Source organism: Triticum aestivum, chromosome 3B, assembly GCF_018294505.1.
Source record: "Triticum aestivum cultivar Chinese Spring chromosome 3B, IWGSC CS RefSeq v2.1, whole genome shotgun sequence".
NCBI classification, from domain to species: Eukaryota; Viridiplantae; Streptophyta; class Magnoliopsida; order Poales; family Poaceae; genus Triticum; species Triticum aestivum.
This window is the reverse complement of record NC_057801.1, coordinates 512266043-512394205: the sequence shown is the minus strand read 5'-3', so window position 1 is coordinate 512394205 and position 128163 is coordinate 512266043. Positions and strand designations below refer to the sequence as shown.

The following is a 128163-nucleotide window of genomic DNA, read 5'->3' as shown; positions in this document are numbered from 1 at the left end:
CCTCGCCGCCGGCCTCCCCGCTCGCCGGAGCCCCGGCATCGGCCGCCGCCTCGCCGGATCCGGGCGGGTGGATGAGATCCACCCGTCCCGCGATCCAAACGCGCCCCGAGCCGCATGGATCTCGTCCGTCCCTGGATCTCTCCGTCCCAATCCCGCAAGGTGATTTTCTGCTAAGTCCCAGATTTCTGTCATTTTCATGCCATGTTCATGCCATCGTATCTCTGCATCCGTAGCTCCATTTCGTGCGTGTAATATGTCAAATTGTTCGTATCAACGAGTACATCATTTCATTCCATTGCATCATATTCATTTGAGGTCATCTAGATGCCTGAATCATCATTGTAAGAGTGCTTCATGATGTTTTCTGCTGTTTGTTAACAGAACGAGCTCTTTTGTCATTTTTGCCATGATTGATGTGTGCATCCTTTGAGGTTGATGTCTTCATGTGTTTTGATCTATGCTATGTCTTCTTTACAGAGGTGCTTACCATGTATTTTTGTGATCAATATGGTGACTAGCACAAGTATGTAAACTAGGTATCGTGATGTTGCTGATTTTATCCCTGTTCTGCTGTAATTTTGATGCCATGTAAACTTGGTGCTACAGAGAGATCCATGCATATTTTAAGATGCTTCAGTAAGGGTGTTTTGAACATATGGTTATTTTCTATCCATTCATGCCCTTGGTTGCAATTATGGAGTAGTCTAGCATGTCATTTTCGTGCTCTACTTTTGCTTCAAAATGTTTCTTGGCAGATTGTTTACATGTTATTCAATTTAGCCAAGGTTGTTATAGTTGATCCGTGCATGCTCTGGACTTGTTCTTGCCTTGGTTGGTTACATAAACATGTCTTATTGATGAGCTATGCTTATCTTGTCATGCAATGACTTGTGGTGAGTGAATCGAGCTTGTTAAATAGGATACATGATGTTGCTGTTTTGCTAGGCTGAATCTGTTATTTCGTGATGCTATATAAACATGTTGCTACTAAACATTCTATGCATAATCTGGAGATGTTCTATAAACATATTTTGTTCTACCCGTCATCCTCTAACCATACATGCCCCTGGTTGCAATTATAGCTTGTTGTAGTTTGTTCATATCTTGCTCCAAAGTTGCTTGATAATGTTGTTGTCAGCCTGTTAACATTAAGTTCAGTTGTTTCCATGTGTTTTGCTAGTGATCCATGCACCCTATGACCTTGATATTGCCATGCTTAGCTTCACAAACATGTCTTCTTACTGTTGGGTGCCTTGCCATGCCATGTATTGCTCTGTAGTGAGTTGCACAAGCTTATTAACATGCCTTCATAATTCTGTTTCTGCCATGTTTGAATCTGTAATATAACTTGCTATGTTTATATGGGTGCCATCATATTTTCTGATCCTTTTTGGCTTATGGTCGGTAAAGGACTTTTGATCTATGCTTTTAGTAGATTCATGCCATGCCTTTGTTTGCCATGATAAGTTCCTGTAACATGTTGTTTGATAGCTCTGAACATTGCATCATGATATTATTTTCTGCAAAGTCTGAATTGTTATAACTTGCAATCTTACCATGTGTGTTTGAGCATGTTCTAGTGATTTCTGGAGTTAGCTCAGTGTTCATGTTTTGTAATGCTTTACCTGTACATCATGCCCATGTCTTTTGTTTTCATATTATGGTGCTGTAGCATGTTGTTTTGATGCTTGCAATATGCCTAGTTGCTGTTTTGGACAGATTGTCGCTATAACTTGTTTCATGTGTGTGTGTTGAACCGTTGCTCCGTTTTGAGTGTGCTCTATATGAATCTTGCTTAGAATTGCATGTAGCTTCATATAATCATGTTGCATCCTTGTTTTGAGGTGTTTGCTTGATGTTTGAGTGCATTTTGCATCAATGCCATGTTTGACTTGTGTTGCTCATATCTTCTAGACCGTAGCTCCGAATTAAATGAACTTTATATGTAACTTGACTAGAATCGCGTGTAGATTATATTGGTGCATCTTAACTTGCTGTTTAACAACTTGAACATAAGGTTTATTTAGATCTGGACCAATTTCGAAATTTGCATATGAGGACTTACCGGAATTGTTATATGTTGTTCCCGGCCTCATTTAAACTTGCCTTGATGTGTTGCTCTTGTTTGCATCATCTCTTGTTATGAGTAGCTTCATGTAGTTTTGTCATGCATCATGCTTGTCGTGCATCATGCCTTGTTCATGTGTGGTGTGTTTGCCATGTTGTGTGCTTCTTCTCCATAGTTCCCGTTTCGTTGTGTTTGTGAGGATTCGTTCGTCTACGCTTGGTTAGGCTTCATCCGTTCGTCTTCTTCATGGACTCGTTCTTCTTCCTTGCGGGATTTCAGGCAAGATGACCGCTACCCTGGATCTCACTACTATCATTGTTATGCTAGTTGTTTCGTTCTATCGCTATGCTGCGCTACCTATCACCTGTTTATCAAGCCATCCCAGATTGCCATGAACCTCTAACCTTTGACACCTTTCCTATGCAAACCGTTGTTTGGCTATGTTACCGCTTTTGCTCAGCCCTCTTATAGCGTTGCTAGTTGCAGGTGAAGTTGAAGATTGCTCTATGGTGGACAGGAATTTGGTTGGGATATCACAATATCTCTTATATTATTAATGCATCTATATACTTGGTAAAGGGTGGAAGACTCGGCCTTTTGCCTAGTGTTTTGTTCCACTCTTGCCGCCCTAGTTTCCGTCATACCGGTGTTATGTTCCCGGATTTTGCGTTCCTTACGCGGTCGGGTGATTTATGGGACCCCCTTGACAGTTCGCTTTGAATAAAACTCCTCCAGCAAGGCCCAACCTTGGTTTTACCATTTGCCTCACCATCACCTATCCCTTTCCCTTGGGTCGGCCAACCCAAGGGTCATCTTTATTTTAGCCCCCCCGGGCCAGTGCTTGTCTAAGTGTTGGTCCGAACCGGGCAGACTGCGGGGCCACCTCGGGGCAACTCGAGGGTTGGTTTTACTCGTAGGCTGACCTATCCGGTGTTGCCCTGAGAACAAGATATGTGCAGCTCCTATCGGGATTGTCGGCGCATCGGGCGGCTTTGCTGGTCTTGTTTTACCATTGTCGAAATGTCTTGTAAACCGGGATTCCGAGTCTGATCGGGTCTTCCTGGGAGAAGGTCTATTCCTTCGTTGATCACGAGAGGATATCATGGGCTAAGTTGGGACACCCCTGCAGGGTATAATCTTTCGAAAGCCGTGCTTGCGGTTATAGGCAGATGGGAATTTGTTAATGTCCGGTTGTAGATAACTTGACACCAGATCCGAACTAAAACGCATCAACCGCGTATGTAGCCGTGATGGTCTCTTCTCGGTGGAGTCCAGGAAGTGAACACGGTTTCTGGGTTATGTTTGACGTAAGTAGGAGTTCAGGATCACTTCTTGATCATTGCTAGCTTCACGTCCGTTCCTTTTGCTCTCTTCTCGCTCTTATTTGCGTATGTTAGCCACCATATATGCTTAGTCGCTGCTGCAGCCTCACCACTTTACCCCTTCCTTTCCCTTTAAGCTTTGTTAGTCTTGATACCCATGGTAATGGGATTGCCGAGTCCTCGTGGCTCACAGATTACTACCACAACAGTTGCAGGTACAGGTTATGCGATGATCATAACGCGAGAGCGATGTTTGCTTGTATTGGAGTTCTTCTTCTGCTTCTTCGATCAGGGGATAGGTTTCAGGTCGGCAGCCTGGGCTAGCAGGGTGGATGTCGTTTGAGTTTCTGTTTGTGTTTCATCCGTAGTCAGATGATGCTCTGATGTATTGTGATGTTGTATTCGTGTGGCATTGTATGCCTTATGTATGTATCCCCATCTATTATCTAATGTTGATGTAATGATATCCACCTTGCAAAAGCGTTTCAATATGCGGGTCTATCCTTGGTGGGACCTTCGAATTCCTTTTAGATAGGGTCGCATATTGGGCGTGACACATGTACCTGGAGTTGATAATGGTTTATAACAGCGATAACCATTTTAAGTTTTTCGCTCCTATGACAACGAGTCAAGTGTTGATGCCAAACACACTGACACAGAGTTATGCGTTGTAAAGGAGAAAGTCTGAAATTATGTAGAAATGCTTGAAGCATAAAAGCAATAGACGAGTGTTTGCAGATCTGCTTATTAAAGGCTTACCGCCCAGCGTGGTCGGCGAACACACAGTCGACATGGGTTTTATGGTATAGTCTAAGATTTCCGGACAATAAAAGGGCCAAAGGTTAAAGAATTTGTTTCAAAACAGAAAGGTACGTTGTGGCTGTCTGATTCTGTCGGCAATTCAGCCGTGACGATGAAACATGTTCTATGCATTGATCTATTATGAAACGAGTAAAGTAAACGTATAAGGTCAAAAGTAAAAGTTGAGATCAAGGGGGAGAATGTTAGGATGATCTCCATCGTGTGGGCCCAACGGCCCATCGGGCCCTTAGATCCGCGCCCTGATTGGGGGCGCTCAACCCACTATGGTTGATGGCCCCTTGTCACCTGCACTATATAAAGAGGTGGGGGCGCGACTCACAATACGAGGTTCGTCGCGATGCCATACACCCCACCTACATCCCCTACCGATCTAGGGTTAGTGCAGTGCTGACGGGAAGCACCGCCACCACTACTCTCTGCCATCAGCAGCACCATGGCCGGCACAGGGACCTCCTCGAGCCACAAGAAGGTAGGTTTACCGGAATAACTAGCCCAGTCCGGTCCAGAGGATCCAACAGTGTTGTGAAGGCGACGACGAGGATTGTGGCACAACAGTCGGCATGGTGGAGAGTGGCGACCAACAGGTCGAGGAGGAGCTACAATGGAGGCCGTGACGAGCTGGTTTGAGGGCCGATGCGGGTGCTGCACTGCGAGGCCACCACCGTGTTGGTCAGGGTACTGCAGCCGCGGCGGTGCGGCGCGGCGCCATGAGTCGCCGGACGCGTGTGGACTGCGGCGAGGCACCAACAGTACAGATGAACGTGGAAGCAGTCGGCGGCTCGAAGTCAATGTGCGCCCCGTCGTATGTTTTGGATGAATCGGTGAGGAAATGGATAGAGATCAGACGGCTACAGTGGAGCGCATCTGACGGCTCAGAGCTGACCGGCCGAAACTAGCACCGGCGCACCGACGCCTATCGGTCCCCATGTATGAATTGTTTGGTTCGAGGCTCTGACTTCCGGTTTCCTAATCAGCTTGGGTTGGGCGTTTTCGATTTTGGGAACTCACGTAATCAGAAGACGCGGCTACGGAATACGTGGTGGGCGTACCAAACGACGGATGCCGTTTCGGAAGGCAATGTAATCGGAAGTTGCGGTGATCCCTCCGAACCAAATGCGTCGTATATCTCTGCCTATGTAGCTTTGCTTATCATGAACTTATCTCAAGCCTTTCTTTTGGCATATGAAACTACCTTAAATGTAATATATAACGCTATGTATGAACATAATTTCTAAATATCTATTTTCTTATGCTTTAAAAATTATTTAATGATCTGTCTCTGAATATTCTAAGTTGAATGGTTTGAAAACTCGGTTCACTCTCGCCCTTTGCGCCATCGGCGCAACGGGACATCTAGTGTTTCCGAAGCTTGCAATTTGCCCAGGCTTGGAGCATCTCAGATTATCTCAGAAGTTCATGTTGAGACAGACTATCCGTGCGGACGACCAAGCTTTGGCTATAAATGGGATCCTAGAAGGAGATTAAATATTTTGCTTGTTTAAACTTTAATGTCTTTCCCATTTCATATTGCCTGAGGGTATGTAATAAAGTTGCAGACGCTCTTACGATGTATTCCCTCCGTTCCTAAATATAAGTCTTTGTAGAGATTTCACTATGAACCACGTACAGATGTATATAGATGCATTTTAAGTGTAGATTTATTCATTTTACTCCGTATGTAGTCCACCTAGTGAAATCCCTACAAAGACTTATATTTAGGAACGGAGGGAGTATATGGTGCATGATCAGGTCTCTCATCCCCAGCCGTATGGCCGGACGGTGCCCCTGAATTCGTGCATGAATTGGTAGCCAGTGATGTTGCTGAGCTTTTTGGTTAATGTAATAAATATGGTTCCATCTCAAACAGAAAAAGAAAAAACAACCTCACATTAACCAAACCAACTGCAGGAAAATTGGTCCATGGTTAACATTGCAATCATTTTCATTGGAAAATATTCTCTGAGCAAACACATGAAACAGCAGCTATAATCCTGACCAAAAAAATGTAGCACAAGAAATTAATAATATGTTGAATCTAAAGGGAAAAAATAAAACATCTGCCACAGATAGTCTGAAAGGAGTGGTAAACAAGAAAATATTCTCTCGCAGCAAGCGTAGCATATATACAATAAACATATATTTGCAATTGGAAGTACATGATCAGCAACTCAAGATGCTTCTGAATTTCAGCTTCATTGTAAGTGAGCTGCGCTGCATTGTTAGCTTCACCAAGTAGCATATCAACAATATTCCCAGTATCTTGGTCTCGTGATCTGCTGATAATGTCCTTTGGATCCAAGATAACACGATCGGTCTATCTCCAGTCCTTGGATGCCCGTGCTTGGTGCTGATATCTAAACCCAAAGGCATTCATCTCAGTCACAAGGACCTCAATGGCCTGCACAGTTTCTTCCCCATCTTGTCGCGGAAAACAAAAAGGTTGTGGGTTGGAAAGAGTTTCACTGCATCGAAGCCGAGCTTGCTGTTGTGCCCAATCTTCTTAGCCTTGCGGTTGTGAGCAGGAGCGCCGTCTGCCTCAGAGGTCACCCTCTTGACCTCCTCCAGCCAGGCCATGGCCCCATCTCTGTGGGACCCAGCCTGCTTGGCATCAGCGATGATGTCCAGGAAGGCGCACAGCTTGCGCTTGAGCACCTTGTGCTGCTCGCTCCTCCATGCCCTCCATCACCTTGTACTTCTCCAGCAGGTAGCAGCTGGATGCCTTCTGCTTCATAAGTCAATTGGTGTGAGCAGAAAATAGTGGTGTCACCTTGTACTCCATTTGTTTCTATAAAAAAATGCAATGTGTTCAGAACTTGTGTAACAATAGCATTGCTTTGTTTTACTTGTCCTCTACGTTTTTGCATTAGTTATTTACTGTAAGTAGTTAAAAGATAAAAAGCTAGACCCAAATAATGATGTGATCCTTGGTAGTTGGATGAGAAGTATGCTTACAACAATTTTGTCAGTTTAATTAAAAGGAAGCACACACACACATATACAGACACAAAATCAGCAAATGTGCTATATGAACACCAGCAAATAAGTGATAATAATACTCAGTCCAGCAAAGCCATATCTTGCAGAAATTAGGTGTGACATTCCGTAAAATAACATGTTCACAAAGTCAGCCGAATCTATTGGTTTGCTGTCAGTCACCTTAACAGCACATTTCTTTATTGGTCTACTCTTCTCCTGATGCAGTATAGTAACCAGAGTTTGTGTGTCACAATCTGAATCACCCAACACTGCCAAAAAGAAATCACCTAATTGCTTCAAGTTACTAACACAAGTGATGCCCGACATACTATTGAGTTGCTTAAAAATCCAAGGCATTGGAGTTATGCAACTTAATTTCCTGAAATAGAAATTTTAGGCAACTTAAAATTGGTCGATGGACAGCTTAATTTGCAGGTTGCAGTAAAAACCAACTAAGCTGGTTTGGAGCTCAACTTTATGAAACTTAATTGGAATCAGGAGGCACCATACGCATTAGAGTTACGCATAAAAAAAACTATTGTTATGTTCCAGAGCACCTCTTTGACAGAAACAAATCTGTGTGACATAGGAGGGCAGGTGCCGAGTGGCCAATGGCAAGCAGCTTGAAGAGGGCGCTAGTCAAGGTCACTTGTACACAGGAGTTGGCTGCTGGCAGATATAAGTGCCCAAGAATGGTTAGAAACATAGAATGGAATGTTAAGCAACATTAATAATCTTCAGCAACTATCACAACACAAGTAGCATTAATAAGCCTCAAGCAACGACCACAAGTTATGACAATTATTTGAGGTTGCAAGCTAACTACCAAGAGCAGAAATTCATACAAGCGATATATATAGTGCCAGCTTACCTTAGGGAGTAGAGGCTAGCAACTGGGAGGTCATGTAGGTTGCCTAGAGCTCTTGGTCCAGCATTTTCTCACCCTCCCGCACCCATCTCGCCGTCAGAATCTGCGGCACACCTCCACCACGACTACACTGCTATAGCTGAAGAGGGGGTGAGCTGACGGCGATCGTCCCTGGCAGGGAGCTACGACTGACTCAACTTGGGCCTGGGAAGATAGCCTCGCACAATCGACACTAGTAGAAACCTTAGATCAAATCTCATATTCGCCTGCTGCTGCTGTTGGTTGGTAACTTCAAACGTTTCCCATTTCTCCAAGAACCATTTATGAGCTAGCTAATTTCCCTTAACATATGCACACTTGATTGCACGTACATGTGTCAATATTACATTTTGGTACATGCATGTGAGACAATATTTTCCAAGTGATTCTCAGAAGGGACTGCCAATACATTGTCCTAGTACACGACAAGAACTAATAACTAGACCCTTATCCTTGGCCCATCTCTGCTACTTTGACCAGCATTCGACTAATGCGGTGTTGATGAGCAATCACGCTTAAGTATGATCGTTTCTGACTACCACATATAGCGTCTAGCTCTAGCAATTCAATTTTGGTATTCAAATAAATAAAAAGATCACCTTCTCCTTTTTTTCATATTTGAGACTAGTAGTAGTAAACTAACAGCAGGAACAGGACAAGCACGATCAATCAATTCTTTAAAGTCAGACAAGCTTCCAGTTTCCACTACGGTCACGATCAATCAATTCTTTAAAGGGCTCAAGAAGGAAATGAAATGAAGAGCATACCATGCTTGGCCCAGCCTCCAGAAAGCATTCAGCTTCTAGGCCAGCTTCATGGAACCCATCCTGGGAAAAAAAAGGGAAGGAACTTCCTAACTCCAAATTCAGGGCGCCAAACTATCTGCAATATCTTGTTTTAAATAGATTTAGTGTGGCAAAATTATCGCTCGTCTTACCTGTACTTGCAAATCAAAAGTGCAGTGGCAGAACTGCAACGCGGGTCAAAATACCTGATCCAAAGTGTAATTTACCGAAAGGAATATGACTGATAGTACAACACAATCCTCGAAAATAGAAAAAACCAAGATGACAATAATGAGGCACACACAACATTTCTACCTAAGACCCAGAGAAAAACATATTCATGCTACTGTAGGAAAATAAGTGATAAACACATGCAGCAGCACTCCACACAACTATAGTAATAATAAAGCTAGGAAAAAAACACCTCAGGAGTTAAGCATGGTTCTGACTTCTGACATAGATCTAACAAACTTTTCTCATGCCAGTACTGCACTTCACCACATGTTTTGTGAATGGAGATCTGAGGTCTGGCTGGGTCAACTACAAGTAAAAAGGACTTAGTACGCATCAGGCTAACACATTTGAACACCGTAGCCATAATGGGTATAACATAGAGCAAACAGAAAACACAAGTGCATCAGTTGGTTTACAACTTGTAAGATAAATTTCTCTAAAAACCTATCAAACTTGTAAGAGATGCCACAGATAAATATCATGATATTCAAAACATTTATTAACAATTATTTTCGCCCTAAGGCATCAGTACAGGCTACAGTTGAGGGATAAATAAATAAGAATACAAATGCAGTGACTACTGAATTATGGAGGGACCACAGGAACTCCTTGCAGCTACATAGATGATAAATTAGAGTATATATGCCATTAATGATTTACATGGACTCTAGATTTTAGTGATGACGCCATGCATCTTATTCTTCAATTATTAATTAGGACCTGAAGTGAATCATGGCAGGCGAAGCCATCGGCAACTCCTTAGTGATCTCCTCCCTCAACATATCCTTCTCCTCACTGGTCCGTGGATACTGAGAAGGACAGGCCTTGATACTGGGATCCAAGTCCCTGCAGCGCTTACACACCTTCCAATCGTACAGAGATATCTCCTTCATGTTCACTGCAATTTCCATCATGCGCCTAACGTATCGCACAAAGTTGTCCTCAGGTTGGAAGCCGTAGACGGTGAGCTTAACCAGATTCTTGTGCTTAAAATGAACTGTGGATGGTTGCCAGTTTGCCACTCCACATTTGCTTTCTCACAGTAACCAAGTTCCTTACGGACATCCTTGTCTGTCTCCATTTTGCACCAATGATCCCACACCGTGATGCATAGCTCCTTTAGGGAGCTTGCAGCTTCAAGAATGAACATGGTCCAAGCAATATCGCATCCTTGAGGAAGATTACCCAGATTCACAATCTGTAGCTTGCCAAGCACAGGCGCAAGCAGTTTGGGGTGTTCAGGTAGAACCCAAATCTAGCATGGCACACAAGAAGCAAATTAATAACAATTGTGCAAATAAATTACATTACAGCCTCAAGAGCTAGAAAAAGAGTCACTTAAGTTAGTACTCCCTCCATCCGGAAATACTTGTCCGAGAAATGGACAAGTATTTCCTGACGGAGGGAGTATTTACTATTATAAGCAATTAAAAGAAATGAAACATATATAGATGGCGGTTAGTGAGTACCTTTTCACTTTTAAAATCAAGACGGAGGTCGCTTATCCAGGGTACATTAGCAAGGAGCTGACTTAACTGGATATGACTAGTCGAGTTAACACCAACTTGTTCGAGGGTTAGCTTTGAAAGCTGCGGGACAGAACCAAAAATCAGGGGATCTTCTTGGTAAGACCAACCAACATATTTGACACGTTGGAGTTTCGGTAGGCAGTTGAGATGGACTGCTTCAAATTCCCCATAGTCGATGTGGAGTTCAACAAGTTGAGCATGTTCTACTTGAAGCACGGAACAGACCCCTGCGTCACAATAGGTGAGACGCAGAGATTCCAACCGCTTGCAGGTGGTGAGGATATTGGGGATGTCCAGTTCACCAAACCTCAAATTGCGCAGCCACAGATGTGTGAGACCAGCAAACACAACTGGACAATCACCAATCCAAGTATTGAAGCGCTTGGCATAGCAGAGTAGATGGTCTTCAGTGCATTTCATACAAATCTTCTCCGTGAGGACCACAAACTCAGCAACGTCGAGCTTCTTGTGGGTTGCCATGGCGCGGGCGACGGCTTGACTGATGGAGAGACATTCATCAGGCCTCAAACAGAACCTGACCCTCAGCTTGCGGATGGGGATCTCGGGATTCCTCGCACTCAGGACCTTGTCTGTGAGCAGCCACGGCAATGTTGTACTGAAAAATACGATCAATGGTGTCGACATTGGGCTTGATGTAACGCGCAAGGGAACCAATGTCTATGTTAAGCAGCGAGAGCATGAGGGGAAGCTTGAGCATTCTCTTGGAGAGGATGCAGGTTCTCAAGGCATCTAGCGTGCCAACCCTCTCCAGGATGTTGAGTAGAATGTGATCGGGCAGCTTGCTAAGCCTATCAACTTCGGCTTCGGCAGAAGCTGCTTCACGGCGGCGAGCTGTGGCTTTCTGCATCACATTAATCAAGGAAAGAAAATGAGCCTCGTGGACATGAACAAAGGAGGAGAAAGCATATATATATAGAGGAAAAAACTTACATTATTGTTTTCCATCTCCGCAAATTCTCCCATTGGCCAGGGATAGCCTTATTAGATGGATTAAAGAAGTCGAAATCTCCTGCGGCTAGTCCGCTAACAACGGTGGCACAACAATTGGACGACTCGATCACATCCTGATTAATAACTACATCTCGGGACATAAACAAACTTTGCTAGCTCATTTTCTCCTCTCTATTACACAAAGGAAGGCCTGCCTTTTTATCTATGGATTTATGGCAGGAATTCCAGTTCCGATCCTGATTAGAGCATCTCCCTCAGGATGAGGATTGAATAGAAAGGGCTCCTTTTGGAGTCCGCTTGGGATCTGAATACAGACCGAAATCGACCCCCTTCCTTTCTAGCAAGATCACGCAAGGAATCCCGTGAGCCCAACAAAAGGACATACCCCTGGACGGAGGAGACAAGGGCGCGGCGGCGAGTGGTTGTCGCCGGCGCCGCGGTCGAGGAGACCTGAGCTGGCGGCGGCCTGCCAAAAGGTGATCGGGTCAGTTAGGGTTTCTCTTCTAATGAGGCTATTTATATACTCCCTTTATTTCCTTTATATAAGGTGTATTTGTTTTTTCGAACGTACGAGTGCATATTTGACCGAATTTTTAGAAAAATATATGAATATTCATAATACAAAATTTATATCATTTGATTCATTATGAGAAGTAGTTTCATATTTTATCGATTAGGTATTGCAGATGTTGTTATTTTATTCTATAATCTTGGTTAAACATTCAAGTGGTTGACTTGCACGAAAATCAATACACCTTATATTCTAGAACGGCGGGAGTACTACCGTATTAAAGAAAAGGGGCCGTGCCTTTTTTTTCTTCATAAAACATGGCCTCTACTAGTGCCATGACTTCTTTTTTGAGAAAAACTAGTACCACGACTAAACCTAGGAATAGATTCCCGTTGGGCTGGCATTGGATTAGATGAAACGGGCTTTACCTTTTTGGGGGGGCTGGTTTCGACCCATGCATAACTGGTAGGCCGAAAGGTTACTCAAACAGGAAAAAAAACTGATAGGTCGAAAGATTACTAAAAAGAACTGGTAGGCCGAAAATAAAAACAAAAAAACCCAAATTAGGGCAAACTTAAAACAACTTCCATTTCTTAACTTTTGGAGAACATCCGTTAATAACCGTTTGCTTGTCTTTGACAGTTTGCGAAGCAAAGATTGCATTAATCTTCATTGCTTTTAATAACCGTGTTAGTTTAATTTTTTCTCTTCGCGGACGATCGTGGACATGGGGACGCCGTCCGCTTACAATCCCTATTGGCAAGGAGATGACGCAACAAGAGTAGAAAAGGATGAAATCTGCCTTAAAGAAATGAACATCTACTATTCATTATGAGAACCTAATTTGCATACCATTCAAGATATTTGAGATGCATCAAACTCACCATGCATTAGCTTAAGAGATTTTACTCATCCTACATATTCCTAGTCCTAGTCCCAATAAAAGTAAATGTTGAAACTGACGAAAACTATGACTCACCTATTATGCATAGCTCTCCTACTAGGGTTGAACTGCCTAAGATACATGATTGTTATGTTATGGATAGGGAGATAGCTACAGAGTTTCTTGCTTGTAATGATAGAGATGATATTAAGAAACTACCAAGTAAGCTGAAAGAAAAATCTATGATGGAGAGAAGGAAACATGATTCTAAGTTTGCTACTTCTCCTACCTTTGTTACTGGTAAGTTTTTTTACTATAAAGTATAAACAACAACAATTTTTATTAAATCAAAAAGAGTCTTACAAGGCTTGAGCTAAGCCAGAAAGGAAGCCTACCCTAACCTAAAAAGAAAAGGCTGAAAAGAGAAGAGAAAAAAGCTACAACAAGTTGTCTAGCCAGGTATTATACATCTCAGCATATTTACATTTGATCCTAAACTTTAACCATTCCAACTCAGCAAAGTATGTGGCCTTCCATCTTTGGAAAGTGGGAGGGATGTTCTGAAAGATGAAGTTATTACTGGTGATCCAAATACCCCAGGAAGCTAAGATAATCATTTCCATTGAAAAAGGCACATTTATGTGAGGATGGACCTCCACCAAAAGGATCCTTCTATTGAATTGCCAGGTAGAGAGCCATTGCCATAGTAAGATTCCCATATAAAATTGACCCAAGGGATGTTCATTATGTTAAATTTATGGAGATTCTTCATCGACAGAGCTTTGTTTTGTACATAAATGTCCTTAACTCCCAGTCCACCTTGATTTTTTGGTCTGCAAACAGTTGTCCATTTTACTAGAGCGGGTCTATGATCTTCCAAGTCTAGTCCTCTCCAAAGGCAGTGCCTAAGGTATTTAATTATATGTTTCTTGATGGTGATAGGTGTTGGGGAACGCAGTAATTTCAAAAAATTTCCTAGGTGTACACGCAAGATCATGGTGATGGCATAGCAACGAGAGGGGAGAGTGTTGTCCACGTACCCTCGTAGACCGTAAGCGGAAGCGTTAGCACAACGCGGTTGATGTAGTCGTACGTCTTCACGATCCGACCGATCCAAGCACCGAATGTACGACACCTCCGAGTTCAGCACACGTTCAGCTCGATGACGATCCCCGGGCTCCGATCCAGCAAAGCTTCGGGGATGAGTTCCGTCAGCACGACGGCGTGGTGACGATGATGATGCTCTACCGGCGCAGGGCTTTGCCTAAACTCCGCGATGATATGATCGAGGTGGAATATGGTGGAGGGGGGCACCGCACACGGCTAAGGAACGATCCGTAGATCAACTTGTGTGTCTATGGGGTGCCCCCCGCCCCCGTATATAAAGGAGCCAGGGGGGAGGAGGCGGCCGGCCAAGGAGGGCGCGCCAAGGGGGGAGTCCTACTCCCACCGGGAGTAGGACTCCCTTCTTTCCTAGTTGGAATAGGAGAAGGGGGGAAAGAGGAGGAAGAGGGGAAGGAAAGGGGGGGGCGCCGCCCCCCTTCCCTTGTCCTATTCGGACTAGGAAGGGGAGGGGCGTGCGGCCCCCTCCTGCCTCCTTCCCTCTTCTCCCTCGAGGCCCATGTAGGCCCAATAACCCCCCGGGGGGGGTCCGGTAACCTCCCGGTACTCCGGTAAAATGCCGATTTCACCCGGAACGATTCCGATGTCCAAATATAGGCTTCCAATATATCGATCTTTATATCTCGACCATTTCGAGACTCCTCGTTACGTCCGTGATCACATCTGGGACTCCGAACAAACTTCGGTACATCAAAACTTATAAACTCGTAATAAAACTGTCGTCGTAACGTTAAGCGTGCGGACCCTACGGGTTCGAGAACTATGTAGACATGACCTAGAACTATTCTCGGTCAATAACCAATAGCGGAACCTGGATGCCCATATTGGTTCCTACATATTCTACGAAGATCTTTATCGGTCAAACCGCATAACAACATACGTTGTTCCCTTTGTCATCGGTATGTTACTTGCCCGAGATTTGATCGTCGGTATCCAATACCTAGTTCAATCTCATTACCGGCAAGTCTCTTTACTCGTTACGTAATGCATCATCCCGTAACCAACTCATTGGTCACATTGCTTGCAAGGCTTATAGTGATGTGCATTACCGAGAGGGCCCAGAGATACCTCTCCGACAATCGGAGTGACAAAACCTAATCTCGAAATACGCCAACTCAACATGTACCTTCGGAGACACCTGTAGTACTCCTTTATAATCACCCAGTTAGGTTGTGACGTTTGGTAGTACCCAAAGTGTTCCTCCGGTAAATGGGAGTTGCATAATCTCATAGTTACAGGAACATGTATAAGTCATGAAGAAAGCAATAGCAATATACTAAACGATCAAGTGTTAGGCTAACAGAATGGGTCATGTCAATCACATCATTCTCCTAATGATGTGATCCCATTAATCAAATGACAACACATGTCTATAGTTAGGAAACATAACTATCTTTGATTAATGAGCTAGTCAAGTAGAGGCATACTAGTGACTATATGTTTGTCTATGTATTCACACATGTATCATGTTTCCGGTTAATATAATTCTAGCATGAATAATAAACATTTATCATGAAATAAGGAAATAAATAATAACTTTATTATTGCCTCTAGGGCATATTTCCTTCAGTCTCCCACTTGCACTAGAGTCAATAATCTAGTTCACATTGCCATGTGATTTAACACCAATATTCATATCTATATATGATTAACACCCATAGTTCACATCGTCATGTGACCAACACCCAAAGGGTTTACTAGAGTCAATAATCTAGTTCACATAGCTATGTGATTAACACCCAAAAGAGTACTAAGGTATGATCATGTTTTGCTCGTGAGAGAAGCTTAGTCAACGGGTCTGTCATATTCAGAGCCGTATGTATTTCGCAAATATTCTATGCCCACAATGCTCTGCATGGAGCTACTCTAGCTAATTGCTCCCACTTTCAATATGTATCCAGATTGAGACTTAGAGTCATCTGGATTGGTGTAAAAGCTTGCATCATTGTAACTTTTATGACGGGCTCTTTTATCACCTCCATAATCGAGAAACATCTCCTTAGTCCTCACTAAGGATATTCTTGACCCATGTCCAGTGATCTACTTATTAGATCAAAATTGTATTCCTTTGCCAAACACATAGCAAGGTATACAATAGGTCTGGTTCACAGCATAGCATACTTTATAGAACCTATGACTGAGGCATAGAGAATGACTTTTCATTCTCTTCCTATTTTCTGCAATGGTCGGGTCTTGAGTCTTAATCAACTTCACACCTTGTAACACAGGCAAGAACTCCTTCTTTGACTGTTTCCATTTTGAACTATTTCAAAAATTTATCAAGGTATGTACTCATTGAAAAACTTATCAAGCGTCTTGATCTATCTCAATAGATCTTGATGCTCAATATGTAAGCAGCTTCACCGAGGTCTTTCATTGAAAAACTCTTATTCAAGTATCCTTTCATGCTATCCAAAATTTACATATCATTTCCAATTAATAATATGTCATCCACATATAATATTAGAAATGCTACAGAGCTCCCACTCACTTTCTTGTAAATACAGGCTTCTTCAAAAGTCTGTATAAAACCATATGCTTTGATCAACTCATCAAAGCATATATTCCAGCTCCGAGATGCTTGCACCAGTCCATAGATGGATCACTGGAGCTTGAACAATTTGTTAGCACCTTTAGGATTGACAAAACCTTCTGGTTGCATCATATACAACTCTTCTTTAAGAAAACCATTAAGGAATGCAGTTTTGTTTATCCATTTGCCAGATTTCATAAATGCTGCAATTGCTAACATGATTCAGACAGACTTAAGCATGGATACGAGTGAAAAACTCTCATCATAGTCAACACCTTGAACTTGTCGAAAACCTTTTGCGACAATTCTAGCTTTGTAGATAGTAACACTATCAGCGTCCGTCTTCCTCTTGAAGATCCATTTAATCTCAATGTCTCGCCGATCATTGGGCAAGTCAATCAAAGTCCATACTTTGTTTTCATACATGGATCTTATCTCAGATCTCATGGCCTCAAGCCATTTTGCGGAATCTGGGCTCACCATCGCTTCTTCATAGTTCGTAGGTTCGTCATGGTCTAGTAACATAACTTCCAGAACAGGATTACCGTACCACTCTGGTGCGGATCTTACTCTGTAAGACCTACGAGGTTCTGTAGTAACTTAATTTGAAGTTTCATGATCATCATCATTAACTTCCTCACTAATTGGTGTAGTAGTCACAGGAACAGATTTCTGTGATGAACTACTTTCAAATGAGGGAGCAGGTACAATTACCTCATCAAGTTCTACTTTCCCCCCACTCACTTCTTTCGAGAGAAACTTCTTCTCTAAAAAGGATCCATCTTTAGCAACGAATAACTTGCCTTCGGATCTGTGATAGAAGGTGTACCCAATAGTTACCTTTGGGTATTCTATGAAGACGCACTTCTCCGATTTGGGTTTGAGCTTATCAGGTTGAAAACCTTTTTCATATAAGCATCGCAACTCCAAGCTTTAAGAAACGACAGCTTAGGTTTACTGCTAAACCATAGTTCATATGGTGTTGTCTCAATGGATTTATATGGTGCCCTATTAAACGTGAATGCATCTGTCTCTAATGCATAAACCCAAAACGATAGTGGTAAACCGATAAGAGACATCATAGATCGCACCATATCTAGTAAAGTACGATTACGACGTTCGGACACACCATTACATTGTGGTGTTCCAGATGGCGTGAGCTGTGAAACTATTCCACATTGTTTTAATTGAAGACCAAACTCGTAACTCAAATATTCGTCTCCGCGATCAGATTGTAGAAATTTTATTTTCTTGTTACGATGATTTTTCCACTTCACTCTAAAATTCTTTGAACCTTTCAATTATTTCAGACTTATGTTTCATCAAGTAGATATACCCATATCTGCTCAAATCATCTTGTGAAGGTCAGAAAATAACGATACTTGCCACGAGCGTCAACACTCATTGGATCGCATACATCGGTATGTATTATTTCCAATAAGTCAGTAGCTTGTTCCATTGTTCCGGAGAACAGAGTTTTAGTCATCTTTCCCAAAAGGTACGGTTCGCAAGCATCAAATGATTCATAACCAAGTGATTCCGAAAATCCATCTTTATGGAGTTTCTTCATGCGCTTTACACCGATATGACCCAAACGGCAGTGCCACAAATAATTTGCACTATCATTATTAACTTTGCATCTTTTGGCATCAATATTATGAATATGTGTATCACTACGATCGAGATCCAACAAACTATTTTCATTGGGTGTATAACCATCGAAGGTCTTATTCATGTAAACAGAATAACAATTATTCTTTAACTTCAAATGAATAATTGTATCGCAATAAACATGATCAAATCATATTCATGCTCAACGCAAACACTAAATAGCATTTATTTAGGTTTAACACTAATCTCGAAAATATAGGGAGTGTGTGATGATGATCATATCAATATTGGAACTATTTCCAACACTCATCGTCACTTCCCCTCAACTAGTCTCTGTTTATTATGTAACTCCTGTTTCGAGTTACTAATCTTAGCAACCGAACAAGTATCAAATACTCAGGGGTTACTATAAACACTAGTAAGGCACACATCAATAACCTGTATATCAAATATACCCTTGTTCACTTTGGCATCCTTCTTATCCACCAAATATTTAGGGCATTTCCGCTTCCAGTGACTATTTCCTTTGCAGTGTAAGCACTCAGTTTCAGGCAATGGTCCAGCTTTGGGCTTCTTCGCAGGAGTGACAACTTGCTTGTCTTTCCACTTGAAGTTCCCTTTCTTTCCCTTTGCCCTTCTCTTGAAACTAGCGGTCTTATCAATCATCAACACTTGATGCTCTCTCTTGATTTCTACCTTCGTCAATTTCAACATCACGAAGAGCTCGGGAATCGTTTTTGTCATCCCTTGCATACTATAGTTCATCACGAAGTTCTAGTAACTTAGTGATGGTGACTAGAGAATTCTGTCAATCCCTATCTTATCTGGAAGATTAACTCCCACTTGATTCAAGCGATTGAAGTACCCAGACAATCTGAGCACATGCTCACTAGTTGAGCGATTCTCCTCCATCTTTTAGCTATAGAACTTGTTGGAGACTTCATATCTCTCAACTCAGGTATTTGCTTGAAATATTAACTTCAACTCGTGGAACATCTCATATGGCCCATGACGTTCAAAACGTCTTTTGAAGTCCCAATTCTAAGCTGTTAAGCATGGTGCACTAAACTATTAAGTAGTCATCATATTGAGCTAGTCAAACATTCATAATGTCTGCATCTGCTCCTGCAATAGGTTTGTCACCTAGCGGTGCATCAAGGACATAATTCTTCTGTGCAGCAATGAGGATAAATCTCAGATCACGGATCCAATCCGCATCATTGCTACTAACATCTTTCAACACAATTTTCTCTAGGAACATATCAAAATAAACATATGAAAGCAACAATGCAAGCTATTGATCTACAACATAATTTGCAAAATACTACCAGGACTAAGTTCATGATAAATTAAAGTTCAATTAATCATATTACTTAAGAACTCCCACTTAGACAGACATCTCTCTAGTCATCTAAGTGATCACGTGATCCAAATCAACTAAACCATGTCCGATCATCACGTGAGATGGAGTAGTTTCAATGGTGAACATCATTATGTTGATCATATCTACTATATGATTCACGCTCGACCTTTCGGTCTCCGTGTTCCGAGGCCATATCTGTATATGCTAGGCTCGTCAAGTTTAACCCGAGTATTCCGCGTGTGCAACTGTTTTGCACCCGTTATATTTGAACGTAGAGCCTATCACACCCGATCATCACGTGGTGTCTCAGCACGAAGAACTTTTGCAACGGTGCATACTCTGGGAGAACACTTCTTGATAATTAGTGAGAGATCATCTTAAAATGCTACCGTCAATCAAAGCAAGATAAGATGCATAAAGGATAAACATCACATGCAATCAATATAAGTGATATGATATGGCCATCATCATCTTGTGCTTGTGATCTCCATCTTCGAAGCACCGTTGTGATCACCATCGTCACCGGCGCGACACCTTGATCTCCATCGTAGCATCATTGTCGTTACGCCATCTATTGCTTCTACGACTATCGCTACCGCTTAGTGATAAAGTAAAGCAATTACAGGGCGTTTGCATTTCATACAATAAAGCGACAACCATATGGCTCCTGCCAGTTGCCGATAACTTCGGTTACAAAACATGATCATCTCATACAATAAAATATAGCATCATGTCTTGACCATATCACATCACAACATGCCCTGCAAAAACAAGTTAGACGTCCTCTACTTTGTTGTTGCAAATTTTACGTGGCTGCTACAGGCTTAGCAAGAACCGTTCTTACCTACGCATCAAAACCACAACGATAGTTCGTCAAGTTAGTGCTGTTTTAACCTTTGCAAGGACCGGGCGTAGCCACACTCGGTTCAACTAAAGTGAGAGAAACAGACACCCGGCGGTTACCTTTAAGCAATGAGTGCTCGTAGCGGTGAAACCAGTCTCGCGTAAGCGTACGCGTAATGTCGGTCCGGGCCGCTTCATCTCACAATGCCGCTGAACCAAAGTATGACATGCTAGTAAGCAGTATGACTTATATCGCCCACAACTCACTTGTGTTCTACTCATGTATATGACATCTACGCATAAAACCTAGGCTCGGATGCCACTGTTGGCGAATGTAGTAATTTCAAAAAATTTCCTACGTACACGCAAGATCATGGTGATGGCATAGCAACGAGAGGGGAGAGTGTTGTCCACGTACCCTCGTAGACCGTAAGCGGAAGCGTTAGCACAACACGGTTGATGTAGTCATACGTCTTCATGATCCGACCGATCCAAGCACCGAACGTACGGCACCTCCGAGTTCAGCACATGTTCAACTCGATGACGATCCCCGGGCTCCGATCCAGCAAAGCTTCGGGGATGAGTTCCGTTAGCACGACGGCGTGGTGACGATGATGATGCTCTACCGGCGCAGGGCTTCGCCTAAACTCCGCGACGATATGATCGAGGTGGAATATGGTGGAGGGGGGCACCGCACACGGCTAAGGAACGATCCGTAGATCAACTTGTGTGTCTATGGGGTGCCCCCCGCCCCCGTATATAAAGGAGCCAGGGGGAGGAGGCGGCCGGCCAAGGAGGGCGCGCCAAGGGGGGAGTCCTACTCCCACCGGGAGTAGGACTCCCTTCTTTCCTAGTTGGAATAGGAGAAGGGGCAAAGAGGAGGAAGAGGGGAAGGAAAGGGGGGGGGGCGCCGCCCCCCTTCCCTTGTCCTATTCGGACTAGGAAGGGGAGGGGCGCGCGGCCCCCTCCTGCCTCCTTCCCTCTTCTCCCTCGAGGCCCATGTAGGCCCAATAACCCCCCGGGGGGGGGTCCGGTAACCTCCCGGTACTCCGGTAAAATGTCGATTTCACCCGGAACGATTCCGATGTCCAAATATAGGCTTCCAATATATCGATCTTTATGTCTCGACCATTTCGAGACTCCTCGTTACGTCCGTGATCACATCTGGGACTCCGAACAAACTTCGGTACATCAAAACTTATAAACTCATAATAAAACTGTCATCGTAACGTTAAGTGTGCGGACCCTACGGGTTCGAGAACTATGTAGACATGACCTAGAACTATTCTCGGTCAATAACCAATAGCAGAACCTGGATGCCTATATTGGTTCCTACATATTCTACGAAGATCTTTATCGGTCAAACCGCATAACAACATACGTTGTTCCCTTTGTCATCGGTATGTTACTTGCCCGAGATTTGATCGTCGGTATCCAATACCTAGTTCAATCTCGTTACCGGCAAGTCTCTTTACTCATTACGTAATGCATCATCCCGTAACCAACTCATTGGTCACATTGCTTGCAAGGCTTATAGTGATGTGCATTACCGAGAGGGCCCAGAGATACCTCTCCGACAATCGGAGTGACAAAACCTAATCTCGAAATACGCCAACTCAACATGTACCTTCGGAGACACCTGTAGTACTCCTTTATAATCACCCAGTTAGGTTGTGACGTTTGGTAGTACCCAAAGTGTTCCTCCGGTAAACGGGAGTTGCATAATCTCATAGTTACAGGAACATGTATAAGTCATGAAGAAAGCAATAGCAATATACTAAACGATCAAGTGCTAGGCTAACAGAATGGATCATGTCAATCACATCATTCTCCTAATGATGTGATCCCATTAATCAAATGACAACACATGTCTATAGTTAGGAAACATAACTATCTTTGATTAATGAGCTAGTCAAGTAGAGGCATACTAGTGACTATATGTTTGTCTATGTATTCACACATGTATCATGTTTCCGGTTAATATAATTCTAGCATGAATAATAAACATTTATCATGAAATAAGGAAATAAATAATAACTTTATTATTGCCTCTAGGGCATATTTCCTTCAATAGGAATGTCCAGGCAAGTCATGAAGAAGATAGTCAGAGAGGCCAACACAGATTTCACCAATAAAAGTCTACCAACCATAGTCATGAATGAGGCTAAACCAGTGAGTTTAGAAGCAACTCTATTAACCAATGGCAGACACCGCTCCACATTAGGTTTTACAAGGCCAAGTGGTAATCCAAGGTAATTTAGTGGAAATGATCCTGTAGCACAATTGAGTAGGCCAGTAAACAGATGTATCCTTTGATACGGGTTGAGGTTGATCTTTCACGATTGGAGCGGATCCTACGAAGAACGTGAAGAACACGAGAGGGAAAATAAGAGGAAACACTCGAATTGACTTGATCCAATCACACATGTGCTAGATCCAAACACAGAAAGAGATCACAAAGGTCCAAATCCAAAAAAGGGGATACAAAAGGGGTAATTAGTTCATCTCAATCCTAGAAGGAAGGAGGTCTTGAATCCATGAAGGATGTTCCCACAAGGGGGTCTTGAATCCACTTTGGGGATCTTCTCCTAGGAGGCCTTGGTCTCTAATGGAGTAGGGGTACAAGTGGATGAGCAAAGCTCTATCTCCTAAATGAGCTATCACAATGCTAACCCTAATTCGTCCAGGTGAAGGGGTATATATAGTCTAGGGAGAGAGAGAGGGGGTTACGTGGGATGAGGCCCGAGAGGCTGTGCACAGGCAGTGCCGAACGTTCGATGGTTGTCGATCGTCCGGAGGAGGCCGGACTTTTGGCGATTCTTCTCTATACATGAGGCTTCGGATTTCCGGACGGTGTCGGTCGTCCGGTGGCTGATGGTTGTCGGACGTCCGATGTCTTGTTGGTCATCCATCCGATGTAGAATCCCTTGATTGTAGTTGTTTTGGCTGGCGGGTTTGCATTGTGTCGAACGTCTGGTGATGGGTCGGTCGTCCGGTGCCCCTCGTGTTCCGTCTTCTCGTCCAGTGCTCCTAGTTGTTCCATGGTCTTCCTCTTGGTTCATGGTCATGCATAGCATATACATTTGAGGTAGTAGCCATGTCTCATATGTGGAATGTGACGGTTCGGAGAGGAGAGAGTTAACCTTGTGTCCAATGGCGTATGCTCGAGGTCTCATCGTATATCCTCTTGGGGCTTGGGAAGTAGTCGTAGTGTACATGGGGATGATCGTAGGATGCCCCACATCATATCCCCCCCCTTTGGGAAAGATCCGACCTTGGACCGTGAACCTCATCACCATGGAAACGGTAGTCATGGACGAATATGTATGCCATGGCGCAATCAAAGCACTTCAAGATGTCATCGGGATGGTATACATGCAAAACGAGCAAACACAAGGGACACTTGGAAATACAATGGTTAGCACACATAAGGTGTACATCAAGGAAGTATGAGTCTGTGAGACAAGATTGTTCGTGACAAGGCACATGACGCTTATCCAAATGATAAAAAATGATATGTAAAGCATTCATGGGAGCAAAATCATTAGTTGTGCACACAAAGGTGTTTGTGAATGTGATCGATGCAACCATTGTGCAAAATGATGTCATAATGAGATAGTGTATCAAAAGCATGAACATGGTAATTGGTGCTCAATGTGACTATGTGATCATGCAATTGATGATGGGTAATGTGATCAAAATGTATGAAGAGGCCATCAAGAAAGATCACAACAAATTTGCTAAGAAAGTGCACAAGCTCATATATCATGGATGACATGGGAATACAAGATGCAACAAGGCAATCATAATGTAAGTCAATCCATGCATAAGGTGCAAATTTGTTATGGAAGGAATGTTTCCATCTAGCATGCTCATCAACAAAAATGGAGGTGTTGGGGCAATATGGCAAAAGTTTCATGGAATACCATTGCTCGATGTCATGGCAAGAGTGGTGGTTCGGTTGTGCATCCACTAATTTTGTGCGCTCCTCAACATGAAGGTCTATAGGGCCAATCTCCAATGTCGCGTCTCCATCCAATAGATTTATCATGTAGATAAGAAGGAGCAAACAACAATGGAAGAATGACCCATCCAATATGTGTATCTGAGGATGACTCAAAGGTAAGGAGTTCACCTTATGAATGTTCCCGAAGATGGTGGTGTCGCACATCGTGTACGCCTTCACATGACCAAGTTGTCACATGATGGTACCGCCCTATGAATCCTCCAAAACAAAAGAACATGACAAACGCTCAGAAAAACAAATGAGCTAGCGGAAATGCAAAACCTATCATTCAAGTGGTGAGATACCCAACAAGTGTTTTCATAATTCTTATCATAAGAAAGGACAAGGGTGTAGGGCATGGTATGTGGGCATAAGATGCGAGAACAACCAAATGCATTAAGCACAATCAAACAAGCATGCTTCACAAGTAAGATGTCCAAGTCTCCAAGATCAACAAACATAGCATGGTTGCACTCACTACAAGTGAAATGTGAGATATGCAACTATTGGAGACAAGTGACAATGATCAAGGTAAATCATGTGATAGGCATGAACATATATGTCATCAACCCAATGAAAGATTAAAGATGGATCATGGGTGATGCAACAAAGCAAGTAATCATAGTGATCAAGTCAAGCAATCTAGTAGTGCAAAGATGCAATGTACTAGAGGTGATGATGGTGTGTGCAAATAGTGAGCATACATAATGCACATGACACATCACAAAAATGAAAACAGGATATGAGCAATGTATCGTCATTGTATTGGCAAGAAGTCCTATGTAAATAGCAATGGGGCATCATGGCTCTGCCAACACAAGAATCAACAATAGCATGAGGCATGTATAGAACATGGCAATAGCAACTAGTATATGTTGGCGAACGTTGCATGGGAAACAAAAAATTTCCACGCACACGCAAGATCTATCGATGGAGATGCATAGCTACGAGAAGGGGAGAGCATCTTCATACCCTTGAAGATCACTAAGCGGAAGCGTTTATCAACGCGATTGATGTAGTCGTACACCTTTACGATCCATCCCAATCAAGTACCGAACGTACGCACCTCTGCGTTCAGCACATGTTCATCTCGATGACGTCCTCACCTTCTTGATCCAGCAAGAGGGGCGAAGTAGTAGATGAGTTTCGGCAGCACGATGGCGTGGTGACGGTGGTGGTGAAGGACAATGTCCGCAGGGCTTCGCCAAGCACAATGGAAACTATGACAGAGGATAAACTAGAGGGGACGGGGTTGTCGGCACACGGCTTGGTGAATCTTGATGTGTTCCGGGTGCTAGTCCTGCCCCTCTATTTATATGTTGAGTCCTGGGGTCATTTCTTGGAGAAAGAGCCTCCTCAAAGTTGGTTTAGCCCGCAAGGCAAGAGTCTTTCTCGGACTCCAGGACCAAACGCCAGGGTCCCTAGCGTCTGGCCCCTAGCCTCCGCAAAACTCCTTTTGCACCTGCCTTAAAGCCTCGTGGGCTTTACCCCTTGGCCCAAATAAAGTGTTCTCGTACCCAAACATTTAGGGAAACATTTGAAACCCCTTCCAGTGAATTCTGAAACCGTTCCGGAGACCAAACACTATTATCCTACATATCAATCTTTACCTCCGGACTATTCTGGAGCTCCTCGTCATGTCCGTGATCTCATCCGGGACTCTGAACATCATCCGGTCACCAACATACATAACTCATATAATACTATATCGTGTACGAATGTTAATCGTGCGGACCCTACGGGTTTGAGAATGATGTAGACATGACCGAGATGTTTCTCCAGTCAATAGCCAATAGCGGGACTTGGATGCCCATATTGGTTCCTACATATTCTACGAAGATCTTTATCGGTCGAACCTTTATGACACCATATGTAGTTCCTTTTGTCCGTCGGTATGTTACTTGCCCGAGATTCAATCGTCGATATCTCCATACCTAGTTCAATCTCGTTACTAGCAAGTCTCTTTACTCCTTCTGTAATACATCATCCTGTAACTAAATCCTTAGTCACTTTGCTTGCAAGCTTCTTGTGATGCTGTATTACCGAGAGGGCCCAGAGATACCTCTCCGTCACACGGAGTGACAAATCCTAGTCTCGATCCATGCCAACCCAACAAATACCTTCGGAGATACCTGTAGAGCACCTTTATGATGACCCATTTATGTTGTGACATTTGATGTCACACAAAGCATTCCTCTGGAGTATGGGAGTTGCATGATCTCATGGTCGAAGAAACATGTATTTGACATTAAGAAAGTAGTAGCGATAAACTGAACGAGCATATGCTATGCTAATAGTTGGGTCTTGTCCATCACATCATTCTCCTGATGATGTGACCCCATTATCAAATGACAACTCATGTATATGGTTAGGAAACCTTAACCATCTTTGATCAACGAGCTAGTCTAGTAGAGGCTCACTAGGGACACGGTATTTGTTTATGTATCCACGCATGTATTTAAGTTTCTAGTCAATACAATTCTAGCATGAATAATAAACCTTTATCATGACTAAGGAAATATAATAATAACCACTTTATTATTGCGTCTAGGGCATATTTCCAACAGTATCTCCACCAAGCATGCAAATACACATAGTAGTAGAAGTAGAATGGTGAATCATTTGTAAGTGCAAGAAAGGGTCACAATTGTATGGCAAAGGCATAGAAAGAGGTATAACATTCGAAGTGAACATGGTAAAATGGGCATAAAGTAACAAATGGTATATAACCCATAGCCATGTGAGAGTCAAGTAAAAGAGATGCATGTAGTCCTTGCGTGAAGGGAATGATGGCAAGGACAATCCACGATATACCAAATCGTCGTTGCTCTCAAGAGCTTGTTTCGTCAACTCATGGGATTGAGAAGTTGACAAGTATGGATAAGTACCTACACGAAACAAAGGCAAAGGGGAAATTGTGTGTGCGTGGTATATGTACACATCATCCATTATGATGCACACGTGCATGTGTTGGTTAGCACAAAATATCCAATGCTCAAATAAATGAGATGTATGATATAGAAACATGTCATCCATCATGAGAGGTTTGTTGTTATGTATAGCATAATGGGGACTCAAATTGTGCAACACATCACTAGTAATATCTAGACCATTGTCATTAATGGTATGCATATGGTGCACACAATGGATGCATTCATGCAATCTATAACTAATCTCATGGCATGGAGTTTTGAATGCATCACCCATATTCATGTGTAGCAATTTTATTGATGGGATGATGCACACAATGTATGGAATCATGTGATGTATAATCATTTTCATGGCATGGCATATGGGATGAAATGCACAAAGTTTGCAAAGGTAGCATAGCAATATCATCATAAGAGAAGCAAATACCAATAATCATGACCATGACATCTATGCCATAAGTGCAAATGGGATTTATTTTAATGGGGCATGCATAGTTACTATGATGAGATTGTAATGATGCAATATGGGAGATATCACTCATAGCATATGACAAGTTTAATGGATAGTCAAACATGACGTGACCAAAAGAATTTTCACATGATATCCTATGGAGCATCGAATCACAGCTAGGCAATTTGACATGCTCATCATCATATTCATCATAAATGGGTGGCATATTGAAACAAGACATAGTGTGTGATGAATCCATAAGCTGATCAACATCCTTGGAGCAATCGATGTCAAGATAGTCCACTAGTGGGACAAGTGAAGCACCATCACCTATGTTACCTTTGGAGTTCCACTCATGTGGTGTAGGTGAGGTTGCAAAAATGGACACTTGGTCAATAGCTTCATCGACTTGATGGTACCATGTGGGATGCATCATTGTCCACTATGGCCATCAGTTTGCCCATTGGAGGTATGGACTCGTCGAGGATTGACGCATCGTCATATGGTTGGTGGAATCACTCAAATGGCTCTCAACCTCACATAGCACTAGTGTAGAAAAGCCTAGCTATGGCTTGCCAAAAAGTGCCTTGCTGGCGTAGGAGCCCGACGCCACCAATATGGTGCTAGTGTTAAAATATAGCAGTGGCGTTGGTGCCTACGCCAACAGTGTTTCTGGTATCTATGGCATTGGTTAAAGTGGCATGACGGTAATATCATATATACCTACGGTGTTGGTACATCTCCACACGACATAAATATGGAGAAACCTTAGAGGTGTTTGATACGTCTCCAACGTATCTATAATTTTTGATTGTTCCATGCTATTATATTACTTGTTTTGGATGTTTATGGGCTTTACTTTACACTTTTATATCATTTTTGGGACTAACCTACTAACCGGAGGCCCAGCCCGAATTGCTGTTTTTTGCCTACTTCAGTGTTTCGAAGAAAAGGAATATCAAACAGAGTCCAAACGGAATGAAACCTTCGGGAGCGATCTTTTTGGAACAAACGTGATCCAGAGGACTTGGAGTGGAAGTCAAGAAACAAACGAGGCGGCCAGGAGGGTGCCCAGCGTGCCCCCTAGGGCTGGGCGCGCCCCACACCCTCGTGGGCCCCTCGAGCGTCCACCAACCTACTTCTTCCTCCTATATATACCCATGTACCCTGAAAACATCAGAAGCGACCACGAAAAACTATTTCCATCGCCGTAACCTTCTGTATCCGCGAGATCCCATCTTGGAGCCTTCGGCGGCGCTCCGCCGGAGGGGGAATCAATCACGGAGGGCCTCTACATCATCTCTAAGGCCCTTCCGATGAGTTGTGAGTACTTTACCACAAACCTTCGGGTCCATAGTTATTAGCTAGATGGCTTCTTCTCTCTCTTTGAATCTCAATACAAAGTTCTCCTCGATCTTCTTGGAGATCTATTCGATGTAACTCTTTTTGCGGTGTGTTTGTCGAGATCCGATGAATTGTGGGTTTATGATCAAGTTTATCTATGAGAAATATTTGAATCTCCTCTGAATTCTTTTATGTGTGATTAAGTTATCTTTGCAAGTCTCTTCGAATTATCAGTTTGGTCTGGCCTACTAGATTGATCTTTCTTGCAATGGGAGAAGTGCTTAGCTTTGGGTTCAATCTTGCGGTGTCCTTTCCCAGTGACAGCAGGGGCAGCCACTACAAAAAAAAGAAACATCCGTGACATTTTGGGCCAAACGAATTTTTTTCCTGTCATACATATGACACTTCTATGACGATAATTGTGACAAAACCCGGTATCATCATAGATGTGGTGGGCTCCTACTTCTATGACAAAAAATCATGACAGAAAATGGGCTTTTCGTCCTGGGCGGACCGGAGTCGCCGATGCATGACATTCTTTGGGCCGTCCATGACGAAAAAAACCGTGGTAGAAGCGAGGGCGAGGAAAAATTTGGGGAGTTCCCGGTTACGGTGGGCGGTCGGGGGCCGAGTGATGCACGTTTCTCTCGTACACGTACGCGCGTGTGTGCGAGGCGTTGGCTCTAACTGAACCCGAGTGAGGCGTTGGGATCTAACTGAACTCGAGCGATTGCACTGCAGGCTATGCGTTACTGACCCCGAGCGATCGATTGATGTCTGTTAAGTGAACCCGATCGAGCGATTCCTTCGCTACTGCTGCTAACTGAAGCCGATCGATTGGATGAACAGTGAGTGTTGCGGGGGGGGGGGGGGTGGATGAACAGTGAGCGGTGGGGGTGGATGCAGGACCCCATGGTGTTGCCTCTGGATGAACAAGATGACCCCATGGAGGGCTGGATGAACAATAGACGGTGAAGGGGTGCCCGTGGAGGGGTGGTTGAACAGTAGTCGGTGGAGTAGCGCGTGGTGGACGCTGGATGAACAGGAGCCCGTGGAGGCTGGGGAGGTCCACGGTAGCCCATGGAGGCTGGAGGAGGTCGATGGTGGAGATGAACAGTATCCCGTGGAGTCCCGTTTTATGGTACGCCACACCCCTCCCGATGAACAGGACCCCCGTTTCGACCGTATCGCTCCAACGCAAGTCCGTTTCGTCCGTTTTGCGGTACGCCACACCCCTCCCGATGAACAGGACCCCCGTTTCGACCGTAGCGCTCCAACACAAGTCCGTTTTGTCCGTTTTGCGGTACGCCACACCCCTCCCGATTAACAGGACCCCCGTTTCGACCGTAGGAGGTCCGTTTCCTCCGTTTTGCGGTACGCCAGACCCCTCCCGATGAATAGGATCCCGTTTCGAACGTGGCCGGTTGAACACAAGGCCGTTTCTTCCGTTCTACGGTATGCTAGGCCTCGTTTCCATCGCCTGTTCCGTCCAAGCCCTCCCGATGAACACGACGACGCATTTCGTTCCGACCCAGCCGGTTGGCTCCCCATGAACGCTGTTTCTCCGTTCTGACCCAGCCATGTACATGAGCCCTGGCCGTACGTATGCGCGAGTAGGCGTTCGAGACCCCACCCGTATGTACGTACGTGGCCGTATTTTCTTTCTTACACCCTGGCCGTTGTACGTATGTGTACATGCTACGTGTGCGCCTCTACTACGACACGTGCGCGCCTCTACATTGACCAGTATGTACGTACACGTTCACGACCAGAATGACAACGCTACGTACGCTTCGACCAGGTGGGTCCCGACTGTCAGGCACTTACTTGCGTGCGAAGATGTAGCTGGTGGATCCCAGCAGTCAGGGGGCGAATCGTTTTTTTTTGCCCGGACGCACTTCCTTGCGTGCGAAGGTGTAGCTGGTGGGTCCCAGTAGTCAGGGGGCGAATCGTTTTTTTTCCGGACGCACTTCCTTGCATGCGAAGATGTAGCTGGTGGGTCCCAGCAGTCAGGGGGGTGAATCGTTTTTTTGGACGCACTTCCTTGTGTGCGAAGATGTAGCTGGTGGGTCCCAGCAGTCAGGGGGCGAATCATTTTTTCGCAAAATACGGTGGCCCGTCCGGTGGGTCCCCACTATCAGGTGGAGGAATAATTATTTTGCGCGTAATAAGGAGGCACTTCCTTGCGGCTGCCATGGACCCAGCTGTCAGCCTCTCCACGTACAGTCCATGTCTGATGGAAGTCGTTTCTTGACCACATTGACCACGCCGCGCCGAGAGAACCATGGTAGTGGACGACGGCGAGGCCTAGGAAGGGGACGACGCGGAGCCGGGGAAGATGCGACAGTAGATGCACACGCGGAGAGGAGTACAAGGGTTCACTGGTTCGGCTGCGCTACCGTCGCCACAGAATAACAAGGGGTGTGGGTGAGTGGAGGGATGGCCTGGCCAGCGGTGGGAGTAGTAGGTGGTGGTGAGGCCTCCGCGGCAGCACAGCCGGCCACGGGAGGCAGGAGCAGGTGGCACGACCGGCGCTGCTTTGGGCGGCTGGAGCAAGAAGACCAGAGGTTGAAGAAGCATGATGGCCGTTGGATGGACATCATACGGTCACTGCAGCTAGAATCGTTTATATTGACTAAGTTGACAAAGCCCTTGGTACGTCAACTTAGTAGGCCCACAGGTCAGCTTCCGAAATGGTGCGCCCCAGATGTCAGGGGGAGGAATCATTTTTTTGGGCGGGTGAAGCTAGAATATCCGAGATTGAAGAAGAAGCACGACATCCGTTGAATGGACATCTAACGGGCACTGCTGCTAGAATCGTGTGTTGACTATAAGTTGACAAAGCCTTGCATATGCGTCAACTCTCTTTTTTAGGGGACGCGTCAACTTAGTAAGGCCAGAAGTGTGTGGCACAGAACTTATAGCCCATTTGAAATTTGTAAGAATGTGCAACCCATTTTTGAATTCTAATGGAATTTACTACAGGCCATTTACAGTTTGTTAAAAGTACAGCCCATTTCAACCAACCGTTCAAAACAGAATTCAATAAAATTTCCCACATTTTGATGGGATCCGAAATATTTTTATCCCGAAATTTCTAGTCAGATTAAATACAATTTAAATATAAATTTATATTACGTAAAAATCCAACGAAACATTGTGCTCGCAACAATTAATGAAATTAAAATTTTCAATATCCAAAAATAATATTTTATAAAGTAATTACGTGTTTGGTGCATTTTTTTATAGTTACTGCCCAGTTTTTATAATTACATCCCATTTATTATTTCTTAAAGCCCATTTTCTTGTTAAGCCTAATGCATCCCTCCTAGGAAACATTTGCAGCCCAGTGGGGCGGAGAATAACAACTTGACCTTGCCTGGGTATTCCTAAAAAAAGTATAGCCGGGCTAGCCATTTTCAGCTTGAAAAAAAATTAATATCTGGGCTGGATATCTGGCCTGGGCTAGAAGGGCCACAACCCGCCCAGTTAATACCTGCAGCGATGTTTTCGTTGTTGTTCAGAGGAGAAAAATTAATATCTGGGCTAAACATCGAAAAACTCTGTAGTGCTCACACCTCAAAAACACAAATACTGCTCGAGCTGCTTGGTCCCAGCTGTCGGCCGCTTCTTGTGCAATTCTCTCGTTTATTGACTACTCCATCCTTTCCGGTTTATAGTGCTCAATTCAAAAATCTCACCAATCAAGGTAAATGGCGAGTGGTGGAATACTTTTTGTAGTTTTGCAAAAGCACCTAATTAATGCTCTTGTTATCCTCAAAAAATTATGTTTATCAATGCATTAATTGCAATGCATGCATGCATAAAGTACATGCATTGGTCAATTTTCTCTTAATACTTGCATGCAATGATTTAATGCATCTTGGAATCTAAACATGTGATGGAAAACAACCAAATTGAGCCTTATAAAATGGAAAAACTAAAATTTTGAGATAAGCCCTATAAACCGGAAAGGAGGGAGTACATAGGTTGACAATGGTGTGGGACCGTGATGTCAGGAAACCAGGAGGAAGCAAAATAAATTATAGTTATATATATATATATATATATAATAAGGAGGCACTTGGGTACGTGAGGCTATGGCCCTGGTGGGTCCCCATTGTCATCCTCTTCAAGTAAAGTCATCTCCTCGCCCGCGCGCGCTTTCCTCCCAAAACAGTCAGCGCCGCCCGCCCCGCTTCCCGGTGCAGGCGATTGCTCCGCCTTAAAACAACACAAGTGTCGTCCGTCCATCCATCTGCCACCCACATTAATGATACGCGGTTGCCGAGGCGGCTACTCCGGCGCCACACGTCCGTCCCTCCGCTGCCCACCATTGCTATATAAACTGCTGCGCCGACCATAGCCGCAGTCATCCGCATCTGTTCCCTTTCTCCTGTCCACACCACTACTGCCCACCATGGCTTCCTCATGCTCCAGCGCTCTTCAGGATGGGCGAACGACGTACCACAAGGAGATGGCAGCCATTGCTGCCGACCGGCTGGCTGGCAGGCAACCGGAGGACGACGACGTCCCAATGGAGAACATGGTAGTCGACGATCCGGCGCCACCCCCTCCTCCGTGCCATCCTCGCCGGTGCATTGCACCATGACCATTGGCGAGGCCCATGCCCAATATATGGACACGGTAAGGCAGATGCGTGAGGAGCAGTTCCGGGAGGCGCAGGCCGACGCCGCCTACAACCACCATCTCCTCCAGGAGCACCTACAGACGGAGGAGCAGATCGCCGCGGAGCGGGCGGAGCAGGAGGCGCTGCTCGACTTGTACCACTCCACCCGCGAGGGCCGCCTCGAGCACTGGCGGTACCGCATGCGGGTGGCAGAGGCTACGGCCGCCTACAAAGAGGGCAATGAAGCGGGCGAGGCGCTGTTTGGTGAGACCGAGGACGAGGCAGAGGACAATGCCTGCTCCGACGAGTGCCCGCTCCGCTGGCGTCGACGAGGCCCTGCTCCGCCGAGGCCCGTGGCGCCAACAACAAGGCAGAGGACACCGCCGGCTCCGCCGAGGCCCCCCGTCAACAACGAGGCAGAGGACATCGCCAGCTCAGCCGAGGCCCCACCCTGCCGGCAACGAGGGGCAGGATTTCCACCGCTCCGCCGAGGCGCCGCCCACGGCAACGAGACAGAGGACATCGCCGGCTCCGCCGAGGCCCCACCCCGTTGCCAACGAGGCCGCGCCACACAGAAAACAAGGAAGAGTAGAACACGGTAGGCCGCCGCCGCTCGGGTCCAAGTAAGGCCACCACTGCTACCCTCCAGTTGAAGCCAAGCTAGGCGGGTTGACCATTGACGGCCGATTAGCTTCTTGGCGGCGACGTGGAGTCAGAGAGCTGTGCTGGAGAAGAATGCTGCTTCTACTTAACTGCTAGTGTAGTTGCCTGACTGACACGTGGGCCCAACAGGCCACATGTCAGTTATGCAACTGCACCTGCAGTTAAGTCACTGAAGCTTCTGTTCGGCTCAGCGGGACACAGGTGGGTAGCTTCAGTTAATTAATTATACCTCTAGTGCACCCCTTTTTAGTTGAAGAATGTATGAAATGTAATGAAATTCGGCATGTTTATATGAAATCCGACCGTGTATGAATGGATTTATTTCGATTAGTTCGAATTCCTGTATCACTGGCATTGGATGAACATGCAAAACAATACGTACTAGCATTATTCCCAGGGTGATCACCTCATTTGGAGCAGTTTCACATGTACTCCCTCCGGTCCTTTCTAGTCTGCATACAAGTTTTGTCTGCAGTCAAAGTATCTCTACTTTGACCAATCTTATACAAAAAAGTATGCACTTTCGCAATGCACGAAGTAAAAAGGAACAAAAGGAGTACAAAGAGTTTGAGCAGCTTTTCAGTGTTTCTATACATTGCAATCAAACACACAGGGCTGGCAATTCATAGAGAACATTCAAAACAATCGATGATTATGCATCTCAGCGACTCACATGTCAGAGGCAATATTTACTTCACAACTAAAGAATAAAGAAAAAATTGATCGACACTGCTGACAACAAAGGGCGTCCCATTCAAAAATATCAAACGCATGTCTTGCTAAAATCAATGAGCAAAATTTGACAAGGTTGTCCCATTCCAAAATATCAAATGCCTACGATTGTGGAATGGGGCAGGGTTTGCCATCAGTTCGGACATTGACATGGCACCTCGTGCTAAATAAACCAGGTATTCTTTTTGTGCAGTTCCACCAAAATCAACCAAATTCGCGCGTAGCTTGTATGATTTCGCCCTTATATATTGCAACGCCTTAAACTTATCGGCACCTCCTTTCTTGTGGTGGAAATGAATGATTCGATGTATTCATGAACATTTTGTGCAGTTCCCATTGAAATCAAGTTGAGCACCCCTATTTGCACAAATACAAAAAAGTGATTAGCATAAAGCAAACTATACTATGAATTGATAGTTTAAACAGGCACCTACATGGTCCATGTAGAGCACACTTTTAGAAAAATGGAACTCACCAGAAAGAATCCTAGAACAACATTTTACTCGCGCATCACAACAAAAAAATAGAGATTTGTCAGTCCTTCTGAGCTGAAGTTAGTTTGATCTTGTGGGGAGTAATGTAACCATCCTTCAACTGCTCCTTCTGATGAGACGATAGACATGGCTTCTTCATCCTGGCATAATCGGAACTAGTCACTTCACGTACTCCATATTCTTCTTCAGAGGAAGATGATCCTGTTGTGCAAAGACAAGATGACTACTAAATGCTAGCATCCCTGTTTGCTAAAAAAAAGGAAACGAAATATTTAAAACAACACAGATGAAGCACTTCTCAAGGACAATACCACTTTTTCATGACAGTATCTAAACAGTAGCACAACACCAATAGAGATGACAAAGCTCAATCATATGGATGAAATCAGTGGGCGAGTACCAACCTTTGTCAGGAGGCTTATTGTGTAGAGCATACAGATGAAGCACTTCTCCGGAACCATATGTTGCTATCTACGGTGGTGGCCATGCTTACTATATACTCCTCGTTTAGTTTAATGTTTCCAACATCTTCTTGTGCAGTTCCACTAAAATATATGGTATCTTCAAAGAAGATCCCTGTTTGCACAAGTAGAGATAATTACGTATTACATTAAGAGTGGCATCAAATCAGTGGCAAAACAATTGCTCGTTCCAGCCATAGCAATAAATTAAGATGCAAAACCATATCATTACTTGTGTCATCACAGTTCCAGTGCTTCATTACAGCACTGTGAGTTGATTTTTGTTTCTCTTCCGCTTGTTCTTCCCCTTCATCACTTGGTTCAATAACAGACAAGCTTCGCCTTCAATGTAAGATTTGGCATGTCAATTAGGGAGCACAAGTATAGTACTAAACTTAATTTTCCGATGAAAGTGGCAAAATACAGGCCAACAGTTGTGAAATATCCTTATCTTACCTCAATGGGATATTACGGTGCACATACAGATTGGAAGTCTTGTCTCCATTTGTGCAGTTCACTAAAATCAAGCAACATTATCGTACAAGTAGCACAACATATGAAAGCACACTGCAGAATCATGTGAAAGAAGGCTAGTACTGACCTCTCATGATGCAGAATTCAAACAACTCATAAGAAGAAGATCTGAACCAAATTTGTCAACACGGATAGGAAGTAAGATCTCCTCTTGTGTAGTTCCACTAAGATCAAGCAATCACGCAACGTTGTCGGTGTGACATTTTGGTTGAACTACACAAAACACTCTTAAAACAAAAGTGTTTTGTGTAGTGCAACAAAAGGTCACAATGGCAACAAGGTGAAGTAGATAACCCTGTTTACACAGAGGTGCAAAGGAAACAATTAGTGGTCAATAACGGTGGATGACATAGAAGCCAACAAAAAGAAGCATCTACCTTATCTAAATGGGAAAGAAAGCAAGACAGTAGCATTTCTCAAACGGTGGCATTGATTAATATTAACATAGAGATTATATTAACAATAAAATTCGTTAAACATGTAATTTGCTTTTAACCGTGGCATTGCATCAATTTTCCAGCGGTATTATTAGAGGGTGTTTGTTTACAGGGACATTTTGGTGTAGGGACTAAAAAAACTCCGTGTCGGTCCCATCTAAACCAAACAGGAGGGACTTTTAGGGACTAAAAGTGGGCATTTGGGACTAAAGAAAGAAGACCCCGAGGAAGTCTTTTTGGTACTTTTTCCAATAGTTGCCCGTGCCACGCATCGCACCTTGTCTCTATTAGTTCATTACTAGGGGTAACATGGTCTTTTAGCATGTCATTTAATAACCTCTAGTCCATGTTTAGTCCCTAGAACCAAGCGGGTAGGGACTAGGGAGTTTTTAACCAAACATGGCCTTAGATTAACAACAGCTAATGAGTGGAACGGGACAGTGGACACACCAGTACCATGTGCATCTACCGATGTACTATGGTCATGCATAGTCTGTTGCAACAAAGAACAAACAACCAAGGAGCATATTTGTGTTGGTCCCAGTTTTGTTATCTTTGGACACCTTTCCCTATGTGAGCGCAACAAATCTAGTCCTGCTGAAACTCTACAGCCTTGTCCCCCAAAACAAAAGATCAGTTCGTTACAGATGTGCGTACTGCGTTTGTCATTATTTTCTCTTTTTGACCAACGTAGGTGCTGGATAGCCAGTCTGTACTAGTACTTTCGCCCCTTCCTTTCCTCTTTGAACCACGTCCTAGATTTATGCGATACAACTTTCCCCACTACTTTCCCCCATTCCTTTCCTCTTTGAATCACGTCCTAGATTCATGCTATACAACTTTGCCCCTTCATTTCCTCTTTGAACCACGTCCTAGATTCATGCTATATACAACTTTTCCCACTACTTTCCCCCACTCCTTTCCTCTTTGAACCACGTCCTAGATTCATGGTATACATGCAGCTAGAGCAATGCATGTGGAGTAAGAAAATTATACCTTAAGGTTCTTGGAGCGTGGTTCGGTGGGCGACGGGACGACGGTGAAGAAGAAGGGGTCAGAGGCCCTCCCCCGCCGCCGCTGGGTGAAAGTGAACAGCTGCGCTGGTAGTGGATTCCCTCCCTTGCCGACGGCGACAGTGTTAAGCCTCCTTCCCTTCCCGGCGGACGGATCCTACCGACTCTTTGAGCAGCAGTGAGGGGAGAGAGAGGCCAACGATGTCTTGTTTAGATCTGGAGAGGGAGAGAGAGTGTGAAGAGAGCAACTACAAGCGCTGATGCTCCAGCGTGTATATATATACTAGAGAGAGAGAGTGTGAAGCGTGCAAACCCTAGAAAACAAGTGCCAAGGCTATAGCTTATACGTGATGAGGTGATTATACGGTCACTACGAGATCGTATAGCTCCGTATCCATCCATTTTGACCAGTCAAAGAATCCTCCTGGCACAAATTATGCTCAAGTGTAGTTATCGAACCCGAGACCTCAAGTTTGATGAGCGAACAGGCTAACCAGCTACACGACCCTCCTGTTATGTTTAACGAGAGGAAAATAACCTTTTGTACATTCCTGCATTCGTGTGACAAGCATGCCGTGTTTTTTTGTGTGTGTGGGAGTCATTGGGATCATAATCATGTCATGTGGCTTTGGTGGTAAGACTATCCACAGTGGTGCAGAAATAATGCAGCCTTAGTCACCTTACCTATCTCCATGTAGTACGTTGGGTCCCACTAGTCAGAGGGTGAAACAAACAAATTATAAGAAAAATTAAAAGCGCCAGTGGTGTATCTTACCTCACACATCTCGCTACTGCTCGGGAACACTGTCCAATTGATCCCTCTGTTCGCTCACGTACCGTTTTAAGTGAATTCTTATTATAACATGCACACAATTTTGGGCACTTGTATTCGACTTAAGTAAGTGTGCCACCATATCTCGTATACTTACTACTCCCTCCGTCTAGGTGTAATAAGTCACATTAGAAGGTGCAACAGGACCAAGGAGCGTGCGTGTGCACGCGCGCGCGCGCGTGTGTGTGTTTAACAACATGTGTGTGTTAGAGAGAGCGACAGATCGACCTACTTCTATAGAGAGATGGTGTGTAGTGTACGATTTTAGCCGCAAGAGTCGGTGCATCCTCTCGTTTCCGGGCGTGTCTGGTAGGGACATGCGGACAGCTGCCACGCCCGCTCCTGACCAGCATGTGTTGGAAATATGCCCTAGAGGCAATAATAAATTAGTTATTATTATATTTCCTTGTTCATGATAATCGTTTATTATCCATGCTATAATTGTATTGATAGGAAACTCAGATACATGTGTGGGTACATAGACAACACCATGTCCCTAGTAAGCCTCTAGTTGACTAGCTCGTTGATCAATAGATGGTTACGATTTCCTGACCATGGACATTGGATGTCGTTGATAACGGGATCACATCATTAGGAGAATGATGTGATGGACAAGACCCAATCCTAAGCCTAGCACAAAGATCGTGTAGTTCGTATGCTAAAGCTTTTCTAATGTCAAGTATCATTTCCTTAGACCATGAGATTGTGCAACTCCCGGATATCGTAGGAATGCTTTGGGTGTACCAAACGTCACAACATAACTGGATGGCTATAAAGGTGCACTACGGGTATCTCTGAAAGTGTCTGTTGGGTTGGCACGAATCGAGACTGGGATTTGTCACTCCGTGTAACGGAGAGGTATCTCTGGGCCCACTCGGTAGGACATCATCAAAATGTGCACAATGTGACCAAGGGGTTGATCACGGGATGATGTGTTATGGAACGAGTAAAGAGACTTGCCGGTAACGAGATTGAAGAAGGTATCGGGATACCGACGATCGAATCTTAGGCAAGTACAATATCGCTAGGCAAAGGGAATTGAATACGGGATTGATTGAATCCTCAACATCGTGGTTCATCCAATGAGATCATCGTGGAACATGTGGGAGCCAACATGGGGTACCAGATCCTGCTGTTGGTTATTGGCCGGAGAGTTGTCTCGGTCATGTCTATGTGACTCCCGAACCCATAGGGTCTACACACTTAAGGTTCGATGACACTAGGGTTATAGGGAATAGATATACGTGGTTACCAAATGTTGTTCGGAGTCTCGGATGAGATCCCGGATGTCACAGGAGTTCCAGAATGGTCCGGAGGTAAAGATTATATGGAAAGTTGTTGTTCGGGTTCCGGGAAAAGTTCGGGTTTTTCCGGTATTGTACCGGGAATCTTCCAGAAGGTTCCGGAGGATTCCGGAGGGGTCCGGAGGTCCGGAAAATGTTCCAACACGTCCAATACAGCAGCATGGGCTGTAGGGGGGGAACCCTAGCCTTAATGGGCCAGGGGCACCATCCCCCCAAGGCCCATGCGCATGGGAGAGGGGAAACCCTAAAGGGGAGGGCCTCCACTTGACTTGGGAGGCACTCCTCCCCCCTTGGCCGCCGCCCCAACCCTAGATGGGATCTAGGCCCCCCTCTCTCCCCACCTATAAATAGTGGAGGGGTGGGAGGGCAGCCGCACCCAAAGTTCTGGCGCAGCCCTTCCCCTCTCCCAAGTCCTCCTCCTCTCCCGCGGTGCTTGGCGAAGCCCTGCAGGATTGCCATGCTCCTCCACCACCACCATGCCGTCGTGCTGCTGCTGGACGGAGTCTTCCCTAACCTTTCCCTCTCACCTTTCTGGATCAAGGCATGAGAGACGTCACCGGGCTGCACGTGTGTTGAACGCGGAGGTGCCGTCCGTTTGGCACTAGGATCTCCGGTGATTTGGATCACGACGAGTATGACTCCTTCAACCCCGTTCTCTTGAACGCTTCCGCTTAGCAATCTACAAGGGTATGTAGATGCACTCTCCTTCCCCTCGTTGCTAGATTACTCCATAAATTGATCTTGGTGATGCGTAGAAATTTTTTGATTTCTGCTACGTTCCCCAACAGTGGCATCATGAGGTAGGTCTATGCGTAGTTTCTATGGACGAGTAGAACACAAACTTGTTGTGGGCGTAGATGTTGTCAATTTTCTTGCCACTACTATCTTATCTTGCTTCGGCGGCATCGTGGGATGAAGCGGCCTGGACCGACCTTACACGTACGCTTACGTGAGACAGGTTCCACCGACTGACATGCACTAGTTGCATAAGGTGGCTAGCGGGTATCTGTCTCTCCCACTTTAGTTGAAGCGGATTCGATGAAAAGGGTCCTTATGAAGGGTAAATAGAAATTGGCATATCACGTTGTGGTTTTGCTTAGGTAAGAAACGTTCTTGCTAGAAACCCATAGCAGCCACGTAAAACATGCAAACAACAATTAGAGGACGTCTAACTTGTTTTTGCAGGGTATGCTATGTGATGTGATACGGCCAAAAAGAATGTGATGAATGATATGTGATGAATGATATGTGATGTATGAGATTGATCATGTTCTTGTAATAGGAATCACAACTTGCATGTCGATGAGTATGACAACCGACAGGAGCCATAGGAGTTGTCTTAATTTATTGTATGACCTGCGTGTCATTGAACAACGCCATGTAATTACTTTACTTTATTGCTAAACCGTTAGCCATAGTACTAGAAGTAATAGTTGGTGAGACAACTTCACGAAGACACGATGATGGAGATCATGATGATGGAGATCATGGTGTCATGCCGGTGACAATGATGATCATGGAGCCCCGAAGATGGAGATCAAAAGGAGCAAAATGATATTGGCCATATCATGTCACTTTTTGATTGTATGTGATGTTTATCATGTTTATGCATCTTATTTGCTTAGAACGACGGTAGCATAAATAAGATGATCCCTCATTAAAATTTCAAGAAAGTGTTCCCCCTAACTATGCACCGTTGCGAAAGTTCATTGTTTCGAAGCACCACATGATGATCGGGTGTGATAGATTCTAACGTTCACATACAACGGGTGTAAGCCAGATTTACACACGCGAAACACTTAGGTTGACTTGACAAGCCTAGCATGTACAGACATAGCCTCGGAACACAAGAGACTGAAAGGTCGAGCATGAGTCGTATGGTTGATACGATCAACATGAAGATGTTCACCGATGATGACTAGTCCGTCTCACATGATGATCGGACACGGCCTAGTTGACTCGGATCATGTAATCACTTAGATGACTAGAGGGATGTATATCTGAGTGGGAGTTCATTAGACGAACTTAATTATCCTAAACATAGTCAAAAGGTTTTTGCAAATTATGTCGTAGCTCGCGCTTTAGTTCTACTGTTTAGATATGTTCCTAGAGAAAATATAGTTGAAAGTTGATAGTAGCAATTATGCGGACTGGGTCCGTAAACTGAGGATTGTCCTCATTGCTGGGCAGAAGGCTTATGTCCTTAATGCACCGCTCGGTGTGCTAAACCTCGAATGTCGTTTGTGGATGTTGCGAACATTTGACATACACGTTTTGATAACTACGTGATAGTTCAGTAATGTTAAACGGTATAAAATTGAGGCACCGAAGACGATTTTGAAATGTCGCGGAACATATGAGATGTTTCGAGGGCTGAAATTGGGATTTCAGGCTCGTGCCCACGTCAAGAGGTATGAGACCTCCGACGAGTTTCTTAGCCTACAAACTAAGGGAGAAAAGCTCAATCGTTGAGCTTGTACTCAGATTGTCTGGGTACAACAATCACTTGAATCGAGTGGGAGTTAATCTTCCAGATAAGATAGTGATGTTTCTCCAAAGTCATTGCACCAAGCTACTAGAGCTTCATGATGAACTATGACATATCAGGGATATATATGATGATCCTTGAAATATTCGCGATATGTGACACCGCAAAAGTAGAAATCAAGAAGGAGCATCAATTGTTGATGGTTAGTGAAACCACTAGTTTCAAGAAGGGCAAGGGCAAGAAGGGATACTTCATGAAACAGCAAAACAGTTGCTGCTCTAGTAAAGAAACCCAAGGTTGAACCCAAACCCGAGACTAAGTGCTTCTGTAAAGAGAGGAATGGACACTAAAGCAGAACCACCCTAGATACTTAGTAGATAAGAAGGCAGGCAAGGTCGATGGAAGTATATTGGATATACATTATGTTAATGTGTACTTTACTAGTACTCCTAGTAGCACCAGGGTATTAGATACCGGTTCGGTTGCTAAGTGTTAGTAACTCGAAATAAAAGCTATGGAATAAACGGAGACTAGCTAAAGGTGAGCTGACGATATGTGTTGGAAGTGTTTCCAAGGTTGATGTGATCAAGCATCACACACTCCCTCTACCATCGAGATTTGGTGTTTGTGTTGAGCATAGACATGATTGGATTATGTCTATCGCAATACGGTTATTCATTTAAGGAGAATAATGGTTACTCTATTTATGTGAATAATACCTTCAATGGTCTTGCACCTAAAAGAATGGTTCATTGAATCTCGATCGTAGTGGTACACATTTTCATGCCAAAAGATATAAGATAGTAATGATAGTACCACTTACTTGTGGCACCGCCATGTAAGTCATATTGGTATAAAATGCATGAATAAGCTCCATGTTGATGGATCTTTGGACTCACTCGTTTTTGAAAAGTTTGAGACTTGCGAGCCATGTCTATTGGTGTATACGCATGAAGAAACTCCATGCAGATGGATCGTTTGGACTCACTTGATTTTGAATCGCTTGAGAAATGCAAATCATACTACATGGGCAAGATGACTGAAAAGCCTCGTTTTCAGTAAGATGGAACAAGATAGCAACTTGTTGGAAGTAACACATTTTGATGTGTGCAGTCCAATGAGTACCGAGGCATGCAGTGTATATCGTTATGTACTTACTTCACAGATGATTTGAGTAGATGTTGAGTATATTTACTTGATGAAACACAAGTCTGAATTATTGAATGGTTCAAGTAATTTCAGAGTGAAGTTGAAGATCATTATGACAAGAGGATAAAATGTCTATGATATGATCATAGAGATAAGTATCTGAGTTACGAGCTTTGGCACGTAATTAAGACATTGTGGAAATTGTTTCACAATTAATACCGCCTTGAACACCATAGTGTGATGGTGTGTTCGAACATCATAGTTGCACCCTATTGGATATATATGGTGCGTGCCATGATGTCTCTTATCAAATTACCACTATCGTTCATGGGTTAGGCATTAGAGACAACCGCACTCACTTAAATAGGGCACCACGTAATTCCGTTGAGACGACACTGTTTGAACTATGGTTTGGAGAAACCTAAGTTGTCGTTTCTTAAAAGTTTGGGGCTGCGACGCTTATGTGAAAAAGTTTCAGGTTGATAAGCTCGAACCCAAAGCGGATAAAATGCATCTTCATAGGACACCCAAAACAGTTGGGTATTCCTCATAATTCAGATCCGAAAGTAATAGGGATTGTTTCTTGAATCGGGTCCTTTCTCGAGGAAAAGTTTCTCTCGAAAGAATTGAGTGGGAGGATGGTGGAGACTTGATGAGGTTGTTGAACCATCACTTCAACTAGTGTGTAGCAGGGCACATGAAGTTGTTCCCGTGGCACCTACACCAATTGAAGTAGAAGCTTACGATAGTGATCATGAAACTTCGGATCAAGTCACTACCAAACCTCGTAGGTCGACGAGGATGCGTACTACTTCAGAGTAGTACGTGATCCTGTCTTGGAGGTCATGTTGCTAGAAAAAAATGAACCTACAAACTATGGAAAAGCGATGGTGGGCCTGGATTCCAACGAATGGCTTGAGGCCATAAAATCTAAGAGAGGATCCATGACTTTGGAAGAAATACTTGATGGTCGTAAGGCCGTTGGGTAAAGATGGATTTTAAAAGGAAGACAGACAATGATGGTAAGTATCACCATTAAGAAAGCTCGACTTGTCGTTGAAGATGTTTTCCGACGAGTTCAAGGAGTTGACTACGGTGAGGCTTTCTCACTCGTAGTGATGCTAAGAGTCTGTTGGAATTGGATTAGCAGTTACTGCATTATTTATGAAATCTTGCATATAGGATGTCAAAAAACATTGTTTCCTTGACAGTTTTCTTGAGGAAAGGTTGTATGTGATAAAACTAGAAAGTTTTGACAATCCCGAAAGACGCTAACAAGTACGCAAAGCTCCAGCAGTCCTTCTAAGGACTGGAGTAAGCATCTCGGAGTTGGAATGTACGCTTTGATGAGATGATCAAAGATTTTGGGTTTTTACAAAGTTTATGAGAAACTTGTATTTCCAAAGAAGTGAGTGGGAGCGCTATAGAATTTCTGATAAGTATATGTTGTTGACATATTGTTGATCAGAAATGATGTAGAATTTCTGGAAAGCATATAGGGTTATTTGAAAAGTGTTTTTCAATGGAAAACCTGGATTAAGCTACTTGAACATTGAGCATCAAGATCTATGAGGATAGATAAAAAAAGCTAAATGGTACTTTCAAATGAGCACATACCTTGACATGATCTTGAAGGTGTTCAAGATGGATCAGTCAAAGAAGGAGTTCTTGCCTGAGTTGTAAGGTATGAAGTTAAGAGTTAAAGCTCGACCACGGTAGAAGAGAGAGAAAGGACGAAGGTCATCCCCTATGCTTCAGACGTAGGCTCTATAGTATGCTATGCTGTGTACCACACCGAAAGTGTGCCTTGCAATGAGTCAGTCAAGGGGTACAAGAATGATCTAGGAATGGATCATTGGACAGCGGTCAAAATTGTCCTTGGAGTAAATAAGGACATGTTTCTCGATTATGGAGGTGATAAAGAGTTCGGCGTAAAGGCTTACGTCGATGCAAGCTTTAACACCTATCTGAGTGACTCTGAGTAGCAAACCGGATACGTATAGTGGAGCAACCATTTGGAATAACTCCAAGTGGAGCGTGGAAGCAACATTTACAATATGACCTAGAGATTTGCGAAGTACATACGGATCTGAATGTTGCAGACCCGTTGACTAAAACCTCTCTCACAAGCAAAACATGATCAAACCCCAGAACTCATTGAGTCTTAATCACATGATGATGTGAACTAGTTTAGTGACACTAGGAAACTCTTTGGATGTTGGTCACATGGCGATGTGACGTGTCAATGTTAATCACATGGCGATGTGAACTAGATTATTGACTCTAGTGCAAGTGGGAGACTGTTGGAAATATGCCCTAGAGGCAATAATAAATTAGTTATTATTATATTTCCTTGTTCATGATAATCATTTATTATCCATGCTATAATTGTATTGATAGGAAACTCAGATACATGTGTGGGTACACAGACAACACCATGTCCCTAGTAAGCCTCTAGTTGACTAGCTCGTTGATCAATAGATGGTTACGGTTTCCTGACCATGGACATTGGATGTCGTTGATAACGGGATCACATCATTAGGAGAATGATGTGATGGACAAGACCCAATCGTAAGCCTAGCACAAAGATAGTGTAGTTCGTATGCTAAAGCTTTTCTAATGTCAAGTATCATTTCCTTAGACCATGAGATTGTCCAACTCCCGGATATCGTAGGAATGCTTTGGGTGTACCAAACGTCACAACGTAACTGGGTGGCTATAAAGGTGCACTACGGGTATCTCCGAAAGTGTCTGTTGGGTTGGCACGAATCGAAACTGGGATTTGTCACTCCGTGTAACGGAGAGGTATCTCTGGGCTAACTCGGTAGGACATCATCAAAATGTGCACAATGTGACCAAGGGGTTGATCACGGGATGATGTGTTATGGAACGAGTAAAGAGACTTGCCGGTAACGAGATTGAATAAGGTATCGGGATACTGACGATCAAATCTCGGGCAAGTACAATACCGCTAGGCAAAGGGAATTGAATACGGGATTGATTAAATCCTCGACATCGTGGTTCATCCGATGAGATCATCATGAAACATGTGGGAGCCAACATGGGTATCCAGATCCCGCTGTTGGTTATTGGCCGGAGAGTTGTCTCGGTCATGTCTATGTGACTCCCGAACCCGTAGGGTCTACACACTTAAGGTTCGATGACGCTAGGGTTATAGGGAATAGATATACGTGGTTACTGAATGTTGTTCGGAGTCTCGGATGAGATCCCGGATGTCACGAGGAGTTCCGGAATGGTCCGGAGGTAAAGAGTTATATATGGAAAGTTGTTGTTCGGGTTCCGGGAAAAGTTCGGGTTTTTCCGGTATTGTACCGGGAAGCTTCCAGAAGGTTCCGGAAGATTCCGGAGGGGTCCGGAGGTCCGGAAAATGTTCCACCACGTACAATACAGCAGCATGGGCTGTAGGGGGGCACCCTAGCCTTAATGGGCCAGGGGCACCAGCCCCCCCAAGGCCCATGCGCATGGGAGAGGGGAAACCCTAAAGGGGAGGGCCTCCACTTGACTTGGGAGGCACTCCTCCCCCCTTGGCCGCCGCCCCAACCCTAGATGGGATCTAGGGGGGCCGGCCCCCCATCTATCCCCACCTATAAATAGTGGAGGGGTGGGAGGGCAGCCGCACCCAAAGTTCTGACGCAACCCTTCCCCTCTTCCAAGTCCTCCTCCTCTCCCGCGGTGCTTGGCGAAGCCTTGCAGGATTGCCACGCTCCTCCACCACCACCATGCCGCCGTGCTGCTGCTGGACGGAGTCTTCCCTAACCTCTCCCTCTCACCTTGCTGGATCAAGGCATGGGAGACGTCACCGGGCTGCACATGTGTTGAACGCGGAGGTGCCGTCCGTTCGGCACTAGGATCTCCGGTGATTTGGATCACGACGAGTACGACTCCTTCAACTCCGTTCTCTTGAACGCTTCCGCTTAGCGATCTACAAGGGTATGTAGATGCACTCTCCTTCCCCTCGTTGCTAGATTACTCCATAGATTGATCTTGGTGATGCGTAGAATTTTTTTGATTTCTGCTACGTTCCCCAACAGCCTGGCCCACCCAAAGCCCCTCCATCGCCCGCGCGCGCTTCCCGCCTGAAACGGTCAGCGCCGCTCCAAAGAATCAGTGCCGCATTCATGCCCGGGCAAAGCGGACGCGACCTCTCACTGGCGCAAGAGTGATGGTTGCTTCGTCCGTCCAACTTCCTACTGGGTCTATGTGATTTGACGGCTCATTGGTCTTTATTACTGAGGTGGTAGGATTGCTGGATGTTCCACGCTTTCGGTGAAAGGAGGTACTACTAGATTACAATTTTCTCCATTCTTACATCGGAGGAGTGCAAGAGCAGTGAAAACACACAGGCTCAGTGATTACATGGCCCACCTCACACTATCACCGTGCGACACCTAACTCTTTACATAGTACTCCCTCCGTTCATAAATATTACTAGATGAGTCCCCGCGCGTTGCCGCGGAGCAGCCGTATATCTCTCTGCGCAAAATTATCAATTTCATAGAACTAAAAAAACTCTATAACCGCATGACAAATGTGGTAGCCAAACTAAATAAACTCCCATCATCATTTAGATCATCCCACGTAAGGAAAAAAGATCAGCCAACTCCTACTGCACAATGGGATTATATTTTTCTTTTTGACATGTTAATGGGACTTAAAAGCTCACTTACATGCATGCTACCGGTGCATGCTTGCATGCAGACATGTTGATGTGATTTAAAACCCACTCACATGCATGCCACGGTATTTCTGCATGCTTGCATGTGGCTTAGTGCGGAGCCTCTCAACGTCTAGATCAGACGGCTATTATGGACTGATTTAGTTCATCTAACGGCTACATTAATTTTGATGATGTGGCTCAAGGAGAGGATAGAGAATTCCTAGTAGTGGGGGCTAGCTATTACTAGTAGATAAGTCTTTGTAGAGATTCCACTAGGTGAACTACATACAGAACAAAATGAATGAATCTACACTTAAAATGCATCTATATACATCCGCATGTGGTTCATGGTGAAATCTCTACAAAGACTTATATTTAGGAATGGAGGAAGTACTAGTATAGTACGTACTGTAATTTATCAGCGAGATAAATTTGTACAATGCTATGAAGCTTCCAGCTTCTGTTACATGTATCTTGCGTCCAAGGTTGCCCGTTGCAACATTTCATCAAATACAAAGGAGACTAACATGCATGCTATTGCATCTCAATGATTGACAGATAATAGCAAATATGTACTCCCTCCGTTCCAAAATAAGTGTCTCAACTTTGTGCAAACTTTAGTACAAAGTTGTACTACTACTAAAGTTGACACTTATTTTGGAACAAAGGCAACTAAATAAAAAAACGATCCATGCAGTCCCTAGCCCTTGAACCGTGAACCCTAACCAGGCTTCAATTTGCTGGCAACGTTCGAGCTTCCTAATAAATGAAGTTTGCAACCTTTTGACCATCGGATCATTTTGTGCAGTTTCACCAAAATCGAGATGAGCATCCCTGTGGTAAAGAAATTGAAGAAGCGTGACTAGAATAAGATTACTGGGACTAGTTGATGAGTCATAAACTCATCACAAATACAGTACGTAGAAGCCAGTAGAGGTATGTGCGGGGCAAAGAAGTAGAGAAATATCCACAGGGAGTGATGTGGGCAGCTGGAGCAGTGGTGCAAGCCGGCTGTAAAGGGAGTTGTACCTGAGGGACGTAGCTCAACCTTGAGGAGGGCCGCGGGAGGCGACAACTGCCCACGTCGCGACAGTGAGCAAGGGATAAAGGCAACCTCACCGGCTTTGTGAGAGAGAACAGCGGGGACCCCTGATCAGGACATGCCGATAGTGGGTTTTCGCCGTCGGCGACGGCGACCGCATCTACACTAAGCATCCACCCTTCCCCTGGCGGACGTGATCTGCTGGGATGTTAGAGATGTGGCCACAGTCGTTTTGTGCGAGAGAGTGTGAAGAGAGCAACCCCAGCAAGCAACCGTGTAGGCTGGCCCATCCTGACTATGTATATAGTGGAGCGGTTTCCTTTTCTCTCCATATGAACCTATCATATTGCGTACGTGCCACTGAAGAAAAAAAACTTTATTTATAAATGACGCGGCACCTACCACTCGTTCTCCTATAACCTTGCGCTTGGCATCTCCAAAATATTAACCTTGTGATTGGCTCTTCGCCTCTTCGGGAAGTCGAGCAATAATGGTAGTGCAGTATATATTGTTCTGGCTATATGAGACCGAATGAATTGCTGCACGTCCACCACGTGGGCGAGGGTCGAGGGGCGAGAGAGAATGCTACATACGGAGCAAAATGAGTGAATCTACACTCTAAAATACGTCTATATACATCAGAGTTTGGAGTATGTACTAGTAGTTCATATTGAAATCTACTAAAGGACATATATATTCCAAACAATATGATATAATCTCTATAACCAAGGTAGTAGGGACAAGGAGTAAACGGAGGGAGTAGTAAATTTTTCTCCTTGTCCTGCGAGCCACCGCGCGCATGGGCGAGGGAGCGGGCGTAAGGCGGAGCAAGCTTCACCTCATCCTGCGAGCCACCGCGCCCATGGGCGGGGGAGACGACGTACTAAGCAAGGTTCTCCTCGTTCTGTGAGTTGACGGGACACATCAAAAGTACTCCAGTGTATAGAGCCTTGCCTCTAAGGTAGGTCCCACATGGTTTGCCTCTTTTTTTAATTTAACATAACATGTCAAGTCGCAATTTGTTTGTTCACCCGTGGTAGACGATCCTCCCTCCACCAAGTGGACAACTAGTACACGTGCCAAATTACCACGTGGGCTGCCTTTTTCATACAGAAATGAGCTCCACCGTGTACCCGTGCGGGTGTGGTTGGGAAAGAGACGGGAGTACGTGCACCGTGCATGCACCACTTCTCTTCATGCACGTCCCCCACCTACGTGGGTGTGTGTGAGAGATACAAACCGTCTTCATGAGTGTTTTTTGTTTTGGGGTGGGGGTGGGGGTGGGGTGGGGGGTTGATTTCGTGAATTATTTGTGGGAATATGTGTCGATGACATCTCAAACAAATTTTTGCATGCAATGTGTGTGAAATGGAGGCCTATCCATATCATATATAGAGGGTCGGGAAATCCACGAGAAGAGAGGGAGGGGTCATAGCTATCGATAGAGTCGAAGAGAGGATCAAGTGGGTGGGTGCGAGATCGATGAAGAGAGCCATCGAAATTGTGTGTGTGCAAGTCAAAGATATAGGGCGACTGGCCTACCGGAATGTTAGAGGGCACATGTCAAGTTTGTGTGTGGCAGGGAGACATGACTAGAGCACTCGATGTATCAGTGTGTGTGTGGGGGGTGGGGGGAGGGGTAGGCAGAGGCCTAACTATAGAGGTAGAACGACTCGTATAGGTGTTGAGAAGGAGAGACCCAGCTATGTCTTGAGGAAGATCGGTCGACATCCATACATAACTGAAGGACGGGAAATATGATGGGACACAGAGAGAGAGATAAGAGAGAGAGGGAGGGAGAGGGGTAGAGTGCTGGATGGGTGATGGAGTTGCTTCTCGAAGATGGTGGGAGAGGCCTACTAGACAAACTGAGGGTGGAACTGCAATGTTATCAATAAGAGTGGGGATGCGTTTCTGTGTGTGCCTGTGCGTGATAGATCTATCGGGACACATCCATGGATGATGAAGGGGAACCATGTGTTTGGTAAGCAAACCTAACTAGATCGGTAGATCAATTATTGTTTGTCGGAGGAAGGGAGAGACATAACTAATGAGGTAGATCGATCGACGTGTGGGTAAAAACGAGTTATAAGGACCTAGCTAGCTATATGTATAGCGAGAGATTGGTTGGTGTATGTCCATTTGTTAGAGGCAAATAAGGCCCAGCGAGACGGATAGACAGAGAGAATGGAGCTAGGAGGTGGTGCGAGAGGCCCAGCTACTAGCTAGATAGGGGGAGGAGTTTGCAGTTGTGAGATCGATGAAAAGAGGGGCGAGAGTTTACATGTGTGTGTGACCGTATGAGAGACATGAGGCAAGGACACATAAAGGAGGAGATTGAAGGTGTGTGTGTATGTTGTAGGCAGGCATCGCTGGAGAGGGTTATCGATCGGTGTGTGTCGGAAAGGAGTTGTGGAGACTCTGGGAGAATGACCTAAAGAAAAAAAAATGAACGTGCCCGGTGGATAGAATGCCGAGGGAGGGGGAGGGCGAGGAGGGCGTGTGCATGCACGAGAGAAAGTTAGTGGTAGCTACAAAGGTTAGAGGATTGTGTGGGTGTAAGAGACTAACAAAGATCATAATTTGATATGAAAGCGGATTCATATATTTGAATAGGAGATCATAGTGTTTTAAACATATGCATGCATGAATATAGCAGTGATGCACGTGCTGTGCACATGTTATACCATAATGTGATAATGCATGGCGTTTGCAACTCACAGCTAAATGCCGAACAATCTAAACCATACTATACATCAAACAATCTCACATTTTATTTGAATTTGTGATAACGTGTGGCGTTTGCAGCTTACAACTTAATATCAAACAATCTAAACAATACTATACATTGAACATTCTCACATTTTATTTGAATTTTTGGTAATGTGTGGTGTTTGCAACTCATATCTAAATACTTGTAGGCGTAGGGGGCGGGGCACCATACATAATATGATAAACACATTATACATATGAGACATGGTTTAGATTATGAAGATCTAGCTAGAGCTAGAAATGTAATGTGATTTGAAATCAACATAAAGTGGATTCAAAAAATCGAGTTCGAGTTCATATACTACACATAGTTCATATGTAACTCGAGACTAATCATGTGGTGTGCTGTGAAGATAATACACAAATGATGGTTTAACTTGACAATAATGATGATTGTAGATCTTATTAAAATAGAGAAACAAATTCAAATGCTTTGACTTCACAACAATCATTACTGTAGATCTTATTCAAATAGAGAAACGAATTCAAATTTAGTTCATATTGAAGCGGTAGTATATACGTTTGGAATGCACTAAAATGTTCATTTGAGTAGTAAGTTGCATGCATTATACATGTAGCAAAATATTTTAATTGAACATAACATGAATTCAACATTTTGAATGACATTTGTAGTGCACATTGATTTGGTACAGTACACGTTAGGCTTGTCCGGAAATTTCAACCCGCGTCTTGTTAGCCCAAAATATTTAAGATATATCTTTGTCTCGTCGTGCTCCGACAACTCCCTCCATATCAACCCACACCTTGCTATTCCGAAATTAGAATGCACGCGAAAACTCCCACCTCCTGTGAAATCCCGACACGTGAAATGCCCGTGGTACCCCTGAACCGAAAGAATCGCCTCAAATCAGTGGGGGTACTTTCGTAACTTACCCCACATTTCGGACAAGCGCATCCCTAAGCCATGGTTCCCCACTGCCATCCCATCCGCCCACCCATTCGTACACCGAGGCCACGAAAACCCGCGACGAAACCCCACACCCTGCTCCGTCCGCCACCCAGCCGGAGCCTCTTTCCCGAAGACGTCGTCCACATCAACACCTCGACGTCCCTCATCCATCGTACTGCATGAGGATCCGTCGTCAATCTCGTTGTCCCACCAGTTTAGCCACCCCGTCCTCCACCTCCAAGGAGCTTCCCCGATGTTCCCCTCGTCTTTCGCGCCACCTCCATTCCCACACCGCCGTCTTCACCTGCACCACCGGAAGAGCATCATCATCACCATTTCCTCGGATGAAGTTACGGCCTAATCGGTGCCACCAAAGAGGTTGTACACTAATCGCCACATTTTCTTCTTGATTCGATCTCACGGTGCTGCCGGTGCTTGGTCCCGAGCGACACGGCGCGGCTCCATCCACGGCATCGCCGACCACTTCCTCCACGACGTCGCTCCCTCGGCGGCGACGTCCAGATCAGTAGGAGCTGTTGCTGCTTTAGCTCTCGCTTGCGCTGCTGCTCTGCTCTTGCTCTCGGTCCCCTGCCTGGTCTGCTCTTGCTATTGCTCTTGCTCGCGCTGCTGCTCTCGCTCTTGCTCTTGCTTGCGATGCTGCTCTGATTTAGCTACACTTCAGTCGACTGAATCGACTTTTGGGTCAGTCGATTTTCAGGGGGTGGGGGTGGGGGGGGGGGGCTCGCCGGGGTGAAGGAAGAACCAACCGCAGCGGGGAGAGGGGCTCGCCGGAGAGGTACCCCACTATGTATCTTAGGGTTCAGGGTGGGGGCGGTGGTCGCCGGCGGTGGCGGGGCGGTGGCGTGGGGATCGCCGGAGAAAAAGCTCGGCACGAGGGGGGGGGGGAGGGCTAGAGGGATGGTCGGGGCGGCGGCGGACCGGTGGTGGGGAGTGTTTTTGGGGCAGGCAGGGCAGTGCACCGCGGGCCGCGGGCGGCTGGGGGCTGCTGAGTGGCCGGTGGTGGCTGGCGGCTCAGGGGGTGGAGGTTGAAGATGAACTGCAGGCCCTTGATTTCGTATCCAACAACTGCAAAATTGACTGACCAGAGATGAAAAAGTTAGTCGACCGACGTGTAGCCTCACCTTGCTAGTGCGTTCAGTTTCGACAGCAAAATTCAGTTTCAACAATTAAGTTCAGTTTCGACAGTCAAGTTCAGTTTTGACAGTTAAATTCAGTTTCGACAGTTAAGTTCAGAGATGAGCGGCTGATGTATTTTACATCTAGCACTTTGTGGTTATGTATTTTACGTCATGTATTGGAGATGCTATTAGAATTCCACTCAGGTTAACGTTGTCTCTCTTGTCCTGCTTCAGCCTCGGCGTCGTACAACTCACCGGAGCTGCTCCAATGATGAAACCCTTCATCATAGCGGAGCAGTACCTCGGGCTCCATCTCCAGACGCCTAAGATCTTCTTCCCCTCCTCCGACAGCCAAGTCAGCCGGAGCATCCTCACCGGCCAACCCAATCACGCTGAGATCGACATGGCTTCGCCAAAGAGGTTGTACACTTGTTGCATCTCAGGGTGTGGGCGGTGGTCGCCGGCAGTGGTGGGGCGATGGCGTGGGGATCACCAGAGAAAAAGCTCGGCACGGGGGGCCCTAGAGGGATTGCCGGGGCGGCGGCAGACCGGCGTTGGGGAGTGTTTTCAAGGCGGACGAGGTGGCGCACTGCCGGCTGCAGGTGGCGGGAGGCGGCTGTTTGGCCGGTGGGGGTTTGCGGCTCAGGGGGTGGAGGTTGAAGATGAACTGCAGCCCCTTGATTTCTTATCCAACGGCTGCAAAATCGACTGACCAGAGATGAAAAAGTTAGTTGATTGACGTGTAGCCTCACCTTGCTAGTGCGTTCAGTTTCGACAGTAAAATTCAGTTTCGATAGCAAAATTCAGTTTCGATAGTTAAGTTTAGTTTCAACAGTTAAGTTCATAGATGAGCGGCTGATGTATTTTATATCTAGCACTTTGTGGTTATGTATTTTACGTCATCTATTAGAGATGCTATTAGAATTCCACTCAGGTTAACATTGTCTCTCTTGTCATGCTTCAGCCTCGCCATTGTACAACTCACCGGAGCTGCTCCAACGACGAAACCCTCCATCACAGCGGAGCAGTACCTCGGGATCCATCTCCAGATGCCTAAGATCTTCTTCCCCTCCTCCGACAGCCAAGTCAGCCGAACCATCCTCACCGGCCAACCCAATCACGCTGAGATCGACATGTCTTCGCCAAAGAGGTTGTACACTTGTTGCATCTCTTTTTTACTCTACATGTTATATATATTGTCCACTGAGCACATGGATTTGTTCCTTTAGTGTCTCCTTGAAAGAAAAAACGTAGGAATTTTAATTTTCACTTGTCCTCCTTTTCAAATTCCTATTCATGAAGCACAAGACTAAGAGATAGTAGCATAATAGCATTATAACCGTACACTTGTGGTTTGACTTAATCTCACCATGCTTCTTTGCATCCTGTGATCTTCCAATTGTTGTGAATCAAACACCCAGATTGGCAGAAATCCTGTGTTTTTAAATTCTATGCTTTGCACGTGCATTCCTATCCTATTCCTGTTTATTTCCTATCCCTACATTGTTGGAATCCTCCAATTCAAACGAGCCCTTACAGAATTACTTCTCTTACAGATAGTTGTCAAAGAAAACCTTGCGTGGTTTGTCCCGCTCCTGCTGCGCCGTCGTCCACCCCAGCTCAACTGCTCCAACGACAGAAGGGTCAAGCACAGCAGGGATCCGGCCTCCAGACTGTCTTTCGCCGCCTCAGATCTTCTTCCCCGCCCCCGGCAGCCATGAAAACTGCATTACCATCATCAACCGAGCAGATGACCTCGAGGACTACACGGGTCCACAAGAGAGGTCGCACTCTTTCGTGTCTGCTTACGTTATGCATCGCTTAATATTACATGCTACTTTATCGTCCTGTTCACCGATTAGACTCTGAGTCAGCTCCAAACTAATGGTCAAACTTGAGTTTTTAAATGGTTGTGGGGTACATATCGGGGCCGCAATCAATAGTATCTATCTACTATCTGGTTAATCTCCGGTGTCTACTATGAGTTTCATGTTGGGTGGGAAACAAACAGTAAAGAAGCCATTATCTGCATTTTTTAACTGAAGCCATTATCTGCCTGCTATTATTGGTTTTGGGTCTATCCACAGGTTGCTACCATCACTCTGGACATGCACTCCTTACATAACCTCACTATGTTTTATTCCTATGCATGACAGTTATTGTAAACAATGGAACTGAACATGTAGAGCAAAAGAGACGAGCCTTGCGTGGCAATAAAATTTCATGCAGATGTCGCTCCATGGTAGGCGCAAAGGCAACCCCCCTCCATGCATTTCGAATTGTAATCGAGAGGAATATATCTGTTCTGAGGGGGATTCAGAAGGAGAAGACAACTCCTATTTACCCCCTGAGGTCTTCGCTCTAACTTGGTATGATGATGTTGGTTATATCATGCATATGGTGTCTTGCATTGCTTACTTTATACATCAAATATGTCATCTTCTTAGTTTAGACATCCTTTGTGCGAATGCCATCTGTTTAGTTTATTCATCGTTTATGTGAATTATGCAACGCCATCTTGTTTAGCCAGGCATCATATATGTGAATTTTGCAATGCCATCCTACTTAGCCAGTCATCTTATATGGAAATTATATCAGGCCATCCTTTTTTTCATTACATGTTACATTTGTCAACAATATTAGTACATTCAACTGCTCTTCGTGTGCATCAGCCATTTGACACGGTGATGGCAAATTCTGGAGTGAAAACAAGGTCTTCAGGGCAGACTATGCTATCTGACGAAGCGCATATCTTGCTGGTTACGGATAGCTCCTCAGAGGAGGATTCAAAGACAGATGACCTGTCCTATCCCCCCCGAGGTGTATGCTCTAACTTGGCAGGGTTATGTTGCTCATATCGTGCGTATGGTGTCTCGCATTGCTATGTCATTTGATTAGTTTAGACATGCTTTGTGTGAATGCCACCTGTTTAGTGTCTAATTACCATGTATGTGAATTATGCATTGCCATCTTGTTGCAAGACATTATATATGTGAATTATACAATGCTATCTTGTTGCAAAGGCATTATATATGTGAATTATGCAATGCCATGCTGTTTAGCCAATCATCATGTATGTGAATTATATCATGCTATCATTTTTTTGTATTACGTGTTCCATTTGTCGACAACGTTTGTATATTCAACTACTATTCCTGTGCGTCAGCCATTTGAAGCGGTGATGGAAGTATCTGGAGTGAAAACAAGGTATTTAGAGCAGACAATGCTACCTGCTGAAGCAGACATCTTGCTGGTTACAGAGAGCTCCTCAGAGGAGGATTCAGAGATTGATGACCAATCCTATTTCCCCCCTGAGGTCTATGCTCAAGCTTGGCAGGGTTATATTACCCATGTCATGCATGTTGTCTTGCATTGCTTAGTTTTTACATCATATATGGATTGCCATCTGCTTACTTGCTTACTATATAAATCATATATTTGAATTATATCATGCCATCATGTTTACATAGTACATACACATCATCTATCTGAATTATGGCATGTCAACCCATTTAATAAAGACATCATATAGTTATATCATCTCATCCTGTTTAGTGTTCACAGTCATCATATTTTGAATTATGGGATTCTATCCGTGAATGTATGTGAATTATGGCATGCCAACCTATTTAATAAACACATTATATAGTTATATCATGTAATCCTATTTACATAGTCTCATATTTTGAACTATGTCTTTCCATCTTTTTTAGTTAGCCATCATAGTGTGAAATTGTGTCATTCTATCCTGTTTAGTTAGCCATCATATATGTGAAATTGTGTCATGCTATCCTGTTTGGTTAGATAACATAAATATGAATTATTTCATGCCCTCTTTTATTCCCCACTATCCATTGTACTTGTCTATCATACAATGTCTATACTTTCAATTACTTTTCTTGTTTATCAGCCATTTGAATTGGAGAGGGTGATGGCAGTATCTAAGGGAGTAACAACACGGTCTTCAGAAAAGATAGTGCTACCGGTTGATGCAGATAGAACCATGGTTGTACTTGCCCAAGGACCAGATCCACCACACATAACCCAGACTCTCGCAGATTGTACCCCTACCCAGTTGGACAGAAAACCAGCTACACCCCTTCTAACCCCAACCTAACCCAATTCCAGTTGACATAGCACCATCTCCACCACAGAGCACCCAAACACGAGCAAATAGTAAGGGAACTGTAGTGCCCAAAGCACGAGGACCACCACTCTGAATCCCAACTCAATGCTTAAAGGAGAAGAAGATTTGTTCTCAGGTCAGGTTCTGTAGCTATGGTTCATACTCCTTTGCTCTTGCATTACTGTATTTACTCATACCAACTATTTTCAAATTTGAAGGATGGAATTGAAACTCCAATGGCGCAACATGTATGTTTTAAACTTGTTTCTTTAACTGGTTTGCTGTTGTAACCTGCTCTATGTTGATTTGAGTTTCAATTGAATAAACAGTTATGTTCTCATGTCATGCACATTACAAGTGTTGTTATTGCTCTATAGTTTCCCACACTTATATTCTGTCTATTCTGCTTTATCTTGAACAAATATTATTTGAACTGTGTCTCTATCTTGATTTGGCAACAAAAACTAGAATGATATAGACCATAAAGTGACCATGGTACATAGATATATGTTTGTTTCATGCTGTTATCCTGTCCACTTTACTACTGAACTCATTTACCAAAATGAGTTTCATATACAACATGGTAAACATGTGACGTGTCTGCTTTTTTGTCTTTTAGAATGCGGACAAAATATTGGAGAACAGTACCGCGTTATCCAATGGTAAAGGAAGTAATGCAGATAAGGTTCAAGATAGTGAGACATTCCTGTTGGTCTCCAAGAAAGCTGATAAAAACTATCTTGACGACAGTGAGAGAACCCAAAAGTCATGTCTTGATGTAGTGTTCGAGTTACTGGCCACTACTGCTGGCACAAGCTCTTCGAACTCGCTGCCTGAATCAGTTCGTCTTCTTGAGTCTCAACTTCAAGTTGAAAGACATCGATTAGATGTGCTGCGACAGGAAGTTGAAGGACTGAGGAAGTCCCTGCAGAATTTAGATGCATATTTTCTGGTGCAATAGCAAGCGCTGGAGGATTTAAGCGTCAACCAAGAGAAAGTTAATAAGCTTGCTAAGCATCTTGCTAGCATTATAGGTACCTAGGATATTGTTTCTTGAGATCTTCTGAAGTGGTTACAGTTCTGGATTTGTTTTGCTGCGGCGTTTATTTGCGCTGGTCGCCAACTTTGACAACCAGTGTATATGATATGCTGCTTTGTTCCCTATATTTGCACTGGTGGCAAACTTTGATGCCCAGTGGATGTAATATGTGTAATAGCTATTTATTTCCTTGTTGTCTTGTTTATTTGTTTGCTTGTAGTCATTGCAGTTCTTTTTCCGCGGTTTGCTAGTGGCTGCAATAACCTATTTTTTAAAACTAGGCCACAATAACCATGGGCTAATATTTACTGTAGTGACACTGGGCCTCCTACGGGCCGTAGAAACAGTGGGCCTTCTACGGGCCGTAGAAACAGTGGGCCTTCTACGGGCCGTAGAAACAATGAGCCTTCTACGGGCCATAGAAACAATGGGCCTTCTGCGGGCCGTATCATCAATGGGCCTTATACGGGCCATATGATCGATTGGCCAAACATGGGCCAAACAGACTGCATTATGACCGTAAACGGGCTAGAGTTGGAATCATCCGTTCATGGGCCGACCATAACGGGCCATCGTTAATAGGACGTATTTGATGATGCTATGAAAACGGCCCAACGTATTAACGGACCACAAACGGGCCGACTGTAACCACGGACTGAATTTGGCCCACAAGCAGAAAATGACAGTAACGGGCCGTAAGTAAACGAATGTTGGAAATGAGCCCAATAATAAATGGGCTCTGAGAAGGCCGAAAGATAACATGGGCTGGAAACGGCCCAACGAAATAACGAGCCGTTAATGGGTATAAGGTGATACACTGTTCATTACGGGCCAGTTTCACCACGGGCCGTTAATGGGTGTAAAGTGATACACTGTTCATTACGGGCCAGTTTCACCACGGGCCGTTAATAGGCCAAGAGTTCAAAAGGGCCTCATATGGGCCGAAAGACGTCATGGGCCATACATGGGCCATAAGTGAAAATGGGCTAGAATCATATTGGATGGCCCAGATGACACTACTGGGCCTAATTCGGATAGGGCGTAACGGGCCTTGGGTTAGCGGGTTGTAAATGGGCTATATGCGAATAGGCCGTTAACAGGCTTTCCATGGGCCGGCCTGCCACCTTTTGATCAAGTCAAACGGGCCAACCTTTTCACAGGAATGGGCCTTTGTTGGGCCGTGCCACATGTCGGCGTATCATAGGCGCCTTCTGTCCAATGAGTGGATGACATCTGTCCCAACGATGAGCCGACACGTGTTTCCTCCAGCCAATGATGATTTTACACGTGGAAAATCCCCATTGGTCGGGGCTGTTAACGGGTTATCGGATCCAAAACCCGACCCGATAGCTTAACGACGTTCCGTTACGGTGGATGCCACGTGTCGGTCACCCTTAACGAAAGCACTTCTGTGACGCGTGATTTATCGTCATGGAAGTGGACACTTTCGTGATGATAATTTTGGTAATGTCATGGAACACTTCTACGACAGTACAAGTATGACTATCTTGATTATGTCATAAAATCGTCATGGATGTACATGCATGACAAAAAACGTGACCTACTGTGACAAACACGTATCATCACGGAAGTGTATTTTTTTGTAGTGAGCAAGGCACATATTGTATTGTTGCCATCAAGGATAAAAAGATGGGTTTACATCATATTGCATGAGTTTATCCCTCTACATCATGTCATCTTTCTTAATGCGTTACTCTATTCTTTATGAACTTAATACTCTAGATGCATGCTGGATAGCGGTCGATGTGTGGAGTAATAGTAGTAGATGTAGGCAGGAGTCGGTCTACTTGTCACGGACATGATGCCTATATACATGATCATGCCTAGATAATCTCATAATTATTCGCTTTTCTATCAATTGCTCGACAATAATTTGTTCACCCACCATAATACTTATGCTATCTTGAGAGAAGCCACTAGTGAAACCTATGGCCCCCGGGCCTATCTTTTATCATATAAGCTTTCAATCTACTTCTATTTGCACCTTTACTTTTCCAATCTATATCATAAAATACCAAAAATATATTTATCTTATCATATTATCTCTGTCAGATCTCACTTTTGCAAGTGGCCTTGAAGGGATTGACAAACACTTTATTGCGTTGGTTGCGAGTTCTTGTTTGTTTGTGTAGGTGCGTGGGACTTTTGAGGAGCCTCCTACTGGATTGATACCTTGGTTCTCAAAAACTGAGGGAAATACTTACGCTACTATTGCTACATCACCCTTTCCTCTTCAAGGAAAACCAACGCAAGCTCAAGATGTAGCAAGAAGGATTTCTGGCGCCGTTGCCGGGGAGGCCTTCGCTCAAGTCAAGACATACCAAGTACCCATCACAAACTCATCTCCCTCGCACTTACATTATTTGCCATTTGCCTCTCGTTTTCCTCTTCCCCACTTCACCCTTGCCGTTTTATTCGCCCTCTCTTTCCCAATTTCCTCTCTCTTTCGCTTGCCTTTTTGTTTGCTTATGTGTTGGATTGCTTGTTGCTATGGTGCAAGATAACACCAAATTGTGTGACTTTTCCATTACCAATCATAATGATTTCCTTAGTACTCCGATTGCTCCTCTTAATGATGTTGAGTCTTGTGAAATCAATGTTGCTTTGCTGAATCTTGTTATGAAAGATCAATTCTCCGGCCTTCCTAGTGAAGATGCTGCTACCCATCTAAACAACTTTGTTAATTTGTGTGAGATGCAAAAGAAGAAAGACACGGATAATGACATTGTTAAATTGAAGTTATTTCCATTTTCACTTAGATATTGTGCTAAAGTTTGGTTTTCGTCTTTGCCTAAGAATAGTATTGATTCATGGAATAAGTGCAAAGATGCTTTTATCTCTAAGTATTTTCCTCCAGCTAAGATCATCTCTCTTAGGAACGATATTATGAATTTTAAACAACTTTATCATGATCATGTTGCCCAATCTTGGGAAAGAATGAAATTGATGATTCACAATTGCTCTACTCATGGTTTGAATTTATGGATGATCATACAAAATTTTTATGCCGGATTGAATTTTGCTTCTAGAAATCTTTTAGATTCGGCCGCGAGAGGCACGTTTATGGAAATCACCTTAGGAGAAGCTACTAAACTCCTTGAAAATATTATGGCTAATTATTCTCAATGGCACACCGAAAGATCTACTAGTAAAAAAGTGCATGCTATAGAAGAAATTAATGTTTTGAGTGGAAAGATGGATGAACTTATGAAATTGTTTGCCACTAAGAGTGCTCCTATTGATCCCAATGATATGGCTTTGTCTACTTTGATTGAGAATAATAATGAATCTATGGATGTGAATTTTGTTGGTAGGAATAATTTTGGTAACAATGCTTATAGAGGAAACTTTAATCCTAGACCGTTCCCTAGTAATTCCTCTAATAATTATGGAAATTCCTACAATAATTCTTATGGAAATTATAATAAGATGCCCTCTAATTTTGAGAATAGTGTGAAAGAATTTATGATCTCTCAAAAGAATTTTAATGCCTTGCTTAAAGAAAAATTGCTTAAAGTTGATGATTTGGCTAGGAACATTGATAGACTTTCGCTTGATGTTGACTCTTTGAAACTTAGATCTACTTCTCCTAAGCATGATATCAATGAGTCTCTCAAGGCTATGAGAATTTCCATTGATGAGTGCAAGGAAAGAACCGCTAGATTGCATGCTAAGAAAGATTGCTTTGTAAAAGCGTGTTCCTCTAGTTTACATGAAAATAACGACGAAGATCTAAAAGTTATTGATGTGTCCCCTATTAAATCTTTGTTTTGCAATATGAATCTTGATAATGATGGGACTGGATATGAGTCAACTTTAGTTAAAAGGCGTCCCAATGATTCAGAGTTCTTAGATCTTGATGCTAAATTTGGTAAAAGTGGGATTGGAGAGGTCAAGACTTTAAACAGCATTGAACCCACTATCTTGGATTTCAAGGAATTTAATTATGATAATTGCTCTTTAGTAGATTGTATTTCCTTGTTGCAATCCGTGTTGAATTCTCCTCATGCTTATAGTCAAAATAAAGCTTTTACCAAACATATTGTTGATGCCTTGATGCAATCTTATGATGAAAAACTTAATTTGGAAGTTTCTATACCTAGAAAACTTAATGATGAGTGGGAACCTACTATAAAGATTAAAATTAAAGATCATGAGTGTTATGCTTTGTGTGATTTGGGTGCTAGTGTTTCCACGATTCCAAAAACTTTATGCGATATTCTAGGTTTCCATGATCTTGATGATTGCTCTTTAAATTTTCACCTTGTGGATTCCACCATTAAAAAGCCTATGGGAAGAATCAATGATGTTCTTATTGTTGCAAATAGGAACTATGTGCCCGTAGATTTTATCGTTCTTGATACAGATTGCAATCTTTCATATCCTATTATTCTTGGTAGACCTTTCCTTAGAACGATTGGTGCAATTATTGATATGAAGAAAGGGAATATTAGATTCCAATTTCCATTAAGGAAAGGCATGGAGCACTTTCCAAGAAATAAAGTCACATTACCTCATGAATCTATCATGCGAGCTACTTATGAATTAAGTGCCAAAGATGGAACTACTTAGATCTATCCTCGCTTTTATGCCTAGCTAGGGGCGTTAAACGACAGCGCTAGTTGGGAGGCAACCCAATTTTATTTTTGTTTTTTTGTTTTTTTGCTTATGTTTAGTAATATATTTATCATCTACCTTCTGTTTAGATGTGTTTTTATGTTTTAATTAGTGTTTGTGCCAAGTAGAACCTATAGGATAACCTATGGTAATAGTTAATTTGATTCTGCTGAAAAACAGAAACTTTGCACGCACGAAAATAATTTTAGTAATTCACAGAAATGTGATTTTGCGTTGATTCTTTTTGTTGTAGATAAATAGACAAATTTCCCAGGACTTCCTATTTTGGTAGGATTTCTAGAGTTCCAAAAGTATTCAAGAGTTACAGATTGCTACAGACTATTCTGTTTTTGACAGATTCTGTTTTTCATGTGTTGTTTGCTTATTTCGATGCATCTATGGCTAGTATGTAGGGGTATGAACCATAGATAAGTTGGAATACAGTAGGTTTAACACCAATAAAAATAAAGAGTGAGTTCATTACAGTACCTTATGTGGTGGTTTTTCTTTCTTGCACTAACGAAGCTTATGAGATTTCCTGTTGAGTTTTGTGTTGTGAAGTTTTCAAGTTTTGGGTAAAGATTTGATGGACTATGGAATAAGGAGTGGCAAGAGCCTAAGCTTGGGGATGCCCATGGCACCCCAAGATATTCAAGGATAACCAAAAGCCTAAGCTTGGGGATGCCCCAGAAGGCATCCCCTCTTTCGTCTTCGTCTATCGGTGACATTACTTGGAGCTATATTTTTATTTGCAACATGATATGTGTTTTGCTTGGAGCGTATTGTATGATATTAGTCTTTGCTTTTTAGTTTTACACAATCATCCTTGTTGTACACACCTTTTGGGAGAAGCCCACTTGATTAGAATTTAATAGAACACTCTAGTGCTTCACTTATATCTTTTGAGCTAGATAATTTTTGCTCTAGTCCTTCACTTATATCTTTTAGAGCACGGCGGTGGCTTAATTTTGAAGAAATTGTTGATCTATCATGATTCAATTATATTATTTTGAGAGTCTTTTAGAACAACATGGCATTTGCTATGGTTATAAATTTGGTCCTAGAATGATGAGCATCCAAGTTGGGTATAATAAAAACTATCATAGAAAGTGCATTAAACACTAGGATCAATTTGATGCTTGATAATTGTTTTGAGATATAAAGGTGGTAATGTTAGAGTCATGCTAGTTGGGTAATTATGAAATCGAGAAATACTTGTGTTGAAGTTGGCAAGTCCCGTAGCATGCACATATGGTAAAAGTTGTGTGACAAATTTGTTGCATAGGGTGCTCTTTTAATTGTCTTCCTTATGAGTGGAGGTCGGGATCACGCAATGGTTAACTCCTACCAACCCTTCCCCTAGGAGCATGCATAGTAGTACTTTGCTTCGAGGGCAAGTAGACTTTTGCAATAAGTATATGAGTTCTTTATGACTAATGTGAGTCCATGGATATACGCACACTGATACGTATCCAACGTATCTATAATTTTTGATTGTTCCATGCTATTATATTATCCCTTTTGGATGTTTATGGGCTTTATTTTACACATTTATATCATTTTTGGGACTAACCTACTAACTGGAGGCCTAGCCCCTATTGCTGTTTTTTGGCCTATTTTAGTATTTCGAAGAAAAGGAATATCAAACGGAGTCCAAACGGAATGAAACCTTTGGGAGCGTGATTTTTGGAACGAACGTGATCCAGAGGACTTGGAGTGCAAGCAAGGAAGCAGCTGAGGCTGCCACGAGATAGGAGCCCCCCCTGTAGGGCGCGCCCCCTGTCTTGTGGGCCCCTCGGGCGGCCACCGACGTACTTCTTCCTCCTATATATACCTACGTACCCCGAAAACATCCAGGAGCACCATGAAACACAAGTTCCACCGTCGTAACCTTCTGTATCCACGAGATCCAATCTTGGAGCCTTCGCCGGCACTCTGTCGGAGGGGGAATCGACCATGAAGGGCCTCTACATTAACATCCTTGCCCCTCCGATGAGTTGTGAGTAGTTTACCACAGACCTACGGGTCCATAGTTATTAGCTAGATGGCTTCTTCTCTCTTTTTGGATCTCAATACAATGTTCTCCCCCTCTCTTGTGGAGATCTATTTGATGTAATCTCTTTTTGCGGTGTGTTTGTCGAGATCCGATGAATTGTGGGTTTATGATCAAGTTTATCTATGAATAATATTTGAATCTTCTTTGAATTCTTTTATGTATGATTGAGTTATCTTTGCAAGTCTCTTCGAATTATCGGTTTGGTTTGGCCTACTAGATTGATCTTTCTTGCCATGGGAGAAGTGCTTAGCTTTGGGTTCAATCTAGCGGTGTTCTTACCCAGTGATAGAAAGGGTTGCAAGACACGTATTGTATTGTTGCCATCGAGGATAACAAGATGGGGTTTATATCATATTGCATGAGTTTATCCCTCTACATCATGTCATCTTGCTTAATGCGTTACTCTGTTCTTTGTGAACTTAATACTCTAGATGCAGGCAGGAGTCGGTCGATGTGTGGAATAATAGTAGTAGATGCAGTCAGGAGTCGGTCTACTTGTTATGGACGTGATGCCTATATACATGATCATGCCTAGATAATCTCATAATTATTCGCTTTTCTATCAATTTCTCGACAATAATTTGTTCACCCATCGTAATACTTATGCTATCTTGAGAGAAGCCTCTAGTGAAACCTATGGCCCCCGGGTCTATCTCTTATCATATTTGCTTCCAATCTACTTTTATTTGCATCTTTACTTTTTGCATCTATATTATAAAATACCAAAAATATATTTATCTTATCATACTATCTCCATCAGATCTCACTTTCGCAAGTGGCCGTTAAGGGATTGACAACCCCTTTGTTGCGTTGGTTACGAGTTCTCAGTTTGTTTGTGTAGGTGCATGGGACTTTTGAGGAGCCTCCTACTGGATTGATACCTTGGTTCTCAAAAACTGAGGGAAATACTTACGCTACACTTGCTGCATCACCCTCTCCTCTTCGAGGAAAACCAACGCAAGCTCAAGACGTAGCAAGAAGGATTTCTGGCGCCGTTGCCGGGGAGGTCTTCGCTCAAGTCAAGACATACCAAGTACCCATCACAAACCCATCTCCCTCGCATTTACATTATTTGCCATTTGCCTCTCATTTTCCTCTCCCCCACTTCACCCTTGCCGTTTTCTTCACCCTCTCTTTCCCAATCTCCTCCTCTCTTTTTCGCTTGCTTTTTCCGTTGCCCGTGTGTTTGCTCGTTTGCCTTGTCGTTATGGCTAGTTCCTTATCCGCTCCTATGTCTCCCGAGTTTGAAGTTCTTCACTTCAAGCAAAGGCAAGGAGAAAACTTAGAAGATGCTTGGTATAGGATGATGGAATCCTATCACAAGTGCACCCTAAAGGTGAACTTTAGAATTCTTCTTCGCAATTTTTATGTTGGGCTAAATATGACGCATAGACAACTCTTGGATTGCATTGCCAAGGGAAATTTTATTGAAATTGATCCTTGTACTGTTCATGAAATTATAGAGGGAATAGTGGGAACACTACCTCAAAAGGGAGGATCACATCCTACCCAAGAAGAAACACAAGTGTTTGGAAAGATTTGCGAAGTTACAATTTTTTTGCAAAAATCTCTTGAGCCCCTTATAAGTGTTAGCGGAAATCTTCACCGCATGAATATGTTGATTACTCTTTGCAATAAGCGGTTGGATTCTTTAGATCTAAAAATTTCTGAGTATTAAGGGAAACATAAAGAACCTCCCGGATTCGAGCATGACTCCGCTAAAAAACTGAAAATTAAAGATGGCACGACTTAGATCTATCTTTGCTTTTATGCCTAGCTAGGGGCGTTAAACAATAGCGCTAGTTGGGAGGCAACACAATTTTTCTTTATGTTTTTTGTTTTTGCTCCTGTTTAGTAATAAATCTTTCATCTACTCTCTGTTTAGATGTGTTTTTATCTTTTAATTAGTGTTTGTGCCAAGTAGAACCTATAGGATAAACTATGATGATAGTTGATTTGATTCTGCTGAAAAACAGAAACTTTGCGCTCACGAGAAAAAATTCAATAAATCACAGAAACGTGATTTTGCATTGATTCTTTTTGCTTATGATCAATAAATTTGTTTTCCAGTACGTCCTATTTTGGTAGGAGTTTTAGAGTTCCAGAAGTTTGCGTTAGTTACAGATTGCTACAGACTGTTCTGTTTTTGACAGATTCTGTTTTTCGTGTGTTGTTTGCTTATTTTGATGCTTCTATGGCTATTAAAATAGTTTATGAACCATAGAGAAGTTGGAATACAGTAGGTTTAACACCAAAATAAATAAAGAATGAGTTCATTGCAGTACCTTATGTGGTGGTTCCTTCACTAACGGAGCTTATAAGATTTCCTGTTGAGTTTTGTGTTGTGAAGTTTTCAAGTTCTGGGTAAAGCTTTTATGGACTATGGAATAAAGGGTGACAAGAGCCTAAGCTTGGGTATGCCCAAGGCACCCCAAGATATTCAAGGATAGCCAAAATCCTAAGCTTGGGGATGCCCCGGGAAGGCATCCTCTCTTTCGTCTTCGTTCATTGGTAACTTTACTTGGAGCTATATTTTTATTCGTCACATGATATGTGTTTTGCTTGGAGCGTCGTGTATTATATTAGTCTTTGCTTTTTAGTTTACCACAATCATCGTTTCTGTACACACCTTTTGGGAGAAGCATATTTGATTAGAATTTTGCTAGAATACTCTATGTGCTTCACTTATATCTTTTGAGCTTGATAGTTTTTGCTCTAGTGCTTCACTTATATCTCTTAGAGCACGGTGGTGTCTTAATTTTGAAGAAATTGCTAGTCTCTCATGCTTCACTTATATTATTTTGAGAGTCTTTTATAACAGCATGGTATTTGCTATGGTTACAAAATTGGTCCTAGAATGATGAGCATCCAAGTTGGGTATAATAAAAACTATCATAGGAAGTGAATTGTATGCTATGATCAATTTGATACTTGATAATTGTTTTGAGATATGGAGGTAGTGATATTAAAGTCATTCTAGTTGGGTGATTATGAATTTAAAGAATGCTTGTGTTGAAGTTAGCAAGTCCCATAACATGCACGTATGGTTAAAGTTGTGTAACAAATTTGAAACATGAAGTGTACCTAGCTTGTGCATCCTTATGAGTGGCGGTCGGGGACGAGCGGTGGTATTTTCCTACCAATCTACCCCCCTAGGAGCATGCGTGTAGTACTTGATTTTTGATGACTTCTAAATTTTTGCAATAAGTATATGAGTTCTTTTGACTACACTTTTACCTTTCCACCATTGCTAGCCTCTTCGGTACCGTGCATTGCCCTTTCTCACCTTGAGAGTTGGTGCAAACTTTGCCGGTGCATCCAAACCCCGTGATACGATACGCTCTATCACACATAAACCTCCTTATATCTTCCTCAAAACAGCCACCATACCTACCTATTATGGCATTTCCATAGCCATTCCAAGATATATTGCCATGCAACTTTCCACCGTTCCGTTTATCATCTTCATGACATACTTTACTTTTGTCATATTGCCATTGCATGATCATGTAGTTGACATCGTATTTGTGGCAAAGCCACCATGCATTATTTTTCATACATGTCACTCTTGATTCATTACACCATCCCGGTACACCGCCGGAGGCGTTCATATCGAGTCATATCTTGTTCTAGTTTCGAGTTGTAATTCATATGTTGTAATCAATAGAAGTGTGATGATCATCATTATTAGAGCACTACCCAAAGAAAAAAAAGAAAAAAAGAAGAAAGGCCAAAAGGAAAAAAAGAAAGGCCCAAAAAAAAGAAAAACAAAGAAAATAAATAAAAAGGGCAATGTTACTATCTCTTTTCCACACTTGTGCTTCAAAGTAGCACCTTGTTCTTCATTTAGTGAATCTCATATTTTGTGCTTCAAAGTAGCACCATGTTTTTCATATAGTGAGTCTCATAAGTTATCTTTTTACTAGTGGGAATTTTTCATTATAGAACTTGGCTTGTATATTCCTACAATGGGCTTCCTCAAATGCCCTAGGTCTTCGTGATCAAGCAAGTTGGATGTACACCCACTAGTTTTCTTTTGTTGAGCATTCATTTATAGCTCTAGTGCATCCGTTGCATGGCAATCCCTACTCCTCATGTTGACATCAATTGATGGGCATCTCCATATCCCGTTGATTATCCTCGTCAATGTGAGACTTTCTCCTTTTTTGTCTTCTCCACACAATCCCCATCATCATATTCTATTCCACCCATAGTGCTATATCCATGGCTCACGCTCATGTATTGCGTGAAGGTTGAAAAAGTTTGAGATTATTTAAGTATGAAACAATTTCTTGGCTTGTCATCGGGGTATAGAAGTTGGGAACATCTTTGTGTGACGAAAATGAAGCATAGCCTAACTATATGATTTTGTAGGGATGAACTTTCTTTTGCCATGTTATTTTGAGAAGACAGGATTACTTTGATTAGTATGCTTGAAGTGTTACTATTTCTTTTATCAATATGAACTTTTATTTTGAATCATTTGGATCTGAACATTCATGCCACAATAAATAAAATTACATTATAAATTATGCTAGGTAGCATTCCACATCAAAAATTCTCTTTTTATCATTTACCTACTTGAGGACGAGCAGGAATTAAGCTTGGGGATGCTTGATATGTCTCCAATGTATCTATAATTTTTGATTGTTCCATGCTATTATATTACCCCTTTTGGATGTTTATGGGCTTTATTTTACATATTTATATCATTTTTGGGACTAACCTACTAACCGGAGGCCCAGTCCGTATTGCTGTTTTTTGGGCTATTTCATTATTTTGAAGAAAATGAATATCAAATGGAGTCCAAACGGAATGAAACCTTTGGGAGCGTGATTTTTGGAACGAACGTGATCTAGAGGACTTGGAGTGCAAGCAAGGAAGCAGCCGAGGCGGCCACGAGATAGGAGGGCCCCCCCTGTAGGGTGCACCCCCTGTCTTGTGGGCCCCTCGGGCGGCCACCGACGTACTTCTTCCTCCTATATATACCTACGTACCCCGAAAACATCCAGGAGCACCACAAAACACAAGTTCCACCGCCGTAACCTTCTGTATCCGCGAGATCCCATCTTGGAGCCTTCGCCGACACTCTGTCAGAGGGGGAATCGACCATGAAGGGCCTCTACATCAACATCCTTGCCCCTCCGATGAGTTGTGAGTAGTTTACCACAGACCTATGGGTCCATAGTTATTAGCTAGATGGCTTCTTCTCTCTTTTTGGATCTCAATACAATGTTCTCCCCCTCTCTTGTGGAGATCTATTTGATGTAATCTCTTTTTGCGGTGTGTTTGTCGAGATCCGATGAATTGTGGGTTTATGATCAAGTTTATCTATGAATAATATTTGAATCTTCTCTGAATTCTTTTATGTATGATTGAGTTATCTTTGCAAGTCTCTTCGAATTATCGGTTTGGTTTGGCCTACTAGATTGATCTTTCTTGCCATGGGAGAAGTGCTTAGCTTTGGGTTCAATCTTGCAGTGTTCTTACCCAGTGACAGAAAGGGTTGCAAGACACGTATTGTATTGTTGCCATCGAGGATAACAAGATGGGGTTTATATCATATTGCATGAGTTTATCCCTCTACATCATGTCATCTTGCTTAATGCGTTACTCTGTTCTTTGTGAACTTAATACTCTAGATGCATGCAGGAGTCGGTCGATGTGTGGAGTAATAGTAGTAGATGCAGGCAGGAGTTGGTCTACTTGTTATGGACGTGATGCATATATACATGATCATGCCTAGATAATCTCATAATCATTCGCTTTTCTATCAATTGCTCGATAGTAATTTGTTCACCCATCGTAATACTTATGCTATCTTGAGAGAAGCCTCTAGTGAAACCTATGGCCCCCGGGTCTATCTCTTATCATATTTGCTTCCAATCTACTTTTATTTGCATGTTTACTTTTTGCATCTATATTATAAAATACCCAAAATATATTTATCTTATCATACTATCTCTATCAGATCTCACTTTCGCAAGTGGCCGTGAAGGGATTGACAAACCCTTTATTGTGTTGGTTTGAGTTCTCAGTTTGTTTGTGTAGGTGCGTGGGACTTTTGAGGATCCTCCTACTGGATTGATACCTTGGTTCTCAAAAACTGAGGGAAATACTTACGCTACACTTGCTGCATCACCCTCTCCTCTTCGAGGAAAACCAATGCAAGCTCAAGACGTAGCACACACTCACCCTTCCACTTTGCTGGCCTCTATTGTGCCGCGCAACTTTCGCCGGTATCATGCACCCATTATTTACCTTCCTCAAAACAGCCACCATACCTACCTATTATGGCATTTCCATAGCCATTCTAAGATATATTGCCATGCAACTTTCCACCGTTCCATTTATTATGACACGTTCCATCATTGTCATATTGCTCATTGCATGATCATGTAGTTGACATTTTATTTGTGGCAAGGCCACCTTCATAATTTTTCATACATGTCACTCTTGATTCATTGCATATCCCGGTACACCGCCGCAGGCATTCATATAGAGTCATATTTTGTTCTAAGTGTTGAGTTGTAATTCTTGAGTTGTAAATTAATAAAAGTGTGATGATCTTCATTATTAGAGCATCGTACCAAGTGAGGAAAGGATGATGAAGACTATGATTCCCCCACAAGTCAGGATGAGACTTCGGAACTTGAAAAAAAAGAAAAAAAGGAGGACAAAGAGCCCACCAAATAAAAAAAGAGGCCAAAGAGACAAAAAGAGAGAAGGGACAATGCTACTATCTCTTTTCCACACTTGTGCTTCAAAGTAGCACCATGATCTTCATGATAGAGAGTCTCATGTGTTGTCACTTTCATATACTAAGTGGGAATTTTTCATTATAGAACTTGGCTTGTATATTCCAATGATGGGTTTTCTCAAAATTCCCTAGGTCTTCGTGAGCAAGCGAGTTGGATGCACACCCACTTAGTTTCTTTTGTTGAGCTTTCATACATTTATAGCTCTAGTGCATCCGTTGCATGGCAATCCCTACTCACTCGCATTGATATCTATTGATGAGCATCTCCATAGCCCGTTGATACGCCTAGTTGATGTGATATTATCTTCTCCCTTTTTTTGTCTTCACAACCACCACCATATACCACATATAGTGCTATGTCCATGGCTTGCGCTCATGTATTGCATAAGAGTTGAAAAAGCTAAAGCGCGTTAAAAAGTATAAACCAATTGCTTGGCTGAAACCGAGGTTGTGCATGATGGGAGTATTTTGTGTAATGAAAATGAAGCATGGCATAACTATATGATTCTGTAGGGATAAGCTTTCTTTGGCTATGCTATTTTGATAAGACATGATTATTTGTTAGTATGCTTCGAGTATTACTATTTTTTATGTTTTGTAAGCTTTTATCTTGAATCATTTGGATTTGAACAATCATGCCACAATAAAGAAAATTACATAGAGAATTATGCTAGGTAGCATTCCACATCAAAAATTCTGTTTTTATCATTTACCTACTCGAGGACGAGCAGGAATTAAGCTTGGGGATGCTTGATACGTCTCCAACGTATCTATAATTTTTGATTGTTCCATGCTATTATATTACTTGGTTTGGATGTTTATGGGCTTTACTTTACACTTTAATATCATTTTTGGGACTAAACTACTAACCGGAGGCCCAACTCGAATTGATGTTTTTTTGCCTATTTTAGTGTTTCGAAGAAAAGGAATATCAAATGGAATCCAAACAGAATGAAACCTTCGGGAGCGATCTTTTAGGAACAAACGTGATCCAGAGGACTTGGAGTGGAAGTCAAGAAACAAGCGAGGCAGCCACGAGGGTGCCTGGCGCGCCCCCTAGGGCTGGGCGCGCCCCCACCCTCGTGGGCCCCTTGAGCGTCCACTGACCTACTTCTTCCTCCTATATATACCCATGTAACACGGAAACATCAGAAGCGACCACGAAAAACAATTTCCACCGCCGTAACCTTCTGTATCCACGAGATCCCATCTTGGAGCCTTCACCGACGCTCCACCGGAGGGGGAATCGATCACAGAGGGCCTCTACATCATCTCCAAGGCCCTTCCGATGAGTTGTGAGTAGTTTACCATAGACCTTCGGGTCCATAGTTATTAGCTAGCTGGCTTCTTCTCTCTCTTTGAATCTCAGTACAAAGTTCTCCTCGATCTTCTTGGAGATATATTCGATGTAACTCTTTTTGTGGTGTGTTTGTTGAGATCCGATGAATTGTGGGTTTATGATCAAGTTTATCTATGAGAAATATTTGAATCTCCTCTGAATTCTTTTATGTGTGATTAAGTTATCTTTGCAAGTCTCTTCGAATTATCAGTTTGGTCTGGCCTACTAGATTGATCTTTCTTGCAATGGAGAAGTGCTTAGCTTTGGGTTCAATCTTGCGGTGTCCTTTCCCAGTGACAGCAGGGGCAGCAAGGCACGTATTGTATTGTTGCCATCAAGGATAAAAAGATGGGGTTTACATCATATTGCATGACTTTATCCCTCTACATCATGTCATCTTTCTTAATGCATTACTCTGTTCTTTATGAACTTAATACTCTAGATGCATGCTGGATAGCGGTCGATGTGTGGAGTGATAGTAGTAGATGGAGGCAGGAGTCGGCCTACTTGTCACAGATGTGATGCCTATATACATGATCATGCCTAGATAATCTCATAATTATTCGCTTTTCTATCAATTGCTCGACAATAATTTGTTGACCCACCGTAATACTTATGCTATCTTGAGAGAAGCCACTAGTGAAACCTATGGCCCCCGGGTCTATCTTTTACCATATAAGCTTTCAATCTACTTTTATTTGCATCTTTACTTTTCCAATCTATATCATAAAATACCAAAAATATATTTATCTTATAATATTATCTCTATCAGATCTCACTTTCGCAAGTGGCCTTGAAGGGATTGACCACCCCTTTATTGCGTTGGTTGCGAGTTCTTGTTTGTTTGTGTAGGTGCGTGAGACTTTTGAGGAGCCTCCTGCTGGATTGATACCTTGGTTCTCAAAAACTGAGGGAAATACTTACGCTACTATTGCTGCATCACCCTTTCCTCTTCAAGGAAAACCAACGCAAGCTCAAGACGTAGCAGCATTGCATATCCTTCCGACGCCATTACTTAGTTCGAAAGCATAGGGAAAACGCTACCACGTCAGCCGAAAAACGGTGTCGTGGTAGCGTTTTTAAGATAAAAAATATTTCTAGCTAGGTAACATTAATTAGAATACATCCACGATAATTATGTGTAGCACTTAAACTTAAGATAGCTAGGAAAAGTTTTGAAGTATGATAAGATGACAGAATGTCACGTGTAGCCGATCGAGTAGTTTACAGAACCACGACAGCATAGCTAGTTGTCACTATCCTATTACATCAATAATAAGGATCATCAATGTATTTCTTCGCCGGATCCATAAGAGACACCGGTCTGTCAGCATCACGACCTGCTTATTAAGATGAGTTTTTATCTCCTCCGACCTGACAGGTGCGTCGCCGTTGAAAAAGCCGGCATGGTGGATGACATCCTTGTTGAGGATGGTAGCAAACTTGACCTAGATGCGTCTGAACTCATCTCTACTGTCTCTCGGGCAAATTTCCTCCATTTTCTTCCCACATGCGATGACGTCAGAGTTCTTTTTAAGGCGTTCTTCCTCCCGTATGTACTCCTCCATGTGGTGGACGACGTAGTAGCCGTCTGTATCACTGTTTTCCGGCTGCTGCATGCAACAAAAGTCAGTTTTGTGGGTGAACTGTATCTCTTTAAATTTGTCGAACTTGCGATATCCGTCTCTGATCACTCCTTCCCGTCTAGTATAATCGGCCAGTACTTCATCGAGAACTTCTTAATGCCTCTGTAGTCTTTCTTCACTTTCCTCGTCGAATCCAAGAAATAAGTTTCGGCAAACTTCGGGGAAATAACGATGAGGACACAATGTTCTCTGTGTAAAAAGTAGAGAAAACGAATTATTCTCGAGTATATAATGTTTTGACGTGGAAGCAGAATGAGATTGTATGAAAGAATAGTGTGTACCGAGTACCGAATGACTTACTTCGGATAGTAGGGCACTATAAAGCAATCTTTTTCCATGCTGGCAAGCATGAAGTCTGTTAGGTAGTTCCTCATAGCTTGACGGTGATCAGGGAGATTGACGTTGCCCTCGTGCCTGAGGTAGGGGTCTGCTACCGTGACAACCTTGTTTAGCTCACATATGGCAGTGTAGGCTGTATTGATTGCCCATAGGCATATTAAGGAAGGACCAAGCTTGTATAGGTAGAACAGGTTGAAGATGTCGAATGGTACATAGAACTTCTCCGCGGGGAAACTATTGCAGAAACCAATATTAGGTGGCACCATCACTATGACAATGGGGCATGTCCACCTGCATGAGTAAATGCGTACTTCTCCCTACAGAGAATTGCATCATGCAGAAGTCTCAATTCTGTGTGCAGAAGATCGGAGAGCTCCTTCGGAAGGATGGGTTCACCCAGGGAATGGTAAGGCCGCCATGCAACACGATGAACTACTTCTTTATTATTCTGAATTTGCTAGCTGGCGACCACAGTGCCCTTCTTAGCAGCATTTCCTGGTCGCCTCCTCTTCTTGCGTGACATATTAGGCTGGCTGGCTGCACCGCCTGTTAGTGCATTTGCTAGCGTCGCATTGAGTGTGTTTGGACTCAGCAACGCTCCCCTAGATGGTGGCACTTGTGTGTCTGGTGGCGTGAAGTCCCCATTGAACAGTAGACTCTTCTGGCAAGGAACAACACGGTGATCAGCTTGGACAGCAGGAGGCATAGAGATTGCTTGGACGAGATCAGCATGCATAGGTCCATCAAGATTGCACATGTTAGCTAAGTTATGATATTCTTCAACCAAGAAGAATCGATTGACAAGTAAGTCATAATTATTTACTTGGTCCTCAATGACATTCACAATGCTGTTATGCAATTCAGGTTGACTCTGACCCAAAGGAGATGGTCCTTGACACGACGTCTTGCCATTGTTCATCTGTTGCGAGCTTGTTGGAATTTGGACATTTCCTAGCCGAATACGACTCTTTAGCCACATCATTGGCAACCATAAGCACTGTCCAAGGGTACGCTGCTATCCGCATCGGGAGGTTGTATTGGAGGAGCAATAACAGACAACTCAACATTGAAGACCCCCTCAGGCATCTGCACTCCATGCATGATTGTATCTTTGGGGCGAATGATCGAGCCGATTACAACTTTAATCAGCTCACCGTTCACATGGGCTAAGAGACTGCACGGAGTGTCTTCCATAAGAGCGTCAAAAGCATCCATTGGCGACGGGTTTCCAATGAATGAGACAGAAGGGCTGCTATTCTTGGGCGATGCGTCAATGACAATGTTTCCTAGTTCATCATTTTTATGGCTTGACGCTCTCGATTATTGAAGGCAACATGGCTTGGCCATGGGCTTGGCTTTGCGTGTTTATGTGTGCTTCAATGTCGGTAGTTGCTGCGGCTGTGGCTGCATGTCACATCCCTAGCTCTGGCCTGTCCTGTGCTTGCTTCCATCTGTGCATCATGTTTAAATTTTAAAAAAAAACTTGAACTGAGGAAGTCAGAAGCCTCAAAACCCTAAATAAAAGAAGGGCAAAAACCCTAAAATCTCATTCATTGTTCCAAAATGCTCCTCTTAGATGTTTAATATTTTTGGCAAGGGTTTTGATCCAAACCAAAAATAATGAACATTTTAAAAGGATTTATTTTTGGGACTTTGAATTTAAATCATTAGCTATTTGAATTTGAATTATATTCATATAACTAGAATATAATTTCAAATACCCCTGAAATATATTATAAGCTTTTGGAAAAGTCCATCTAGCAAAATAAAAATATTCAGAGGAGTTTTTGGCATTGTTTGAATTTGTTTAAATTCAAACAATGGCAAAAGATATTAAATAAAAGAAACAAAACAGAAAAAAAATAAAAGAGTAAAGCCTACCTGGCCTCACCCGTGCAGCCCACCAGCCGGCCCAGCTCCCCCACCTGGCCGGCCCAGCCCACCTCCTCCTCCCCCTTGTCCTCTTCCTCCTCTGCCAGGAGGACGAACAGAGGCGAGGCGTGGCGCGCGCCGACGCTGCCTCGGCCACCTCCTGCTTCCCCTGGCCACCTCCTGCTTCCCCTGGCCGCGTGGATGAATGCCCGGTGACGTCCCGATCCGCCCGACCTCTCTCACTCTCCCTCGACCCTTTCCCCCTTCTCTGCTTTTTTTCCCCTCTCGCTCCCGAACGCCTCCGTCGCCGCCGCACACCGCCACCGCGCTCACCGGCCGTCCCTCGAGCAACCGTCATGCTCGTTGGCTCCGCCTCGTCGTCCACGTCATCCCAGATGAGCCACGCATCCTCAGGCGCCCTGCAACGTCGCCGCAATCGTTGTCTTCTACCTTCGGCCGCCCGGATCTCCGGCGACCCTGTGCTGCCTCCAACGCTCCCCCGGCCTCGTCTCCGCCTCGAATGAATCCGCTGTGAGCCCCTGCTGCTTCTCCTGTGCTCGCCCCCTCCGTTCTCGCCCCCTAGCCTCTTCCTCCACCGCGGCCGAGAGTTTCTCGCCGCCGGCCATGGCGTGGCCGTGGCCACAGCCACCCCAGTTCGTATCCGAGCCCACTGACGTGCTCACCGTGATCTCAGGAGTCCGTAGCACGCCCCAGCTCCTCCTGCCGTGCTCCCTAACCCCGACCCCGAGATTGCCCGAACTCCGGCGGCCGCAAAAGAGCTCGCCACCGTTAACTCCGGCCACCCCAGCACCAAACACCGCCACCGTTGGATGCGCCACATCGCCAGCTACTCGTAGCACCCACCCGTGCATCAAACCGTGGCCGGAGCAGCGTTTCCGACGCTCTCCGTCGTCTCGGCCTCGCCGGCGGCTAGACGCCGGCGGGTTTGACCCGCCGATCGTTGACTGGGTGGGCCCAGTTTGACCCCTGGGTCAATGACATGTGGGCCACCCTTGCTAATTTTAGTTAGATTAGTTTAGCGCTAATTACCCGGATTAGTGACTAACCTAACACTAGCTAACCCTGTTTAGTTAGTCAACTAACCACTGACATGCGGGCCCAGGCCCATTGACAGTTTAGTTAGTATTAACTTAATCCTGTTAACTAGTTGTTACACTGACATGTGGGTCCCAGCGTCAGGTTTGACCTGGGCTGGCGCCTTTGACCTGCTGACGTCATCATGACATCAGGCTGACGCAATAAGTATTTTCTGGTTTTATTATTATTCAGGAAATTTCAGAAAATTGTATAAACTTCAATAAATCATAGAAAATTAACCGTAACTCCAAATGAAATAAATTATATATGAAAAATTATCAGAAAAATTCAAGGAATCCATCTGTACCATTTTCATGCATGTTAGAACAACTTATAGCTGCTGTTTAGCACAAATCAATTAAATGGCATTTGAATAATCACATATGGAGTTTGAATTTGAATCTTGTATTCAAACCAACTTCATTTAATCTGTTGCTAGTTGCATTAGCCCAAAACACATTCATTTTGCCATGTCATGATCATGCATCATATTGTGCATTGCATTGATTGTGTTCCCTTCTATGTTGCCGGTATTTGTCCCCTCTCGATAGACGTGATACCGATGATGTGATCGTTGACACTGATGAAGACTCAATGCTATCTTCAGAAGTGCCAGGCAAGCAAAACCCCTTTGTTCATTCCGATACAATCCTACTCTCTCGCTCCTGCTCTCTTTTACTGCATTAGGACAACACCGATTCATCTGTTACTTGCTGCGGTAGCTGAACCCCTTTATCCTTTGCATGACCTGTCATTGCCACAGTAACTAGATAAAACCCACTAGCATGAGTAGGAGTTGTTTGAGCCCTGTTGTGCCTACTCATTCATGTTTGTTTGTCATGCCTGCTACTGCTTAGAGTTGAGTCAGGTCTGATTCATCGGGGATGAATCAGAGGTGTGTGAACATGTCCTACTATGTGTGAGCTAAGTGTGTGAACACGATTTGGTAAAAGGTATCGGTCAGAGGCCATGTAGGAGTACATGGTGGGTTGTCTCATTGCAGCCGTCCTCAGGAACTAAGTTCTGTGTTTGTGATCCATGATTCAGCTACTACCACGCATTGGGCCCGAAACCAATGGACCCTCTCGGCTTCTTGATCACCCTTGTCCTCTGTCCAGGAGTTGCAAGTAGTTTCTGGTGTTTGTAGTATGCTGGAGGCCGTGGGCAGCGCTGACCGTAGGGGTGGGCTGTGATGCGGTAGGCACGTGGCCGGGTAAACCGGGCGCCCGTTTGGTGTCACGGAACCCTGTTCACATCGTTTGGGGCTGTGAGCGAAACTCCGGCCGGATCTCCTCATGGATGGAACCCGAATAGGCGATAAACCTGGACTAGAGACTTGAGTGTTTAGGCAGGCCGTGGCCGACACCCACATTGGGCTTCCGCTTGAAGGTTGCCGAGTACATGTCGTGTAAACGGCGGTAAGTGGTGAGAGCGTGTGTGAAGAAGTACACCCCTGCAGGGTTAACATCATCTATTCGAATAGCCGTGTCCGCGGAAAAGGACTTCTGGGTTGCTTATATCAGTTCATAGACAAGTGAAAGTGGATACCCTAAAATACGCAAGATAAGCGTGAGTGCTATGGATGGCGTTCTCGTAGGGAGACGGGAGCGGATCCATAGTGGTGTATTGATATGGTGAATATGTGGACTCGTGTGCGCCACCTCTTAAGGAGTTACATTGCAGTCGTAGTTTAGGATAGCCACCGAGTCAAAGCTGGCTTGCTGCAGTTAAACCCCACCATCCCCTTTGTTGATAATGATGCATATGTAGTTAGTTCAGATGTAAGTCTTGCTGGGTACATTTGTACTCACGTTTGCCTATTTTATGTTTTTGCAGAGAGACTTCAGTCTCACTAGTAGTTCCGCTTGGACTTCGACGTTTAGCTTGTTACCTCAGCTACGATCTTGTGCCCTCGGCAGGATCTGGTAGATAGTCAGGCTTCTCAGCCTTTTTCATTTATAGATGTCTGTACCCAGACATGATAGCTTCCGCTTGTGCTTTGACTTGTATGCTCTGAGTGTTGGGTCATGAGACCCATGTTTGTAATATCTCGCTCCTCGGAGCCTAATGAATAAATTACTTGAGTCATAGAGTCATGTTGTGATGCCATGTTGTATTTGCACATATCGAGCATATTGTGTGTATGTTATTGAAATGCTTGGTATGTGTGGGATCTGACTATCTAGTTGTTTATCTTTAGTAGCCTCTCTTACCGGGAAATGTCTCCTAGTGTTTCCACCGAGCCATGGTAGCTTGCTACTGCTCCGGAACACTCAGGCTTGCCAGCATGTGTCCTTCTTCGTTCCTGTGTCTGTCCCTTCGGGGAAATGTCACGCGATGAATACCAGAGTCCTGTTAGCCCGCTACAGCCCGGTTCACCGGAGTCCTGCTAGCCCAGTGCTACAGCCTGGATTCACTCGCTGATGACCGACACGTTCGATGCTGGGTCATGGATGCCTGTCCCTGTAAGTCTGTGCCACTTTGGGTTTACGACTAGCCATGTCAGCCCGGGCTCCTTATCATATGGATGCTAGCGACACTGTCATATACGTGTGCCAAAAGACGCAAACGGTCCCGGGCAAAGGTAAGGCGACACCCGTGGGAATACCGTGCGTGAGGCCGCAAAGTGATATGAGGTGTTACATGCTAGATCGATGTGGCATTGAGTCGGGGTCCTGACACTGCAATTATTTTTTGTTCGTTGATTTGCTTGTTGGATCTCCTTCTCTGTCGTTGCTGCTCGCGGTCTTCGACATAATGATCGTCCCATTTGGCTTCGCATCTGGCGCCGTTCACACGACCACCCGCCGACGGAAGCAAGGGGACCTTGCCAAAGGTCACATTGATTGACCGGTTAAGAGGAGTGTTCCACCTGGCCGAGGTCCCTTGAGAGCTCCGAGGTTCCGCATGCTGCCTTGCCAGTTCTTCTTCAAGTCTTCTAGTTTGGTGATCGGTGGAAAATTCCCCTGACTTATAATCATAATGGTACCAGCCCCTGACATAGTTATATTCGAGGGGGTATTTGAATTGCTTGAAGTGGTTTGGAATGCCCTTTGTTGCAAGTATAGAGTCCTGCTTGTCCCAATGAGCTTCTTCCCAACAAAACCACGGCTTCCGAGGGTGTGCTTACTTAATGTCTTTGATCGTATGTCCTTCCCCCATGTCGACTCGCTCTGCACCATAGGGTTCTCTGTATTTTGCATCTTGAAAATGTTCTAGTCATCTGCACTAATGGTAGGACATTTCTCCTTGATCACGGAGTACTCTTCGCGAACCTCTTTTCTTGCGGCTGATTTCCAAGAACTCAAATGGTTTGAGAACTAATGGATTGTATGGTTGTTGACCTGATTCTTTGGGTACGATAGGTTGTCGTACTCATCAGGAAACTTAAATCTAGCATGCACCCTTCTTATTAGGAGTTCTCGCAGATTTTGTTTGCCTGAATCCCTTATATTGGACTCGCTAATGGAGTAGACTTCTCGAAGGATGACACCTAGGGCGTTGCCGTAGTGAGACATGACCTTCTGTGGACTAACAGGCTCACCAGTGGAGTTAACTAGAGTGTCCACAATCCTGTCGGTACCGATAGCATTTCAGCTCCTAGGTTTCCACTGCTTCTTGGTTTTTGGAGCATCCTCCACCTCCTCCTCTTCCTCAGCGCAATACTCATCCGTATCATCTTCATCAGTACCAGCGTCCTTGTCAGGATTACTATCCTTGCTAGGAACATCTTTGTAGCCACTGCCTTTGATGTAGCACTCATCCGGATTTATACCCCCCCTAAAGATCTTCTTCATAGTCATCGTTTCCCTGCGCGTCCGTAAATGCATCTTCGCCGTTGGCCGAATGTGTCGAAGAAGAGCCCACGTCGAACATCTGCAAACAAATAGGACATATACTTAATTCGTATAAAAAATTCAAAATTTTGGCATGACCTTTGCTAAAAATATGACATATTGGTTGCCAGAAATTTGATGAAACGGAATTTAATCAACATTTCGTCAAAACATTGGCAACCCTATACATTCTCTACAAACAAATCAACACCTACAATGTTGGGGAACGTAGTAATTTCAAAAAAATTCCTACGCACACGCAAGATCATGGTGATGCATAGCAACGAGAGGGGAGACTGTGTCCACGTACCCTCGTAGACCGAAAGCGGAAGCGTTAGCACAACACGATTGATGTAGTCGTACGTCTTCACGGCCCGACCGATCAAGCACTGAAACTACGGCACCTCCGAGTTCTTGCACACGTTCAGCTCGATGAAGACCCTCATACTCCGATCCAGCCGAGTGTCGAGGGAGAGTTTCGTCAGCACGACGGTGTGGTGACGATGATGATGTTCTACCGTCGCAGGGCTTCACCTAAGCACCGCTACGATATTATCGAGGACTATGGTGGAGGGGGGCACCACACACGGCTAAAAGATCAATGATCAATTATTGTGTTTATGGGGTACCCCCCTCCCCCATATATAAAGGAGTGGAGGAGGGGGCCGACCAAGGGGGGTGGCGCGCCCTAGGGGGGGAGTCCAACTCCCACCGGGAGTAGGACTCCCCCCTTTCCTATTAGGAGAGGGAGAGGGAAGGAAGAGGAAGGAGGGAGGAAGGAAAGGGGGGGGGCTCCCAATTCGGATTGGGCTTGGGTGGGGGGGGGCGCTCCCTCCCTTGCTCCTTTCCCCTCCTTTCCACTAAGGCCCATTAAGGCCCATATACCTCTCGGGGGGTTCCGATAACCTCCCGGAGCTCCGGTATTGTCCCAATCTCACCCGGAACCTTTCTGGTGTCCAAATATAGTCGTCCAATATATCGATCTTCATGTCTCGACCATTTCGAGACTCCTCGTCATGTCCGTGATCACATCCGGGACTCCGAACAACCTTCGGTACATCAAAACACATAAACTCATAATATAACTGTCATCTAACTTTAAGCGTGCGGACCCTATGGGTTCGAGAACTATGTAGACATGACCGAGACACGTCTCCGGTCAATAACCAATAGCGGAACCTGGATGCTCATATTGGCTCCTACATATTCTACGAAGATCATTATCAGTCAAACCGCATAACAACATACGTTGTTCCCTTTGTCATCGGTATGTTACTTGCCCGAGATTCGATCGTCGGTATCTCAATACCTAGTCCAATCTCGTTACTGGCAAGTCTCTTTACTTGTTACGTAATGCATCATCTCGTAACTAACTCATTAGCTACATTGCTTGCAAGGCTTATAGTGATGTGCATTACCGAGAGAGCCCAGAGATACCTCTCCGACAATTAGAGTGACAAATCCTGATCTCAAAATACCTCAACTCAACAAGTACCTTTGGAGACACCTGTAGAGCACCTTTATAATCACCCAATTACGTTGTGACGTTTGGTAGCACACAAAGTGTTCCTCCGGTAAACGGGAGTTACATAATCTCATAGTCATAGGAACATGTATAAGTCATGAGGAAAGCAATAGCAACACACTAAATGATCAAGTGCTAAGCTAACGTAATGGGTCAAGTCAATCACATCATTCTCCTAATGATATGATCCCGTTAATCAAATGACAACTCATGTCTATGGTTAGGAAGCTTAACCATCTTTGATTTATGAGCTAGTCAAGTAGAGGCATACTAGTGACATTATGTTTGTCTATGTATTCACACATGTATTATGTTTCCGGGTAATACAATTCTAGCATGAATAATAAACATTTACCATGATATGAGGAAATAAATAATAACTTTATTATTGCCTCTAGGGCATATTTCCTTCAGTCTCCCAGTTGCACTAGAGTTAATAATCTAGATTACACAGTAATGATTCTAACACCCATGGAGTCTTGGTGCTGATCATGTTTTGCTCGTGGAAGAGGCTTAGTCAACGGGTCTGCAACATTCAGATCCGTATGTATCTTGCAAATCTCTATGTCTCCCACCTGGACCTGGTCCCGGATGGAATTGAAGCGTCTCTTGATGTGCATGGTTCTCTTGTGAAATCTGGATTCCTTTGCCAAGGCAATTGCACCAGTATTCTCACAAAAGATTTTCATTGGACCCGATGCACTAGGTATGACACCTAGATCGGATATGAACTCCTTCATCCAGACTCCTTCATTTGCTGCTTCCGAAGCAGCTATGTACTCCGCTTCACATGTAGATCCTGCTACGACGCTTTGTTTAGAACTGCACCAACTGACAAATCCACCGTTCAATATAAACACGTATCCAGTTTGCGATTTAGAATCGTCTGGATCAGTGTCAAAGCTTGCATCGACGTAACCATTTATGACTAGCTCTTTGTCACCTCCATAAACGAGAAACATATCCTTAGTCCTTTTCAGGTATTTCTAGATGTTCTTGACCGCTGTCTAGTGATCCACTCCTGGATTACTTTGGTACCTCCCTGCTAAACTAATAGCAAGGCACACATCAGGTCTGGTACACAACATTGCATACATGATAGAGCCTATGGTTGAAGCATAGGGAACTCATTTCCTTTTCTCTCTATCTTCTGAAGTGGTCGGACATTGAGTTTGACTCAATTTCACACCTTGTATTACAGGCAAGAACCCTTTCTTTGCTTGATCCATTTTGAACTTTTTCAAAACTTTATCAAGGTATGTACTTTGTGAAAGTCCAATTAAGCGTCTTGATCTATCTCTATAGATCTTGATGCCCAATATGTGAGCAGCTTCACCGAGGTCTTTCATTGAAAAACTTTTATTCAAGTATCCTTTTATGCTATCCAGCAATTCTATATCATTTCCAATCTATAATATGTTGTCCACATATAATATTAGAAATGCTACAAAGCTCCCACTCACTTTCTTGTAAATACATGCTTCTCCAAAAGTCTGTATAAAACCATATGCTTTGATCACACTATCAAAGCGTTTATTCCAACTCCGAGAGGCTTGCACCAGTCCATAAATGGATCGGTGGAGCTTGCACACTTTGTTAGCATCCTTTGGATCGACAAAACCTTCTGGTTGCATCCTATACAACTCTTCTTCCAGAAATCCATTCAGGAATGCAGTTTTGACATCCATTTGCCAAATTTCATAATCATAAAATGCGGCTATTGCTAACATGATTCGGACAGACTTAAGTATCGCTACGGGTGAGAAAGTCTCATCGTAGTCAACCCCTTGAACTTGTCGAAAACCTTTCGCAACAAGTCGAGCTTTGTAGACAGTTACATTACCATCAGCGTCAGTCTTCTTCTTAAAATCCATTTATTCTCGATGGCTTGCCGATCATCGGGCAAGTCAACCAAAGTCCACACTTTGTTCTCATACATGGATCCCATCTCAGATTTCATGGCCTCAAGCCATTTTGCAGAATCTGGGCTCAGCATCGCTTCCTCATAGTTTGTAGGTTCGCCATGGTCAAGTAACATGACCTCCAGAATAGGATTACCGTACCACTCTGGTGCGGATCTTACTCTGGTTGACCTACGAGGTTCTATAGTTACTTGATCCGAAGTTTCATGATCAACATCATTAGCTTCCTCACTTATTGGTGTAGTCATCACAGGAACCGGTTTCTGTGATGAGCTATTTTCCAATAAAGGAGCAGGTACAGTTACCTGATCAAGTTCTACTTTCCTCCCACTCACTTCTTTCGAGAGAAACTCCTTCTCTAGAAAGGATCCATTCTTGGCAACAAATGTCTTGCCTTCGGATCTGTGATAGAAGGTGTACCCAACAGTTTCCTTTGGGTATCCTATGAAGACACATTTCTCCGATTTGGGTTCGAGCTTATCGGGTTGAAGCTTTTTCACATAAGCATCGCAACCCCAAACTTTAAGAAACGACAACTTTGGTTTCTTGCCAAACCACAGTTCATAAGGCGTCGTCTCAACGGATTTTGATGGTGCCCTATTTAACGTGAATGTGGCCGTCTCTAAAGCATAACCCCAAAACGATAGCGGTAAATCAGTAAGAGACATCATAGATCGCACCATATCTAGTAAAGTATGATTACGACATTCGGACACACCATTACGTTGTGGTGTTTCAGGTGGCGTGAGTTGCGAAATTATTCCGCATTGCTTCAAATGTAAACCAAACTCGTAACTCAAATATTCTCCTCCACGATCAGATCGTAGAAACTTTATTTTCTTGTTACAATGATTTTCAACTTCACTCTGAAATTCTTTGAACTTTTCAAATGTTTCAGACTTATGTTTCATCAAGTAGATATACCCATATCTGCTCAAATCATCTGTGAAGGTGAGAAAATAACGATATCCGCCGCGAGCCTCAACATTCATTGGACCACACACATCAGTATGTATGATTTCCAACAAATCAGTTGCTCGCTCCATAGTTCTGGAGTACGACGTTTTAGTCATCTTGCCCATGAGGCATGGTTCACAAGTACCAAGTGATTCATAATCAAGTGATTCCAAAAGTACATCAGTATGGAGTTTCTTCATGCGCTTTACACCAATATGACCTAAACAGCAGTGCCACAAATAAGTTGCACTATCATTATCAACTCTGCATCTTTTGGCTTCAACATTATGAATATGTGTATCACTACTATCAAGATTCATCAAAAATAGACCACTCTTTAAGGGTGCATGACCATAAAAGATATTACTCATATAAATAGAACAACCATTATTCTCAGATTTAAATGAATAACCGTCTTGCATCAAACAAGATCCAGATATAATGTTCATGCTCAACGCTGGCACCAAATAACAATTATTTAGGTCTAAAACTAATCCCGAAGGTAGATGTAGAGGTAGCGTGTGCCGACGGCGATTACATCGACTTTGGAACCATTTCCCACGCGCATCGTCACCTCATCCTTAGCCAATGTCCGCTTAATCTGTAGTCCATGTTTCGAGTTGCAAATATTAGCAACAGAACCAGTATCAAATACCCAAGTGATATTGCGAGCTCTGGTAAGGTACACATCAATAACATGTATATCACATATACCTTTGTTCACCTTGCCATCCTTCTTATCCACCAAATACTTGGGGCAGTTCCGCTTCCAGTGACCAGTTTTCTTGCAGTAGAAGCAGTCAGTCTCAGGCTTAGGTCCAGACTTGGGTTTCTTCTCTTGAGCAGCAACTTGTTTGCTGTTCTTCTTGAAGTTCCCCTTCCTTTTCCCTTTTCCCTTTTTCTTGAAACTGGTGGTCTTATTGACCATCAACACTTGATGCTCCTTCTTGATTTCTACCTCCGCAGCCTTTAACATCGCGAAGAGCTCGGGAATTGTCTTTTCCATCCCTTGCATATTATAGTTCATCACGAAGCTCTTGTAGCTTGGTGGCAGTGATTGAAGAATTCTGTCAATGACGCTATCATCCGGAAGATTAACTCCCAGTTGAATCAAGTGATTGTTATACCCAAACATTCTAAGTATATGCTCACTGATAGAACTATTCTCCTCCATCTTGCAGCTGTAGAACTTTATTGGAGACTTCATATATCTCAATCCGGGCATTTGCTTGAAATATTAACTTCAACTCCTGGAACATCTCGTATGCTCCATGACGTTCAAAACGTGATGATGTTCTACCGTCGTAGGGCTTCACCTAAGCACCGTTATGATATTATCGAGGAGGACTATGGTGGAGGGGGGCACCGCACACGGCTAAAAGATCAATGATCAATTGTTGTGTCTATGGGGTGCCCCCCTTCCCCGTATATAAAGGAGTGGAGGAGGGGCCCGACCAAGGGGGGTGGCGCGCCCTAGGGGGGAGTCCAACTCCCACCGGGAGTAGGACCCCCCTTTCCTATTAGGAGAGGGAGAGGGAAGGAAGAGGAAGGAGGGAGGAAGGAAAGGGGGGGGGCTCCCAATTCGGATTGGGCTTGGGGGGGGGGCGCCTCCTCCCTTGCTCCTTTCCCCTCCTTTCCACTAAGGTCCATTAAGGCCCATATACCTCCCGGGGGGTTCCGATAACCTCCCGGAGCTCCGGTATTGTCCTAATCTCACACGGAACCTTTCCGGTGTCCAAATATAGTCGTCCAATATATCGATCTTCATGTCTCGACCATTTCGAGACTCCTCGTCATGTCCGTGATCACATCCGGGACTCCGAACAACCTTCAGTACATCAAAACACATAAACTCATAATATAACTGTAATCTAACTTTAAGCATGCGGACCCTACGGGTTTGAGAACTATGTAGACATGACCGAGACACGTCTCCGGTCAATAACCAATAGAGGAACCTGGATGCTCATATTGGCTCCTACATATTCTACGAAGATCTTTATCGGTCAAACCGCATAACAACATACGTTGTTCCCTTTGTCATTGGTATGTTACTTGCCCGAGATTCGATCGTCGGTATCTCAATACCTTGTTCAATCTCGTTACCGGCAAGTCTCTTTACTCGTTACGTAATGCATCATCCCATAACTAACTCATTAGCTACATTGCTTGCAAGGCTTATAGTGATGTGCATTACCGAGAGGGCCTAGAGATACCTCTCCGACCATCGGAGTGACAAATCCTAATCTTGAAATACGTCAACTCAACAAGTACCTTTGGAGACACCTGTAGAGCACCTTTATAATCACCCAGTTACATTGTGACGTTTGGTAGCACACAAAGTGTTCGTCCGGTAAACGTGAGTTACATAATCTCATAGTCATAGGAACATGTATAAGTCATGAAGAAAGCAATAGCAACATACTAAACGATCAAGTGCTAAGCTAACAGAATGGGTCAAGTCAATCACATCATTCTCCTAATGATATGATCCCGTTAATCAAATGACAACTCATGTCTATGGTTAGGAAACTTAACCATCTTTGATTTACGAGCTAGTCAAGTAGAGGCATACTAGTGACATTATGTTTGTCTATGTAATCACACATGTATTATGTTTCCAGGTAATACAATTCTAGCATGAATAATAAACATTTATCATGATATGAGGAAATAAATAATAACTTTATTATTGCCTCTAGGGCATACTTCCTTCATACAATACATGATTTCAAGCACATCTCCTCAAATATTCGACAAATCCATGTCCATGAACAATTGAATCTTTGTGATTTCAACCACATTTCCTCAAATCCATGTCCAATACAACTCACAATATTACAAATACAACTAATTTACGCTAAAATACAGAATCGCGGTCTTCGCGCCTGGACAAAGCGACGCTGGACACTTTGCAACCCGAGATGCAGGAGGCGAGATCAAGGTGGTTGCCGCCGGCCAGGGAGGGGGCAGGGACAAGCGAGTGGTGGGGGAGGGGGGCGAGGGCGGTAGGAGAAGCGGCGACACCATCCAAGGAGGTCGACGGAGGCATTGACGACAGATGATGCGGCGGCGGGCAGGGACGAGGGTGGTGGCGGAGGCCCAAGAGAACTGGAGTGGGTGGTGTGTGGGTTTAGCGTGAAATGAAATCTGCCTCAAATTGGCTAAGGGAATGGTGAAAAATAGCTATGGCGTTGGTGACGTCACCAACGCCATAGATATTTAGCTATGGCGTTGGCTACGTCACCAACACCATAGCTATTTTTCACTATTCCTTATCCAATATGGGGCAAATCTTCACACGCCAAATTTCTTTAGCGCTATTTTGCATGTAGCTCTTTTACATCCAAAACATACGTGAGAATATTTATTTTATTAAGATTGAAATACACACATGATACACAAGTGTTTCTTAATAATAAAAGATATATATATATATATATATATATATATAATTAAGTGCAATGTCATTTCTGAATTCTGTCGACAGAACTTTCTACACCCACAAACGTGTTTCAGTTTCTTTTCGTACACTTTGTTTTGAGCTGGACTTCACCTTCTTCTTGATAGATGCCAGATTTTTTGTCATCAATAGCATGCTCATCTAGATATTCCTTCTTGGACAAGTCTTTATCACTCTGTTCTTTCTGTCTTTTATACAAAAGACTTCTCACTTCCTAAACCTCTGCACTGACTTCCTGTCCGTCCGACTGATTTTCATCTCCGGACTCTTTTTTCATGCCTCCTTCTGGCTTATCATCATGTGTCGTCCCTTCTTCGACTCCGGCATCCTGCTCGTTCTCACCATGACTTGTCCATCATGTGTAACCAGGCATGAAACTATGTCTCAACAAGTGCATCTTCACACGACCAGTGGAAGGGTCAATGGAAACTCCATTTTTGCACTTTTTACATGGATATACTATCTCTTTTTGCCTCTGCTATTCATATCTTCCAACGCCACCTCGAAGAACTCATTTATAGTTCGATCCTTATAAATATATTTGTAAGAATCGCTCTTTTTCATACCATTTCCTATCAACAAAGGTCTTCAATACGACAATATATATACACCTTTTGCTAAAAAATGAAAAACCAAAAATTGGGCATATTACCTAGATTAGATCGATATAGTCGTCGATAGATGATATCGGTCGAGGGCAGCGGACAGCCGGGTGTATTATTTAGGATCTGCATAGAGAAACAAGCTAGATCGACAAAAATTAAAAGAGATAATGTTCATAGTATGAGCTAGCTACGCACAGCTATCAATATATATATATATAGAGAGAGAGCTACCTATACCTATGGCGTGCTACCGGTTGCGACGCCAGCACAATATCTGTTAACCGATATTGGGCCCCACTTAAATACTAATGGCGTTGCTAAACGTCCTATGCCACAAGTATCAGACACAGTGTTGGCGTAGGCGTTTTCCCTATGCTAGCAGTACTCCATGGAAGGGGAGGATGACCGGGCCCACATACTAATGGCGTACACTAGAATTCCTATGTAGCTCTATGCATCTACTAATGTTGTTCCAAATAAGACGACACCACCACTCTTTGAAATAGTAGTGTTGGCATTGGATGGAAATGGTGCACCACCAACGAGAGTTGTGGCTAGCACTTCTTCCACTAGTGTAGGATGTGTGCCATGCTCTCATGTGTGGGGCTAGTGGTGGTCACACTCATCCTCTCATAGGAAATGCACTCAATGTCATATATGGCGGAGTCAGTCATATATGGGGGAGTCACTCATCTCACTCATGTGGTGGCGGCTCTCCTCACATGGCAATTGGGGCATCTCGTCATATGTGGGTGTCAGAGAGATGTTGGTGCAAATGTCTCCATGCATAACTCCAGATGATGCAGTATAGCGACGGTAGGTATTTCCCACAGTGATGAGACCAAGGTTATCGAACCAGTAGGAGAACCTCCTCACACCACGTAAACAACACCTACACACAAATAACAAATACTCGCTACCCGACGTGTTAAAGAGGTTGTCAATCTCTTTCGGGTACGACGCCTCAAGATAGGCAAATAACATGAGGTAAAAGTGGTAGATAGTATAAATAGATCGCGGAACAAATAAATTGCAGCAAGGTATTTTTGTATTTTTGGTTTAATAGATCTGAAAATAAATGCAAAGGAAAATAGATCGCAAAGGCAAATATGATGAAAAGAGACCCGGGGGCCATAGGTTTCACTAGTGGCTTCTCTCAAGAAAAATAGCAAACGGTGGGAAAACAATTACTGTTGGCCAATTGATAGAACTTCAAAAAATCATGGCGATATCCAGGAAATGGTCATTATGTAGGCATCACGTCCAAGATTAGTAGACCGACTCCTGCCCGCGTCTACTACTATTACTCCACACATCAACCGCTCTCCAGCATGCATCTAGTGAATTAAGTTCATGGAGAAACGGAGTAATGCAATAAGAACGATGTCATGATGTAGACAAGATCTATTTATGTAGAAATAGACCCCATCTTGTTATCCTTAATAGCAATGATACGTACGTGTCGTTTCCCCTTCTATCACTGGGATCAAGCACTAAGATTGAACGCATCACAAAGCACCTGTTCCCATTGCAAGATAAATAGATGAAGTTAGCCAAACAAAACCCAAATATTGGAGAAGAAATACGAGGCTATAAGCACTCATGCATATAAGAGATCAAAGAAGACTCAAATAACTTTTCATGGATAAAAGCATATATCTGATCAAAAACTCAAAGTTCATCGGATCCCAACAAACACAAGCAAAAAGGCTTACATCATATGGATCTCCAAGAGACAATTGTATTAATAATCAAGAGAGAGAGAGAGAGAGAGAGAGAGAGAGAGAGGAAGCCATATAGCAACTAACTACGGACCGTAGGTCTACAAAGAACTACTCATGCATCATCGGAGAGGCACCAATGGAAGTGGTGAACCCCTCCGTGATGGTGTCTAGATTGGATCTGGTGTTTCTGGACTCTGCGGTGGCTAGAATTGATTTTCGTCGGCTTCCCTAGGGTTTCTGGAATATTGGGGTATTTGTAGAGCAAAGTGACGGTCCAGGGGGCACCCGAGGTGGGCACAACCCACCTAGGCGCGCCCTGGTGGGTGTTGCCCCCCTGGTGGCACCCCCAGGTGCTTTCTTGGCCCGCTGGATGTCTTCTGGCCCAAACAAAATCCTCAAAAAGTTTCACTGCATTTGGACTCCGTTTGGTATTGATTTCCTGTGATGTTAAAACATGCAGAAAACAACAACTAGCACTGGGCACTATGTCAATAGGTTCGTACCAAAAATGTTATAAAATGACTATAAAATGATTGTAAAACATCCAAGAATGATAATATAACAGCATGGAACAATCAAAATTTATAGATACGTTGGAGACGTATCAGACTCGTTTAGCGATGTCATTAGTCTTGATGACCGATGAATTGTTCGGCTTGATGAGGTCGCCATGCACCTCGGCTGCAAGGGCCGTAGTGTGCTCTTCAGTATGGAGGGAGCGCTCCATATTTCCATTGACTATAATGACGCCACGCGGTCCAAGCATTTTGAACCTCAAATAAGCATATTGCGGGACCGCATTGAAGTGGGCGAAAGTAGTTCGTCCGAGCAATGCATGATAGCCACTTCGAAAAGGGACGATATCAAAGATCAACTCTTCACTTTGGAAGTTATGTGGAGAGCCGAATACCACCTCCAGTGTTAAGGAGCCTATGCAGCGGGCCTCCACGCCAGGTATTTCTCCTTTAAAGGTAGTGTTACTATGCTTGATTCTTGACGGGTCGATACCCATTTTACGGACAGTGTCTTGATAGATTAAGTTAAGAATGTTGCCGCCATCCATAAGTACTCTGGTGAGATGGTATCCGTCAATGATGGGATCGAGTACCAGGGCATCTGAACCTCTGTGACGGATACTGGTTGCGTGATCCCTGTGATCAAAGGTGATCGAACAAGCTAACCATGGGTTAAATTTTGGGGCGACAAGCTCCACGATTGTAGATGTCCCTTAGTGCATGCTTGCCTTCCCTCTTGCGGATGTGGGTGACATAAATCATGTTCAGCATTTTAACTTCGGGGAAAAAACTACTTCCGACCCCCGGTGTTAGGCTGACGAGGCTCATCATCGTCCTCGCTTGGAGGTCCTTTCCCCTTATGTCCGATATTTAACTTACCGGCCTGTTTGAAAACCCAGCAATTTCTATTGGTATGATTGGCAGGCTTGTCGGGGGTTCTATGAATCTGACAAGGCCTCTCGAGGATTTTGTCCAAGTTGGATGGACCGTCTCTGTTGCCCTTGAAAGGTTTCTTCCACTGACCGGGTTTGGAACCACTGAATCCGGCGTTGACTGTCATATCTTCTATGTCATCGTTATTATTGTGACACTTGTTTTTATTGCGGCATGGTCAGCCATTGCCGTCCCTGGCCTCAGACGTACCGGGGTCACTGGAGCTATTGCTTTTACGAGCTAGCCAGCTATCTTCGCCCGCACAGAAGCGGGTCATAAGTGTTGTAAGTGCTGCCATGGTTTTCAGCTTTTCCTGCCCGAGGTGTCAGACGATCCATTCGTCACGAGCGCTGCATTTGAAGGCCGCTAAGGCTTCGACATCTGGTCAGTCCATGATTTTGTTCTTTTTAATTAGGAACCGATTCCAAAGTTTGCGAGCTGACTCTCGGGCTGCTGGACTATGTGACTTAGGTCATCAGCATCCGGTGGCCGGACATAAGTGCCCTGAAAGTTGGCCCAGAAAGCATCTTCTAAATCTTCCCATCTCCCAATGGAGTTTTCTGGTAGGCTATTCAACCAGTGCCATTGATGACCTTCAACTTTAGGGGAAGGTATTTGATGGTGTGGAGGTCATCTCCGCGAGCCATGTGAATGTGGAGAAGAAAATCCTCAATCCAGAAGGTAGGGTCTGTCGTTCCATCGTACTGCTCAATCCCTTCTAGAAATTGGTGCTGCATTACTTCATCAGTAAAGCACATAGGGTGTGCGGCATCTCTATATCAGACGACATCGCGATGGAGTTCGGATGACATTTGTGTTCGGTTATGACCCTGAACTTGATGATGTTCATCGCGCCAGGTTTGGTGGCTGTCATCTCGTGCCGGAGCACGTCCTCTGGATCCATAGATTGATCTAGTCTAGCCGGCTTTATTGGCCAGGTCCTAATGCAAGTCATATGTGTAGTCCAGAGTCGCTGTCTCCTTGCCTCTACAGCGAGCGGGTGCGGGCTGATGTTTGGCGTGATGAGCTGTCTTGTCCCGTCCATGTGGTGGTTGATCTAGTTGATCAGCATTATTATATTTTGATTGTATTGGCGTGAGGGCCTCATCATCGAATTGTGGCAGCAGCCTGTGCTTGGAGTAACTCTTTACTGGTCGCTCAAGGACGTATTCTTTGGCGGCTAGGACCTTGGTCCATCTGTAATCGAGTGTGTCCTGTTCAGCTTAAAGCTGCTATTGTCTCTTTTTGAGTCTCCGTGCGATGGCAATGAGTTTTCGCTTGAAGTGTTCTTAATCGAGGGGTTCCTCTGGGATGATAAAATCTTTGTCACGAGACTCACATCCTCTTCGGAGGCAGGTAAGTAGTTACTGTCTTCCAAATCTTCGTGATCAGCATGTTCTGGGATGTATTGACCCTCCTCCCTCTCGTCCTATTTGGATGTAGGTTCGACGGGGTTGTCGCGGTCTTCGGCATTATCTGGAGTGTCATTATCTCCGGTGCCGGTATTACTATCCTTTGGCCGACGCGATCATGAGCGGCACCGCTAACGCCGACGCTTTGGTGGTTCCTCGACGGGCTTGTCCTTGCCTGGATCCTGAATGCCATCATCGTCCTTCTTCCTAGGTGTGTCCACCATGTATACATCATAGGTAGAAGTGGTCGTCCAACGCCAAGTGATAGGCGGGTTTTGACTTTGTTCGGCGTCGACATCATCATCCATGCCGTCGATGTCCTCGGAGGCGTAATCTAGCATGTCGGTTAAATCCTCGACAGTGGCTATTAAGTGGGTGGTGGGTGGGGTGTAAAATTCCCTGCTCTTAGCCCCCAGCCCGAGCTGGGCGTAATTTGGAGCTGGAGCTTCTGGAATGGCGAGAGATTGTATTAAACCTAGTGCTTCGTCTAGAGCGAAAGCTGGATAGGAGTTTGCGGATCTACGGGGCCAGGCTCGGTGATAGAGACTTGATCAAGCCTGATGGACGTAGACGTCGACAGTTCGGAGTTATCATCTAGAGGCGAATCCGGCTCCCCGATGACTAGGAGAGTCCTGTTTGACTCCGGGTTCACCAACGGCGCGATCACATTTGGGTCTCCGGTTGGGAGCTCCATGACAGGAGAGAGTCCTGCGGGGTCGATCCTCCCGGCTTCGGACAATACGATCTGCCCCGGATCTAAGGATGAGGTAGGTGTGAGTGTTGACCCCTGGACGGGATCTAATAGCGGATCCGAAGGTCCTTCTTCATGGGGGTATAGAGCGACAGCCGAGGCCACAAACCCCTTGAAGATTAGATCTCCTCGGATATTAGTGACGTAGTTCAGGTTTCCAAACCTGATCTGGTGACCGGGGGCATAACTGTCGACCTGCTCGAGGTGGCCGGTCGAGTCGGCACGTAGCACGAAGCCGCCGAACACAAAGACCTATCGAGGGAGAAAGGTCTCCCCGTACACAGCATCATCATTGATGACGAGGCGCGCCATCAATCCTTCTGTTGACAACACAGCGGAGCTCTCAATGAAAGCACCAATGTCGGTGTGAAAACCGACAGATCTAGGGTAGGGGTCCCAAGCTGTGCGTCTAAGGATCAATGGTAACAGTGGACATTGGGACACAATATTTACCCGGGTTCGGGCCCTCTTAAAGGAGGTAAAACCCTACGTCTTGGTTGATGGTATTCGATGAGTATAGGGGTTACAACAGTTGATCTACCTCGAGACCGTAATGGCTAAAACCTGGCTTGTCTAGCCTATGAATATTATGATCGGCTCTACGGACTAAACCCTCCGGTATATATAGACACTGGAGGGGCCTAGGGTTGTACAGAGTCAGTTCACATAGAAAGGAAACAACATATCCGGACACCAATCTTGCCGTTCACGCATATAGGAGTCCTACCCGGACATGGGGGATGATCTTCTGCCTTTATCTTCACAGCCCATCAGTCCGACCCATATCAAATAGGCTGGCCGCCCAAGGACCCCTTAGTCCAGGACTCCCTCACCACCCATCCCAGAGGGGCCCCTCAGGGAGATTGGGAGGGGCCCATCTAGCGGAAGAACTGCTTGACATGGCGGTCCGAGGTTGGCGCGTGCGACCCGGCGAGGATGGACGCGATGGCGTGGGGCGCTGGCGCCGTGAAGCACTTGATGAACAAGCCACATAGCTCTTCCGAGGAAGCCATTGGGTACTCCTACAGACCAAGGAACCAAGCGCGTGGCATACCTGCGAGAGCCATAGGGAGCCAATTTTCCATGACCTTGTCATCACTGTCGGCCTCCCCGATGGCCTCCATGTACATCTGGATGAACTCTGCGGGGTCCGCTGCGCCATCGTATAGCGGCGGCAACCCCGACCTGAACTTTGGCGGCCATCGCACCCGCCGCAAGGCGGGGGAGAAAGCCAGGTGACCCGTGGTGCCCTCGAACACGCACGGCTGCCCTCTGAGTGGGATGACGGCCTCCATGGAAGTGAGACTGCGAGAGAGGTGGGAGGCGCAGCGGGCGAGGAAGAAATCTTTCGACACACCCCTACTTGGCACGCCAAATGTCAGATTTAGGGCTTCATAGACCCAAGAAGGTTCGAACTCTGGGGCGTGTTCGAAGAACTCAACCCCTCTATCTAGCCAACTCGCTGCTCTCACGGCCTAGCTCGATGAACAGGAAAAGAAATGAACACAACAGTTTACCCAGGTTCGGGCCACCTTGCGGTGTAAAACCCTACTCCTGCTTTGTAGTGGATTAGCCTCACGGGGGGCTGAGGATGAACTAGTACAAGGACGAATAGCCTCGCGGGGTCTGCTCTTTGGGTGGAATGAGCTCAAGGGGTTCGACCTCCGGGGGTCCGGTCCCTTCTATGGTGGTGGCTAGGCTATACTTATAGCGGCCTCGGTCCTCTTCCCCCAAAACTTTGGCGGGAAGGGATCCCACAGTGGCCAATTTCAACAAGTGGTACATCTTATCCTGATGAAAGGTGGTCTTTGCCTGCAAAGCTTCTAGTCGTGACATAATGGTGGGCACGAGATGACATCCATCCTGTTGTCCTGGCGGTCTTGGTCTTGTTGCACGCAAACAGTAACCTTTGGTTGATTCCTTGGGACTTTGGGCCTGCGCTTGCCTCCTTAGCACCAAAGAGGAAACCTGCCGCTCTGTGCCCGCTGGCGCGCGCCTGGCCTTGGTCGTTGTGGCTGGCGTCACCTCAGCCTCATGAGGTGAGTGCTTGCATAGGAATCTCCGCTCCTCAAGAGGCCGCCTGGGGAGGCCGCTCCTTCCGGAGGTCTTGATGTCATCCGCCTCGTGAGGCTTGGCCCCTCGCGAGGGTCTTGACTTGTCGATGCTGAAGATGGGGCGTACCAGGCCGTCGATGGAGCCACATCATGGGCCGCAGGCAGGCAAGTCTGGGTACCCTGGTTCCCAGAACACCAACACACCCGTTTCGCCCGCTCCAGTGGCCTCCTGGGCCACTGGTAGCTGGGCCCCGCCCCTGTCTATTTTAAAAAAGATTAAAATAAATAAATAGTTATAATACAAAAATATACTTAATTAATTAATTAACTTAATTAATTCATTTTAATTAAGTTAATTAATCTTAATTAGCCTAATCACCTAATTTAGTTAATTAAGCTGTCACACTAGACTAGACGAGTCAAACGTTGACTGGTCAACTGGGACCCCCTGGCCCACCTGTCAGACACTCGGTGCACTTATGTGTTCCGTGTGCTGGGTGGCCCTAGCATTTTAGTCATTATTAACGAATTAATACAAAATTTAGAAAATGTTTAAAGATTTGAAAAATCATAGAAAATAATCAGTAAATTGGATGAAAAAGTTTTATACATGAAGTTGCTTAGAACAACGAGACGAATCCAAATACGCGATTCGTTCGTCTGCCACACATCCATAACATAGCGAATATCGAACCTTTCCCCTCCGGTTCGTCTGTCCAAAAAATGCCTAACCCTGGGAAAACTTTCTCGGATGTTATCCACCTTCGCCGGTATTGTGTAGCACCACGTTAGAACACCCCTAGCCCTACGTGTTACCCCGTCATGCATCTGTGTTGCATTATATCTAGTGTTTCTTCCCCCTCTTCTCTCTGGTACACCCCAAGACCACTGTTGATGCCACTGTGATCCACTACGTCGCCGACGACCCTTCATCCCCTTCACCAGAGCTTCCAGGCAAGCCCCCCTTGATCATCCCGGTATCGCCCATTTCATTCTCCCTCTTGCTTGCATTAGATTTTGCTACTGTAATTGATTGCTCCTATTCTGATGCATAGCCTGCTTTTGTACCTGCTTTTGTTACCTACCTGCTTATCCTATACTGCTTAGTATAGGTTGGTTGGTGATCTATCAGTGACCCCCACCTTGTCCTTGTTTCTCCTGCTTCATCCTCGATGACTCGATCAATGCGATCGATGACTAGAGACCGACACATCACTTCACCCCCTTAGTTGTTCGACTCTGCATAGTTACTATCGAGTGCCGAGGGTGATACCCAGTAACGCACTCCTCATGATAACTCTATAGTGTAGCTATTCGGTCGTGGTCACCGAGAGTGATTCCTCCTTCACCACTCCCGATATGACTCTGCCGTGCAGCCCCTCAAGTGTGCACCTCCAAGGTGATTCCTCCTACGTTCACCTTGATGATTACATCGAGTGGAATCCACCAAGGGTGATTCCTCGGTGTTTCCCCCTTGATGTTTGCATACATGGTTACCTTGGATTTACTTGAGACCTTTGTGAAAGTCGGGCGGACCCAGAGAGCACCCGGAAGAGAATTACGTGGCATGGCTGGGCATTCTGGGCCCTTGCCATAAGTCAACAAGACAGGGTGACGGGGTCACATCGATCGTGAGTCTCTGCTTGTCTCCGCAAACTCCTAATACACTAATGGTTTGGGTATTTGTTTTGAGTTGGCCTCTGGACTTTACGCACTAACCACCAGGCGGGAATAGTTATGGGCCTAGGCGTCGTAGTATCAGCCGAAGCTTTGTCAGACGTCCAGTTCAGCATTGTGGGATTGTTGGGCCAGTGCCATCCATGATGAGGTGGTGCTCATCTTGGCTCGTCGCACAATGACCCGGAGTGCAATGAGCGATGGGCCCAAGACCCTGGAGTGCTTAGGATGTAGACCTGCCAGGACCTCTCTGCTGAGCCTAGGTAGGGCTGCAACGTGTTGATCTTCCCAGGTCGGGCATTCCCTTAGAAAAGTGTGTCTGGCCACAGTAATCAAGCGTGTTGGAAAACGTGGTGCACTCCTGCAGGGAAGATTATCTATTAATAGTTGTGTCCATAGTAACTGACATTCAGACTTGTATCCTGATCTATTACAACTAGAAATGGATACTTGAGACATGTGATGGATATGTTGGCTCTGGGATTGCCTTCTCCCAGGGAGTCAAGGAAGGATCTCTGGGCATTAATATTACAACATGCTTGTTAAAATAAACTACTATTCTGTAATCTTCTGAATGCTACAAGATTCTTGGAACTGCTTGAAGATTCTAGTCTCCGATAGGGTAGGCCTGCCCCTCTATTATGGCATTCTGCAGTTCAGTCCACAGATACAACCCTTCCTTTTGATACCAATGCATACGTAGTATAGATCTGATGCTTGCGAGTACTTTGGATGAGTACTCACGGTTGCTTTGCTACCCCCTCCCCCCTTCTTTTTTCTTTCTGGTTGTTGAAACTAGGTGGTGGATCCCAAGAGCCAGATGCTACACCCAACAACAACTACTACTACTCCTGAGGGTGCCTACTACTACGTGGAGACCGCCGACGACCAGGAGTAGTTAGGAGGTCCCAGGAAGGAGGTCTTGCCTCTTCGATCGTTGCTGCTTTTGTGCTAGCCCCCTTAAGGAAGTCTTGTTTAACTTATGTCTGTACTTAGATATTGTTGCTTCTGCTGACTCTTGGGTATCGAGCCCTCTGACTTGTAATATAAAGCTTGGATTATGTTGATTTGTGTTTAGAGTTGTGTTGTGATATCTTCCCGTGAGTCCCTAATCTTGATCATACACATTTGCGTGTATGTTTAGTGTAAAATTGAATCGGGGGCGTGATACTGCTACGTCTTGAGCTTGCGTTGGTTTTCCTTGAAGAGGAAAGGGTGATGCAGCAATAGTAGCGTAAGTATTTCCCTCAGTTTTTGAGAACCAACGTATCAATCCAGTAGGAGGTTCCACAAAAGTCCCACGCACCTACACAAACAAACAAAGAACTCACAACCAAAGCAATAAAGGGGTTGTCAATCCCTTCACAGCCACCTGCGAAAGTGAGATCTGATAGAGATAGTATGATAAGATAAATATATTTTTGGTATTTTATAATATAGATTGGAAAAGTAAAGATGCAAATAAAAGTAGATTGAAAGCTTATATGATAAAAGATAGAACCGGGGGCCATAGGGTTTCACTAGAGGCTTCTCTCAAGATAGCATAAGTATTACAGTGGGTGAACAAATTACCGTCGAGCAATTGATAGAAAAGCGAATAATTATGAGATTATCTAGGCATGATCATGTATATAGGCATCACGTCCGTGACAAGTAGACCGACTCCTGCCTGCATCTACTACTATTATTCCACACATCGACCGCTATCCAGCATGCATCTAGATTATTAAGTTCATAAGAACAGAGTAACACATTAAGAAAGATGACATGATGTAGAGGGATAAACTCAAGCAATATGATATAAACCCCATCTTTTTATCCTCGATGGCAACAATACAATACGTGCCTTGCAACCCTTTGTGTCACTGGGTAAGGACACCGCAAGATTGAACCCAAAGCTAAGCACTTCTCCCATGGAAAGAAAGATCAATCTAGTAGGCCAAACCAAACTGATAATTCGAAGAGACTTGCAAAGATAACTCAATCATACATAAAAGAATTCAGATGAGATTCAAATATTTCTCATAGATAAACTTGATCATAAACCCACAATTCATCGGATATCGACAAACACACCAAAAAAAGAGTTTACATCGAATAGATCTCCACAAGAGAGGGGGAGAACATGGTATTGAGATCCAAAAAGAGAGAAGAAGCCATCTAGCTAATAACTATGGACACTAGTAGAAAACAGGGCTTTCGTCCAGGCCAGTTTAGCCCATTAGTCCCGGTTCAATCCAGAACCGGGACCAATGGAGCTATTTGCCCCGGTTCGTGAGCCCAGGGGCCGGCCGGGCCACGTGGGCCATTGGTCCCGGTTCGTCCGGACCTTTTGGTCCCGGTTGGTGGGACGAACCGGGACCAATGGTCCTGGCTCCTGGCCCACCACTATTGGTCCCGGTTGGTGGCATGAACCGGGACCAAAAGGGTTACCTTTAGTCCCGGTTCATGCCACCAACCGGGACCAATAGTGGTGCCTATATATAGCCCCTCGCGCAAGAGCAGAGCACACTGCTCTGTTTTTTCTGGCCGAGGGGGAGAGGGCTTGGTGGTGCTCTAGCTCACCTCCTATGCACACAAGGTGTTCGATGGAATGCCCGAGCCACACTACTTAAGGTTTCTCCTCTCCAAGCTCGACCACCAAGCTCCATTTTCCTCAATATTTATCTAGGTTTAGCGGTCCGTCACGCCCCGTCCCCGTCTTCACCGCCGTCGATCACCCGCGCCGATCTCATCGCCGGCACCACCGTGGTGAGCCTCTTGTTCTTATCTTCTTTCTGAAAGGAAAAATATTATTACTTGTTTGTTTAGATAGATACTTGTATTATTTTCTTACTTTTATTATTGCATCTTATATAGTGCGCCGATGGTTTTGGTATCCGCCCCCGTCGGCCCTCGTCCTGTCTATGATTCGGATGTGGTATATATTAACTTTTCATAACTATTGGTTCATTTATTGTTTATGAAAATTATGCCGACCAACGTGACATAGATTTTATTTATCTAGGAGGTTGTTGAACCGGAAATTCCAACCGACCCTATTGTCGAGAGGTTAAATTTAGTTGAAGAAGAAAACAATTTCTTGAAGGAAAAAATAAAAAAACTTAAGGAGGAGAAGATGATATTGGAGTTGCATGTTGCGGATGTCCTCGATGATCACAAGATCAAGATGGATGCAATGCGCTTGAAGATGAGAAAGATTAGAAAATATGCCATTCATACCGAGGCTTGGTATCATTATGCCGTTGGATCAGTTGTTACCTTGGTTGCGATTATGATCGCATTTGTTTTCGCATTGAAATGTTTTACATAGTTTCAATGTATGGTTTAATTAATTTAGATGCTCTGCAGAGCTTTATGTTGTTAGATGAGAACTATGTATCTACTTTGGTTTTTATGTGATGATGAACTTCTATTAATTTGGTCACTTAATTATCTATTCATGATGTTCTATAATGATTTTTGACACACTTAATTATATATAATGCACGCAGATGAACCGGCAATGGATGTACGGTGACAGACACACCTCCGAGTACATTAAGGGCGTGCATGATTTTCTCGAAGTGGCTGAGGCAAACAAGCAGAATGGTTTTATGTGTTGTCCATGCCCTATATGTGGGAATACGAAGTCTTACTCTGACCGGAAAATCCTTCACACCCACCTGCTTTACAAGGGTTTCATGCCACACTATAATGTTTGGACGAGGCACGGAGAAATAGGGGTTATGATGGAAGACGGCGAGGAAGAAGAGTACGATGACAACTATGTGCCCCCTGAATACGGTGATGCTACTGAACATCAAGATGCACCAGACGATGTGCACGATGATGCTGCAACGGGCGAAGCTGCTGAAGATCAAGAGGAACCAGACGATGTGCCCGATGATGATGATCTCCGCCGGGTCATTGTCGATGCAAGGACACAATGCGAAAGTCAAAAGGAGAAGCTGAAGTTCGATCGCATGTTAGAGGATCACAAAAAGGGGTTGTACCCCAATTGCGAAGATGGCAACACAAAGCTCGGTACCGTACTCGAATTGCTGCAGTGGAAGGCAGAGAATGCTGTGCCTGATAAAGGATTTGAGAAGCTACTAAAAATAATGAAGAAGAAGCTTCCAAAGGATAACGAATTGCCCGACAGTACATACGCAGCAAAGAAGGTCGTATGCCCTCTAGGATTGGAGGTTGAGAAGATACATGCATGCCCTAATGACTGCATCCTCTACCGCGGTGCCTACAAGGATCTGAACGCATGCCCGGTATGCAGTGCATTGCGGTATAAGATCAGACGAGATGACCCTGGTGATGTTGACGGCGAGCCTCCCAGGAAGAGGGTTCCTGCGAAGGTGATGTGGTATGCTCCTATAATACCACGGTTGAAACGTCTGTTCAGAAACGGAGAGCATGCCAAGTTGATGCGATGGCACAGTGAGGACCGTAAGAAAGACGGGAAGTTGAGAGCACCCGCTGACGGGTCGCAGTGGAGAAAAATTGAGAGAAAGTACTGGGATGAGTTTGCAAAGGACCCAAGGAACGTATGGTTTGCTTTAAGCGCGGATGGCATTAATCCTTTTGGGGAGCAGAGCAGCAATCACAGCACCTGGCCCGTGACTCTATGTATGTATAACCTTCCTCCTTGGATGTGCATGAAGCGGAAGTTCATTATGATGCCAGTTCTCATCCAAGGCCCTAAGCAACCCGGCAACGACATTGATGTGTACCTAAGGCCATTAGTTGAAGAACTTTTACAGTTGTGGAATGGAAACGGTGTACGTACGTGGGATGAGCACAAACAGGAGGAATTTAACCTAAAGGCGTTGCTGTTCGTGACCATCAACGATTGGCCCACTCTCAGTAACCTTTCAGGACAAACAAACAAGGGATACCACGCATGCACGCACTGTTTACTTGACACCGATAGTATATACCTGGCAAGCTGTAGGAAGAATGTGTACCTGGGCCATCGTCGATTTCTTCCGACCAACCATCAATGTCGAAAGAAAGGCAAGCATTTCAAAGGCGAGGCAGATCACCGGAAGAAGCCCGCCGTGCGTACCGGTGATCACGTACTTGCTATGGTCAATGATTTACACGTAATCTTTGGAAAGGGTCCCGGCGGACTAGCTGTTCCGAATGACGCTGAGAATCACGCACCCATGTGGAAGAAGAAATCTATATTTTGGGACCTACCCTACTGGAAATACCTAGAGGTCCGCTCTTCGATCGACGTGATGCACGTGACGAAGAACCTTTGCGTGAACCTGCTAGGCTTCTTGGGCGTGTATGGGAAGACAAAAGATACACCTGAGGCACGAGAGGACCTGCAACGCTTGCACGAAAAAGAGGGCATGCCTCCAAAGCAGTATGAAGGTCCTGCCAGCTACGCTCTTACGAAAGAAGAGAAAGAAATATTCTTTCAATGCCTGCTCAGTATGAAGGTCCCGGCTGGCTTCTCGTCGAATATAAAGGGAATAATAAATATGCCAGAGAAAAAGTTCCAGAACCTAAAGTCTCATGACTGCCACGTGATTATGACGCAACTGCTTCCGGTTGCATTGAGGGGGCTTCTACCGGAAAACGTCCGACTAGCCATTGTGAAGCTATGTGCATTCCTCAATGCAATATCTCAGAAGGTGATCGATCCAGAAATCGTACCAACGCTAAGGAGTGATGTGGCGCAATGTCTTGTCAGTTTCGAGCTGGTGTTCCCACCATCCTTCTTCAATATCATGACGCACGTCCTAGTTCATCTAGTCGACGAGATTGTCATTCTGGGGCCCGTATTTCTACACAATATGTACCCCTTTGAGAGGTTCATGGGAGTCCTAAAGAAATATGTTCGTAACCGCGCTAGGCCAGAAGGAAGCATCTCCATGGGCCATCAAACAGAGGATGTCATCGGGTTTTGTGTTGACTTCATTCCTGGCCTTAAGAAGATAGGTCTCCCTAAATCGCGGTATGAGGGGAGACTGACTGGAAAAGGCACGCTTGGAAGGGACTCAATAATATGCAGGGATGGATATTCTTGGTCTCAAGCACACTACACAGTTCTATAGAACTCTACCTTGGTGACCCCGTATGTCGATGAACACAAGAACAGTCTGCGCTCCAAACACCTGGAGCAGTGCGACGACTGGATTACATGTGAACACATCAGGACTTTCAGCAGTTGGTTGGACACACGTCTCAGAGGTGATAGCACTGTTTGTGATGAGCTGTACTTGTTGTCCAGGGGACCATCTTCGACTGTAATGATTTGGAAAGGATACGAGATAAATGGGAATACATTTTACACGATTGACCAAGATGAAAAGAGCACCAACCAAAACAGCGGTGTCCGCTTCGATGCAGCAACCGACAATGGAAATGACACATATTATGGTTACATAGCAGACATATGGGAACTTGACTACGGAGTAGATTTTAAGGTCCCTTTGTTTAAGTGCAAGTGGGTCAATCTGTCAGGAGGCGGGGTACAGGTAGACCCACAGTACGGAATGACCACAGTGGATCTGAAAAATCTTGGGTACACTGACGAATCGTTCGTCCTAGCCAATGATGTGGCACAGGTTATCTATGTGAAGGACATGTCTACCAGACCGAGGAAAAGAAAAGATAAGGAAGCGAATACATCATACAATGAGCCAAAGCGCCACATAGTTCTTTCAGGAAAAAGGGACATCCTGGGAGTGGAGGGCAAGACAGACATGTCTGAAGAGTATGAAAAGTTTCATGAAATTCCCCCCTTCAAAGTCAAGGCTGACCCAAGCATCCTGATAAACGATGAAGATTATCCATGGTTACGGCGCAATAAGCAAACGACACAAGCAAAGAAAAAGTGAAGACTTTCTCCCGCAACTATTATGATGATAACATGCCAACTTTGTAACAGACGAGTATGATACCATTGTCTGTTTTGTACATGCACATGCTATGCCAACTTTTTCAGAGTTCATTTGAAAACTATGAATTTTAAAACCTCGCCAACCGAAGGGCGCTCACACCGGTTTATAAATAAAGCAACAAAGAAAACAAAAAAAAGAGTTTCCAAATTTGAAAACTAATGGCACTAACAGAAAGTTTATAATTTTTCTAAAACTAAAAGCAAAAAGAATTAAAAAATAAAGCAAAAAACAACAAAAAATAAATAATGCAGAAAACAGAACAAAAAACTGAAAAAAATAAAAATAGCAACAATAAGTATTTTGTTGTAAGTAGAAACAAAATAAAATAAATAAAGCAACAAAGGAAACAAAAAAAGAGTTTTCAGATTTGAAAACTAATGGCACTAACAGAAAGTTTATAATTTTTCTAAAACTAAAAGCAAAAAGAATTAAAAAATAAAGCAAAAAACAACAAAAACTAAATAATGCAGAAAACAGAACAAAAAACTGAAATAAAAATAAAAATAGCAACAATAAGTATTTTGTTGTAAGTAGAAACAAAATAAAATAAATAAAGCAACAAAGAAAACAAAAAAAGAGTTTTCAGATTTGAAAACTAATGGCACTAACAGAAAGTTTATAATTTTTCTAAAACTAAAAGCAAAAAGAATTAAAAAATAAAGCAAAAGACCAAAAGAAAAATAAACCAAAACCAAAATAAACTAAATAAAGCAACAAATAAAACAAAAAAACAAAACAAAATGCCACCTACTGGGCCCCCACGGCCTGAATACGACTAGAAACCCTATGGGCCAGGATTCAGGCCCGTGGAAGGCCCAGTAGGCCCACAAGCACATATGGCAGAGTTAGGCCCGAAAGCCTGCTTTAGAGAGCAGCTCGAGAGGGGAGACGCACCGCACCTTATAAACTGGTGCGGCTCCCTCTCAACTAGCGAGGTGGGACTAAACATTTGGCGCGGGGCAGCACAAGGCCTTTGGTCCCGGTTGGTGGCACCAACCGGGACTAAAGGGGGAATTGGTCCCGGTTGGTGGCACCAATTGGGACTAATGCCACCCTTTAGTCTTGGTTGGTGCCACCAACTGGGACCAAAGGCCGCCGCTTCCCGCCCTTTGGGCTGCTGAAAATTGGCCTTTGGTCCCGATTGGTGGCACCAACCGGGACTAAAGGGGGGCATTAGTCCCAGTTGGTTCCACGAACCGGGACTAATGCCCTTGCTATATAACCAGGACTTGTGAAAATTTCACATCTCCCTCGCCTCCCTAGCCAGTTGCCCCCGCCGCCAGGCTGCCCAAATCGCTCGCGCGCTCCTCGTCGTCGTCGCTGCCGCCGGCCGCCATCCCCGTCTCCCCGTGCCCCTGCCCCGCGCCCGAGCCCACGCCGGCCGCCGCCCCGTGCCCCTGCCCCGTCCCCGAGCACGCACGGCCGCGCCCCTGCGCCCCGGCCCGCCCTCACCATTGTCGACGTCATCGCCGGCGCCCGCCCCCACTGCCGCCCCTGCCTCGACGCCGCCCCTCCTCCCCGTTCGGTCCGGCTCCGGCGACCCCCTTTCCTCCCTGTCCCCTCGATCCTCTTCATATAATTTTTTTTTCATATAATTTTTTTTCATATAATTTTTTTTCATATGCATATGTTGATTATATGGATGGATGGATGATGCATATGTTCATATGTACGTATGTTTATATGCAAAGCATATGCAAAGAAAATGTATGAATGGTCATATGCAAAGAAAAATGTATGTATGGTCATATGCAAAGAAAATGTATGTATGTATGTTCATATGAAAGAAAAATGTATGTATGTATATCTGTTTATATGTCTTTTTTTTAATTTTTTTTGTTTTTTGCATTTTTATAAGAATGTATATATGTTCTCTGTGTGTATATATGTTTTATGTTCATAGATTTTTATTTGAACATTATTAAAAAAAACAAGCAATACAAGAAGAAGAAAAAGAATGCGAGGAAAAAGGAAAAAAGAAGAGGAAGAAAGGAGAAGAAGAGGGGATAGGAAGAAGAGGAGAAATAAATAAGAAGAAGAAAAAAGAAGAAAAAGAAGAGGAGAAGAAGAAAAGAATAGAGGAGAAGAAGAAAAAATAGAATAAAATTCTATTTTTTCTTCTTCTCCTCTATTCTTTTCTTCTTCTCCTCTTTTTTTTTCTTCTTTTTTTTCTTCTTCTTCCTTCTTCCTTCTTCCTCTTTTCTTCCTTTTCCTTATTTTCCTTTCTCGAGGGATAAGAAGAAAAGAAGAGGAGAAGAAGAAAGAAAGGAATAGAGGAGAAAGAAGAAACTTTGACACGAGGGGGGGGGTACCGATACCCCCTCCCCGATAACATTATTTTCCCATGTATATGTATGTTGCGTCGTTGTCGATATAACGAGGGTGTCGAGGATCGCCGAGGGGTCGAGGGTCGGGAACTAGGGTAGAGGGTCGAGGGTCGTTAAGGGGTCAAGGGTCGAAGGTTTCAGGGTCGAGGGTTCCTATAGTGTCAAAGTATTGAAGAAATCCAATAGCTTGTGGGCGTCGATGCCCATGTCGATGCCCACGTCGATGCCCACGTCATTTCTGATATCAAGTAATTGTTTTCTTTGTATGGCAGGGCTTGGAGAAAATTCACCAAAAAAGCTCCGGGACTACTGAAGAAGCTGCAATTTAGGCACCCGAAAGTAAGTACTATATAGTAGCATATTCCAGGCATCTCCTAGTGATTCAAGCGCTAGTTTCATCAATACCATTTAGCATGCTTGCTAATTATCAGTTTGATTGACCTCTATTTCTTGTAAAGTGGTTGTGGCAGGAACAAGGGAATGATTTCTGTGGATACTACATTTGCGAGTCCATCCGCCACACGACCTGTGAGCGGGGCTACTCCGACAAACAATATGAAGTGCGTAAATAACAATATTCACAATTTTATTTTATTACCATCATTTGTGTTGAGTTTCATTCATTCATATATATATATATGTATTGACCCCCTTCTTAAAATTAGATGTTTCGGATGCGGGATGAACTCCTAGCACCAGATCGCATGCGAGCAATTCAAGAGGAATTAGCGGCATTATTTCTTGACCACGTGATCGCTGAAGACGGAGAATACTATGTGGACCACGCGTCCGTATTTTAGGAGATTATATATTTGTAAAAGATAATTATTGTATATATGTAGCCGGTAGTGTCGGATAGATATACGAGAACTTGTTTGTTCGACCAATCTCTCGGAGAAGGAGAGGTGGTCGATATCACTTCTCTCTGTATGCATATATGTTCATGACGATCTTCTGTTTGCTTACTAGCTAGCTAGCGTGTCTAGCTAGTCCTCTCTATACGTATGTATGTATGGTACGTAGCGTCGACCAAGCACGGACAAAAGAGAGGACACTTCTCTCTATTAATTAGCTAGCTATAGCACAATATATGAAACACCTAAATTAACCCCCCAAAACCCCCCAAACCCCCCCCCTTTCAAAAAAAAAACAAAAACCACAGCCACATAAACGCTGACGCGTGGATGCCTATTGGTCCCGGTTGGTGCCACCAACCGGGACCAAAGGCCCTCCTGCCTGGGCTCAGGGGACAGGCCACGTGGAGGCCCTTCTGTCCCGGTTCTGGATTGAACCGGGACTAAAGGGGTCAGGGCATTAGTACCGACCCTTTAGTCCCGGTTCATGAACCGGGACTAAAGGCCCTCACCAACCGGGACAATAGGCCCTTTTTCTACTAGTGGGACCCAAAGGTTTGTGGTAAACTACTCACAACTCATCGGAGGGGCTATGGTGTTGATGTACAAGCCCTCCGTGGTCGATTCCCCCTCCGGCGGAGCACCGGCGAAGGCTCCAAGATGGGATCTCGCGGATACAGAAGGTTATGGCTGTGAAAATTGTTTTTCGTTGGCTCTCTAGATGTTTTCAGGGTACGTGGGTATATATAGGAGGAAGAAGTACGTCGGTGGCCGCCTGAGGGGCCCAGGAGACAGGGGGCACGCCCTCCTATCTCCTGGCCGCGTCGATCGCTTCTTGACTTGCACTCCAAGTCCTCTGGATCATGTTCGTTCCAAAAATCACACTCCCGAAGGTTTCATTCTGTTTGGACTCCGTTTGATATTCATTTTCTTCGAAATACTGAAATAGGCAAAAAAAAGCAATACAGGCTGGGCCTCCGGTTAGTAGGTTAGTCCCAAAAATGATATAAATGTGTAAAATAAAGCCCATAAACATCCAAAAGGGGTAATATAATAGCATGGAACAATCAAAAATTATAGATACGTTGGAGACGTATCAAGCATCTCCAAGCTTAATTCCTGCTCGTCCTCGAGTAGGTAAATGATAAAAACAGAATTTTTGATGTGGAATGCTACCTAGCATAATTCTCAATGTAATTTTCTTTATTGTGGCATGAATGTTCAGATCCAAATGATTCAAAATAAAAGTTCATATTGACATAAGAAATAGTAACACTTCAAGCATACTAATAAAAGCAATCATGTCTTCTCAAAATAACATGGCTAAATAAAGTTCATCGCTACAAAATCATATAGTTAGGCTATGCTTCATTTTCGTCACACAAAAATGTTCCCAAATTCTACACCCCCGATGACAAGCCAAGAAATTGTTTCGTACTTAAATAATCTCAAACTTTTTCAACTTTCATGCAATACATGAGCGTGAGCCATAGATATAGCACTATGGGTGGAATAGAATATGATGATTGGGATTGTGTGGAGAAGATAAAAAAGGAGAAAGTCTCACATTGACGAGGATAATCAATAGGCTATGGAGATGCCCATCAATTGATGTCAACATGAGGAGTAGGGATTGACATGCAACGGATGCACTAGAGCTATAAATGAATGAAAGCTCAACAAAAGAAAACTAGTGGGTGTGCATCCAACTTGCTTGCTCACGAAGACCTAGGGCATTTGAGGAAGCCCATCGTAGGAATATACAAGCCAAGTTCTATAATGAAAAATTCCCACTAGTATATGAAAGTGACAACATATGAGACTCTCTATATGAAAAACATGGTGCTAATTTGAAGCACAATATATGAGACTCACTATATGAAGAACATGGTGCTGCTTTGAAGCACGAGTGTGGAAAAAGAGATAGTAACATTGTCCCTTTTTATTTATTTTCTTTTTTTCTTTTTCTTTCTTTTTCTTTCTTTTTCTTTTTTTCTTTTTCTTTGGCCTTTCCTTTTTTTGGCCTTTTTTTTCTTTGGGACAATGCTCTAATAATGATGATTATCACACTTTTATTGATTACAACAATAGGAATTACAACTCGAACTAGAACAAGATATGACTCTATATGAATGCCTCCGGCGGTGTACCGGGATGGTGCAATGAATCAAGAGTGACATGTATGAAAAATTATGCATGGTGGCTTTGCCACAAATATGATGTCAACTACATGATCATGCAATGGCAATATGACAAAAGTAATGTATGTCATGATGATAAATGGAACGGTGGAAAGTTGCATGGCAATATATCTCGGAATGGCTATGGAAATGCCATAATAGGTAGGTATGGTGGCTGTTTTGAGGAAGATATAAGGAGGTTTATGTGTGATAGAGCGTATCATATCACGGGGTTTGGATGCACCGGCGAACTTTGCACCAACTCTCAAGGTGAGAAAGGGCAATGCACGGTACCGAAGAGGCTAGCAATGGTGGAAAGGTAAAAGTGCGTATAATCCATGGACTCAACATTAGTCATAAGAACTCATATACTTATTGCAAAAATTTAGAAGTCATCAAAAACCAAGCACTACATGCATGCTCCTAGAGGGATAGATTGGTAGGAAAATACCATCGCTCGTCCCCGACCGCCACTCATAAGGATGCACAATCCAAGTACACTTCATGTTTCAAATTTGTTACACAACTTTAACCATACATGCATGCTACGGGACTTGCTAACTTCAACACAAGCATTCTTTAAATTCATAATCACCCAAATAGCATGACTTTAATATCACTACCTCCATATCTCAAAACAATTATCAAGTATCAAATTGATCATAGCATCCAATTCACTTCCTATGATAGTTTTTATTATACCCAACTTGGATGCCTACCATTCTAGGACCAATTTTATAACCATAGAAAATACCATGCTGTTCTAAAATACTCTCAAAATAATATAAGTGGAGCATGAGAGACTAGCAATTTCTACAAAATTAAGCCACCACCGTGCTCTAAAAGATATAAGTGAAGCACTAGAGCAAAAACTATCTAGCTCAAAAGATATAAGTGAAGCACATAGCATATTCTAATAAATTCTAATCAAGTAGGCTTCTCCCAAAAGGTGTGTACAGCAAGGATGATTGTGGAAAACTAAAAATCAAATACTAATATCATACACGACGCTCCAAGTAAAACACATATCATGTGGCAAATAAAAATATAGCTCCAAGTAAAGTTACCAATGAACGAAGATGAAAGAGGGGGTGCCTTCCCGGGGCATCCCCAAGCTTAGGTTTTTGGCTACTATTGAATATCTTGGGGTGCCATGGGCATCCCCAAGCTTAGGCTTTTGCCACTCCTTGTTCCATAGTCCATCAAATCTTTACCCAAAACTTGAAAACTTCACAACACAAAACTCAACAGGAAATCTCATAAGCTCCGTTAGTGAAAGAAAACAAAACCACCACATAATGTACTGTAATGAACTCATTCTTTATTTATTTTGGTGTTAAACCTACTGTATTCCAACTTCTCTATGGTTTATAAACTATTTTACTAGCCATAGATGCATCAAAATAAGCAAATAACACACGAAAGGCAGAATCTGTCAAAAATAGAACAGTCTGTAGCAATCTGTAACTAACGCAAACTTCTGGAACTCTACAAATTCTACAAAATAGGAAGTCCTGGAAAATTTATCTATTGATCAGCAGCAAAAATAATCAACACAAAAGCACGATCACTAATTTTGTGGGCTCAAAGTTTCTGTTTTTCAGCAGAATCAAATCAACTATCATCATAGGTTATCCTATAGGTTCTACTTGGCACAAACACTAATTAAAACATAAAAACACATCTAAACAGAAGGTAGATGCAAAATTTATTGAATAACAGCAAGGAAAAAATTGGGTTATCTCCCAACAAGCGCTTTTCTTTAAAGCCTTTTAGCTAGGCATTGATAATTTTAATGATGCTCACATGAAAGACAAGAATTGAAGCGCAAAGAGAGAATCATGAAACATGTGGCAAGCACATCTAAGTCTAACATACTTCCCATGCATAGGCATATTATAAGCAAACAAATTTGCAAGGCAAGCAAAAATTAGCATATGTAAGGAGGAAGAAAGAGACGATAGCAATCTCAACATGACGAGAGGTAATTTAGTAAGATAGAAATTTCTACGACCATATTTTCCTCTCTCATAATAATTACATGTAGAATCATAGGAAAATTCAACAAAATAGCTATCACATAACATATTCTCAACACGATCCACATGCATGCAAAGTTGACACTATTCCAAGATAGTGGGATTAACACTAACTAAAGTCATGACCTCTCCAAACCCACTTTTATCGAAAATATCATAAGATTGAACATACTCCAAATATGTGGGATCTAAAGTTGACACTCTTCCAAACCCACTTTCAATATTATTGCAAACACTATTATCAATCTCATATTCATCATGGGGCTTAAATAAATTTTCAATATCATAAGAAGAATCATCCCAATCATGATCATTGCAACAAGTAGTAGACATAGCAAAACTAGCATCCCCAAGCTTAGGGTTTTGCATATTATTAGCACAATTGACATCAAGAGAGTTTTTAGTAAAATCATTTCAATCATGCTTTTTATTCAAGGAGCCATCGTGAATCTCTTCATAAATTTCTTCATCACAATTTTCAGATTCACGAATTTCAAGCAAAACTTCATAAAGATAATCTAGTGCACAAAACTCACTAGCAATTGTTTCATCATAATTGGATCTCTTAAAAATATTAGCAAGAAGATGAGGATCCATAGGTCTTAACTTCTCCGTTTGATATTCCTTTTCTTTGAAATACTGAAATAGGCAAAAAAATAGCAATACGGGCTGGGCCTCCGGTTAGTAGATTAGTCCCAAAAATGATATAAATGTGTAAAATAAAGCCCATAAACATCCAAAAGTGGTAATATAATAGCATGGAACAATAAAAAATTATAGATACGTTGGAGACGTATCAGATACGTCTCCAACGTATCTATAAGTTTTGATTGTTCCATGTTGTTATATTATCATTCTTGGATGTTTTACAATCATTTTATAGTCATTTTATATCATTTTTTGTACTAACCTATTGACATAGGGCCAGTGCGAGTTGTTGTTTTCTGCATGTTTTTTGCATTGCAGGAAATCAATATCAAAAGGATTTTTTTGGGCCAGAATTAAGCCAGTGGGCCAAGGAAGCACCTGGGGGCTGCTTGAGAGGAGCATCACTCACCTGGGCGCGCCAGGAGGCCCAGGAACGCCCTAGGGGGTGCTGCCCACCTCGGGTGCCCCGCTGAACCGCCTCTTTGCCCTATAAATACCACAATATTCCAGAAACCCTAGGAGTGTCGACAAAAATCAATTCCAGTTGCCGCAGAGTCCAGAACCACCAGGTCCAATCTAGACACCATCATGGAGGGGTTCACCACTTCCATTGGTGCCTCTCTTATGATGCGTGAGTAGTTCTTTGTAGACCTACGGGTCCGTAGTTAGTAGCTAGATGGCTTCCTCCCTCTCTCTTGATTATCAATACAATGGTCTCTTGGAGATCCATATGATGTAAGTCTTTTTGCGGTGAGTTTGTTGGGATCCGATGAACTTTGAGTTTATGATCAGATCTATGTATTTATCCATGAAAGTTATTTGAGTCTTCTTTGATCTCTTATATGCATGGTTGCTCATAGCCTCGTATTTCTTCTCCGATATTTGGTTTTTTTGGCCAACTTGACTATTTATCTTGCAATGGGAAGAGCTGCTTTGCAGTGGGTTCGATCTTACGGTGCTTGATCCTAGTGATAGAAGGGGAACCGACACGTATGTATCATTGCTACTAAGGATAACAAGATGGGATCTATATCTCCACAATAGGTAAATAGATCCCGTCTACATCATGTCATCGTTCTTATTGCATTACTCCGTTTTCCCATGAACTTAATACACTAGATGCATGCTAGATAGCGGTCGATGTTTGGAGTAATACTAGTAGATGCAGGTAGGAGTCGGTCTACTAGTATTGGACGTGATGCCTATATAACGATTATTGCCTAGATATCTATGATTATTCGAAGTTCTATTAATTGCCCAATTATAATTGGTTTCCCACCATTTGCTATTTTTCTCGAGAGAAGCCACTAGTGAAACCTACGGCCCCCGTGTCTCTTTTTATCATATTTGCCTTTGCGATCTATTTTCCTTTGAATTTATTATCAAATCTATTAAACCAAAAATACAAAATACCTTGCTGCAATTTATTCGTTCTGCAATCTATTTATCCTATCTACCACTTTTACCTCATGTTATTTGCCTATCTTGAGGCGCCATACCCGAAAGGGATTGACAACCCCTTTAACACGTCGGGTTGCGAGTGTTTGTTATTTGTGTGCAGGTGCTGTTTACATGGTGTGAGGAGGTTCTCCTACTGGTTCGATAACCTTGGTCTTATCACTGAGGGAAATATCTACCGTCGATATACTACATCATCCCTTCCTGTTTGGGGAAATACCGACGTAGTTCTAGCAGACATCAAAAGGAATTTCTGGTGCCGTTGCCGGGGAGGATCTTCATTATCAACCAGGTTCCTAATAATAAAACTCATCTCCTTGCAATTTACATCATTTGCCATTTGCCTCTCATTTTCCTCTCCCCCACTTCACAAAAAATTGCCGTTTTATTCGCCCTCTTTTTCGTTGGCCTTTCTCCCGTTAGATCTCTTGTTTTCTATGTTTGCTTATGTTGCCATGTGCCTTCTATTTGCTTGCATCTTCGCTTGCTAAAAATCTATTGATATGGATCCTCATCCACTAGCCAATATTTTTAAGATATCTAATTATGTTGAACCAGTTGCTAGTGATTTGAGTGCACTTGACTATCTTTATGAGGTTTTGCTTGAAATTCGTGAATCTGAAAATTGTGATGAAGTGCTAAAAGAAGAAATTTATGAATTGATTCACGATAGCTCCTTGAATGAAAAAAATGATTGCAATGATGTTATTATAAATTCTATTATTGTCAATTGTGTTAATGATATGCAAAACCCTAAGCTTGGGGATGCTAATTTTACTATGTCTACTACTTGTTGCAATGATCATGATTGGGGTGATTCTTCTTATGATCTTGAAAATTTATTTAAGCCCCATGATGAATATGAGATTGAAAACAATGTTTTCAATAATATTAAAAGTGGTTTTGGAAGAGTGTCAACTTTAGATCCCACATATTTGGAGAATGTTCAATCTTATGAAATTTTTGATAAAAGTGGGTTCGCAGAGGTCACAACTTTAGTTAATGTTAATCCCACTATTTTGGAAGAGTGTCAACTTTGCATGCATGTGGATCGTGTTGAGAATATGTTATGTGATAGCTATTTTGTTTAATTTGCTTATGATCCTACATGTAACTATTATGAGATAGGAAAATATGGTTGTAGAAATTTCCATGTTACTAAGTTACCTCTCTTCATGTCGAGATTGCTATCGTCTCTTTCTTTTTCCTTGCATACGCTAGTTTTTGCTTGCCTTGATAATTTGTTTGCTTATAAAATGCCTATGCATAGGAAGTATGTTAGACTTAGATGTGTTTGTCATGTGTTTTATGATGCTCTCTTTGTGCTTCAATTCTTCTCTTTTATGTGAGCATCATTGGAATCTCTATGCCTAGCTAGGGGCGTAAAACGATAGCGCTTGTTAGGGGGCAACCCAATGAATAAAATTTATTTTTTGCTTTTTGCTTTCTGTTCTTGTGTGTGCACAATTATGCTACTGTCATTATTGTGTTTTTTGTGTTTTAGTTAGTGTTTGTACCAAGCAAGGCCTTTGGGAAGATTTGGGTGAAAGTTTATTTGATCTTGCTGAAAATCAGAAACTTTTGCGCTCACGAGATTATTTGTCATTTTTAACAGAAGAGTGATTTTGAGTTGATTATTTTTGCAGAAGATTAATATACAAATTCCTCACGTCCAACAATTTATTTCAGAATTTTGGAGTTACAGAAGTATTGAAAATACTCAGATTGCTACAGACTATTCTGTTTTTGACAGATTCTGCTTCCTTTGCGTTGTGTGCTTATTTTGACGATTCTATGGTTTTCTTTGATGATTTTTTTTGCCATAGAAAAGTAGGAATACAGTAGATATAATGCAAAATCAAAGTAAGAATAGGTTTTATACAATACTTATAGTATTGGTTTGGTTTCTTATACTAACGGATCTCTCGAAGGTTTTGTTTGAGTTTTGTGTGATTGTAGATTTCAAGTTTTGGGTTATCTTACGATGGATGAAGGAATAAGGATAAGCAAAATGATAAGGTTGGGGATGCCCGAGGCACCCCAAGATAATATTCAAAGAAGTAGCAAGCAACTAAGCTTGGGGATGCCCCCAATGGCATCCCCGCTTTCTTCTAACAACCATCAGTATTTTACTTGAAACTATATTTTTATTCGTCACATGATATGAGTTTTGCTTGGAGCGTCTTGTATGATATGAGTCTTTGCTTGTTTTGCTTTGTGTTTTGAGTGTTGAATCTTTGCTGGACACACCTTTTGAGAGAGCCAAAAGATTATGCTATGCTTGCTCCTATGCTTCACTTAAACTTTTAGAGCCATGGATTTGCTCTAGTACTTCACTTATATCTTTTTGAGCACGGTGTGCTTTGTTAATTTTGAAGAAATGCTCTCATGCTTCACTTAGATTTATTTGGGAGTTAGTAAAATTTTAGGAAATTCTCTCTTGCTTCACTTAGACTATTTTGAGAGAAAGAAAAAAATTTATGCTCATGATCTTCACTTATATTTTTTTGAGCTTATCAAAAGCAACATATGAAAATAGTCCCAAGGTGATAGATATCCAAGGAGGATATAATTAAAAATTTCATGAAGATCATTGGACAAAATAAATTTGATTCTTAGTAATGGTTTTGAGATATGACGATATGATATGTGAGTCGTGTTGATGAGTAATTGTGCTTTAGTAAGAATATTGATGTCAAGGTTTGTGATTCCCTATGCAAGCACGAAAGTCAATAGTTATGCAATGAAATTTATATCCTACTTATGGTGCATTATTCGTTGTTACTTATGCTTAATGCTTGGGTATGAGATATTTCTCTTTTTGGTTGGTTACTTCTCAATCTTTTTGCTATCCTTCATTTTGCACTAAGTATGATCACTACTTGTGCATCCAAAACCAGTTTTGCCATATGAGTCCACTATACCTACCTATATGCAGTATTTCCATGCCGTTCTAAGCAAATTTGCATGTGCCATCTCTAATGTTCAAAATAAATTTCTCTTTTGTGTGCTCTACTACTTGCAAAGCGGTAAAGGGTACCCAATATTTTCCATGCTAGATGTGTTATTCTCACGATGAGTGTTTATTCACTTGTCATTGCATGAGAGTACGACAAAGGTACTAGGGATGCCCTGTCCCGAAATGAATAATGAATTTTATTTATGTTGTCAAATAATAAAATTCCTTGGAAAGTGTTGGTATGGAGGGCACCCGTGGATACAGTTAGCCATGGAAAGTGAAAGTAATGGTGAAAAAAGGAATAAACTTTATTTTCTGTTTGGGAACCGCCTATGATGTATCTAGCATGGAAAGTGTTGGGATGCTCCAAGTCATTTTCATTGGTGGAAAAAGTATGCCTCTCAAAATAATTTTTATCTCTCAATTTAAGCTTCGAGCTCTGGCACCTCCACAAATCCCTACTTCCCTCCGTGAAGAGCCTTTCTTTTACTTATGCAATTTTTATTTTGAATTTGAGTCTCCATCTTCTCTTATAAAGCACCAACTAAGGGGCACTATGATCGTATTTGAGCATTGGGTGGAGCTAATATTCGAGTGTGTTTCATGAATGGATCAATGATTGAGCATAATGGGCTAGGGATAACTTGCTTTAGTGTTGATATTTTGAAAGACATGGTTTCTTGTTGGTATGCTTGAGTATTAAAGTCTTCATGTCAAACAAGACTATTGCCTTGAATCATATAAAATTCCATATGCCCATGCTATAAAGAAAATAAATGTGATGAACATGTTAGGCAACATTCCACATCAAAAATTCTGTTTTTATCATTTACCTACTCGAGGACGAGTAGGAATTAAGCTTGGGGATGCTGATACGTCTCCAACGTATCTATAATTTTTGATGGTTCCATGCTGTTATATTATCATTCTTCGATGTTTTATAATCATTTTATAGTCATTTTATATCATTTTTTGGTACTAACCTATTGACATAGTGCCCAGTGCCAGTTGCTGTTTTCTGCATGTTTTTACATCGCAGAAAATCAATATCAAACGGAGTCCAAACACAAAGAAACTCCTGGAGATTTTTTTTGGGGCCAGAATAAAGCCAGTGGGCCAAGGAAGCACCTGTGGGCTGCTCGAGGGGAGCAACACCCACAAGGGCGCGCCAGGAGGCCCAGGAGCGCCCTGGTGGGTGCTTCCCACCTCGGGTGCCCCCTGAACTGCCTCTTCGCTCTATAAATACCACAATATTCCATAAACCCTCGGGGAGTCGACGAAAATCAATTCCAGCCACCGCAGAGTCCAGAACCACCAGATCCAATCTAGACACCGTCATGGAGGGGTTCACCACTTCCATTGGTGCCTCTCCTATGATGCGTGAATAGTTATTTGTAGACCTATGGGTCTGTAGTTAGTATCTAGATGGTTTCCTCTCTCTCTCTCTCTCTCTCTCTCTCTCTCTCTCTCTCTTCATTATCAATACAATGGTCTCTTGGAGATCCATATGATGTAAGTCTTTTTGCGGTGTGTTTGTTGGGATCCAATGAACTTTGAGTTTATGATCAGATCTATGTTTTTATCCATGAAAGTTATTTGAGTCTTCTTTGATCTCTTATATGCATGATTGCTTATAGCCTCGTATTTCTTCTCCGATATTTGGGTTTTGTTTGGACAACTTGATTTATTTATATTGCAATGGGAAGAAGTGCTTTGTAGTGGGTTCGATCTTACGGTGCTTGATCCCAGTGACAGAAGGGGAACCGACACGTATGTATCGTTGCTACTAAGGATAACAAGATGGGATCTATATTTCCATAATAGATAAATGGATCCCGTCTACATCATGTCATCGTTCTTATTGCATTAATCCATTTTCCCATGAACTTAATACACTAGATGCGTGTTGGATAGCGGTTGCTGTGTGGAGTAATACTAGTAGATGTAGGCAGGAGTCGGTCTACTAATCTTTGATGTGATGCCTATATAATGATCATTGCCTGGATATCGTCATGATTATTCGAAGTTCTATCAATTGCCCAACAGTAATTGTTTTCCCACCGTTTGCTATTTTTCTCGAGAGAAGACACTAGTGAAACCTACGACCCCCGGGTCTCTTTTCATCATATTTGCCTTTGCGATCTATTTTCCTTTGCAATCTATTTTCCTTTGCATTTATTTTCAGATCTATTAAACCAAAAATACAAAAATACCTTGCTGCAATTTATTCGTTCTGCGATCTATTTATCCTATCTACCACTTTTACCTCATGTTATTTGCCTATCTTGAGGCACCGTACCCGAAAGGGATTGACAACCCCTTTAACACATCGTGTTGCGAGTATTTGTTCTTTGTGTGCAGGTGCTGTTTACGTGGTGTGAGGAGGTTCTCCTACTAGTTCGATAACCTTGTTCTCATCACCGAGGGAAATACATACTGTCACTATACTGCATCATCCCTTCCTCTTTGGGGATATACCGACGTAGTTCTAGCAGACATCAGGGCGTCACAAGTTGGTATTAGAGCCGATTGCCTGTAGGAACCCCCCTTTCCAACTCCTTGACCGATGTTGAGTCTAGCGATGAAAAAATGTTTTATAACATGGCTGTGTGGCTTACGGGCCCACGTTGCCATTGGGTGGTATTAGGATCTTTTATTCCTCATCTATACTCTGGGACTCTGACCTCTCTTCTATTCGGGTTAAATGATTTTGTTAACTCTAACTCTAGGTTCTCGTAAATACTTTCTCCCGGAGAGCCCCTCAGTCAAGATGATTGCTTGGTGCACCAGAAGATTCTGAAGGTACTCTCCGATGTTTTCTTGAGACCCTTGTACCCTTCGCCGTTGCGATCCCTACAACTGATAAATCCTTATGGGTAACTACCTACATTGTCGTTCATACCTTCATCACCAGTTGCCGTTGTTATTACAAGATGTCCTGAAATACTCTCTGATGTTCCGAGAATCCTTTTAGCTTACTGCCCTGCAGTTCCTTGCCGCATGAATACTCTTATGAATAATTCCTCACACTTTTCGAGGATTTGTTCATTCCTAGTTGATCAAGTGATTCACAAGATACTTTGAAGTACTATCCGATCTTTTGATAATCCTCTCCAACTATTGCTCTACAAATACTTATCTGCTTGCATTATGGTTACTTCCATATGTCTAGCAATACTCATTAACATCCTTTGTCATTGTAATTTCGAGCATTGGATTCAATTTGTTTGTGAATGCTCACGATCATTAGTCCTATTTAAAATTATTCCATTGGTTCAGACGTCACTCCGGACATGAGCTGGTGTTCAGCGAATCAAGCCTTGATTGATTGTCATTCTAAGTCTATTCAACTTATCCATCCTTAATATGAGCGTATGCTTCTGATCCCTTGTTTTGGAAATTATAATTCCTTTGCATTCAAGCTTTGAAACTAGTCAGTTGTTTCTATAGACTGATCTCCTTGCATTCTTTCTTCTTCTGGTTGAGTATTGTTGCTCACATGAGATCCCTTGTGGACCACCAGATCTTTTGTTGGGTTTTATCCGACAGCGTCCTTCATATTCACTAACCTTGTGAGCCTTTCCTCGGATACATAATGCCTTTGGTAAATTGTATCCCCCGCTCTTGTCAACCATACTCTACTTCCGGGCTTGAGTTAGTTATTCCTAAAGATTGTGGTATATGTTCCTAAGATGACCCAAAGGGTTGAACCTATACCTTCCCTAATCTGTGTGAACCCAAAGATTATGCGGGTTACATCTACATGTGTTTTGTGTTTCTTCAGATAAATTTTCAATTATACAACTTTGTCAAAGACGAGAAGCGAATGAAAGGTTAGGCATTGAAGAAGTGGGAGTCGACCTTGAGCCTTTTTGTTCATGCCCATGGACCCGATGCACAACTTATCATGTAAACTTTTTGTTATAATAACAATCCCCTTGTGATAATTTCATCTGGTATCTATATTTGGTCCTTTGCAACCGTGGTTTCGACCATATTGTTCTTCTTTGATCCCATTTCTCGGACAAGTTAAAGTACCTGTCTTCTTCAGATCATTTCACCTGTCCAACCTCTACTTTGATATAACTTCGATTATTATCGTTTGGTATCTCGAGAATATCACGGAACTACATAGCATCTTATGAAATCTTCATTAACTGTTATTTCTCGCCGTTCTAAGTTTCCATGGGTTCTAAGTTGTTAGACACTCGAGAACGCTGATAACTTATTCAATCTACACTTTCCTTTCCATTGTTTTGTTTAACCTTTCTTGTAACCTAACATAGCTGAGTAGTGGTAATTCCCTGCTTATGTAAACACCTCGATGTACAAACTCTATTAGTAAGACCTTGTTACTATTGTTAATGACATTCTGGTAGCCCCCGATGGACGAGAACTTTGCCTATCGGTCCGCCTCGCTCAACGAGCAGGAAAATGGTTCTCTTCATCCCCCTCCCTTGGTACCGACGTTGTTGCCAACATAATTGACATGCGATACTCTGACCTGCCTTGCTACCATGACAGTGCAAAATGTCAACGCCCTTTTCTACTTCTAACCCACTTGGTGGGCCCATAACCCACAGTTCCATAGGATCGAAGCCCGACTCTCCTGTACACCCCTGTTTCTAAAGTTATTCCTCACGCTTGGCTTCATATGTAAATCTTGAGCCACCTTCCGATAGACGATCTATTCTGGTATCAGACGCAATACTTACTCTCGTTGCTCTGAACCCTTTTTCACACTCTGTTCCACACATCGGACGATTGTCTATCCGCTTGAGACTTCTTATTTTACCTTCGTGTTTTCGATGTGTTTCATTTGTTCAACTCGAGAGATACTCATGAGTTCATTCATGGGATAATCCCATATGACTACCCCTTATATCATCCTATCGTTGTCGAGCTGCCCCTTACCTATTTGTAAGTACGATGAAGACTCCGAAGAAAGGATGACGACTTCATCATGATGACCTAGAGCAGAGAAATGACGACATCAACATAGTGGATCAACCTCTTCCAGAAGAGCAACCAAGATCGAGAAGAATTGTTAGAAATTTCGTAACCTAGTTTCCCCCCCTTATTCCACCCCCTTAAATCTCAGGACGAGATTTCTTGTAGTGGAGAAGAATTATGACGCCCGGATAATTAATCTACAGTAACCCTCTACTAATGATGCCATGTCACCATGGTTACTGTTGATAAACTCGCGTTAATTCAAATCTAGTTTGAACTCAAAATTCAAAATCAAGTCAAACGGCAAAAGTTTTCAAACATTCAAACTAAAATGTTCTGGGTGTGGAAAATAATCACTGGATATTTGTCGTGTTGAAACACATATTTTATAAAACTCTTTTTGTTTTAAAAGCATTGGAAAACAGAAAATAAATAAAAAAGTCAAAACAAAAAAGCCCTTCCCCCCTCACCCTGGACCTTGGCCCAGCCAATTGCCTGGGGCGGCCCACCTGCGCCCCCTTCCTCCTCCTATTCAAGCCATTGTCCATAGCCACTGGCGCTGTGGTGACCATCCCGGCGCCCGACGCCTCCCTATATCTACCCCGGCGCCCCCTCGTTCCCCGAACGCTAGCTACCCACATCACTCCCCCCTTTTTCTCAATTTGGATCAGGGAATCCCCCTCGCGCCCGACGACGTGATTCGTCATCGTCCGTCCAAGCCATGGTCGGCTCGTCGTCCTCACCATGGTTGCCCCATAGCGTCTCCGTCTCCTCCCCGAGCAGCTTCGCCAAGCCTCGCTGCCCTGAACCCCTTCCCGGATGGTGAGTGCCTCCCCTCCTCCCTCTCTATGCTCCCGTAGCCCCATCGGCCACCGCGCACTCACTGCACCCGTTCGTGCCCACTGCCGCTAGTTGTCACACCCCCGGACCTGCCTGTCACTCCTGGCCACGAGCCCCTGCCTCACCCTATGCTCGTCCGCGTCGCGTCCCGCCTATGGCCGCGCCTCCGCTCGCCTTGGGCCCCTCGCCTACTGATACGTCTCCAACTTATCTATAATTTTTGATTGTTCCATGCTATTATATTATCTGTTTTGGATGTTTAATGGGCTTTAATATGCTCTTTTATATTATTTTTGGGACTAACCTATTAACCAGAGGCCTAGTGCGAGTTTCTTTTTTTGCCTATTTTAGAGTTTTGCAAAAAAGGAATACCAAACGGAGTCCAAACAGAATGAAACCTTCGCGATGATCTTTCTTGGACCGAAAGAAAACCAGAAGACTTGGAGTTGAAGTCAGAAATGCCACGAGACGTCCATGAGGCAGGAAGAGGCACACCCCCCACCCTTGTGAGCTCCTCGTAGCTCCACCGACGTACTTCTATCTCCTATATATATTATTATACCCTAGAAACATCAGGGGGAGCCACGAAACCACTTTTCCACTGCCACAACCTTCTGTACCCGTGAGATCCCATCTTGGGGCCTTTTCCGGCAATCTATAGGAGGGGGAATTGATCACGGAGGGCTTCTACATCAACACCATTGCCTCTCCGATGAAGCGTGCGTAGTTTACCACAGACCTTCGGGTCCATAGTTATTAGCTAGATAGATTCTTCTCTCTCTTTGATTCTCAATACAAAGTTCTCCACGATGTTCTTGGAGATCTATTTGATATAATATTCTTTTGCGGTGTGTTTGCCGAGATCTGATGAATTGTGGATTTATGAACAAGTTTAACTATGATTATTATTTGGTTCTTCTCTGAATTCTTATATGCATGATTTGATATCTTTGCAAGTCTCTTCGAATTATCGGTTTAGTTTGGCCTACTAGATTGATCTTTCTTGCAATGGGAGAAGTGCTTAGCTTTGGGTTCAATCTTGCGGTGTCCTTTCCCAGTGACAGTACGGGCAGCAAGGCACGTATTGTATTCTTTCCATCGAGCATAAAAAGATGGGGTTTATATCATATTGCTTGAGTTTATCCCTCTACATCATGTCATCTTGCTTAATGCGTTACTCCGTTCTTATGAACTTAATACTCTAGTTGCATGATGGATAGCAGTCGATATGTGCAGTAATAGTAGTAGATGCAGAATCGATTCGGTCTACTTGACACGGACATGATGCCTATATTCTTGATCATTGCCTTAGATGTCTTCATAATTATGTGCTTTTCTATCAATTGCTCGGCAGTAATTTGTTCACCCACCGAAATACATGCTATCTCGAGAGAAGCCACTAGTGAAACCTATGGCCCCCGAGTCTCTTTTCTATTATATTACATCTCTTTTCCATTATATCGCATCTCGTTTACTATTTTCCAATATTTACTTTTCAATCTATACAACAAAAATACCAAAAATATTTACTTTATTATCTCTATCAGATGTCTCTTTTGTGAGTGACTGTGAAGGGATTGACAACCCCTTTATCATGTTGGTTGCAAGGTTCTTGATTGTTTGTGCAGGTACTAGGTGACTTGTGCGTCGTCTCCTACTGGATTGATACCTTGGTTCTCAAAATTGAGGGAAATACTTATGCTACTTTGCTGCATCACCCTTTCCTCTTCAAGGGAAAAACCAACGCAAGCTCAAGAGGTAGAAAGAAGGATTTCTGGTGCCGTTTCTGGGGAGATTTACGCCAAGTCAAGCCATACCAAGTACCCATCATAAACTCTTCTCCCTCGCATTACATTTTTTGCCATTCGCCTCTCGTTTTCCTCTCCCCCACTTCTAAACGATTTTTGAAAACCTTTGCCTTTTCTTCGCCCCTCTTTTGTTTGTCTCTTCTTTCTTGCTCGTTGTGTGTTTGTGTGTTGGATTGATTGTTTGTCACGATGGCTCAAGATAATACTAAATTGTGTGACTTTTCCAATACCAACAACAATGATTTTATTAGCACTCCGATTGCTCCTACTACCGATGCTGAATCTTGTGAAATTAATACCGCTTTGTTGAATCTCCTTATGAAGTATCAATTTTCTGGCCTTTCTAGTGAAGATGCCGCAACCCATCTAAACAACTTCGTTGATTTGTGTGATATGCAAAATAAGAGAGATG

General features: G+C 43.6%; 1 pseudogene; it reads right to left on the bottom strand.

Moving 5' to 3' along the window:
• Positions 1 to 9592: 9592 nt before the first annotated feature.
• Positions 9593 to 76699, bottom strand: LOC123067564 (uncharacterized; annotated as a pseudogene).
• Between the last annotated feature and the right edge of the window lie 51464 nt (positions 76700 to 128163).